Below are 104,054 nucleotides of genomic sequence, written 5' to 3'. Positions count from 1 at the left end.
TGTACCGTATTTGACAGTAAACGACCTACGCATTAATCCTTCTAGAGCTTTTACATGCATACCCAACCATCCTGTATATTTTATTTTCACAATATAATTGCATATTTTACCAAGAAGTTTGAAATCCCATGTAAATTCCAGAAGACTCAACTTCATAGCATTAATAATTCTTTCTATGGGCATTGTGTATACACTTTTACAATAGGATACAAGATAATTTTCAAGGAGCTATTTTTCCGTAATTAAAAAAAATTGCAAAGAACGTTTGTGTTCCAAGATTGTAAAATCAAAATATTCCATATTCGAATAGGCTATTACAGGCACTTTCGAATCGTCAATCAACAATAAATGTCGGCAATGTTGTCCCTACAGGAAGCTACCACCGGCTCGGAAGGCAGTTCTGCTGTTTGCCGACGAGAAACTCAACAGTTGCTCTTTACAAATATAGTTTTATAAAGATTGCGCGACAATGATTAGCTTCCTGAGTGAGCAACAACAACATTTATAATACTTCCACGCATTAACATCAGTATAGTATTATTGGATACAATAATATTCTTTTTTCACCATTAATTTAATATTTGTTTTAAATCTCTCCAGTGGCAGCTATGAAACTGTTTGTGGAACTATATTGTACATATACACTCATAGAGCGTTATCTCTGTTTCACGACTGACAAAACGTCACAAAGGTAGTGTGAGACAGAGATAGTGCACTAGGAAGCTAAAATTAGCTGTCTCTTTCCAAAGGTCGATGTGCAATATTCATCGCCAGGTACTTTACGTATACCTTGTGCCATAAATGATTTATTTAATTTTTTTTTAGATTAAAATTAGAAGCATACTATATTTTTATTCATTGCATTAACACCATGTCTTTTCAGTGTATTTAAATGAATAACTTTGTTTATTTATGCGGACAAACAAAACCTAAGATATGCCACGCATTAGGAATGATGTCGCCAACAGGTTATTCAAATTTAATTAAATATGTAACTGTGTGTTATTTTTAAAATAACTGTAGTCCAGATGAGTTCCTTTCGCTTATTTTTTCAGGTCTATAGCATTCATCATCCGAACAGATGATGGTAGACTCAACTTGACTTCTATAATATGTATAATATACTATATTTTAATAAGGAATTTTTAAATTTAAAGTAACCATTAAAAAAAACGAATTGATATTCTATTAGTTTTTTCAACAATACAGTGATCATATAATACGCCCAAATAAGATCCAAAAGAACCAAATTTCATAAGTCTCATTCTCAAGTCTCAAATTTACATATTAAGTTAGAAGATATTTGCTAATACTTTTTACTCCGCGACTACCAACTCGTTTTAGATTAATTGCTAAATGCCAGTGAAGGAAACATTGATCATCGATCACCAAAATATCATCATCATTTTAAACATAGCATGTCCACAGCTGGACATTGGCCCGCCCAAAGATTTCTAATAAGACCAGATGGAAACGACCTACATCCAGCCTCTTTCACAGACCTTAACGAGGTCTACCTTCAACCTTGTAGGTCTGTCTACCTTGTAGGTCTCAAACTCCAGAAACTTAGAATATAATTTTGTGGCATATCAAAAGGCAAGCCAAATATAAAATATGAAATCTCTTGTAATAGTATTTTTTCGCAGCTGTTTTTGTGAACGGTATACCGATTAAATTTAAGCACAAGGATAGTAAGTAAAAACCTCAAAGAAAAATATCAACATATTCTTCTAATAACATGTAACTTACTTCAATAACAATTAATGTATATACGAAAGAATTTAAGTCGTCAAAAGGCTCTAAATGTAGGCTAACCTTAAACGCTCCTATTGAAAATCCATAGAAAAAGCCTGTGTGCAGCTGTTGTATGCCCACATATCGGCTAAAGTCATAACAACTGTTGACAGGATAGCATGACAAGTTTAAATTTATTTAATCTGTTAAAAATATCCCAACGCTTCTGTAATTTCATAACAACTATAATTAATTTTAAAATAAAAAACAATATAATTTTATTTCGATTATCTTAATAAGTAAATATAAGTAAATACGCAATTTACATTGAAAATAAAATAAAAAGAAAATATCCACAACAATTTCAACACAAAAAAATAATTTTTAATTACCCCAAATTGGTACGATTATTTCTACGCTGGCAACACTCTGTGAGTGTCATTCGTGCGCTTACATCGTTCCGGGCGGTACTACCGGCAACAAACTCGACCGATTTACGAAGTAATAAGTGAACATGAGTTCATCTCGCATAAAAAAAAAACTAAATAATTTTGTATCACTATTTTTATTGTATTGTACTGTACTGTATTATTCAGAGAAATAAATAACGTGACAACCCTTAAACCTTTAACTTGAAACCTTTTAACTAGAACCTTTGCGATGGTCTGCATCACCACCAGGCCACTGATCAATCTTTGCTTCGCTTGCTACATCACACGCACGCACATATACTACACTATACACTTATACAGATATAGCCTACCTTCGAACGTCTTCAACTGAAAAATTAATTCGCGGATCGCTTTTTCCGGGAACTCATTTCGAAGGAGTTGTGACAAGTTACAAGACTTTCATCGTCGATTTCAATAGAAAGAGAGAGGTAGAGAGAGACTGCACAACCTAAAGGCACCAGCGGCCAACTGTTCTAAGCTGCTACTTCGTCTTCCTAACCACTGGGATATGTTGGATACTTTTTTTAACAAATATATAATCATACTAAATGCTGTGTATGTCTAATATATGTTTTGTTTTCTAATTTGTTTTACTTTGAGTTGACGAATTTATTCACATTATTTTTTAATTTGTCGCCGGTTGGGATTCATTCCGGATCCGTCAAATTTATCCATCTTGTACGGATAATCTCTCTAGGCGTGGTACCCTTAAGTTGAAATAAAGCTTTAGATATCACATTGACAATGCAAATTAACGCGGATTAAACTTCAATAGGACGCAAGCGATCCGGCATCACCGACCGTTCCGCGCCATGTTCAATCTCGAACTACCCTCTGAACGTTGTTGTACTGTGGTTTTAATGTTTCGCTAGAGTAGAAACTTCCGGTCAGTTCCAATTTAGTCTGCTTTCGGAAGGAACGTTGCATCCTCTTGTACTAGATGGCGCCACCGACCCGCTGTCAAATTTTTGTCTTTATTAATCTATTGTTTAAATTGTTTTTACGTAAGACACAATGTGCTTTTAGATTTAAAATATACATTGTTTTTTAATGCTAATCTGTAATTATTTTGTTGTAAATAAAATAAACTGATATAAAATTCAATGAAAACAAAATTATTTATTTTTATATAAGATGACGTGGAGAGCAATGGAAAAGGCTATGTAACTTAGCTGCAAGATAGTAACATAAATGAGGATATCGGAAAACGAACTAAGATGACCGATATAAGTCAAAGAATTGTTCATCTAAAGTGGCAAAGGACGGAGCACATAGCTGGTGCATCCGTTGGCTGTATAGAACAGAAGATTCTGGAATGGCGAAAATGAGCCAGTAGATACGGCATGGCTAGGTCCCTCAAAAAGTTGATCAACATGGTCAGGCCGCGGGAACTAGCTGGATACGAGTGGCAGAAGACATTTATTTTATTATAATGAAGTCTATTGGGTACCTCTCCTTCCACCCCTATCTGGTTTGTAACAGGGATTTTATTTTATATTTTTTTTTATATTTACCTTATTTATTTCCATTCTCTTCTTTCATTCGTCACGATATCTATCTTGCTTCATTTTCATTCAACAATTCGATCTATATTTCGACAGATGACACTGTCATCGTGGCAATTTTAAAGAAAAGCCTATGCAATACTTTAAGAAACAATATCATTTAAATATCGTTGCGAATCCGTAGCGAGTTTGGTTCGAGTTTTCGTCTCAATGGTAGGGGTAATGGGGCCGCCTACGCTCGGACGCTGAATTATTAACGGAGATGGAATAAATAATATTGGACGGAACTGTTCTCGGACAGTCTTCGCCTGTAATCACAGCCGCTGGAGCGTCGCGTGGAGACACACGCTGTTACTGAAACCAGGGCTCCGTCTCATCTTTGTTCGACATTTGATGCAATAACATGTGTTAACTTTGATACTTATACAAGTTAAACATTTTTACGAGGTACCGTTAGTTTTTTGTGTAAACGCCATTCGGACAGCACTGAGTCCGGTACAAAATAATATCTTATGGCGACGATATATACTTAGTCTTGCCATAAATATTGTTATAAAGAAAAGCACGATTTTTTTTTTATACGTAACATTTATTCCTTTCATAGTGAGTTAGTTTAATACATCAATATATAACTAAAAATATACAATGTTTATTCGAAGTGGTCTCCATTGGCTGCAATACAGTCTTTTAAACGTTGAGGCCAGTTATCAATAGCAGCACGAACTCTTTCTAGAGGAAAATTCTTCACTGCCAACCGAATGGATCGTTTTAGGGACTCCAAATTATCATGGCGTTTAGAGCAAGCCTTACTCTCTAAAACTGACCATAAATCATAATCCAATGGATTTAGGTCAGGACTTGACGACGGCCAGTTTTCAGTGCTGATAAAGTCCGGAACGTTAGTTTTCAACCAAGATTGGGTGGATCGAGCTCTATGACCCGGTGCCGAGTCTTGTTGAAAGCACCATTCTTTGTTATTGAACATGGTGTTAGTTAAAGGCTTAACTACCGTCTCAAGAATGATATTTTGATAAACTTGTGCCGACGTTTTAATACCTTTTTCACAAAAATATGGCTCAGTCACCCCTTCATAGCTAACACCCCACCAAACCATCACTGAAGTGGGATAATGCCCACGTTGTACTCTGTTTACTAATTGCGAAGCTTCTTTAGAGCTTCCAGCATAAATACGGTCATTTTGTTTATTAAAATACTGCTCAATTGTAAAAATTTTCTCATCCGTAAACAAAATTTTTTTGTGACCTCCCTTTGCGTACCGCTTAAGTAGTTGTTTGGATTTTACCACCCTATTCTTCTTTAAATTATCAGTTAAGAAGTGACCAGTACGTCTCTTATAGGCTGCAAGTCCTAAGTCATCTTTTAATATACGCGACATGGTTCTAGGAGCTATCTTCATCTCCCGAGATAAAATCTTTTGCTTACGGACAGGATTTCTTCGAATTCTTTCCCTAACTGCTTTAATCACCTTTTTCACACGAACGGTACGTGGACGGCCAGATCTTTTTCTGTCACAAACAGAGGAGGTATCATTGTACCTATCAATAGCCCGGTAAACAAACATTTGACTAATACCAAGCGGGTGGAGGGTTTTAAAAATTGCACTTTTCTCCATACCTACTTTATGTAAGGCAATCACAGCGATTCGGTTCTCTTTATCACCCCACTCCATTTTAATATAACAAAATATTTAACAATATAATGGCGCGAAAATAAGAAAACACATCAAGCAATCATATAAAAATGACAGATTCCAAATTCAAACGTAATATTTTCTTTTTTTGAATAGTAACAGTATTTTTGGCCAGACTAAGTATATAGGTCTACCTAGTGGGTTTATCTAGAACAGAGTTCCCCAAACTTTTTTGTGTCGTAGACCCCTTGCCATGGTTTTCCGTGTTGGGTAGACCCCCCTACTTACCTGATATTGATTTCCTGTAAATTTCTAACTGTAGTGAAGTTTAGTGTTAAAAACTTGAAGTAAAAACACATATTAATTTATACATTTACTAGCTGATCCCGCAAACGTTGTTTTGCTAAAAAAATTTAAGTTTTTAATTAATAAATGTAAGATAAGGGTTGATCGTAGAGGGGTGAAAATTTAGGTTTGTATGTATTTTTGTATGCTGTATCACAATAAAATAAAAACCATGAAAATTGTCTAAAAAATTAAAAATAAAATTTAGGGGTGGACCACCCTTATCACTTAGGGGTATGGAAAATAGATAGTATAGCCGATTCTCAGACCTACTGAATACGCATGTAAAATTTGGTAAAAATCGGTCGAGCCGTTTCGGAGGAGTTCAAGTTCGAACACCGTGACACGAGAATTTTATATATTAGATTAATTGACTTTTTATTTTTTGATTAATTGAATTACTGTAATTTAATATACGTAACATTAAATAAACTATAAATAAAATAACATAAGCAATAAGTCTTGTAAGTAAGAAGGATGAACCTGATGTTTTAAATTTTGTAAGAGATAATCTTAAATCTCCTCGGCTAATGATGTTCAGTCTGTGGACCCACATTTTCATTTTATGAACCTTTAATTTTTTTTCGCTGACGTAGACCCCTTGCAGGTTGTCATAGACACCTAGGGGTCTATATAGGTCCACCTAGTGGGTTTATCTAGAACCTTTTCGCCCATTCTACAATATGAAACCTTATTTTTTCGTACGACACGACAATAATTTTTGACATTCTGCAGGGACAGGTAGAATACAATAATTAATTTTAAAACGTATTTATTCGAATTTTTAAAATGACCGCAACATCGTCATTTTTACACACAGGTCGACTTTATTGACAGCGCAACTGAATATGTTGTTACAAGGAGGCCGTCACAAAAAAGATTATATTGTTACGTGTAATTAAAAATGCCACGACTATTTTTTCGCGCAGATTCTTTGGCCATGTTTTTTATTATCTCTCATAGACCATTAACCTCTTGTTAATGTACGTATCAACTTATTTAAGTTCCATGTAGTATCTCCTAACTTCAAGTATATTATTAAATAAATCTTATTATAGCATTCATGAGTATTTATTTGATATGACGACAGGTCGATGGCGCCATCTAGTACGTTCAGGGGCGGCACCAGCTCGTGTAGCGCCCGTGTGCAATAAAACCCTGGCGCCCCCTAGGCCTGACTCCCCCCCCGGGCTATAACTATTAACTTTGCCGTCGTAACAAGAAAGTTTTGTTCATATTCCCAGAAGCTATTTTATAAGTAGGTATAGCTTACAGTATGGTGTTAGTTATGGGCTTTCTTCTTATGACGGCAGAATAACATATTGTTTTTATGCCTATAGCACATCTCTGTTGCGAAACTAATCGGCGAACTGAAAGCGATATGTGAAATAGGGTTTATTTCGAGTTGAAACAAAATGTTAGAAAAAGTAGCCGCTCATAGGGCGCTCGCGTTTAATAAGTGCCGCCACCGCACTGGCTGGCCGCTTCTGTCATATCATTGTTGTACCATGATGGTCCAGACCAGTGATTCCCAAAGTGGTCTATATCGACCCCTAGGGGTCTATGACAACCTGCAAGGGTTCTACGTCAGCGAAAAAAATTTGGGGGTACATGAAATGAAAATGGGGGTCTACGATAGTGGATCTCAACACATACACTGATAGTACCCATTTACTTACATCATACTATCTTATAATATCGAAACATTTACATTATCTATAAAAGTACCTATGAAGTAAAAAAAAATTTATATCTAATATATAAAATTCTCGTGTCACGGTGTTCGAACTTAAACTCCTCCTAAACGGCTTGACCGACTTTTACCAAATTTTACATGCGTATTCAGTAGGTCTGAGAATCTTTTTTTTTTTTAATTAAAACCCTATTTTTTTTTTGTAAAACAACGTTAGCGGGAACAGCTTGTATGTTTATAAAATTGTGTAAGTTGTAGGATTCACTTTGTGGTCGCAATACATTTTGAACTTCTAAAAACCTAATAAATGTATAAATTAACATGTGTTTTTACTTTGAGTTTTTAACACTAAACTTCACTACAGTTAGAAATTTACAGGAAATCAATATCAGGTAAGTAGGGGGTCTACCCAACACGGAAAAACATGGCAAGGGGTCTACGACACAAAAAACGTTTGGGGAACTCTGCATTAGACACTTAATAATTGACTTGAATAAAGATATTTTGTTTGAAAACTTAAATTTATTTGACTTGATATCTGAACACACTAGAGTATCACGACACAATCACCGACAGCACCCACTGAGAGACACGGATAGAAGACGAAGAAGGGCAAGTTGGTTCATCATCAGTATTTCAGTCGAAACACTTCCACTGATAGATCTTGGACTCCACCAAAGATGAAACTGACTAAACCTGACCTGTAACCGCTGCATCCAGAGTTTTCTGATGACCCTAATGTCTTTCTCTCTACCTTGAGGGTAGACAGATGTATCCAAGTTTTATTTCAAAATACACCAATACCTCGCTTTGCGTCATTTCGTTTTGCGTTTATTTCGAAGTTGCGTCGCTGCTTAATTAGTACTAATTTTCACTGTGCGTCGTTAGATTTTAGAGGTTGCGTAAAATATGGCAACGCTTGTTTCTAATTGCGCCATGCCATCAAAACTTTTTGAATAACGATTTTTGAATACGCAATTTGAATACAGTTTAATTTTCACTTTGTTTCACTAATTTTAAAGTTCAGTTTCAGTTACGTAGTGTGTTGTGCTTTTTTAAAAAGAGAATAATAAATTTATATAAATTTTTACGTGTTGTTTCTGGTTACAAAAAAGGTAAATGTTATTCCAATTTATTAATGTGTTTATTAATGTTTACTCTGTTCAATTTTCTTTTTAAAAAGTAGTATTTCCGTAACCCTGGAACCTATCTTCGATCTTTACATGGTTTGCTATAGAAAATCTTAATTCACATTGCGTCGTTTCAATTTGCGTCGTGTTTTTTTTGGAAACGTAACCACGACGCAAAGTGAGGTATTGGTGTATGTTATTTAATACAAAAATATAAAATTCCCGCCATTTTAAGCCACGTGCAAACCGTCGCCTCTATTCATTCCCTTTCAACTCTAAACACGTGGACGCGATCGAATCATTTAAGTTTTGATTTCGTCACCGAAAACTGGGTTACATCTGTTCATACATCGTTCAAATATACACTCAATGTCCAGTGAGTAAGGTTCAATTTGAATATCATCACATTCCTGCTTCTATGTTTATTATGGCGTCATATTGAGTACACTGGCAATATTTAAGGAATTCCAATTTTCAGGGTATCTTTCTTCAGCAGTTGGAATCAATCCGTTAATATGATGATCGGACTTGTCAGTGATCACTTCTCTACGCCATCATATGATAGCATCTAGATCCTCATATACCAACCAAAGAGTAAAGTAAATTCGTTTATAACATATAAATTACAATACCCGTCTATAAATATTGTACATCGACCTTTGGAAAGAGACAATCGGCTAATTTCGGCTTCATAGAGCGCCATCTCTGTCGCACGAAATACAAACAGTCCGGTATCTATTAAGAGCTGTTACAACAAGTATCATTTGCATATTTTGATAATTATTTTTATTCTTTATATAAAATACACCAATTTACCTAGAAGTGGTGACTTTAGATTGGGATAAAAAAAAATAAAAAAAAAACTTTTATTAGTTTACGTATTCAATAATCTAGGAAAATTACAACTGTACATAACAAATACCATCATCACTCTGTGTTTGGCATTGGTGTAACATAACTCCAGAAGATGCCCCATGGAGGAGTGAAACACGTATTGTTTTAACGGTGGCAGTTGTGTAATTCGCATTGTTTGCCGCATGCGCATTTATCAGCGGGCTGGCAGGCGGTGCACTTTATTGCACGACTACCACTGCATGTGCGGAAGTGGCTAAGTATTAGTCCTTTTCTTACTTAGGATGGACTTCCGCAAGGTAACACCTGATTCCATTAAAAAAAGTACTTACATATATTATTTATACAAGCAAGACTAGTATATATTTCTCTACCATCAATAAACATTTTTAACTAACATACTATATAAAACGGACCTCCGGTAACCTATATAAAATAACCACGAGTTAAATCCAGTGATATAGTTAACTATAACTGGGTTAATTAAACCGAGTCAGACGTTGCGTAAGACACGAGGCGCCGGGAATGTGTTTTGCTTGCGTAACCGGTCTCCGTGATCTCCGCGTTATCGAGACCGGAGACCATAGCTGATCTTAACAATTAATATAGAGAGTAAACAAAAAAAAAATACCGTAGTAACATGATACCACTTCTGGTTGCTGCCATTCTCGGGTGAAACTCTTTTAAAGTAGCGAAAGACTATATGCTGCTATTTTACAGGATTAGAAGGTCCATAGAGCGACTAGATTCACAAGCACCCACAAGTGGACATTTTCTTGTGATGATGAAATGTAAAAACTTATATACTGTATAATAGCGTCTCTGTATATGTAATGATCATTAGCCTGATGGTATCAAAAACCTGCAGGTCTTTACCATAAAAAGATTATATAAAGAATGATCACCTCTTCCTGCTGACTGAGCGATGATCGGCTTCCCCAATCGTCCCATGTGTCTCTCTCACCTGGAAAGACAATTCAAATTAAAACATCTGTAGTAAACTCTTTAATTTTCTGACATATTTAATTTCCTCAATACCGCCTAATTGGATTTATATTAGGAAGCATTCCGCTCTAGCTCATTTGCACTGACTAAGTATTTAGTAAAAATGATTAAAAAAGCTAGAAAATTGTTATCTCTATTCCCAAGATCACTTCTGGACATAAATCTGCCTGGTATATTTCCAATTATACTGGTTGAAATGGTAACGTTACTATTGAACTCATCAGATTCTCCCATATATTTAAAATTGAAGGTTTAACCTGCATCCAGCTTCTTCTGGTGACTTTAACATGGTGATATGTCCACTTATGTTACACTTGCTGATCTGTAGTCTCTTATGTATACAACTTGACAAATTAAAGCTACAATATTTCTAATCGCACCATGATCCAAGTTAACAAGGTTTTTATTGTAACTTTTACAATATACTTAATATGGTAGTAAAGCAATACATTTCCAAGCTTGTTTTTTGCTTATAAATAGTTCACATTATAAAGATTTTTTTTAATGTTGTGTAATCAAGTTTTTACATTAACATTTTTTTTATATGGTCACCGCTATTGGGGGCCTCTTATACCCCTAACTTTTTGGGATCAGGGACTTTATTGTTCAATAATTTTTTCAGTCTTTTCTTTATTTATCACAGTCTTTTACGCGTCACAATATTTTTCATTCTTATTTTTGTCCTCCATACATTAACATTATATAAATCAGAGATAGAATGGTCTTATTATATCAAATCATATATCTCTGCAGGTTGTATCAACATGGAACAATCTACATGCTTCCTTATTGCATATATATTATACTCCTATGTTAGAAATAAATATTAGATTTTGAAGGTATTTTTAAAGTGTTAGAGCCTTTGAATGAATTTCTCTATTGTATTAAAAATAATTGTAATTGACCACTTAAAACACAATGTGACTTTGTTATGGGCTCTTGTTAGATATGGTCACATTTGGAAACATTGCAGCTTTAAGTTTATGGATTCTATATACAGACTCATGTAATCTGAACTTAGCGGATTCCTGACCAATAGATACCAATTGAAAACCGTCATTTGTCAATCACAAAACAAAATCACAAACCATTTAATTGAAGATATATATTGTAATAACATATAGTATTTTTTTCTATGAAATATTGCTCTAAGATTTTTAAATTTAGTACTTATGTTCCTATTAAGTTTCTAATAATTAATGTAAATAGTATGTTAGCAACATATGGTTGCTTAACAGAAATATTAAACATTAAGAATTAAAATAATAAAGAAAGTAAGGTAAGGGCACTAGTAGTTGACCATGTACTAGTAGTTGACCGTCTTGTATGAAATTTTAAATAATAAGCGTTGTGTTTATCGTATCTAATTAAAAAATTAATTTATAAGTAGCTGCTCTCATCTATTTACAACTGCGGAAAGCTCAGAACTAAAGCGCATTGTGTGTAGCAGGAGCCGATAGTTGTTTTTGACAGGGTTCAACTGTGAGGCACGTTTTTTGATTTCGTGACTGAATATTATATTTTTTCTATGTGAAAATTAAAGTTTTGACATATGTGTGGTCTTATTTACCATAAAAGTAGGTTTTTATTCATATGGTCAACTACTGATGCTAAATACGGTCAATTACTAATTTAATTTAATTTTTCAGATTTTGATTGGTCAACTACTGAAGCAAACACTTAATATGAATCAAATAAAAATTTAAGTGTTTACGATTTGTTTAATTGAAAGACTTCTTAGTAAAACTTAATCTAAAGGGTATAAGAATTTCCTTTAAGCACCCACTGATATTCTAAAATTTGAATGTATGTGGTCCATCAAAAAAACATTTTAGCAGCGCTCTTAAGTGGTCAACTACTGGTGCCGTTACCTTATTTTAAATAGTTTTAATATCAGTGTTAATACAGGATGATTGATTATGGATGTAAAACATTATTGGAAGGTATTCAATACTCAATTGTCTATAAAATGATGTCTTTGACTCTTTATATCATACAAATTCTGCAGGGAAAGATATTAAATAATAATTAATTTTATTATGTAGTAATACGCATTTAAAGCATTTACCTATTATATTATTTTTATATTTTTTTAAATTATTAATATTTACACATATATGGTGAAACATACATAAATTGACCGCAAATAACCTATACATTCACCTCTTTTAACATTTTATGCCTAAAACCAATCATACTGTATATTATAGCAGACTTATTTATAATGAAAAATATTAAAAATGTCTAAATTTTTCATTTTAATTGAAATTTAAATAAAATAGAACATTTACGAAAACAGTTCTTTTTTTAAAATTTCGCGCCTAATTCGCTGCGGGGGATTTTTCGAATTTGATACATAATTGTTAAACGCCATATTTTTCTGATGATTTATTATTTAAAATTAAAATGTTTATATTTTATAAATATTATAATAGTTTGCAAATGTGTAATAAATACGTACAATAGCTCGCCTCGCTGCCGGCTTCCATTGCAGATCACAACACAATCACGCACATTTTTAAACAACTAGATAACTGTAATATATCGTAATTTATAACCTATTATTTTATGCAAAACACTATAAACCCCACTATATTTTAAACAATATGTATATATATCTTCACACAATTTCACAAACTTGAAAAAATATAGATCCAAACTTAACTAGCGACTTCCGTGAAAATACACCATTTCACTTATATATACGTCGTCTAAGCCTATGCGAACACTAAAAAGGCAATTATTAACGATTACATAAATATATTAAGTTATAACATTGTATAATATAAAAATATTAACATTTATTGCACTAAACACACGCCCAAATTTTAAACGCGAAAATCATTAATATTTATGAATGATATATACGTTGTAAGTGTGTTATTAGTATAAATATCACAAAATAACGCACATTTAATTGATGATTTGAATCTAAAATGGATATTTGTCCAGAAATACGATAAGTTCATTGTACTCGCTGTTTACAACGTAACGTCAAATCGATGGGCAGGAAATGGTACGGTTCTCTTCACGCATCCAAAATAAATGTATTTATTATATCCAATCTAGCTTAATTTTAATAACTATAAATACTTATTTTAATTCTTATTTACTTTTTCTTTGATTAAGGATTTATATTTATTTAAACTAGAAAAATATGGATATGTTTGACTTTTTATTGTTAAATATTAGCATTCAGCCATCTTTATTCTTGTACAGCTTGCACAATATTTAATCAAATTATTTTCTTATACGTAAATTTAGTAGATATTTTATTTTAAATGTTTATTAAAGATTTTTATTTATTATAAAAGTGGATATTTAAAAGTATGTGTAGCGTTTATTTAAGATTGTGTCGCATTACTGGCCAATACAGCCACATTCAAATCTTCGTTCCAAATTTGAATTTAAATGCGCAAGAATTATTTTTAACGAAATAATGACGCCATAGTGGTTTCCAATACGAAGCGTTCAAAATTAACGTTAAGTTTTTGTAAAGAAATATGTTGAGAGAAAAATTTTCTCAAAAATTTTATTTCGGTGTACATACGGATATAATTTGCTTTAGTTATATCTCCAATTTTATTTTATTATATTTTCATATGATATATTTGTTTTGATATTAATTATAATTTAAATGCGTGTCTTTTTATAAACTTTCTTTTTATAAGATACATATCTACCACTGTACTGTTCATTGACCAACTGGTAGCCATGCGCCGCAATGGTCGACATTTTGTTTATGTGACCATCAAAACCCAAGACTTTACATCATACGATCATTTCAATTAGGATACTTAGGAGGAACAAAGAGAAGGAAGAAGTGGGTAAGATATTATAAAACACATAATTGATCATTTTATTTATTTAATTAACAAATAAATGCTTTATTAGCTGCACCATATTTTTATATTTCTTCTATTCCTTCTTCTTCTTACTTGGACTTTCTTCATCTCTTGCACTGCTTCTTCTCTTCCTGCTGTTCCCGTCGCTTTCACTACTCTTACTGTCTCCCTCGCTGTCTGCTTTAGTCTCCTGTATTGTCTTCTTCACACGAGCTGGTTCCGGGGAGTAGGCCCACAGCAACATCTGGAGATGTTCTTTGGTCGGTTCATCTTTTTCATTGAAGAGTTTTGTATCTGCGAACTGGTAAATAAGAGAAATGTAAGTTGTGTGAGTATTAGGAATTTAAATACACGTAAGCAGTATTGGTCCACCTAGTGGGAGGTGTACCCACTCCGTAGAGCATAAAAGGTTTTCTTAGACATGGGTCTAAGAAAACGTTTTGTGCCCAACGGCAGTCAGTTGCACAAGAGATGTGGTATGCCCTCTGCCAATTCAGACGAGAAATTCTTCGAGCCCCATCCGTGAACTTGGTTCTTCTACGGATCTCCTCATTTTTATCCTAATTCACTTCGAAACTATTCAACAGATTACTGCAATAGAGAACTATGTTATTCTTCGTTTCCACCCTCAGACGCCTATTACAACGCATAGGCGCCTTCCCAAAAGATATTTATTGGCAGTTGAATTGGCAATTGGGTTCTGGTATTATAGTACGAAGAGGGCGCTGCTGTCAGTCCTCTGGAAACTGGCTTGTGAGCATTGACAATCCTATACAACTGATGTAGAAAATTTTAACACACGCTTCATATAGAACTAAAATATATTTCACTGATACTTGAACAAAAAAATCCTGTAAAAAATGTGTCAAGTGTATTTTCACCTAGGCTACAAATACTTACCTTCTCTTTGAGTTCCTTCAAAGCAGTATTCCTCACGATGTCCCAAGTCTTACCGCCCTTCTTCTCCACCACGGTACGGAGACGTTTATATTCACCGTTCACCGACCTATATGCTTCTATGAAAGATTTCTGTAAAGAAATAATTCATGTAAAATAATTATATCAAGCAAATAAATTTTGTACGTTGTCAATCTAAATTAAATCTATGTTCTTTTTTTAAAAAAGATTGACTCATATATAATTGAGTGGGGGAAGAGAATTGACTCATGGTAGAATATCAGAGGAATGGAGAGGATTGACTCATATGAGAACATCATTGCGAGAAGAGAAATGACTCATGATGGAAAATCTCTTGGGGAAGAGGATTGACTTATGGTAGAATATCAGATTAAGGGAGAGGATTGACTCTGGGTAGAATATCGGCGGAGCCAGAGGATTGACACATGGCAGAATATCAGTGGAGGGGAGAAAGAATTATCTCATGGTAGAAAATAAGTGGTAGGGAAAGATTCATAGTAGATTTATATTTGGAAGAAACGGTGTAATGATCCATTAAGAAAAAATACAAGGTCAAAATTACAAGCAGCCGTGTTATTCACCTGGTGATCAGTTGGAAGGTCATCATCTGTTAGATTAAGACACGTATTGACGATGCCCAGGCTGATGTAAGGATTGTTCTGTTTACTTAAGTGCATGGTGTCGAAGTCGTCCAGAAACTTGTCGAACAAGGACATCGCTTCCTTTATATTGGAGATCTTCGTCTCGTCCTTTGTACCTGGGAATTGATTCAGGAAATATATATATTATTACATCCTGTTATAAGAAAAACGTATATACATTTCTACAGGCTTTAACCAAATACAAGACATGTACAGGATGGTTGGGTATTAGTACGGTTTTACATGTATTTGTAAAATAAAGTGGTCGTTCTGAAATTTTTGTATTATATATACATTCATTACTCATTTATACCTATTACCAAACACCCTGTATATCCAAGACAGTGAAGGCCATAGATAAGAAGATACTTATAGAGAAGAAGATACTTACACGTCAGAACCCTTTTCGCTCTACCTATCAAACCCTTGACTGCCAACTTCTGGTAATCGGGATCTCTTCCTTCTAACTCCTTCAAAGTACTCTCAGCGGCCGCTTTATCTTTAAATCCTAGACCAGGCACCGTATCAGGAGGTAGCTCCTTCTTCTCTTCTCTTTTTGATCTATCTTCCATCTCTACGTCTGGGCTGGATTCCTGAAAAGCGAAGTCCTTTGTCACACTATGAAATAATCAACTCTTCAGCACATAGTTTACTGGAAGTTCTTCACCAAGGATGCCACCATCAGAAAAACCTGTCTTGCGCTGCCCATTTCCAGTGACTTCCAGCGTTCTTGACTATGTCGTCTCTCCACCCAGTGTTGGGCCTACCAACGCCACATCTACTGGCATTTTGTCGTGGTTACATAAGCAATGTGCACAACATACTGCTACTTCAGACGAACAATTCTTCGAGCTACGTTGGTGACATTGGTGTTTCTGCGGTGGAACGATGATATAGTTAAGGACACGTGAAGTCGCTAGATGCGGGCATCGCCAGACTTGTTATCGTTGCGATCTTTGTGGGAGGCCTTGTCAGAAGTATCCAGATGCAGGCTCCTTACTGGTGCTCGTGGAAATCTAGGGGGAGAGGTCTACTTCCAGCAGTGTATGTCTTACTGCTGAATCGATGATGATTATCATATTTTGATCGAGAATATCTGAAACGTATGGATTTTTTAAAAGAAACTTGAGTAACTCACTTTCTCATCATCTTTCTTCTCTTTCTCTTCCTTCTTGCTCTCCTTTTTGTCAGTCTTCTTCTCCTTATTCTTCTCTAGATCGGCGAGCCAGTTCTCGAATACTTCCATTGCTTCTTTTATATTCTTTATTTTCTCCTCGGACTTTGTCACTGTGAATTTTAATTTTTATTAATCATTTGGTTTCAAGTAGAAATTAAATAAAATTCGCTGGGAGTCACAACTATGGTGAAGTATTGCGACCTGGACAACAAAATGACCAGGAATAAATTCAAAGTGAATATATGTGTGGTAAAGATAGAAGCAAGGAGTATAACATTGCAAATCTGATTACATGATCTAGAGATTGAGTTTGGGAAAAAGGTAGAGGGAGGATGTATCGCCTCCTTCATAGGCGACAACAACCTGCGCCCATCACCCCTATAATTCGGCGGAAAAGTAGTGCAGACAACAAAAAGGAAACCAGAATCGAGAATAGAAAAAAGGGTAAGACTTGAAAAAGTCAGGAAAATAAATTTAAACAAAATATTTTGTTTTAGGCACAAGGAAAAAGTCGGTGATAATGAATATAAAAAACTGATCTAGGAACGTAGATTAAGGAAGGAGAAGCAAGGTAGAAGATCGTAAGCAGAAAAAGGAATCGATAGAAGATAATGCAAATGACGAAAGAGAATTGACAGAAATTGCCCGAATTTGTTACTTTTCTCCGTAGAAGGCAGGGGAAATTAAAGGCCCCCAAAAACATAGGTCATCAGAAAAAGAAGAACCGCTACCTGTCTATAACCCTAACCTGCTGGAGAACTTAGGATTGTCCAGAACGAACATAAGCCTACTCCTGGAAAGCCAAAGCATCTTTGATAGATGGAGGTTCTTTTATTCGACGGACAACAGACACCCTTGCTCTTTAGCCCCTAAGCCTCGTGGACGATTAGCATCCTTGAACCTATCACCGTACCGTAGCCTTGGCTAATAAAAACTTGTTTATTGGCTTAGAGGTGAGTTAGGTTACCTTGGTGCTGTCGTTACCACCAAGACCTACTCTAGGAAGAATCCCACAACCCTTGTATTTGCCAAATTTATATGACTATTTACACATCTGCTGGTAATATGGTGGAAATTTACCAAAGTAGCATTGTGTATGAGTTATAGTCTTGTCCCACTTCAACCGTGGCTATTAAGCAATCAACTGTCAACAAGACCTTTAATTTGGTGGACTCGTGGGCTACCAAGCGACCGATACCAAATTTTACGAAGGTTTAAGTGGCAGCTGTAAAACAAATGTGAACATTATATTGCTTCAGTACTCCAGAACAGTGTTTCGGTTGGTAATAGAAGTTGGAAATTTCGTAAAAATTACCCAGAACCCGGGTAAATCTTTATGTTGAGGAGTAACGTCTCCGCAAAACTAAAGCTCTTTGAGTCATCTGAAATGCCACTTACTCGAAAGTACCCTCTTAGCCCTCCCTAGTAGACCTCTCACAGTGAGCCTCCTGTAGTTTGGATCGTGTTCCTCCAGCAGCCGCAGAGTCTCTTCGGCCTTCGCCTTATCCTTGAAGCCGAAGCCGGAATCTTCTTTATCATCTTTGCCCATTGTTCTGGAAGAGAAACAGTCAAGTTATATTATGGTATTGAAAATTCCATTGGAAGCATGAGGTCTTGGAGACCACGGAAAGCTTACAGTTAACGAACCAAGGAGATGATTATGTCCAGTGAATTGGCAACTTAAATAGGACTTAAACTTAATCAGTCCACATAGCGCTGGAGTCTTATTGTTCTTGAGTGGAAACCACAGGCCGAAGAGCTCATTATAGGACGTCCATCCACAAGGTCCGTCCACCTTGAGATCGCCGGAAGATGCTGTTGCTGATCTATGGCAGAGACCTATTTCCAGCAGTGAAAGTCCACTGACATGACGATAAAGATGGTTTAACATTAAAAATTCCTTTATTTTATAATCTAAATCTTAATAATTGTGTTGTTTAAGATGCTTTATTGCAAAGGATTAAATTCGTGTCATGTCTATTTTCGAATTGCTCCCCTGTGGTGGGAGGGCCCCACGTTGGGTAACACTGTTTTCATATAAAACTAGCGCCGATACCATGAAAGTTCGTCGGTTGACAGTTGACAGTCATTTGACCGTGAAATACAATGGCAGTGTTTTATAAATATAGATCCTATTTGCATTTTTTAACATTGAAATCTTTCTGACCTCCGTTTTTGGAAACCTCTTTTCACCTTTACATGTGGAATAAGTGATTTTTTTGTTTACTCTATAAATGATTTTATTGGACGATTCGAGATATAGCCAGTAAGAAATAAAAAAAATAGGTAACTGTTTAAACCAAAAGAAATAAAGTGATATAATAATTAAATGTAAATGTAGAAACAAGGAAAGAGGACTGAAAGTGAGACGATGTATGTATGGAGAAGAATGAAAAAGGACGAAAGATAATGTATAGAGAAGAAAGAACGAATGAAAATAAAAAATTGCGTGAAAAAAACAAAACCATAAACAACGCCTTAGACATTTCTCAAAAAAAAAAATTAAAAAAAAAAGTTTTATTTTAACAGTCTGTTTTACGCGGCAAGTCTTGCATGTGACGTAAGACAAATTCAATTCAGCTGACCAAACAAACTGCAACTGGTACAAGGCGAAAATGTATCTCTGATCAAATAAGGATAAAGATAATGAATAATTAACATATATATACAGGATGATTGGTTACGAGTGTAAAATTTATAAAGCGGTTAATATATAGCTGCAAACTGATTAAATTATTTTAACCAATAATTTGTGGAAGTTGTTCACTGTCGAGCTTGAAGAAAGAGATCACTCGCCGTATCCAATTCGGATGGACAGCATTCAGGAAGCTCCGAAATATCTTTTCCTAAATACCGCAATGTATGAAGATGAAGGTCTTTCACCAACGTGTGTTGCCGGTGATGACATACGGATCAGAGACGTGGTCAGTTACAATGGGCCTCATAATACCGAAGAAGGTCTTTCACCAATGTGTGTTGCCAGTGATGACATACGGATCCGAGACGTGGTTTGTTACGATGGATCTCATAATACCGAAGAAGATCTTTCACCAATGTGTGTTGCCGGTTTCGAAGTTGCGTCGCTGCTTAATTAGTACTAATTTTCACTGTGCGTCGTTAGATTTTCAAGGTTGCGTTGTTTGGGGTTCAAGTCTTTAATTTTTTTTAAATTTTCTTTTTTTCTAAAAGATGGCAACACTTGTTTCTAATTGCGTCATGCCATCACAAGTCGGAGATTCCCATTCTAACTAAAAATCAACGCAATTTGAATACAGTTTTATTTTCACTTTGTTTTGCTAATTTTAGAGTTCAGTTTCAATTACGTAGTGTGTTGTGCTTTTTTTAAAAGAGAATAATAAATTTATGTAAATTTTTACGTTTTGTTTCTGGTTACAAAAAAGGTAAATATTTTTCCAATTTATTTATTGGCAGAGTTATATTATTTTTGTTCTTTAAATGTTTACTTTGTTCAATTTTCTTTTTAAAAGTAGTATTTTCGTGACCCTGGAACCTATATTCGATCTTTACATGGTTTGCTATAGAAAATCTTAATTCACTTTGCGGCGTTTCAATTTGCGTCGTGTTTTTTTTGGAACGTTACCACGACGCAAAGTGAGGTATTGGTGTATGGATGATTTTAAATTGGTGTTAATCTAATATTTCTAATCAGCCTGTATAAAGTGATCAGTTTGAAATATGTTACATTTCTTTTTCTATTGTAATGCGACTGGCCAGTAGTTTGTAACTAAAGTCTGCGGGGACAAGATAGTAAACGATAATTTATTTTAAAATTGTTATTCATTATTTCTGATGCCATTGATTGTATATATGGTGTCGCCCATATAGGCCCACCCATAAGATATCTATTGGCAGACGGGTTTGATCGCAGTGTGGTATTATGGTACGCAGAGGATACTTTTGTCCATCCTCTGGAAACTTCTTTACAAGCAATGGCAATCATATATAACGATTGCACAAACCTACCCACGCCGGCAAACGATCTACAGCAGAGTTCCCCAAACTTTTTTGTGTCGTAGACCCCTTGCCATGTTTTTCCGTATTGGGTAGACCCCCTACTTACCTGATATAGATTTCCTGTAAATTTCTAACTGTAGTCAAGTTTAGTATTAAAAACTTAAAGTAAAAACACATGTTAATTTATACATTTATTAATTGAATTTAAATTAAAACTACTCAAAATATAATTTTGTATCTGTTATGTAAAATATACGTAACATTAAATAAACGTAAAATAAACTATAAATAAAATAACATAAGCAATAATCTTTTTTACTTCATAGATACTTTTATAAATAATGTAAATGTTTTGATATTATAAGATAGTATGATGTTAGTAAATAGGTACTATCAGTGTATGTGTTGAGATCCACTGTCGTGGAACCCCATTTTCATTTCATGGACCCCCAAATTTTTTTTCGCTGACGCAGACCCCTTGCAGGTTGTCATAGACACCTAGGGGTCGATATAGACCACTTTGGGAATCACTGATCAACAGTCATCTTAGTGCCCCACAGCTGCAAGTGTAAGAGTGAAATATTCGAAAATAGAGATACAAAACTAAATGTAATAAATTCTTTAATTAGATATAGGAACATCTTGTCACATTTGGGTCATGAATATATCATACTCGCTAGGGTTGTCACACGGTAATTTTAAAATAACATCTTTGAATAGGGCTGCCATCAAAAAGGTAATTTCATAGCGTAATTAAATTTGCTTTTAAATTACTTTTTGTCATTAATATGCCTGTTGCTTGATTATTGACAATGATTGTTTTGTCGGGTCAAAGACATTTAACCTTTGACCATATTATAATTTAAGATTCTGGATTGAAGAGTACACCTTCAAGGTGGACAGACAGTCTTCTTAAAGTCTTCGGAACACACAGGATCTTGGGAAGACACGTCCAGCTGTGGGCGACTCAAAGCTGGGATATTGATGAACTAAGAATTCTTTAATTTGAACCTATACTCTTGTTTATTCTGGATTTAGAAAAATAAACCAAACCAAGTTCACTTCACCACTAAGCCTCCCAGGGTCTGATGTACAGCAACATTGATGTAACTCGAAGAATTGTCTTAAGTGTGTGGGTGCGAGAAATATATTTTTTTATATCTTTATTGTACACACTAGAAAATATATAAATAGTTGCATAATAGTAAAGACAAACATACAACGGGTACTTTTACACGAGGCAATTATTAACAGACAACCATAGTATGGATAATTATAAAGAATATATATATGTTATATGTATGAACAATAAATGTAATGTTGCAAAATAAAATAGTAAGGAAACCTAGAATGTAGTGGTTGAGGATGGATGTATGGCTAATGGAATGAAAGGGAAAGACTGGGAAAATTGTAGAACGAAAGAAACAGTACGACAGATATTATGATACATGAAAGAGGAGAATGATAATAATAAAAAATATATGAATAAATTATTAGAAATAAAAAGTCCCTGTCTCACACGAGATAGGGGAACGAGAGGTCCCCAATAGCGGGGACCATATAAAAAGAAACATAGTATGGAAACAGGTAGAAGTATAAATACCAGATGGTACCAATATATATTATAAATATGTTGCAATTGATCACCGTTGGAGTCGAGAGGTTCTCATATATCTGCCACGAGCTGGTTGACGTGGCATGGATAGGCATCCAACCTGATGGACATACGATATAGAAGATCACAAGAAGTTACATAGCTGGAAGCTACCACCATGGTGATTTTTTGGGTGAAACCTATCAGCTGGTGTGATGTGATCATTTCATATTTCAGACAACCCTGGATATCTGGCGCCTATCACATAACTGTGACGCTGATCGTGTAAAAGCCGTAAGCTATTTGTACACGCGAATTCACGCGTGGGCGTGGTCGTGCTTTTACATACATATAGAATGATTGGTTATTTCAATCACAATGGTGGGAAAGATTTAATTATTTCAGAAACAATGATATATGTAATAATAATATGGTAAGAAAATTCGTATTATTACATATTAAAATTGATTATTGTTTACTATTTATTATCTGTATTTGCAGACTTTGTAATGAAGTTACCGGATATACTGATATGATCTGTGATAATTTAAAAACCTTGTGATCAGGGAATTGATATGGAGGAAGAAAGACGATGCAAGAAGAAGAAATTGTAAATGAGGAAAGGCAGATTCTTTTCAGCCTATGGGCGACTACTGCCTGCTTTCCACATCCGGGGACTTTCTCAGGACTTTAAATCACCAGTCGAGAACTTTTCAGCTCCAACCGCCATCGGTTGCAGCGATGTGCCCCGCCCACTGCCACTTCAGACGGGCAATTCATCGAGCCACTTCAGACGGGCAATTAATCGCGCCACTTCAGACGGGCTGTTCATCGAGCCACTTCAGACGGGCAATTCATCGCGCCACTTCAGACGGGCAATTCGTCGAGCCACTTCAGACGGGCAGTTCATCGAGCCACTTCAGACGGACAATTCATCGCGCCACTTCAGACGGGCAATTCGTCGAGCCACTTCAGACGGGCAATTCGTCGAGCCACTTCAGACGGGCAGTTCATCGAGCCACTTCAGACGGGCAATTCGTCGAGCCACTTCAGACGGGCTGTTCATCGAGCCACTTCAGACGGGCTGTTCATCGAGCCACTTCAGACGGGCAATTCATCGCGCCACTTCAGACGGGCTGTTCATCGAGCCACTTCAGACGGGCAATTCGTCGAGCCACTTCAGACGGGCAATTCGTCGAGCCACTTCAGACGGGCAGTTCATCGAGCCACTTCAGACGGGCAATTCGTCGAGCCACTTCAGACGGGCTGTTCATCGAGCCACTTCAGACGGACAATTCATCGAGCCACATCAGACGGGCAATTCGTCGAGCCACTTCAGACGGACAATTCATGAAGCCACTTCAGACGGGCTATTCATCGGACCACTTTAGACGTGCAATTCATGAAGCCACTTCAGACGGACAATTCATGAAGCCACTTCAGACGGGCTATTCATCGGACCACTTTAGACGTGCAATTCATGAAGCCACTTCAGACGGGCAATTCATCGAGCCACTTCAGACGGGCAATTCATCGAGCCACATCAGTGATCCTGGTTCTTCTACGGATCTCTTCATTTTCCAATGCTGTCTAGATGATTTTGAGACATCTTATGAAACCCGACGTGATCACGTCTCGGCTCCATATGTCATCACCGGCAACACACATTGGTCAAAGACCTTCGCCTTCAAACATTGCTGTATTAGACCAGAAGATGTGTTTGAGCTTCCTAAACGCTGCCGATCCGAGATGAATTCGGCGATTTCTTTCTTGAAGATAGGCATGCCTTGTTTAATATTAAAATATTTAATTATGATCTTTGAAATAACAACCTTCATATCTGTTATAAGCTTTCTATGTTTACAATATGATATAAATTATTCATATCACGAAACACAATTCAAAAATTAAATTATAACGAACACAGATTAAATATATTTAAATGTATTATTTTTTTTAATTGCAACCGGCCAATAACATATGACCGCATGAACTCAAAACATGTGCAATAAATTATAATTTTTAAATTACATTGTTAATTACGTTGTACTTTAAAAAAAAAAACAATTCGTTCGAAGTTCATTTAAATTCGACAAAGGTTATCGATGTCCGTCGTGCAAGGTGATTTCGGAACGAAATGGTTTTTGAACGTCGCCGTGAGATTGAAGGCCGATGACGTCACGCACTACGACCATGACGTCATCGATGTTTACCTACTAAGCTTTTGAATCTTACGCCATTCCATCTACCCTGGTCACTTGGACTCTGCCCCTCAGTCTGAAATATAGACATATACTCGAGTCTTCGACCTGAAGACAGGCACCACACAAAACTCTTCACAGCCATTAAAAATTCAACTGGCATAATCGGAATCGAAGTGACCTCGTATACCACATCCATGATTAAACTAGATAGATTCCTTTCTGGAGTTTCTTCTATCACTCCTTCTTCCGTTCAGGTTCGACGAGTGACAGCTTAAGCCGATTCCCACGCGTGGGATCTTGAGTCGAGTCACTTCACGAAGCATCCGTCTAAGCGTTAGTAAGAAATCTTCTAGCTTTACTTAACATTTATTTTTGTATATTTTAATTATACACACGTGATGATTTACAAAAAAAAAAACACATTTCACCCCATAGACAACTGCTAGGTATGGGCCTACCCCCTGAGTTATCTACGGGGGCATATACAATGGTATAAATGGTATACATCGATACGCTTGGCAGACAAGTTGGTGGTGTATTATAGTACGCAGTATTTATATATATGTAATATGGTTAAAACATATGAACATATATATATACTTAACTAATAAACGGTGTCGTTAAATCCAATATTTGCACTTCGTCATATTTACCTAACATACGTGCAAACATTGAGGTATGCATATTTTAAAACGATGATAAATCTATACAGAACTATTTGATAGTTATACACTACTAAGAAAACGTTTTAATAATAATATGGTTCCAGGGCCTGTAAGACAATCACACAATATGCATTTAATATTTTAATTACGTTGCTCAAAATGGCCGAAAATTGAAAAAATAATGTACGAAAGCCTGTATATCTGCCCACAGAGAATTTAACTAGCCATACGCCTGACTGTCGGTCACTTTGGTTTCACGTATCCTCTGATTCGAGCCTGATTTCTATAGAAATCTCAAGCCAAAATATTTTGTAGTTAGAACTATTGGAAGTTATAATTTGTTTAATATCAGTAACAGCAAATTTAAAATGCATATAGTAATTTTAACTAAATCAACATAAAAGATATAACGTGTTTATTTATATTAAAAAATATTTGATACGTTCACAAACATAAACAAGCGATGAACAATAAAATTGTATTACTTACTGTTTATAATTATTAAACTGTAATATATCACAAAACTCTTGCACAAAAACTTTTAGTATTTTATTAAACACTTATATTTAACTAAGTACACTTCAACAAACGGTATCTATATCTGCGGCAATGAATTCAAATGTAATGCCGAGAAGCGGGAACTTCATCATAATCCTACTAAATCTAGATAGTCTATGCCGATAAACGTAACAGGAACTATAAAGTTACATTCCGATTTAGTCGTTTATTATGTAGAAGCGACAAAGCGACCAAAATAACGCGATGACGTCACCTCGTGTTGCGTTTGCTTTGCTAGTCCAAGGCCGGGTTATTTCGCCCGGATGACATCACTGGCAATTAATTTCATGTAAAAACATTTTGTAATTTATTTATTGCATTTTATTATTGTAAATAAATATACTATTTTTAAATAAAAAAAAAAACATAAAAGGTGTAGGGAGTAAATCGCTTTATTTAAGCGGGTTAATGCCAAGAATAAATGTGCCGAATTAGTTTTTATAACATGGCATTATCGTTATAATTTAAATCGACATTATTTTTTAACTAAAATGTATTTACTGTGGGTGAAATAAATCACATGACTGTTTTATATGGAATGCTTTTACAGAATGCTTGTTTTGATGTAATTACATGGCTGTTAATACACCTACGGGAATAATATCTAGAAGGGTTCCCATTATCGTGCAGCGTAAGAGTGCCACGCTGTGATGATCTTGTTTATTAAAAATTTTCCATAAAATATAAGTTCGGTATATCAGTCCGACTACCAGGCAGTGGGTTGTAGAGTCAAGTCAGGTAAAAAAAGAAATTTGTGCCTTAAATAATTATGATTCTTTTATTATAAATTTATTGATAGTGTATGGTACTGTTTTAAATTTATGTAATAAATTAGTATTTAATGTAATGCCCCTTTAAAAGTATTGAAATAAAAAAGTAATAAATAATAGCTATGGCAAAAAGTCAATGTTTAAGGCAATACACAGATTGATATTTTCATTGAGAAATAAAAAAGAAATACGTCAATACGTGTTTTAGTTAATGTATACAAGTGATCTACCGAAATATTTTTTCGATTGAAATGTGTTCCACGGAAGTTAAACCCGTGTTCCGGGATCTTGCAGCTGATGACCCGGAGCCGCAGGTCACAGAGATAGAGTCATTCTGTACAAACTGCTATGCGAATGTAAGTATACATTACTTCTAGAACTGTCCGGAACATGCGTTCGCCGGTTTAATTACAAAAATCCAAATCAATGTCAACTCAACATGGAAAACATTATGTAGACTTGTGAACCTTGTCTAACTGCTGTAATAATGTTTACTTTTTATTCTAGAACAATCATGTATAAGCATAACCTTTTTAACATCGTGTTTTTCTTATTAGAGTAGGTTTACTATATGCGAAGTAGGTTGCGATGGAAAATTATAAGAAACTATATAACACTTTTATTAGTTACAAGTATTACATTTGCACAAGCTGCGTTATTAATTTGTTTAGCTAATTATTTATTTGTAAACATTAGCTATAGATACAAATGTTGTTGTCTTAATTGATTTATGATCATTTGATAAATGTAAAAATTACGATATCTGTATTTACTTCATCACATAAATATGAAGAACCAATGACACTACTTTCTAGAAATTTTTTATACATAATATTAATGCCACTTATGTGTTACCATTCTCAATAATCCTGCTGGTAAATTGATGCCAAACAGTGGCACCTTCCAACAACTGTATGTTCAAATAGCTTAGATTTCAGAGAAGTCACATCTAGAAGACCTTTTTATTTTCATTTAGTTTTTATTCTCTTTTAACCCTGTTGTCATATATGTATTGACTATGTACAATCAATATTTTCTTCACTAAACTCTTCTTGTAAGGATCCAAAGATGGTGGCTAGCAGTATAAATTATGTGGTATATGTAGCATTGATAGGCTCCCTTTTCTGGGTGAACCAACAACATAGTCAATGTATAAGGCAGGAAGTCACTGGATACAAGCAGGATAAGACTAAATGAAGATTGTGGAGATCTTTGGACGAGGCCTAGCAGTGGGCGACAATAGGTTGACATGATGATATGTTTTATTTCATGAAAAATATAAAGATTAAATGTATAAAATTTCCATGTCACAATGTTAGTTACCGTACTCCTCTGAAAAGGGCTTGACCCATTTTTACCAAATTTTACATGCGTATTCACTATGTCTGAAAATCGGATACTATTTTCCATGCCCCTAAGTGTTAAGGGGTCCATCCCTAATTTTTATTTTTTAGACAAATTTTTTGGTTTTTATTTTATTATAATACAGTATACAAAAATACATACAACCCTAAATTTTCACCCCTCTACGATCAACCCTTATTTTTCATATGTTAATAAAAAACTTTAATTTTTTTGCAAAATAATGTTTGTGGTATCAGCTAGTATAATAAAAAGTGGCTTATAAAAGCCTTTGAAACCAAAAGACCTAAGATTTAAGCTAACATATAAATTGCAGGGAATAACTCGTCTCCTGTTGACAAGGATTCCATATTACAAGAATGTTGTGATAATGTCATTCAGCTGCGAGGAATGCGGGTATGCCAACAATGAGATCCAGCCAGGCGGGGCATTTGCTGAGCTTGGGGTAAGGTGAGACAATTGTGTGATCATTTGAAATCACTATATCTATCTGTATAAAAGTAGATAGATGGCCACTGCAAGGCATAGGCCTTCCTAAAAAATATCTATGGGGAATGTACCATAATTGTGATGCATGCCAGGTGGGTTAGCAATCACAGTTTGGTGTTATGGTATGCAGAGGATGTCACTGTCCATCTTCTGGAAACTTCTTTGTGATCAACCACAATATTTTGTAATTAATGTATAAAGCGTGATTGGTATAAGATTGTATCCTGAGAATCATCCCTGCAACTTTTGATCACAAGTCACAGTCCTCTACCACTGGACTACCACTTGTGTTTATTTATAGGTGTAAAGTCTTTCTGTAAATTTATATATACAGCAATACCTCGTTCGTTTGTGTCGTTCCGTGCTTTTTTCAAAGTTGCGTCGCTGCTTAATTAGTACTAATTTTCACTGCGCAGCGTTAGATTTTCAAGGTTGCATTGTGAGTCTTCAATTTTTTTTTAATTTTCTTTTTTTTTTCTGAAATATGGCGCCATGCCATCAAAACTCGGGGATTCCCTTTCTAACTAAATATCAACGCAATTTGATTAGTTTTATTTTCACTTTGTTTTGCTAATTTTGGAGTTCAGTTTCATTTACGTAGTGTAGTGTGTTGTAATGTAGTGTGTTGTGCTTTTTTTTTAAAAAGAGATTAATAAATTTATATAAATATTAACATGAAGTTTCTGATTACAAAAGGTATATATTTTTCCAGTTTGTCTATTGGCAGGGTTATATTATTTTTGTTTTTTAAATGTTTACAATGTTCAATTTTCTTTTTATAAAGTAGTATTTTCGTGACCCTGGGACCTATCTTCGATCTTTACATGGATTGCTATAGAAAATCTTAATTCACTTTGCGGCGTTTCAATTTGCGTTGTATTTTTTGGAACGCAACCACGACGCAAAGTGAGGTATTGGTGTACACCCTATTCAAAAATCAATGGATTCAGAAAAAAATCAATAACGTGTTTTTAAAATTTTTTAGTTAGTTACTGCATATTAAAATTTTTAGTTGTTAACTATCTCTGTCTGTAGACCGAGAGAAATCCATTAGTGATCAGTTTATACAGGTTGATTAGAAAAATAGGTTAAATTTTTAAACTTTTGGCTTAGAAATTGTACTGAATCTTCGTAAGAAAAGGACCAATATATAGCTACTTTCACCAATGCAGCAGTAGTCGTGCAACAAAGTGTGCCGCCCGCCAGCCCGCTGATAAATGTGCATGCGGCAAACAAAGTGAATTACACAACTACCACCGTTAAATCATTCCACATGTGTTTCACCCCTCCATGGGGCATCCTCAGGAGTAATGTTACACCAATTAGTGCAAAACACAGAGTCTTAATCTTTGCTGATATTATTCCTGTAGATGTATAAAAAACTAGTTATTTGTTACTGTGCAGATGGAAACTAAGAGTGGACAATCAGACAGACTTAAATCGTCAGGTTGTGAAGAGTGACTATACCTGCGTCAGGATACCAGAGCTGGACTTTGAGATACCAGCGCAGAGTCAGAAGGGAGGTGAGTGAAATTCCTAACATTGTTCTCCATGTGGTAGTTGTATAATTGTATTGTGTAATCATTTTGCGTTAGGTTTGTCTTCTAATCCAACTCCTCGAGAAATCCCAGTAAAGCCTTTATGTAAATGCATTCTTGAAAAGTCAACACAGTGAACTGAAGTTGGTAGCTTACTAGGTTACAACCTTTGTGTTCTGGAGATAGTACATGAACACCAGGTTCTTAACTACCATGCTCTGATGCTGATATAACCAGTTAAGACCCCTGTTACCACATGCAGTTGATGTTGCAATGTTCGCAGCAGGATATTGAAGAACCTCATTAGTTTGACATTCCTCATGGTTTGTCCATTGCTCAATGTGTGAACTAGGAGTCCATACATTATGATATGTACCCTTAATGATTAGTAGTAGGATGATGGACTCCGCTCCCAACCATGCTGGCTATACTAGCATTACCTTTATCACCACTGTCACATTTTATCCATTATCTTTTTAGAAAGTGTAATGATAATATTACAGAGGTAACCACAGTGGAGGGTATAGTGGCGAGAGCGATATCGGGGCTGGCGCAAGACCAGGAGGCGCGAAAGGCAGAGCATCCTGAAGATGCTGCACAAATTGACGAGTTCCTGGCTCGTTTGCAGGCGCTCCGGACACTGGAGAGCAAGTGGACATTACAGCTTGAAGACATTAGCGGTGAATGTTCCTTGTTCTGGATTATTTTGGTATCTGTATAGCTGCCACTTGCACCTATATATTTTTTTGACCGCTTGTTAACCTCAGAGTCCAGACCAATGTCAAAATAATAGTCTTGTCGATAGAGGATGGACTTTGAGTAACAGCTGAAGTGTAGTAGGATCATAACTCATGCAATATATAGTAAACATTTTATAATGGCTTTCGGTATGGAGCTGTCTTGAGGTCTTCATATGACAGTCACCTGTTTCAATTAGGACCTCTCTACTTCTATAACCTTCTCTAGTCCTAAAACTGTAACTCTTTAGCTCATCAACATAATCTAAGACATAAAACATCCACTGCTGAATATACTCCTCCCCTAGATTTCCAAAAAGACCAGCTGGATACAGCTTTTATCCACCATATTCCGATTATTCTGAGTATTTTAAAGGTTCTGGAGTGTAGATAGACTGGCAAATGCAGCATAAGATCTCCTTCCACAAGGATCACAGATGATACTGTTATGGTCCTATTGAAAATTTACGTAGAAGGTTTATATCCAACAATGGGCTAAAATAATGTTAATGACATATGCAATCATTATCACAGAAGTCGTGGAAGAAGTATGTTAAGGAAGATTTATAATTCATTTCCAGGGAACTGTTTCATAGAGAACCCGGAAGCTCCCGCTAAGGATCCTCGGTGCGAGAGGACTGACTTCCCCCGGAGCAAGGAACAGGACCATACGCTCGGGATTTTCGGACAGGATGAGGTGAGTGTAAAAGCTTTCAAGGTTTAGGATAGCTTTAGGATGCCCTATCCTTTAAGTGAAGATTAAGAGTATGTGGAGTTCATCGCTACTGCAAGGCATAAGTCTTACCAAAGATTGCTACGATGGTCTTGCACTGTCTGCATCAAGGAACTCCAACCTTGTATAAGTCGTGGACTACCTGGTGGGGGGCCGACATACCCCGCGTGTACCGGCTCTTAGTAGAATCTCACGAGCGATGTTCTCCATTCACTGCTCCTTCAGACCGACAAACATATTTAAGGACACACACTCTTGCAGTAGGTGTCTTCTGAAGAGGGAAAAGTTCAAAAACAAGATTCTATCATGTTTTCTAACTGCTAAACATATAGCCTATGGATGCACAGACCGCGGCCCCCCGGTCGAATACTGGTGGCCCGCCGAAAGCAAAAATAATACTCTCGTACATTCGAAAAATATCGAATTCTATTCCAGAATAAAACCAAAAAAATTTAATTACTTATACTTCTGGCGGCCGACCCGCCATCAGTTCATGATTTGCCCGAGTAGCCCCTAGTCTTAATAAGTCTGTGTAACCATGATATAGCCTATAATTAATTTTCAGATTTTTATATAAAGTAAGGCTATTTCATGAGTTTTTTTTTAATTTTCCAGGAGTAGCTTTGTATTCACCATCTGTTAACAGGCTGTTGTCAAATTTTAAGAGAACAGTAAACAATCAGAAAATCTGGTGAATTTCGTATGTTGATCAAGTATTACCTTTTAAAAACCATCATTGAAACCAAGAAAATACTTGATAAAACTTATAGTAACCCTGCACCATCAATATCAACAGTTAAAATTTAGTTTACTTTGTTTTGTTTTATTTATACCAGTACAAGTGAACCATCAGGTCGCCTGAAAGATTTCAATAAGCCTGAAATCGGTGATAAAATTTTTGACTAAAAGATTGATTGCAGGTGAACGGAGCGGAGAATGGGGAGGAAGAGAAAAGTCAGGTGTCGGAGCCGGGCTTCTACGAGAAGATGGCTGCCGACGAGGTGCTGCAGTTCAAGACCAACTGCCCCGACTGCAACGCACCGGCTGATACCAATATGAAGGTCACAAGTAAGTGAAACTTCTCTCTTTTTGCACCGGGACTTATAGCTTTACTGATTCTAAATGGCAGCCACTTCCAAAAGTGAATTCTTGATATTTTCGTATTTTTGGTAGTTTGGTAGGTTACGATATTTGGTAGGTTCTAGTAAGATCGAGATAGTACTCGGTCAGAATTTCCGAGAACCGTATACAAAAAATTATAATTAATTTCAAAGTCATTCGTGTTTACGGCACTTTTTGATCCTAGGGTTCAGTGTTCATTGTTTATAGGGTTCTGTATCTCGTGCTTTATGACAATATTTTAAATAATTAATGGAATCAGGCGTTACCTTGCGGAAGTCCATCCAAAAACAGTACATGCCAAACACAGAGTTGAGAGATGACTCTGTGTTTGGCACTAATCGGTGTAACATAACTCTTGAAGATGCCCCGTGGAGGAGTGAAACACGTGTTGAGTGATTTAACGGTGGTAATTGTGTAATTCGCATTGTTTGCCGCATATGCATTTATCAGCGGGCTGGCGGGCGGTGCATTTTGTTGTCCGACTACCATTGCATGTGCAGAAGTGGCCAAATGTTAGTTCTTTTCTTACAATATTCTAAATTTGATATTTTAAAGTCATTTACACCCAAAATTTTACAGATATTTTTCAAAATAACATACAATTTTTAGATCTTATTTTATCATAGAGCAACATAGACTCAGATCAAACGAAACAAAAAAGAAACTTAATTATTATCTTATACTCCGTCGTTTATTTATGCAATACTCTTAAGTATATATTTATGTGTCAGGTAAGTAAACTAAAAGTATATCTGTTACAGACATACCGCATTTCAAAGAGGTCGTGATAATGGCGACGGTCTGCGATGCGTGCGGGCATCGGACCAACGAGGTGAGCTACCAGCGTCCACGAAACTTCCACAGCAAGACCGACGTGACATTTGACCGAGTGTCACAAGAACAACGTGACGTCAAGTCGACAGACACGAGACTGTCGTGTGGCATTTTGGCCGAGTGTTACAGTACCGTCGTGATATTTCAACGGTTGTTATGTTACCACACCAACGGGACATTCTATAGAGTGTCATTAGACCAACGTGACATCAAGTCGACAGACACAAGACTGTCGTGTGGTATTTTGACTTAGTGTTACAGTACCGTCGTGATATTTCACCGGTTATTACCATACCAACGTGACATTAAGGAGACAGACACAAGATTGACTTGGCATTTTCTACGAGAGTCAAAAGAACAACGTGACATCAAGTCGACAGACACGAGACTGTCGTGTGGCATTTTGACCGAGTGTTACAGTACCGTCGTGATATTTCACCGGTTATTACCATACCAACGTGACATTAAGGAGACAGACACAAGATTGACTTGGCATTTTCTGCGAGTGTCAAAAGAACAACGTGACATCAAGTCGACAGACACGAGACTGTCGTGTGGCATTTTGACCGAGTGTTACAATACCGTCGTGATATTTGACCGGTTATTACCATACCAACGTGACATTAAGGCGACAGACACAAGACTGACTTGGCATTTTCACCGAGTGTCAAAAGAACAACGTGACATCAAGTCGACTGACACGAGACTGTCGTGTGGCATTTTGACCGAGTGTTACAATACCGTCGTGATATTTCACTGGTTGTTACCATACCGACGAGACATTCCACCGAGTATCACAAGACTAATGTGACATTAAGGCGACGGACACAAGACAGACGTGACAATTCACCGAATGTCACAAGACCGTCGTGACATTTAACAGTTTATTACCAGACCAACGGAACATTTCACTTAGTATCACAAGACTAACGTGACATTAAGGCGACGGACACAAGACAGGCGTGCCATTTCACCGAATGTCACAAGACCGTCGTGACATTTCACAGTTTATTACCAGACCAATGGAACATTCCACTTAGTATTACAAAGTCAACATGACGTTATGGCGACAGACAAACCAACGAGATGTTCCACAGGGTCCAACGACATATTAGAGCTGCAAACACAATACCAACGTGACACTTGGTCGATAGACACAAAACCTATTTGACATTTGGCTGAATGACATTAGACCGTTGTTACATTTGACCAATAAACACAAAGTCCATGTGATACTTGATTTATAAACACAAGATCCATGTGACATTTCGCCGATACAATTTGTTAAATTGTTGTAAGAATCCACAGAGATTTCGAAAAAATCTTAAGTTACCTTGATATGAAACTATGGAGACGGCTTCAATGATAATTAAATATATTTACTACCTATATGTCAAAGTATATTTTTATCCGTGTAGCTGTAGAGTAGCGTTAGATATTTAAAAAAAATCGCTTTGAAATTCGTCTGTGAGGTGATAAAGAATAAAAATGTTGTCAGGTGAAATCCGGAGGTGGCGTGGAGGAAAAGGGCGTGAGGTACGAAGTGCGGATAGCTGGTAAAGAAGACTTCTCCAGGGATATACTAAAGGTGAGGGTATGGGTAGATACTTCACCATTTCATCTAATACTGGACATCAACTTCTCTCACATATCTCTAATTCATCTTGTTAGTGATGTCTTACGCTGTGCTTGTTCATCGTTTCCACTCCAGAACCACTTGGCCCCATCAACCATCGGTTCTGTCCATGTGGCCTGCCCACTGAGACTTTTTTTTGGACCTGACTCTCATTGCAACTCAAATGGCATTTGTAGATTTTGAAGTGGTAAAGCTCAGGAGCTCTCAGAGAAAGCTATTTTTTATAGCCATCTCATACTTCATACTAGCTATTTCACTGTTTATTAAAGATATACTATAATATTTAAAAAGCTGAATCTCTTCCGCCTATACTTCTCAGGTCTGAGGTATTTTACTATTTTATATATATATATATATATATATATATATATATATATATATATATATATATATATATATATATATATTATTTTATGGCCCCCTCATACGTCATACTAGCTATTTCATTGTTTATTAAATATATTTTATAATATTTAAAAAGCTAAGTTTCTTCCGCCTGTACTTCTCAGGTCTGAGGTATTTTATTCAGGAGATGTGATGGTATGTTCAATAAAAGATATTTTATTTTTTGGATTTGTAGTCTGAGACCTGCAGTATGGAAATACCGGAGCTGGACCTGGAAGTGGGGGGTTGCGCGTTGGGCGGCAGGTTTACCACTCCAGAGGGTCTGCTGCAGGCGTCCGCTCATCAGCTGGAGAACGCCCCTGGTGTGGTGGGAGATGCTCCTGGACTGGCCAAGGAGAAGTTGACCGAGTAAGTCATGACTACTGAGTTAATTACATATTGACTTACATACAGGATGTTCGATAAAAGAAGTTTTCGGTATAGTTCACGGACCCCTCCATTCCGTGAACTCATTACCGATCAAGCTGTAAAAGCCGCAAGGCTAGCAGCACAAACTTCATACGAGACTATAGACTATATAAAAGTTTTCGGATATTTGCAGAAGTACTTTCCCTTAACGTTTGTTGAAAGCTTCCAGAATGTTCTCTTCGTATCGCGCCAATACATCTGATTGTTCATTCAAACGAATAAAGTTCTAGAAAGTTCTCCCTTATATGAATCGACCAATCAGCGAACGGCATACATCGAAATTTCTCCGTCGTTTTTATATCAGCCAATGGACGGTTTTAATTCCGTAAAGAACTTTGTCAATAATTAGTTTAGACCCCTGCCACAAGGAACAGTTAGGGTTGCGACAGCTGGAGTCAACGTGTTAGAGAGATAGCAATTAATTGTAGGAATTGCCTCTTTTGCTAGTCAACACTCATGGTTTGAATCCAACTGGTCATATATCATATAAATCTCTGTATTAAAGGCATATATTTAGCAATGGACATACCATAGTTGATGTGATGTACGATGATGATATTGCTTCATTGATGATCAACTCTTACTTCCATCAGTTTTTACCAAGTCATATAACTCTGGAAACCAACGGGCTGTCCTAAGTGAGTCACCCACCAGTGTTTTTCATCTCCGATTATAATCAGGTTCCTGAAGAAGCTGCAAGAAGTGTTGGAGGGACGCCGGGCTGTGACCTTGGTGTTGGACGATCCGGCTGGCAACTCCTACGTGCAAAGTCTCTCCGATGATCCACAAGTGCCTGATGACGGTAAGCATGCTTAACTTCTGTATAGTGTACACACATTCGCACACAAAGTGAGAGAGAGAGAGACAAAGAGTACTTTTATATTAGCGCCATCTCGTGCGAATAGTTGGCTTTAAGCTACGTTTAGGTTTGTATAGTTTCTTGTTAAATAAAGTGGTTGATGATTTGTCTCCTATGTGCGTACCAGAAAAAGAGACACGCACAGAAAGAGAGAGATAAACGTAAAGACGAGCACATACAAAAACAGAGAGAGATCTTACAGACACATACAATAGAAGAGAAACCAAGACGCAAACACATGTTCGTATGCACATACTGTACACACGAACACTGATATTTAAAATTTCATGTTAATTATATTTCATACATGCAGACAATGGTAGGCTGTTCTACAAGGTTCAGGAAGAAAGAAACACAATTTTTGTTTGATGTAATTATTTATTTTTTGGAATATAAGATGTGAATCTGAATGGAATCTGTGAATGAGAATGGAACAAAACTTCGGTAATGCAGTAATAACAGGCTTATCGACTAGCGCCATCTAGTAGGCTTTTAGGGAAAATATGATAAAACAGTTTTATATATTCACCAATGCGTTTATATATTTAATTAAATGTAAATATATATACTAAACAATTAACATTTTGAACAAATGGTTATACTACACTGTCTGTGAGAGGCAGATTCCATCTCTTAGTTTATTTTTTGTAAGATAGGAAGTTAAATATTATATTATCAGAAATCATCCCTGTATATGTATATAATATTTATGTTTCTATTGGAGAATCTAAGATTGGTGTAGGTCATTTTCCAGCAAAAAAACTTAATTATATGTAGTTAAATGAATTTATAAACTGATTTTTTTACTATATTATCATTGAGTGATTATTTCTGAAACCGTGTATTAGACCAAGTAAGCTATACATATGCTCGTTTAAAACTAGACATAACCTTATTCATATTTAATTGATTACCTAAATTTACGTACAATTTTAATCAGAAAAATTTTGTCAGGTTTGAAGGTTACTCGCTACGAGAGGACATATCAACAGAACGAGGAACTGGGCCTCAATGACATGAAGACAGAGGGCTATTCAGAGGACAGCTAGCCATGCACGTTGAAGACTTTAAAACTCACAATTGATTTTAATCTGGATGTTATTATACATTTGATGCATTTGTAAATATCTGTGGCAATTAAATATTAAAGTCGTGTCGAGTTGTTTTATTTATATATTGTGGCAAATTTCCCGGTATCATCTCACTGTATACTTGCAAAAAAAGAAAGATATTCTATCTGTGATACTTGACATATCTGGTGATTAAAAAATTAGAGGTACACAATAAATTTAATTTTTAAATACATCTAAAATATATATTAATAATAGCAACTCACATATTGTTTTAAAACGAAGCTGTTTTTCCTCTGGAATTGGTGAAGTTGAATAAAAAGCAGTCTTGTTGTCCCAAGAATAATACGGAAGAGAGATTTGACAATTCATATTGACACATTAACAACAATGTTGCTATTAAAATTTGTATGTTTTTGACACACGTAGATGTATGTTTTGTACAGGGGAGTTGCTATTTATATATAAAAAACCGACTCTGTGGCTTTTAGTACATATGTTTACCGCAGTGAAAGTCTATCTTTAATTCGCTGCATGCACGGTTATTAGTGTTGTGGATCACTGTGAGAGAGAAATCCTAACTGAACAGCACTTGGATGCTCTTCGATAGCTGGCCTCAATCTTAATAAATTATCATCTCCTTAATATGCAAGGAAAGAAAATTAAACCATTTTTAATTTGTTGAAGAATGTAACAGTAGCGCAATAATAATATGTGAATAATTTGCAAGTATTATTACGTTATATTATCAAGCAACTTGCACATGGTTGACTATATACCTAAAATCAGTTATTCACAATATATGTCTGCTCTGCAATAATCAATTTTTGGTAAATAACCCTTTTTGATATCATGATAACATACGTATTTATTGGCCATCAAACAAGGTCATAATTAAGCTATTAATTAAAACATAAATGCCTTAATGCATTGTCTTTTTACACCGGTACAGACTGTATATTTATCGTACATATTAGTAGATTATTTTACATTTGATGAAATTTAACTCACGCATATCTATTTAAAAAAAGCATTTCATCGTAATAATAGAAATTATCGAAATTTACACTTAATTAAAACAATTTATATTAAACATTTTCATATTTTTTTAGTTGTCAAAATTTTTATTCGTGCAACATTTTAAACATCTGTCATTTTGACAATAACAACAAAATCACTAGTTGAGTGTCTTCCAGAAAATTATATTTTGTAAATAATGCAAACAGAGGGTTCGGATGAGACCCTGCTGCCGCACCATAGGGCGCTGCCCCTCTGCACCGACCGAGCCCCTTACCGACAGGGCCGGAGGCTCACTGCCGTGAAGGTACTCGATGCGTACATTTGTTTATGTTCCTTGTGTGGTATTTAGATATATATTTTTTATGGTTTATGTGGATATTTATTAAAAACTGCTTTACAAAATACTTGTAGATTTTAATAGAAACTCTGTGTCTAACCCTGTATGTTGCTAGATTAAAAGTATCTTAAAGTCCAAACATTTACATAAAAATTTTAACTTCTCTGCCTCAGGTATACACAGTGGCCAATGAATCGAATCATCTCCTCATTTTCGGAGTGCCAGCTCTCAATCTACGGCAGGAGACAAAAGCACTGTTTATGAGGTTCGGAAAACTTATAAAGTATAACATATCACCTCAACATCCTTCAGAGCCATTTACAGAAACACATCATGCACATTATGAAAGAATTCAGTCTGCGAGGATTGCTAAACGTATACTCGATACAAAAAACTTCTACGGAGGTTCTCTTCATGTGTGTTATGCTCCAGAGATGGAAACTATAGAAGAGACGAGACAGAAGATACTACAACGGCAGAAAGATGTTCTATATAGACTACATAATATGAAGCTGAATGAATCAAAACAGAACGATACTGCACCTTCTAAGGATACTGCGGAAGAAAATACAGAGAAAGATGTTTCAAAGCTTAATATGGGCGAAGTAAATATTATTAATTTAGATAAACAAGTTGTTAGTAAAAATAAACGAAATCATGTAGCAAAGAAATTCAAGCCTTCTTACAATGATGAAATGAGCAGACAAAACATAAAGAAAATTAAAAATAACAGTGAAGATATATTAAAAACAGATACATCTGTTATAGCTAAAGGTCCGGTGTATAATCAACCTTTTACAGATATACCTATAGAGGTTGTGGACTGTACATCTGTTGATAATGAAGTAATTACAAATATAAATGAGCATCTGAACTATGATAGGTTCGGAGGTGAGGATGTGAGACCAGTACCAAGGAAACCTGTCAACCGGATTGTCTATAATGTTAATAAAAAAAGTTAACAGATGGACTTTTGTTTCATAGACCTTTCATAGGTCTGGTGCTGCACGCATTCAGCTAACTTGACTATGTAGACAGCCGTCCTGTGTGTGCCGGCTCTCTAATGCCCTGCTCCGGCTGTCACAACCCCTACTGCATTTGGTGGCAGATACCTGAACTGGTGATAGTCTTTTTAATAAACATCTATTTACATTAGGCAATATGAACAGTCCTTTGTGTAGAGCTTGCCTAGAAGAGGACAAGACTGCTGCTCACATACAACTTCGGTGTACAGGAGTAGCACTCTACAGGGCTTCCCATCTCGGATCACCGATGTGGCTCTCCTAGATTGTCATCAACATAAAGGGTTTTCTGGGATTTCTCGGCGAGCTGGGTTGTTTAGATTAAGACCAACCATGATGCAAAACTGAGATTGCATTGCCGTTTAGTTGCGGGAATCAACTCGCTGAGACAAGACAGTCTTCCTAATGGTGGACCTACTTGCAGTTGGAACATTCATCAACTGCAACATGAGCAATGTGCTCCATCTACTGCCACTTTAGACAAGTAAATCTTACGAGTTATGCGACCATGGTTTCAAAGTTTCATGTGTTACCCTCTCCATTGCATCAGTGTAACCTTCAACACTTAAGGTACTTCATAAGTTTTTGTATACTAAAGACGCATATACTTTATGAATAGTTTTAAAAAATTGTTTTTACAACATAAAAAGGTTTTATGTGGTGCGGTGTGAGGTATGACATAGAAAGTCTCTTGTAGAAAATGACTTAAAATCTTAAGAAATATCTCTCTAAAGAATAACAGACGTTGTAATTTGATACCACTAAAACTTTTTGGAATACTTATTCAAAATCGCCTTTACTACTTGAAGTTACAACCTTACACTCTTTTGGATTCGAATTGATTTCAATGTTAGGCAGGTTGGTCATAAATGTATTATATAATATTTCTTCGACGGATATACGTCTGATTATAGAAAGCTGCTTGTTGTAGCTTTTCATCTGAAAAAACCTTTTGAACTAACTCTCACTGAAATTTTATTTACGCACACCATACACTTATAGTTTTTTTTTTGATTTTGCAAATTGTGCAACAGTAATTATTTACAAATTTACCCAAACTCAGTGAATGTAATAATAATAAAAAAAAGATCAATTCGAAAAGCTATATTTAACAGCAATACAAATAACAATAAATAATATTTCTCCTATTCATTTGTCATGTGGCAACACTGATATGTCAGCTGTCATCTTTACTCCTCGGCACATTCGTCTTCGGGTATCTCCTCTTGTTCGTCGAATTCTCCGTCGTCGACGCCCACTTCCTGGTGATCATTTTAATTTAGTCAAATAAACAATGTAACCTTAAAGTAAAAATATGAAACTCTGGGGGTCTAGTGATATATATATGTACTTTCGCTGAATTTGTTTTGCGTGTACTTTAAAGGTCTGTGGCATTTCATCCCAACATGGCAGACTCAATTTGACATCAATACGAGATGAAACCCATCGTATGTTAAAAAAGAAATTATGTCAATTTTAAGTTTAGCCAATAAATATATATACACCAATACCTCACTTTGCGCCGTGGTTACGTTCCAAAAAAACACGACGCAAATTGAAACGCCGCAAAGTGAATTAAGATTTTCTGCAGCATACCATGTAAAGATCGGAGGTAGGTTCCAGGGTTACGAAATTACTACTTTTTTAAAAATAAAATTGAACAAAGTAAACATTTAAAAAACATAACTAATATAACTCTGCCAATAAATAAATTGAAATAATATTTACCTTTTTTGTAACCAGAAAGAACACGTAAAAATTTATTTAATTCTATTATTCTCTTTTAAAAAAAACCACAACACACTACGTAATTGAAACTGAACTCTAAAATTAGCAAAACAAAGTGAAAATCCCCGAGTTTTGATGGCATGGCGCAATTAGAAACAAAAGTGTTTCCATCTTTCAGAAAATAAAGAAAAATCCAAAAAAAAGTTAAAGACTCGAACCCAAAACAACGCAACCTCGAAAATCTAACGACGCACAGTGAAAATTAGTACTAATTAAGCAGCGACGCAACTTCGAAAAAAACGCAAAACGAAACGATGCAAAGCGAGGTATTGGTGTATACATATAGCATGTCGACCTGTGGACATTTAGCAATTTTAAAGTAGGAGATAAATAGGATACAACGCTAGTCTAGATGCAAAGCGAGGTATTGTTGTAATAACAATATATTAAAATATGTTTCTCGCACTACACAGTGAGGATTTATTTAGAAACAAACCCAGTATTTAAATATACGTAGATGTTTCATATTGAATTTTAAAAATTTAGGTCGTATCGTTACCCCTACCATATGTTTCAATGTTACGATTTCGAATAAAAATATTTTTTTTATTATTACCTTTTGTCTTTTACAATATATCTATAACGTAATTTGGCTTAGTTAAATATTATTATTTTATTATTATACATATTTCTTTGTTATTATACAACCTTAACAGAAAATATTATACAACCTTAACAGAAAATATTATACAACCTTAACAGAAAACTTGTGTAAGGTTTTTTTTAATGGCTGTCGTTTATGGGTGGCCCCTTACACTTGGTTTCGGTTGAAGTTGATGCTGTTAGCCTGAAGGCTTTTACAGCTTCGGAACTGAGTTCACGGAGCGGAAAGGGTCCGTGAACTTAAAAATAAAACAGAAGCCGGACAGACGCGTTCCAGTTGTACGATGACGTTCGCAAGTGAACCGCTCTACCCGAGTAGAGCTGTGTAGTGTTGATGTTGTGTATTTGCTTGGGACGGCACACTATGGTGCATCAAGGCTAATATCATCTCATAATTCATTTTCGTCTGATATGTCGTACGATATATATAGTTTATGGTATACGGAGGTAAAACTCTGTAGTTTTTTTATTTACAAGGTATTTTTCTGTAATTATTTTTATTTATTAATAATGAGACCTCAAAGTTGCGAAATTTTTAAACAGAAGTTTTTTGAAAAAATCTAGGACAACTTCAAACCATCGTTAACATATCTTTTACTTAAAATATTTACAATATTATATTTTTACATGCATGAGAAACTATTTGGTGTATTTATTAATAAAAATTATAATAAAATATCTATATATAATGACTATATTAATTATTTTTAACAATATAAAATAAATTTCTATAATATATTTTAAATCTCTACTTATTCGTCTATTCCTATTTCAAATTTCATGTCAATATTAAATAAAAAGTTATTGAATTTCGATATGATGTTGACCTTATTGCACCATAGTGTAGCAGCGTGGACCACAGGCAAGACAAGGATGGATCCGGATCCAACCTCGGTCCGCTCACGCTTTTCGCTCTTATGGATCGGGCGGCTCTAACAGCTGGTGTTGTGGTGAGGTGAGTAGTGTTTCGTTCTATTGTGAATGACTCGATGTCCTGTGCAGAGTGTCGCAGGTGAAATGGCCGCTGGTGCTGTGTGTTTAGCGCTTCTCATATATTCTCATACATCCCCAGTGTTAGATACACAGGGACAATATTTGTTATCTGCCATCTAATAGATTCAGGCGTTACTTTACGGAAGTCCATCCTAAGTAAGAAAAGGACCACTATATAACTACTTCCGCTATGTAGCAATATATTAGTAGCTATATATTAGTCCTTTATATATCATAGAGGTTGTCAGTTGCTAGGAACCTCGACTTTACGGAATGCTATTGCCTCGTTTTTATTACTGTCAATTAAAAAAGAGAAGCAGCATTTGGTGTAAGTACCTCATACTGCTGGTACTCTGCCAGCAGGTCGTTCATGTTGCTCTCCGCCTCCGTGAACTCCAGCTCGTCCATACCCTCGCCCGTGTACCAGTGCAGGAACGCCTGTTAGAGCATACCGCTGGAGATGATATATACAAGCCCATGAAAGACCATATGTGGACCTATCTAGCAGTTCTGTGCTGAATATATCCGCTTACACACAAAGACAAAACATTAATTAAAAATACTAAAGAGTTTGTTAACTCTGGTTCCTCATATTTTAACACTTAATAGCCTGATTTACAAAAGAGATTTTTTTTAAATATTACTGTGTTTGCTTGAGGGTAAAATAGATTTTTTTTTTAATTTCGTTGAAAAGAATATTATACAGCAGTAAAATTTGTACAGCCAACCTATAAAAAAATCTAATAGTAATGTGAACATTCGGTTTAAAAGATTGATATCAAAATTGAAACTCTAGGCTATTAAGGGTAAAATATCATGTGTTATTATTTTTTTTTAAAACATTACGATATGTATTTCTAGTATATAGTTGACCAGTTATAAACATTGTTACAGATGTCAGTTTAAATAGCGAAATAATTAAATTTTGCATTTAAACGTGTTATATATAAAAATATTAAATAAAAAAAATATGTATCTGTGTTACCATAAATACAACTAGAAGTACGTTAGTGTGTATAAAGTTTGTGCGTGTTTTATATTTATAAAGTTATACAAAAATTTGCTGTGTTATCCTGATTTTTCATTACATTAAAAATTTAGATATTATTATTATTATTATTTTGATTATGCCATTTTAATTATTATATATAATAAATTTATTATTTTTATTAATTGAATTTGTAATAAATGTATTATTTTTATTTCCTTATGTCAACCGCAGTGGATGCAAGGCAGAATGTCAAAAGCATCGAAAAAGTTATTTAGTACTCTGTGCTAATTTACATTATTTATTACATTTGGAGGACAATTCAAAAGCGCGTATATATGTCTACTTGAATAAAGATATTTCGAATTTAATGAAATTAGATTTTTTTTTAAACAAATCTGTGAGATCTCACGTATTCACAAATTCATACCTTTCGCCTAAACATGAGTGTGAACTGTTCAGAGATGCGTTTAAAGATCTCCTGTATGGCGGTGGAGTTTCCCACGAAGGTGGCCGCCATCTTGAGCCCACGCGGGGGTACGTCGCACACCGCAACCTTCACATTGTTAGGTATCCATTCCACGAAGTAACTGAAACAGTGCATGATATATAACCTTTTCCTTTTAGGAGATAAATGAAATTTATCTTTTTATATAGCAGAAAAAGAAGGTTTTCCCCACTATTTTTAAGAGGTGCCGTAGATTTAAAGAACCTATTGTAATACCGTTCTAGAAAGAAGCAAGACTTTACCCTATCCACACACTTTGTCGAAATAAAATAAGACCAATTGAAATTTTCGTACTTTGGTTAGATTTGTTAGATGAGAATCAAGGGACCAAATATATTTTCTATGATTTTTCTTTTTAATCTACATCCGTGACATTAAAAGTTTAGCACCGGCCATTTTAAAAATAAAAATAATATTTAAAAATCGAACTCATTTACAATACCCGGTACGACCTTTGCAAAGTGACAATCGGCTAATTTTTGCTTCGTAGAGCACTATCTTTGTCCCACACTACACTATGTGACGTTTTGTTAGTCGTTGTATTTCGTGCGAGAGAGACAACTCTCTATTTATCGCCGGGTACTGTACGAGTCTCGTGACATTTATACAAAATGGCGGCAATATAAAATTACATGTCATCGCCATTATGGATTTATTGTAAAAATTTTAGTCTAGTGTTTTTAAAAGATATTTATAGCATATAGAGTATTATACATATATTTGCATGTTTTTATGGAATAATTTTAGAGAACAATATTCTATACAACAAAGTTAAAACACGACATGTCAGCGCATTCGACCAAATAAACAACATAGTATTTGACTATGATAATAGTGTAATATTGGATCATCCTGTATCACTATAATTATTATTGCGGTAGCTAATATTTGAGTGTATGTATATACTTTATAATTCAAGACACGTGATAACCTATTTTTTTTGTTTTTGCTATTTGTAATAAATACATTACAAAAATAGGATTTGAAAATAGAATTATTTATTTTGCATCAGACTGTCATTTTTTTTACAAATTGGCGGGAATTTAAAAGTTACGTTTGGACAAAGTAACCACGTGACAAAAATGTCGGTATAGAGTCCAGTCACCTGGAGTTCTTGTCCTGTACGGAGAGCATCTGCTCGTCGACCTCCTTCATGGACATCTGGCCGCGGAAGATGGCGGCGACGGTCAGGTAGCGACCGTGGCGGGGATCGCAAGCCGCCATCATGTTTGTGGGGCTGAACATCTGGATTTACCATTACTATTTTAAAAGTAAAGCACCTTATATGTAGAGGGAGATTCTCTATCTTAAATGAAATGAAAGATTTGCAGGAGTATATTTTAGTCCCAGAACTCCACTGCTGGACATAGACATCACCCAGTGATTACCAATATACCAAAATAATCAGTGGGAATCGGCTTACTATCATCAACTTTAATATGTCGACATCTAACTTCTGAATTCCATCTGAAGTCATGAGTCTTTCAAAACACTTGAAACTTAAACGCCCACTGCAAGGGTATGCCTCCCCCAAAATTGGACACTATGACCAGTTTTGCTCTGCCTGCATCCAGGTCCACCTAATAAGATGCCTACCAGTGTTTGCCATTCGTTTCAGGAGGGTCGTGATAGCAATTCTTGGAGTTTGAATTTGGTTCTGGACTTGTAGTAAGTTTTCCATTCAGAGCAGGACTTGCAGAATGATATGGATGCTCGGGGTAGGACATTCTCACCTGCTGTGTCAACTCCGGTACCGTCAGCGCTCTGTAACCTTGGCTGTTCCTTGCCGTGAGTGGTGCGAATCCTGGATTGAAATTATTTATCTTCAATAGACTTCATTTAAAGATAAATATACATAAGTTATTTTTATCTGGATATGGAATAAATGTTTAGAACCTTTCCAACATCTACCACTCGTTGACTGCTCGTTCTTTTTTTCTGAATTGTCTTCTTTTTAGCCGATGGACGCCCACTGCCTTCCTCAAAGATCGCTTCTAGGACTGGTCCTGCGCTGCCCACATTCATCGACTTCCCACGACTTTAACTAAGTCGTAAGCCCACTTAGTGGGGGACCTGCCCACGTCGCATCTACCGGCTCGTGGTATTATCATATCAAGTCTATCCAATGATTGTTTGATATCCCACAAAAATGTTAACAACCTTGGATAATTTTCGATTTTTTGTCCAGAATTCTCATAAATACTATATCTTGGCAGAAGAACTGCCACTGAAATTCAATTAGAAATCCTGTAAGAGTTTGAAGATATCACCAATTGTCACATACCTGGCATAAAGAAGTGGAGCCTTGGAAAAGGCACCATGTTTACAGCGAGCTTCCTCAGGTCCGCGTTCAGCTGTCCAGGGAATCTCAGACAGGTGGTCACCCCCGACATCGTGAGCTATATGGAATATATAAACTTATATATGCAAAAGCTATGTTCATTTTTATTTTAAATAAATAAAAATATGTTTCATATGATTATCGTGTTAATAGTCTGCTGTATGTTTGTTCCGGATGGAATATTTGTCAGCGTCTTGTTCCGATATTCCGAAGTCTATTGCGACATGTAAGTCAGTAGAGTGTAAGATATTGTGACGAAAAATAGATGACGAATGAATGAAATTTTGAAGAATATGTAGCGAAGTAATCACAGTTGTCAAAATGCTTTCGCTTATCTGTCAATCCATCGGTCTGCGCATGCGCAAAATGTAAGGACGCGCGGCGTATGATTTGTAGGCGGCTGTCAAAACCGCGTCTCACGCCAAAAAATATTATGAAATATAATAATGGCGAACGGCGTCAAGTGACATATGTGTTGTTGTTTGTGAATTTGTTTTAAAACTTTAGTTCTGTGATGGAATATTGAAATAAATACTATCTTATATGAAATTTGAATCAATGTTAAATATTTACAAATGAGTGGTGAAAGTTTTATGTAAAAATTATTTCATTCGCATGACATAATTTATTACGGAGTCGGTGTATCTGAAGTTGTAGGCGGATGACCTTTAAAATAAACTGTGTCTATCTTTCATCCGAGCGTTATAATTTTTGTGCTCCAGCTCGTTAGGTGTTGTCTCTAACATTGCTTACCTAACCTGTTAAACTCCACTACAAATATAAGAAGAGAAGAAGAAATAAAAGTCACTCTGAAGATACCCAATAAAGGGGGCCTTAAAAAAAGCCAAACACTTACGGAGACTAGATGGTTCAGGTCACCGTACGTGGGGCTGGCGAGGCGAAGAGTGCGGAAACAGATGTCATAGAGGGCTTCATTGTCGATGCAAAAAGTCTCATCAGTGTTCTCCACCAGCTGGTGCACGGACAACGTCGCATTATAGGGCTCCACCACCGTGTCCGACACCTGCATCCGATACAAAAAACACTTAGTCAGTCACTTTATATATATACGAAGTGATTTGTTAAAATCAATGCTGGATTTACAGATCTACTGTCAATTAATATATCATACCTCCTTTCCAAAAATCAATGGATTTACAAATAATAAATAATTAAATGATAATGTTACAAAGCACGATTACACACGATTGCCGTAAACACGCCTAACCTTAAGGTTATTTATAAATTTTTTGTGTACGGTTCTCGGAAATTCTAACCGAGTACTATCTCGAACTTACTAGAACCTTATCCGTAGTATAAATAAGTGTACTACCCATGACGACAGTTCAGTGTTGTTTTTCAAGTTATAAGATTAAGATCTACGATCAGTGATACAAAGTGACTATTTGGTAAGTTATTTGGACAGCGATTTCTTGAGCGATTTGGGAGTGTAGTATGGACTGAGCGAAAGCAAACTTTGTGTTAAAGTACAAGACTTCTTGTGAACCAGCGGTGTTTCATTGTCCAGTCTTATAACTCGAAAAACAACACTGAACTGTCGATATGGGGAGTACACCTATTTATACCACGGATAAGGTTCTAGTAAGTTCGAGATAGTAGTCGGTTAGAATTTCCGAGAACCGTACACAAAAAATTACATAACTTTAAGGTCACGCATTTTCTTGATACTAGGGTTCTGTGTTTATTGTTTAGATGGTTCTGTAACTCGTGCTTTGTAACAATACTAACCACATACACACCACGTGTGTGTTAACTGTGGAATTATCAATGCTACATCGAGGATCGAGATCCGCGCTGCTCTCAGGAATCTGAAGACCAGAATTAATGCTGATATGGTGGCTTGGCCCTTGGCTTTCCTATCTTATTATTCTTTTTTTTTGTTGCAATAAAATATATATAATATTTCATACCGCGTAATTTGTCAACCGCCCCGCAAATACAGTCCACTTATACCGAGGAAAATATTATTAACCCACAAGCGACGAACAGTTCACACCTTGGGCGACGGCATAACACTGAAGGTGTTCACTATCCTGTCAGGATACTCCTCGCGAAGCTTGCTCAGTAGAAGCGTGCCCAGTCCAGAACCCGTGCCGCCTCCCAGCGAGTGGGTCAGTTGAAAACCTGCAATATGTTTGTTTTGTAAAGCAATTGTTAAATATGTTACAGAAATAAATAAGTGAAACAATGTATAGCATATAATATAAACATAAAATTGTATCTAAAATGTTAACTAATGCAAATAAAATAATGTAAAATGTAAAAAAAGTTAAAGGCGTAAAAATAATGTAAAAAACGTGAAATAACGCAAAAATGTAAAATTATGTAAAAAACGTAAAATAATGCAAAAAATTTTAAAAATGTGAAAAACGTAAAATAATGTAAAAAGGTAAAACAATGTAAAAATGTGTAAAACGTTAAATAATGTAAAACAGTGAAAAACGTAAAATAGAGAAACTAGAAGGTGATGCAAGAACGAGAACTAGAACGAAAGAGAATGACATCCAATTGTGGTATCAAAGAATAGAACGTTAGATTATGTGAGGAATGATAGCAGAGAATAAAAATAAAAAGTCAGTGAAAAAAAAAAACCTAATAAACAACACTGTCCCAAATGAGATAGGGGTGGAGGCAGGTCCCCAATAGCGGAAGCCCAAAAAAAAGTATCTATTTATTTAAAAAGAAACTTTTTAAATAAATAGTATTTTAACTGGTCGTTGTTTTTTTAAAAAACATACATTAGGTCTTAGGAACAATCCTCTGTGCAGGAAGTGCTTGGATGAGGACGAGACTGCATTTTACAGGGCTACCAAATATCTCAGATCCGTGAAGTGCCTTCGAGAAATCGCTGGCAACAAGATCTGTTGGGATTTCTCGAGGAGTTGGGTTGGCATCACGCAGACAATAGCGACAATACAAGAAGACTATGAGATATTTTTAATATTACTATGGGAGAATTCAAACGTGTGCACAGACAGACGGTATATGAAAGAAGTATGCTTAAATAGGATATCTAAGCAATTTAGAACTGATAGATCAGATAATTCTATCTATATATATGAGAGATCGCCTATATATGGTGGACCAAAAATTTTTGCAAATAGCAACGACACACAAACAATAGTCGATTACAGGAGTGCCAACGGCGAGACGGAGCACATGTCGACGATGTAATTTTTAATAAATAAATTTAAAAAAATGATAATTATGGTAAATCAATCATAAACAAAATAGCATTTGTACTTTTATTTCTACACATGTTTCGAAAGTGCAAAAATTTATGGTCCACCCTTTATATTGATTCGTCTGGATACCTCTGGAACCATAACAATTAGTCTTCAAATTTGGTAGGAATATTCTTTAAAAGATAACCGATATTACCCAGCAGTTCAACTTCAAATGGCAGTGTGCAGACCACATGAAGCACAGAACGAGAGAATATCCAAGAACATGGTTGAGAGACAACTCTGTTAACCCTTTAAGGCACGGAATTTTAGAAAATAAAAATACCCATGTTGCATAGAAATTTTATTTCGTTCAAAATTTAACAAAATTGGTGTGTTATTATTAATAAGGATATACAATGATTTAAAAAAATAAAAAAAGATAATTCTGTTATTTACTACTAAAAATATTCGGTTTCAACATTTGATGAACCTGACATATGATGATAAACCTTGCCAGCGCAATCGAGTATATTTTTAACAATTGCTAACGGTGTTGCCAATTACTTTAAATAATAAAGTTCAGAAAAAAATGTATAAGCGCGCAACTATTCGAATATTTCCAAGTGGGTCGAGAAATGTCTCTCCATGCGTTATTATGCATCAAAAAGGTGGGACATTTTTAATACCAGCGTGCCCCAAAGGGATAAGACATCCAGCAGGTCATTCTCAATCGGTTCCATTGGAAATTCTAATATCTGTACATATATATGTGGGAACGGAACGTAAGAGTGTAGGAAGTGAGCGATTGATTGATGAAAGAATGAAGAGTAGGAATGAATTATAGCATTCTCTCGGAAGATGGCGATGGGCCGTTTGGTATCAACTATGTAAGAAGTGAAATTTAAAATTAAAGTGTTTAAAAAATATCTAAAAACATCTGTTATTCGCCTGCGTGATTCACTCCCACATATATGATGTTTGCTGTTGATATTATATAAAATTCTCGTGTCACGGTGTGCGTGATTGAACTCTTCCGAAACGGCTCGACCGATTTTCGTGAATCTCAGCGCGCATACCGGCCAGGGTGGAGAATCCCACAACATCTAGTTTTCATCCCCCCAAATGGTAAGGGTGTTCCAACCCTAATTTATTTTTTATTTTTAGTCAAAATTTTTTGTTTTTATTTTTTTTATGATACAGCATACAAAAATACATATAACCCAAAGTCTTCATTCCTTTACGATCAACCCTTATTTTTTATTGTTTTTAATGTTTCCTAGAAATAACATACATGCCAAAACAACGTTTGCGGTATCAGCTAGTATATATATAAGGTAATGGCCGCACTATATCTTGACATGTGTCAAAGTGACGTGCACTGTATTAGAGTGTTGCCAGGTATAGTCTTACAAATATACCATTTTAGCTCACCTTGCAGACAGTCGCAGGGTTCCGCCTCCTTCCTCACCACGTCCATGACCGAGTCCACCAACTCCGCACCTTCGGTGTAATGTCCCTTCGCCCAGTTGTTACCTGTAATAAAATTATTATATATAATACGCAAAATAAAAGTCACGGGAGTAACTCGAAGAAATGCACGTCTGAAGTAAGGGGTAAGTAAAGGAGTACAAGGTCCGTGACAAGAGTGATGATCAAAATCCGGTAGACGCAGTGTAGGTATACCATTCTAAATGGATCGATGACATAGTCAAGATCGTGGGAACCTGAATGTGAAGAAGTGTTTGAGTAAAGTTAGATACCTCCGGTTTAGTCACCCCTTTGCAGCACCAAGCATTGGAAAAATTTTGTAATTTTTTATAAATGTTGACTTATATCTGTCCCCCAGTTTAACTACAATATTATTTTGTACATATATAATTACAGTTGCGAGTCTTACATATAAATAAATAATGTAAATATATAAAAATACATATTAATTTTATCTGGTAATTTTTCTTACAAGTGAATTATTTTCATATTAAATTCTTTAACCTTTTATACCATTCTCTTAGCCTCATATGTTCTTCGTTGGATAATTTCTCTTACTAGGAATTTTCCATGCCTGCAGTAAGTTCTCTTACCGGCTCCACTCTGTCCGAACACGTAGTTGTCTGGTCTGAACAGATGTCCATAGGATGATGAGCGCACTGCATCCATTGTGCCCGGCTCCAGGTCGACCAGCACAGCGCGCGGCACGTATCGGTTGCCTGGAAGTAAACATCTTAAGTGATTTAGTAACATAATGTTAGATGGATTCGTGAAGTTTCTTAAAGAAATTACCTACTCCTTAGTCGTAACCACGTTCATCGAGAAAGTTTAGGGTAGGAATCCAATATAACACAGTTTTGCATGGACTACTTGGTTTCGGTTGAAGGTGATGATGTTAGCTTCGGGGCTTTTACTTAACTTTTGAACTTAAAAATAAAACAGAAGCTGGACAGACGCGTTCCAGTTGTACGATGACGTTCGCACGTAGTGAACCGCTCTACCCGAGTAGAGCTGTGTAGTGTTGATGTTGTGTGTATGCTTGGGACGGCAGCGTGGACAACAGGAGAGCCAAGGATGGATCCTGATCCAACCTCGGTCAACCCACGCTGTTCGCGGTTAGGGAGCGGGCGGCTGCCTCCTGAAAACTAGTGTCGCTGGTGCTGTGCGGTTAGCGCTTGTAGTGTTGTGAGTATCTGCAGCGGGTGTGGTCGGTGCGTGTTCGACAAGAACCCTGTGATGGGCGTGAGGAGTACGTCTTTGGGTCATCTCTTGGCTTTTGGCTTAGGCTGTGTGAGGGTTTGGGTGAGAAGAGGCCGACTTAAAATAAGTCTATGAGCAAGCCTTGAAGAATTCTTGGACCTTTAGGAGTTTGAGGTCGCTTTGAAGGGTCTACATTACGCTGATACCACTCCGCCCCGGTGGCTATCCAGGTGCAGCGGTTTTGGATGCGCGAATACAACGTTTGCATAAGAGAAGACTGGTCTTACGGAAGTTTTGTACGAATGCATCTGCATGGAAAAGATAAAAGATTCAATGGTAAATCTGGTAGACCAACCGACCGTTGGTAAAAGTAAAGATAAATCCGACATAGAGAACTAAGCAATAAAAATGTTGTTATATATATTACAGTCTCGTATTTTATTATCAGGTGATAGACCTGGATGATACTAAATACCATCAGCAGCTTCGTTGTAGTAGACCTGGATCCGCTCCAGCTGTAGTTCACTGTCCCCGCGGTAATGGCCGGTCTGGTCGATGCCATGCTCGTCCGATATTATCTCCCAGAACTAGGAACAATAAACAATTCAAATTTACTCCAACGCACTCTAAATCCCACACAGTTATATCAAATATTGATGATAATATACAAGCCAATCGACTCCGAATGCTGGTTACGCATGAAGATCTGCGAGGAGTTGATTGCCGCGTTAATAAAGGAGGAAGAAAAGAGACCAATATTCCTCGAACTTTGCAGGAAAATCGCAGAAAAAGCAATCGGTAGAAATTTACTCACTCTGTGCTTGGCACAAATCGGTGTAACATAACTCCTGAAGATGCCCCGTGGAGGGGTGAAACACGTGTTTGTGAGTAATTTAACGGCGGTAGTTGTGTATCGCATTGTTTACCGCACGCGGTAAACAATAAACGCGGGCGGTGCACTTTGTTGCTCGACTACCACTGCATGTGCGGAAGTGGCTAAATATTGGTCTTTTTCTTACTTAGGATGGAATTCCGCTAAATACCGTCTGATTCCATTAAATATTTGCAGATTTGTCTGTCTATCTTTACTCGTATATTTAATTATTAAGTTTCTCAACAGACCAGCGTTTCGAGCCGGTGGTAGTTCACTACTTATAATGTTAAAATAATAGACGATTCAAGTGTGTGAATTTCTACTCGAATAAATATGTTTTTAATTTAAATTAATACATAAGCGATGTCGCATCTGCGGAGTCCATCTTACTAAACAGTTTACTCGAGGTTTTAGAAGGAATATCAAGGGTCTCGAAGTTTCGAAGAAATGAAAGTTAAAAATAAGAATAAGTGTGAACAATAAAATAGCAAATAAAGCAAAATAAAATGCCTAATTAGTACAAATATTCACTGTGCGTCGTTAGATTTTCGAGGTTGCGTTGTTTTGTGTTCGAGTCTTTTTTTTTCAAAAGATGAACGCACTTTTGTTTCTAATTACGCATTGCCATCAAAACTCGGGGATTCCATTACTAAATAAAAATCAACGCTATGTTAATAATTTTATTTTCACTTTGTTTTGCTAATTTTGGAGTTCAGTTTCAATTACGTAGTGTGTTGTAATGTATTGTGTTGTGCTTTTTTTAAAAATAGAATATATAAATATAAATTTAAACGTGTTGTTTCTGTTTCTTTCCAATTTATTTATTGGCAGAGTTATATCATTTTGGTTTTTTAAATGTATACTTTGTTCAATTTTCTTTTTAAAAAGTTGTATTTTCGTAACCCTGGAACCTATCTGCCATCTTTACATGGTTTGCTATAGAAAATCTTAATTCACTGTTTGCTTTTTTTGGAACGTAACCACGACGCAAAGTGAGGTATTGGTGTCTGCCTATACCAGCATAATTCCTCTTTCTGCAAACGTCTTCTTTGTAACTAGGATACTATCGACCAGCGTATAATTTTAAATTTCGACGAACATGAAATTCAAAATGGCTACCTTACATCATAGACACCACAAAGTCTATATACACATTTCTACTTTTAATTTTGGCTTATCTTAACCTCGAAGACTGCCCTAGGATCAATCCAACAATAATATTTAAGGGTCTAATATAATCTGTTTAACAGAGTTCATGTCATAATAAGAATACATTGACTCTAATATTATTATATCTTCCGTCCCTCACAATATCTATATTTACAATCAATTCCTTCCCTGGTCTTCGTATATATTATTTCTCAGTTGTTAACCCACAAGTTCCGACAGATGTCACTCTTAAAGAGAAAAGAGCGTCTGGTTGGCTATCTACGCCACTGTGGGAATCTATCATTTATTTATTTACTTTATTGGAGCTTAACAGTAACAAAAGGCAGTAATAAAGTACAAATTTAAAAACTTAGAAATATAATATTAGTTACAATTGTTACCTTATAACTATCTCACTGAGAACATTTAATTATTTATAGTCAAACAATGACAAAACAGATAGAAACATTACTAAATAGGCATTCTGCAGATCACACCGCAATAATTACGAGTCACAGTAAGCCGTCACGTACCAATGAGGTTTAAATTGTATTGTGTGTATCATGATGTTTTTCCACAAGGAGTATAAATATCCATGTAACTATATCAATAAAAAGGTTTCCTTATGGAACAGTCATACTTTTTACATCACACACAGGAGAAGTCACTCTACCTCTGTGATTCTCTACTTTTAAAACTGTATAGAAGTCCTGTATCTATAATAATAAATGAAGACTAAAACATTTTATGTTTTCTCATATTAACAGGCAAGAGTTATATGTAAGAGTACCACCACTAATATGTATATGTAGAAATATATATTAACTTTTTTGTGTGTAAATAAATATTTTTTAATTTACTACATTCTACGATGTTATTTTAAATATACCTCTTGTAAGAAATTGTTGCATTTTTCCGAATCGCTCTACCATGATACTGCGTCCAGATGCCAAATAGAGCATATCAGACGTATAAATAGATTTTCATTTTTATTAACGAACGAAATACAAATGAAATTTAAAATTAGTAAGCGTACCTTCGAACCGATCTGGTTGCCGCATTGCCCCGCCTGAAGATGCACAATTTCACGCATTTTATCAAATTATTTACAAACTATCTTCTTATATAGGACCGAGGAAAACACAACTGCTATTTTCAGAACGACGGCACGTGGCTTATTCGATGTTTCATTTATTACTTATAAATAAACCTTATATTGAATAAAAATATTTAATTAAACATTATATTTAATGTTTTAGTTGATTAAATCGTATATTTGAATTGAATTATTTATAAGTAAATATTTATACATAGTAAATCAAGCAAAAATTAATACATATTAATGTTAATATAAACACGATTATTTTCTAATTTAATTTTTAAATGATTTATCAGAAATAAAAATCGGAATATTTAAAAAAAGTATTTATTTAAAAAAAAAATTAGTAACATGTAATATGTTATCTATACTGTGCAACAACACGGCAAATGTCAATTGTCAAACAATATTACGATTAAATACATTAATTTATAATAATTAATGTTTATTATTGTTTGTTGCAAGATTAAATAGTGTTTAAGACTTGAATATAGTTGTGATGACATAAGATTGTGTGTAGTTGGATATATGTCAATATATATTGTGTTAAAATTGTTTTACTGCATTTAATAACCACTTATGGAGGCAATAGATATTTCTTTTGTGATTGTTTCTGTTGAAACTAATGACGTGTTGTGATATTTATTATTTTTATATCATTGAGAAATAACTTACAGGTAAGTCTACGTACTTATATATTAAGTCGGATATAAACTTCTTTAGTTTGTTGATAAAACTTTACTTAAATTTTTTGACCTTCACATATATGTACGTTACGGAACAAATTGTTTATCTGCATTATCAATACTAGTTTACATTTAAAATTAAAATAAAACACTTGAATTTATTCGATATTTTCAGGTCTAAATATCGTATTATATAGTATTATGGTATCTATTCTATGAGATAGCAGGCTTTATTAAAGTTAAGATGGTTGAACTTGTTTGTAAATTATGAAATATTGCAATATATGCAATAATTCACTTTAATTTGTTACATATGTACCATTTAAATGTAGATATTTATTTATTTAGGTATAACAGCCGTATACCTAAATTAAAATTACATCAAAAGTCACCATAATAGTAATGGTTCTGTTATGTATTTCTTTATATGTGACCCTGTTAAAATTTTAATTTATACACCATTGCAGAAAGATCAGACAATAACAAATCAAAATATAATTTTTGAAAAGAAAAATGATTGAATGTAAGAGAAAATATCTAGCTTACAACTTTAGACACCAAAAGAGTTCTTAATTTAAAATATTTCTATATTCAATCTTCTTCATGTCTTCATGGCTGATAATAGATATGCCATAGCATTATTACTATTACTCTCTTCTCTTGTATTAACAAGCTGGTTTCCGCAACCGAGTATGACTGCACACATTTTGGATGTGAACATCCCAACTCCTCAAAAATTTTTATTAGACCCTTGATATTGTTGGCGATATCTGGGAGACACCCTGATGATCCATGGTGGGAGATCATATAGGAAGTTACTCCCATATACTAGATGTATCCTATCAATCTTTTCTTATAAGATAGATATTCCTAGAAGATAATAGATGTTTGTTTACACCAGAGTTCCCCAAACTTTATTGTGTCGTAGACCCCTTGCCATGCTTTTCCGTGTTGGGTAGACCCCTTACTTACCTGATATTGATTTCCTGTAAATTTCTAACTGTAGTGAAGTTTAGTGTTAAAAACTTAAAGTAAAAACAAATGTTAATTTATACATTTATTATTTGAATTTAAATTAAAACTACTCAAAATACTACTTTTAGGTACTTTTATAAATAATGTAAATGTTTTGTTATTATAAGATAGTATGATGTAAGTAAATAGGTACTATCAGTGTGTGTTGAGATCCACTATCATGGACCCCAATTTTCATTTAATGGACCTCCAAATTTTTTTCGCTGACATAGACCTTTTGCAGGTTGTCGTAGACCCTTAGGGGTTGATATAGGCCACTTTGGGAATCACTGGTTTAGACCATGACAATTTAAGATTCCTTTCACTAGTTGCTGCTGGGATGCAACATCTGGAGCATTTTCAAGAGCCGGTAGCTTACTATTACTATAATACTTTAGTTGCTGTTAATATTGGGCTTTGCGAGTGTATAGATTGTATGAACAGATTAAATAAATAAAAATAGTGGTAATTTAATTATAATTTTACAAAACTAGGAAACAGTAAAATAATAGTTAATAATAGACAGACAAAACAAACATACATACAAAACTAAGCGACACAAACTGATAGTATATAATGTAAAGAGGTTCTAAATGCCCCAGTCAGTCACCACAGGCTGTCTATCACTTTTGTTGCTCTATGGAACTCCTCATATCTAGTGTGATGAGAAAGTGCAATGTTAATGTTCACATAATTGTAAGTCAGTATATAAATCTTGATATGTTTTAGTTACCTTAGAAAGTTGATACATAGATGACAGGCAATTGTGTCATCGTAATTTCAGCCGTAGGATGTCCACTGTTGGGCATAGGCCACCCCGATAGATTTATTAAAGGACCAGTAGAAAGCTCCTTGCATGCAGCATCTTCCAATAACCATAATAGTGTCAGTTAACCCTTCATGTGCTGTAACATGGCGCCTCTCAGTGTTAGAAATAATTTTTTTTAAAATGATAAATAAAATATATGTGCTCTGTAGTACATCCAGAGCAAGAGATTTTTGACACTGTTTCTAAGTTGATTTAATATAATGGCGGTTACTTTATTTGGGGTAGATATGACCCGTACACACCCAGGGAGTTTGGACAGACATGTCTATTGGCATTCAATAGGTTAATGATCATTATTTGTCTAAAAAACAATCTAACCTTTTGTTTTGGAAGCAAAGCCCGAGGTTCAATAAGATATATTTCAAAATTAGTAGGTGTCACAGACCAATGTTTCATTTTTAAGCGAAGAAATAACTGCGGAGTATTGTTACAAGCAATATCTTATATGTATGTTTTTCCCGCTGTCAGTTTTTAGTAGTCTGTTAGCTTTTTTAATAATGAATCATCATTGTGTCAACCAATAGACACCTACTGCAAGGTATAGGCCTCCACCAAAGCATCTAGTCTCGCACCGCCCGCACCGAAAGACTTCCTGAGATCTTAACTACGTTATCAGTGTGTCTACTGGGTCATGTTCAATGCTCACGAACCTTTACACTAGCAATGTGCCCTGGCTACTGCCACATCAGATGAGAAATTTTTCAAGCTATGATGACTTTAGCTCTTCTTTGGAACTTTTCAATTCTAATTTGATCTCACAGCAAAACTGTGCTTATGCCTTCTCTATTGCTCTCTGGGTGATGTTGTATGCCCTTTCTATGTGACCTTGAGGACTATAATAAGGCCCATGTCTTGGATCTATAAATCATCAATCAATCTTCCAACGTTGCGGTATTTTTGGTGAGATTTTTTGGAACTACCTGAAATGCTGCTGCCCATTCGACTAAGATTCTGCGAATGATCTCTTTTGCAAAATTCAATTATAAATAAATAAAACAAAATAAATTAAATGACCTCATAAATTATATTATTTATTATATTTTCAGATAAAAATGGAAGAACCAATTAAACCTGAAGAGCCTTTAAAAAAGGAGGCTCCGGTGACATCAGCGCCAGATGCCTCTCAGCCGCTCAAGTTCATCAGCGTCACCAGTTCAACCTTGACAGATGAGCAGCGCGAAATGTACGAGTCCGTCCTTTCCACCTGGAAACCAGTCATGTTCCCCAAAAGGACCAAGCGTTACATCTGTCAGAAGTGCAGCAAAGAGTTCAAGAATTACCAGAATCTATACTTGCATACCACACGAGTGCATTCGTCCAAGGAATCTGCAGTCACCTGTGACATTTGCGTGAAGACATTCAAGAATAAACACTACCTGTACATGCATAGGATGAACAAACATTACTCTGAATCGGAAAAGTGTTATTGTCAGTTCTGTTTCCAGGAGTACCGCACGCGACGAGCTCTGCATATGCACGTCAAACGAGCACATCCTACCACGCTGCCCGAGATCAAGTGCCCCGACTGTGGCAAGCAGTTCAGCGTGCCATACAAGCTACGTTACCACATCGACGCCTGCCATCGCGACGACAAAGATAAATATAAATGCCACATCTGCCAGAAACTTTACAAGAGCCACCTAAACCTTAACAGGCATCTTCACTTCCAGCACTCGCAGGTGGAAAGGCATCGCTGTGTATTCTGCCCCATGACCTTCAAGTCGCGGCATCACATGAAACGTCACATACTAAACATTCATCCGCCCTTAGAATCGAAAGTCCAATGTCCAGAGTGTCTGAAAGAGTTCAAAAACGACCAATACCTTAAGGAACACATGCAAGTCCACACGTCGTTTGAGAAGAAGGTGAAGTGTGATCTCTGTGACAAGTACTTCCATTCAGCGGTGCGTTTGAAAAAGCACAAGAAGATAGTGCACCCGGACAAGCCGAAAATACGTTGCGAAAAGTGCGATAAGGAGTTTGCCCACGCACACTACCTGAGGAGGCACAACAACTCCGTCCACGTGGAGGTAGACGAGACAAACTACCAGCACGCGTGTGGCCAATGCGGGAAAAAGTTCAAGATCAAAAGGTACTTGAATAACCACCTGCAGAGACATGAGCAGCAGCATCTGAAGCGGATATCGCAGATGGTGAAAACTGTGATGGACGACGGTCAGGCACCAGCAGTGGGCAAGCGGCGTGGGCGGCCGCGAAAAGTGCGAAAGGAGATAGAGTTTATAAAGTGCGAACCTGTCACCAGCTCCGAGTCGGAATCCGACGAAACTGAATCAGACTCTGAGTGAAGTGAAAAAAAAAACAAAATGGAAAGCGCAAATATAAACTAAGATCTACCGGGATCTTGCCGTGCAATAAGATAGGTTTATATCGAATACATAATATGAAATCTTAAAATATTCATTTGAATTAAGAATGCTGTAAAACATTGTCCAACGACCTACTTGCATGTACAAATTAGAAAGCAGAGTTCACAGTGACTTGATCGTTGTATCCTAAATTACGTCTGCGGACAATGATCATAGCACTTTTAATGTGAATGAACGAAATATTTACTATAATTCTAAATTCAAACATTTTTTTATTACCATTAGACTTAAATTTACAACTACCGTCAATTCAAGTTTGACTTCTCAGCCTATATTAGTTTTAATATAAAGAGAATTTGGTCTGTTCAGTAGGTTGATATATTTAGTTTGTAAATTTAAAAAAAAAGTGTAATTCTTTTTTTGAAATACGAACATTTCTTCATGCTTTTATCGGCTAATCTTGAATAGATAGAATTATGTCAATTCTTCCCGGGGTTTATGATAATAAAATTCTAGTTGTATGGATTGGAGCAGTTATTATCAATAAGTGTTAGCAATTGTTAAATTCTATTGTAGTTTAAATATCTAAATGGTGGGTGTATGTTTTCTGGGTTATTTCAACTGTAAGACGTTCACTTATAGGCTTTCCCTATAAATTTCCATTTGATCCAGTTGGATGTAGCCTTCATCTAGCTTCTTGACTTTAAGTTCTGCCACTTCAGCTTAATGCCACTTACCAATTTACTGGGTTTTGTCAACTACTTTTAACTTGTTTCTTATTGAATCTAGTATAAAAATCCCAAGGTCTCTATAGCTCGTTGAGCGACTATCGATCTGTGTTGATGGCGTCACGCGTTTAGCTTTCCTTGAACATTCTGGTACTCTACAGGGTGATGTCGAAAATTTGACATCACCCAACATATAAATGTGTTAGTGATAGTATATCTTGCCCTTTAATTGTTATATGTTGTTAATATTGTATGTAACATATATCTTTATATGATTTCGAGTTACATGTTAAACATTGGATTTTCGTCTCTGTTCTTTTTTTAAATATCATAATTCTCTCAGCCGTTTCTTCATTTATAAAGATAGTGTCGTGATTTCCTCTTCTGTACCACTGTGATGTTAAAGTCGTCCGAAAGCCTTGCTACCAGCACCAAAAATCTGGATTTGTGATTTTGGGCTCCGTCTCCCTTTCTGCTTATCTTGGTTAAAGTTAACCCATCGTTACAAGGTTTACCAAGGATAGGCTGGAAATAAAGCTATTGGAGAGAGGCTGAACGACTCTTGACCCTTCTGTTCCTCGTATTCCTCATTAGTGAGGATCCTGACTAATTTTGTTAGCTTTATGGCACACTGTCACACCACCTGTGCAGGTCTCGTGTATTGCTTCAGTTACTGTGGTATCGTGCGTGATTCGGACCAGCTTATGGATGAGGCCTCGTAGTCGAGTTCCATCTGCGTTTTAATCAAGTCTATCCTCGATCTTAGACCGAAAAACTCAAAAATCCTCTGTCCATATAAGTCAAGTGGACACTTCAGGTTTCATTAGTATCGATGGACTAATTCGGTAAGAGATCCAGGAAATTTGCAGCATAGTCTTTATAGAAGAAAATCATATACTAGCATCCACCCGTGTACTTCCTTTTGAATTTCAAAAGAGTTCAAAGTCCCAATGATTCTATTTCAGGTGGACAATTTTACTTCTCTTACCTTTCTCATTTTTATTTATATATCTTTATAAAATTTCCACCATAGCGCCATCGCTGGGCAAAGCTGGGCATATACAAGACGCACGGATTCACGACACCCGTATACGTTTGAAATCCCTTTAACCTGCACTAAGATTTTTGATACTACCTTTATAGTAGGAATAGCGAAGGCATAGTACAATCTGCCAGCGTCGTTTTTTCCAACCAACTATAAATTGGTAGCCTTCAAGTCCAGAGTAAATAGGTTTCTTTTAGGTAAGCAGATAGCATTGTAGACCTCGTCTTAACAACAACAGGCGAGACAGAGGTCATTTGCTTTGCCTGATGAAGAGAAGCTCATAGCAAACTTAAAGGCGTTTTTATGGCGGTAAACTATATCATCTGAAGGGTTTAGGTATGCCAAGAGCAAACAGCAGCTCATTTCTGGATCAGATATAAAGCAGCGTTAGTAGGATCATTTAAAATTTGGTTAGGTTAGGTTGAAATTTGGTTAGGTTAGGTTATTCCCTACTAGTGCGAAAGCCAATACATTGGAGGCTTGCTTTGCAAGTAAGAAAAGGACCAATGTTTAGCCACTTCCGCACATGCAGTGGTAGTCGTGCAACAAAATGCACCGCCCGCCTGCCCGCTAATAAATGCGTATGCGGCAAACAATGCGAATTACACAACTGCCACCGTTAATCTACTCTACACGTGTTTCACCCTCCACGGGGCATCTTCAGGAGTTATGTTACACCGATTAGTGCCAAACACAGAGTCTTGCTTGCTTTACAATTCATCCTCAAGCATTATACCCGGCACCTGCACAGTGAATCCATGGAATTCTATGAAGTTACGTTCCTTGCTTTTTCTTTCAAGAGGCCATTATAGCCTGAGGTGTAAAAACTGTACATACACTACATAGTTCAGAATAACACCACATGGTAGTATAAACTAGTCACATTCATATTACAGGCTATCTCTTGAAGAGGAACATATAAATAAGAGTATATATATCAATTTGTTAGATATATATAAAAATAGGCGAAAGTGTCCGTATGTAAATATTGTTAAATAATGAAGGTTTATTGTTAGAATTTCTTAATATTTCGATGTTTGCTTTCAGTTTTGTGGTACGCGGGTTATTGGAATAATCGTGTTTCGTAAAGATGAAATAATCTAACTTATATGGACAATTACAATTTACATTCATAATTGACGACACAAAAGTGTTTTACATAAATGTAATACGTAAAAAATAGGCACCTAATACCGCGGTATATAGTTTGCACTAAACGCCGATGTATCAAATATTTCTGTGGGTATTCATAAAATTCAGCGGCAGTTGATTGAATGATATATTAATATCGAGGTTATAATTGCTATTGCCATATAAAGGGTGAATAGTTATAGATGTAAAAACTTTAGTTTATACCTATATATCACCCTGTATAATGTGATCATTCTTAAACACATTACATTAATTTTTATATTGGAATGCGATAGGGCAACATCTTCAATTTAAACAATTCGAATTTTGAAAATGCATTTCCATCTATGTTACCATTAATTTTGGACAGGGTGTACCATATATTAGTTGATAGCAAATTAACAGTACATTCATCCGTTTAGAGCTTTTATATCTATAACGAATCATCCCCTATAGTGTGCATTATCATCTCTGTGGGTAGTTAGACATCTAACACCAATTTGTTCGAACTACTTGCCCGGAATAATGAACTAAATATTACGTTAGTGAATTTTGATACATTAATATCACTAGTTGCCAATAGGCGCCCGTTGTGAGGCATTGGCTTCCCTCCAAGATCGTCACGATGACGTACGTGATTGATTTTTTTTTCCGTACATGGGTATTCCCCATAAATAACCTATAGAAAAGATTTAAAGACGTTAATATTCAGCGTCGTAGACCTTAAAAGGTTTGGTCAAATATGTAGGTATTACTACATAATTTGTAGTTTGTTGTTTCAGTTGGATCTCAACTAAAATTAAAAATTGTCTGTACAGTGCGCGGCATTAAAAACTGCACATCGACTTTTGGAAAGAGACAATCGGCTAATTTCGGCTTCGTAGAGCGTTATCTCTGTCGCACGAACTACGACTGATAAAACGTCACATAGGTAGTGTGTGACAGAGATAATGACGAAGACGAAATTAGTTGATTGTCTCTTTCTAAAGGTCGATGTGCAATATTTATCGCCGGGTATTGTATATATCGTCAAGTTTACGATTCTATAAAATAAGACCAATTTTTTTATATTTGGCTCTCTCGTATGAAATTTCTGCCTACCCTCGGATTATACGGTAATTGATATTTTGAACGAAAATCGACATACCCTCATGTGTTACGACACTAGTGCCTTTCGAAACACCAAATACTTATGGACTTTGTAAAGCTGTGCAATAGTTGTGGTACGGGATTTTTTATACTACCCACATAAAGCATAATAAGCGAGCTAGTTTTTTTTTATTGTATATAAACTGAAGTCTCTATTGAATGTGCAAATAAACGGTTATTTGGAAGGACATTTTATTTTATGCTCCTTGTACGAAATACACCCTTAATACTGGAATTTTGAGCATTGAAAAAGGAAGTTTATATAATATTGTGTAGCATTTGTTATTTATTCGAATTTATGTAGTACCTTTTCCAGGTATATATATATATTTGTATGTACAGCTTAAACTGCCGTCTCCTTTGTCTCTCATCTCCATCCAAAGGCTGTCCGGTAGAGAACGCCTCGAGCGACAAGACCGCCTCTTGTACCACCTACCACACTTGATCACCACTGGTTTTTGCATGAATTGAAATTAATCTGCATTTAACTATATATCATAAAAATTGATATATGTACATAAAAAGGTATGTTAGTAAAATAAAGTAAGACGTGTTCACAGATTTAATGTCAATATATTACAATCTTAATTCTCCTATATTATGGTGGATTAGTTCCTTGTTTATGGGGGATATTTGGAAGGAGAAAGAAATCGCTGGTCCCCTCCAACTCGAAATGGCAGCGTTCGGGAAGCTCCAAAAAATCTCACCCAAATGTTTGAAGACGAAGGTCCTATGACAAAAGGAAGAGACATGGTCGCGGTGGTCATCATAAGGCTCACGGTCAATGGAGAGAGCGATGCCAGGAGTTTCGGGGCGAGATCCAATCGGAAATGAGATCCAGAGAACCAAGGTCACAGATGTAGCTTGAAGAATGGCTCATCTGAAGTGGCCGTTAGATTCTCGAGTAGTGACCACAAGATGGTGTAAAAAGTCAACCTGTCATCGTGATAATTTATGGGAAAACCTTTACCTATGATAATGATTGGAGAGGATCACCGTACATATATATGAAAAACACCAATTCTTGTGGTTTTTTTCGAAACAAATTCTTTAAACCAATAAAAAAGATTTAATTTTTACTATTTTCTCTTACATATCTCACTCTCACACTACAGTATGAAAAGGACCAGTTGTCACTATTTAGGATTACATGTTAATTTTTACGGTGTCCTTATATGTATATATATATTACATATATTACACTAATATATAGTTTTATGTTAATACAAACACTGTTTCCACATTCCTTTTACGTTACCGTATTTACTGTCTCTTTCCAACAGTTCCCAATACAATTTCTTCAAAACCAATCAACATACTCAGTTTCCACAAAAAGACCACACAAATATATCGAATCGACGGCATCGGTCTCCGGTCTCAGGGTCCGGCCGTTACCCTGAAGTACACGTTGCAGGGCGGTCTCTCCCAACTGTCGAAGGGTAAAGATGCGTCCACCTTCGTAAAAGTTTCGAGCTTCGACTCCTGAGGTTCTTGGGGCAATTCTGCTTTGATCTGGTGAAAATCGTGGTATTTATCACTACTTAATACGATTCTAGATTTTTTTTGAAAGGGGCGTGTATGATGTATGAGAGGGGAAGTTTGAATATTATCTGAGAGAGGGACATCTATATACTTTTTGAGAGGGGGCATATATATTATCCGAAAGTCGTGTATATGATGGGTGTGCTGTCTAAGAGGGCGTGTTTATTCTGTCAAAGAGGACGTGTGAGTAGGCGCGTGTATGCTATCCGAGACAGGAGGAAAATGTATGTACATCTCTGAGTGGACGTGTGTACAATTTGTGGGTGAACGTGTGTACAAACTTTGTAACAAATGACAAGGACAAGTGTATTATTTTGGAGACAGAGGCATGTGTGTATAATCTGAGTGGACATGTGTACAATCTGTGAGTGGACATGTGCATAATCTGTGAGTGGACATGTGTACAATCTGTGAGTGGACATGTGTACAATCTGTGAGTGGACATGTGTACAATCTGTAAGTGGACATGTGTACAATCTGTGAGTGGACATGTGTACAATCTGTAAGTGGACATGTGTACAATCTGTGAGTGGACATGTGTACAATCTGTAAGTGGACATGTGTACAATCTGTGAGTGGACATGTGTACAATCTGTGAGTGGACATGTGTACAATCTGTAAGTGGACATGTGTACAATCTGTGAGTGGACATGTGTACAATCTGTGAGTGGACATGTGTACAATCTGTGAGTGGACTTGTGCACGATCTGTGAGTGGACATGTGTACAATCTGTGAGTGGACTTGTGTACAATCTGTGAGTGGACTTGTGCACGATCTGTGAGTGGACATGTGTACAATCTGTGAGTGGACTTGTGCACGATCTGTGAGTGGACATGTGTACAATCTGTGAGTGGACATGTGTACAATCTGTGAGTGGACTTGTGCACGATCTGTGAGTGGACATGTGTACAATCTGTGAGTGGACTTGTGCACGATCTGTGAGTGGACATGTGTACAATCTGTGAGTGGACTTGTGCACGATCTGTGAGTGGACATGTGTACAATCTGTGAGTGGACTTGTGCACGATCTGTGAGTGGACATGTGTACAATCTGTGAGTGGACTTGTGCACGATCTGTGAGTGAACATGTGTGTAATTTTGGAGACAGAGGTATGCGTGTACAATTTGTGACAGGACATGTGTATGCTATTTAGAAGAGAAACGTTTGATGTCTATACTATATTTAATGGAATCAGGCGTTACCCTGCGGAAGTCCATCCTAAGTAAGAAAAGGACCAATATTTAGCCACTTCCGAACATATCAGTCTGAGTCTGTGACTCTGTGTTTGGCACTAATCGATGTAACATGGCTCCTGAAGATGCCCCGTGGAGGGGTGAAACACGTGTTGAGTGAATTAACGGTGGCGGTTGTGTAATTCGCATTGTTTGCCACATACGCATTTATCAGCGGGCTGGCGGGCGGTGCACTTTGTTGCACGACTACCGCTGCATGTGCGGAAGTGGCTAAATATTGGTCCTTTTCTTACTTAATGTAAACGAAACTTTGGATTTATTAACACTATGTTAATAATTTTACTCAGAATCATTAACAAAATTAGAAGAACCCAACTTGACAGAATTTAGAATCAAATTAAGCTACTTTATGTTGACATTCTTCAACTTATAAATCCATTAGTTTTATGGCATGGACTTTGACCAAACCTCACAGAAAATTCAGTTGAGATTTTATATTAGACTCAATGTCAAACTCTTAATATACAATTAGTAATAACAATTAGTTTTTACTCAAACTTTATAATTACATTAAAAATAGTTCATACTGTAATAGGATTTATATAAGTTTTTATTTAATAGACTTTATAAATAAATTACGTGATGGTTCAGGATCTGCATGTGCGGAAGTGGCTAAATATTGGTCTATACTATGTTCGGTCATACGTTTATGCGAGGTGGCACATGATATGCTTGAGCACCCCTATATCAGATGTGTATCTGTCTGGAGCTGTGTACACCAACCGGGTCGTCGTGTATCTGTCTAGAGCTGTGTACACCAACCGGGTCGTCGTGTATCTGTCTAGAGCTGTGTACACCAACCGGGTCGTCGTGTATCTGTCTAGAGCTGTGTACACCAACCGGGTCGTCGTGTATCTGTCTAGAGCTGTGTACACCAACCGGGTCGTCGTGTATTCTGTCTAGAGCTGTGTACACCAACCGGGTCGTCGTGTATCTGTCTAGAGCTGTGTACACCAACCGGGTCGTCGTGTATCTGTCTAGAGCTGTGTACACCAACCGGGTCGTCGTGTATCTGTCTAGAGCTGTGTACACCAACCGGGTCGTCGTGTATTCTGTCCAGAGCTGTGTATACGCAGACGTGGTGTACACAGTGTGCGTGTACCTTGGTACACCGAGACGTGGTGTATGAGTGTACCTTGGCGTTCCGTCGCAGCTTGAGGTGCACGAGCCGCTGGTGCGTGCGCAGCGCCGTGCGTTGCGTGAAGCGGCGGCCGCACTCAGCGCAAGCGAACGGCTTCTCGCCCGTGTGCGTTCTCACGTGGTTTGTTAACACGCTCTTGCCCTATGACAATAGTTTACATGTGCACAAAAAGTTTTTATTTCAATATTTACATGTTAATTCTCTCTATAATAATAATTAAAAGAAACATATTCAGACAATATTAGAAATTTGAAATGACGTAGGACGAAGGTGTGAGGAGTAAATAGGTGCATCGTGTAAAGAAGGAGGATGTGGAAGAGAAGGGAAAAAGGAGTTTGTTGAGTATGAAGAGAAGGGTATGTGTAGGCGGTATAAAAATGTAATAGAGGGGATGTGACGGGTTTGGGGGAGGAAAAGGTCGTTGGGGAAAAGGGTGTTCAAGTAAAGATAGATGCGGAGGAGAAAGGAAAATTTCTAAAAATTGAAATTTCCCTTAGAAAAGGTGTTAGGGAAGATGAAGAAGGTGGAGGATGGTGTCGTGGGGGGGGGGGGGGAAGGATAAAGGTATTGGAAAGGAGGACGTGTGGTGTAAGGAAGGATGGATCATGTACATTGTAGGAAGATAAGGGTGTGACAAAAGATGAGGTCGACAGTATGAAGGTTAAGGTATTAGAATAGTAGGAAGGTAGTTGAAAGTATATGGAAGGTATAGATGTAATAGAAAGAGAGTGCAGTTACCGTAGATAACGATTTTAAAGAAAAGTAGAGGATACTTTCGTAGGAGTGTTGGTAGTACTGTAGCTTCTTGATGTTGACCGCACCTCCGCTCGCAGTTATAATGAGCGCGGAGACTCTCAACAGCGCGATGCAGACTTTTGTTGCGTCTACTGTGGCGCCATCTGTCATCTATCCGTTACATTACGACGCCGCCGCGATGCGATCGACGGGCACGTGGGTAAGAGCTCGTTGCTAGGCAACGCGTGTTTCGAGGCGCGGTCCAAAGGCGGAGCGGTTAGCGAGTGGAACGCGATATGCACGCCGCAACTACGTCAAAAGCGTATAGACGCCCACAGCAAGGTAAGGATGTGATAGTTCCTGATTTGATCTTTTATGGTAATCCTGGGCTTCCTTGGCTCGATGAGCGTCTGTAAGCTTCCAAATATCATCATCATATCGACATGGAGACGCACTGCAAGGCGTATACCTCCACCAAAAGGTCTCTGCAGTGACCAGCGACTTCTTCGGTTCCCCTAGTGGGGGATGCACCCACGTTCTACCAACAAAGAAACTCTACCCTACTTCATTATCGTCATGTCAGCGATAGACTCCTGCAAGGCATGAGTTTCCCCAAAGATCGCTGTGAGGACTTGTCTTTGTCCGTATCGACTACCTTTCGTCATTCCACTCAAAGGGGGGGGGTGGTGTTTAGCAGGTGTAGTATGTGTGTGTTGGTGAACTCACCCGGAAGGCTCTTCCGCACGTGTCGCACACATAGCGGGGCGGTGGTCGTGCGCCGGCGTGCACGAAGCGCACGTGCTTGGCGAGGGAGTTGCGCGTCGCCAGGGCCGCGGGACACTGGGCGCAGCGGTGCGCGCGCACGCCCTCGTGCTGCACGCCCGCGTGCTGCCGCAGAGCTCGCTCGCATGCGAAACGCTTGTCGCAACGCGTGCAGCAGTACCTGCACACAGACACACACACACACACATACAACCAACCTTTCTCTAGGCTCCATAAACTGTGAAAGATATTACAATACATAGACACCCTCTGTAAAGCACAGAACCTCCCACAAAGATACTATAGCTATAATTTAACTTATAACGTTCTCGTAAGCAAGGTATAGAAGGTATATACAGGATGATTGGTTACAGTTTTGCACACATACTACCTATATCTTAGCTCCATAAACTGTGAAAGATATTACAATACATACAATCCCTCGGTAAAGCATAAAACCTCAAATATATCCATAGCTAGAATTTAACTTATAACGTTCTCGTAAGCAAGGTATAGAAGGTATATACAGGGTGATTGGTTACAGTTTTAATCGTCGTTGTAACTGCCCATAGACGCCTATTGCAAGTCATAGGCTGTAACGTTTCCTCAAAGATATCTATATATATATACCTTATATATAATCGCCACGTTTGGTAGGTGGGTTGGCGATAGCAATGTGATATGGTACGCATAGAACGCTGGTGCTATATTGAAACTTGTTTGTAAGAAGAGGCAATCGTATATAATTAATGTACGTAATAATGTTAATTATATATAAGGCTGTATCTTGGGAATCCAACCCGTGACTATAATCGTGGAGTGCTGCCACACGTCCTCCCCTCCCCCCCCCCCCCGTAAATGGCGACTGCCAAGGAGACGGAAGAAAGGAAGGGTCGATGAAGCACAAACTGTGTTGTAAAAAACCTGATTTAATTAATGATCCTCCTCCTCCTCGCTCCCCCTAATGTTACTTCGTGTCACACTAGACGTTTTTCCTGTCTCTGTCTCTTTTTTTATTATTATTGGATCTTTATTCCACAGACATTAGCGTCCCTGCCTTCGTTTTTACATTCCCCCCCCCTCCTTTAGAATGAACGTATAAATGACCCCTTGTGTAAATATTTTTTTATATAATGTAATGTTGTAAACTAGAGTTCCTCAAACTTTTTTGTGTCGTAGACCCCTTACCATGTTTTTCCCGTGCTGGAGACCCCCTACTTACCTAAGCTCTGAGACTGCGACCCTCAGGTTTTTACAAGTTCAAAATGTATTGCGACCACAAAACAAATACCAACATCCTACAACTTACACAATTTTATAAACATATATAATAATTTTTTTACTTCATAGGTACTTTTATAAATAATGTAAATGTTTTGATATTATAAGATAGTATGATGTAAGTAAAAAGGTACTATCATTGTATGTGTTGAGATCCACTATCGTGGACCCCCATTTTCATTTCACGGAGCCACAAATTTTTTTCGCTGACGTAGACCCCTTGCAGGTTGTCATAGACCCCTAGGGGTCGATATAGACCACTTTGGGAATCACTGTAAACTATAAAATTGCTTACGTAAGGCTTTGAAGGTCCAAGTGTTTCAGGCTCTTCTGCAGGTGATGTTTAAGGCTGTGCGCGGATTTGAACCTGTGGATCACACAGTCACATTGATGAACCAATTGACAACATCACTGACGACAGTGACGGCATCTCGAAACTTATTGTAGGCTTTATATTGCATATATGTTATACATGTACAATGTATTTAACACATATGTTATAATTATAAAATAAAATAAAAATTGTAAAAAAGCACTGCAGGAGGAAATGGTAAAGGAAAAAAGGTGATGAAATGAAACATTATGTTAATGAAAAATGAGGAACGAGTAAGAGAAATTAAGAAGGACGAAAGGAGAGCGAAGAAATGAAATTGGAAAATGAGTTAATTATTTCAAAATTGCCCCAGCGTGCCCAAGTCAGGGTATAAAAAAGCTAGGACAAACTTTAATTGTATAGTATTAAGGTCTATTGTCGAATGGCACTGGGCGTCCGGATGTTTACGAAATTCTACCGTCTATTGGCCGATATCAAAACATTCTAGAAGCTTCGATGTATTCCGTTCATTGATTGGTCAATATATATAAGCAGCGGACTTTCTGGAACTTCATTCGCTCGGACGGTTAGATACATTTGAAGAGCGATACCAAGAGAACATTCTGGGAGCGTTCAAACAGCTACAAGACAAAGGAATTCTTCGAATATCTGTGATAGTTTCAGGACTAAGAACACGTGTTTTATGGGACACCCTTTATCATTTTTTCCAGTCGTCAATATACGTACATATACATAACAATATTAAAATAAAATATATTTTCTATATAAAAAATCTTAAAATCTTTTGTTACGTCATTTTAATCAGAGGAAAACACAGCCCCGATTGTTATGCGCCTTTTTATCAATATATATATCTAATGGATTTAGGCGTTATTTTGCGGAAGTCCATCCTAAGTAAAAAAAAGGACCAATATATAGCTACTTCCGCCATGCAGCAGTAGTCGTGAAATAAAGTGCACCGCCCGCCAGCCCGCTGATAAATGCGTATGCGGCAAACAATGCGAATTACACAACTACCACCGTTAATCTACTCTACACGTGTTTCACCCCTCCATGGGGCATCTTCAGGAGTAATGTTATGTATATTGGTCTTATATATATATATATATATATATATACACACACACACACACACATACATACATATATATATTATATATTTCGAGACAATTTTAGCAGAAACCATCTTAAAACACAATATCCGTAATAGATTTTTAATCGAGTGTTATTAATACATGTCCGAGCCATTAAAAGCTCTTTTGATGTCTTATAAACCAGAATTATCCTCTTTCATGCGATCAATTTTCTTTTCATAATGCGACTCGAATATCCAGCACAAAGATGAACGCCGGTAACTAAGGACAAATTTTGCAAACAAGCCCATCGGGGCTGACGGCGCGTATCAAAAAGATGCAAGTGGGTTGATTAAGTCAATAAAGTTATACATTGCAGCCAACAGGCAGTAATATGAAATGAAGTATGGACTACAATAGAAGCTCGTCTTTCAGGTGGATTTATTGTTTCTCTACCTACCCCCCTACCCATATCGAAATATCCAGAAATTACCTGCCTGTGATATTTACTTAGTATATTGGCCATCTGTACCTGACATCACACTCGACACAGTAAAAGTCACGCACATCCGAGTGTTTCATCTGATGGTGCTTGATCTGAGTACGAGTGCGGAAACGAGCTCCGCACTGCGCGCATTCGTAGTTCTTCACGCCCTCGTGGATCCTGGAACGGAAGAGCTACAAGTAACAATTATGATAATACATCATCATCAACATATCCTCTGATAGAACTTCACCGCAATACAGACGCCTCCCCCCCCCCTCCAAATACCACCACGATGACCCGTCTTCCACCGCTTGTATCTAGTGACTTTCGTGATCTGCCATTTCAAACAAGTAATTCTTCACCAGCTACGACTTTAGTTCTGTGGATCTCCACATACAATACCCATGAAAATATTGTAATTATGAGAAGAATATATACTTACCAACATCTCTATTTCTTAGTTTTGAGCAATCAAATTCCAGTTACCGCCAAAAAAGGTTGCAAACTCCTGGATATTTTAGTACACTTTGTCGACTTTCTCTCGCGATCAAAGGTTTTATTTTTTCGCGATCAAAGTTTACTGGACCTCTGGAATATGCTCAAGCTATGTATTATGACCGCTCAGGTCTTAAATGTTCTAGAGTTCAGACAACAGACCGGGAAACTTAGCATACGTAAACAGAAATTTCAAAAAATGAAAATAAAATATATATCAGTGGAAATAGGAGATCAATACTCTCACTCTGATCCTCATTGGAAAACTCGCACTCGAGGGGCCATGGAGACTATTGGCTTTTCCAGCTCAGGATTTCTCTCCATCTTTTCACCAGATAGACTCTCACTACAAGGCATAGGTATCCTCCAAAGGCAGTTACTATGACCGACCCTTTAGTATGCCGTGGGGATGGAGGGGGAGGGGGGTACCCACGCCACGTCTACCGGTTCATGGTCACTATTCAACAACCTTTCAGATCCAAATTAGAAACGAGAGCCTTAGACGAAAGAAACCCGTATAACCAACCCAGGGTGAATGTTGAGAGGAGTTAAAGTTGCAAGACTACATATCGATGGCAAGAGACTTTGACTCTGGATTGGAGACCTTGACCTTGGGAAGACAATCCTTTGGCGCAGAAATCCAACCAATCCTATATCGAGCAATGATTGACAGCTGAAGAGATGATGGTGATATAATAATAGGTTCAGTAGCACCAGTTGTTGAAGGTACTTACTGTTGATGTTCAGCTAGAGAGTCCTTGTTGACGAAGCTCTTCCCGCATTGATCGCAGCGCGGTCGATCACCGGAGTGATGGTTCCTCATGTGGCCGCGATGTGTCTTGTTGTTGCTGATCATACAACAAACATCAACATCTCAACTATACAGGAAGAATACTGGACATCGACAAATTTAGATTGACTTGTCCAGACTTGAACCCGATACACTAGAACATTCTAAAGGTGATAAGTTATATATGTAAATATTTTAAGAAAATAAATATATATTCCTAATGGATTCAGGCGCTATTTTGGGGAAGTCCATCCTAAGTAAGAAAAAGACCAATATATAGCTACTTCCGCACATGCAGTAGTAGTCGTGCAACAAAGTGCACCGCCCGCCAGCCCGCTGATAAATGCGCATGCGGCTAAAAAAAGCGAATTACACAACTGTAGTGTAAGCTGATTAGTGTCAACCACTCTGTGTTTGGCACACAAGAAATCACCATCAAAATAACTTACCAAATAGTCACTTTGTATCACTGATCGTAGATTTTAATCTTATAAATCGAAAAACAACACTGAACTGTCGTCATGGGGAATGCACGTATACTGTGCACTATATATTTACATTTATATTAGTTATGTTTGGCACTAATCTGTGTAACATAACTCCTGAAGATGCCCCGTGGAGGGGTGAAACACGTCGAGTGATTTAACGGGGGTAATTGTGTTTCGCATTGTTTGCCGCATGCGCTATCAGCGGGCTGTCGGGCGGTGCACTTTGTTGCATGACTACTGCTGCATTGGCGGAAGTAGCTATATATTGGTCCTTTTCTTAAATATATATCTTTTATTCATTCTATCGACTCCTATTGCAAAGCATAGATCTATCCTAAAAGATCACCACTATAGTCTTTAAACCGTGACTTTGTTTCTGCGGATCTCATTTCTGATTCAATCTCCCAACGAAACTCTATCAATATACAGTTCCTTTGTTGATTATATATGTGGTTGACTGACAACATAGTTAAGGTTGCGTGAAGTCGCGATCTTTGGGCGAGGCTTTACCCAGCAGTGGGCGTCCATCGGCTGACAAGATATCACTAATAAATAGCGTTTCCAATATAGAAAATTAATTTTCGTTTACTATCTATCCCTGCAGACATGTAATGTAACAAATTTCAGAGTGATCGCTTTATACATGGTGATTGGAAATAGATGTAGAAACTTTAAAGCGATTACTGACTTTTTCCAATCACCCTGTATATTTCATAAATTAATATCCATGGGCACGGGTTGAAATAAGCCGCAGGAGTAAGTGTCAATTATTATACCGCAGTATCCCAAACTCAAACTTCTAAAAAATGCAATGTATTACCTTATCAGAAATAACACAAGTTCCAAAGTCGTATCTTTTATCCACCCTTTTTTTGGGGGGCCCCTCGCTCCCCCCCCTCCTTTAATTGTTGGAAAAATACTATATATGAAATATTATGAAATTTTTCATCATTCTTTTTTAACCATCATCACACCGTATCCTTTCTTTAAAACGTTACAATTACGTACATTTTCCTTCTTTCATTCAGTCTTTTCCACATTTTTTGACATCACAGTTGGTTACTACTCGTTCCTATACTTATTTTTATTTAGGTTTATTGTTTTTTTTTTATTACATTCCTTAGCGTTTCACTTTACCGAATTTATTAGGTATTGCATATTGTTATGAAGCTGGGTGCGACAGAGACAGCGCTATATAAAGCCGAAGCCTACCGACTTCTCTTTCTAAAGGACGAATAAATAAATAGATACATTTAAAAAACTTTTAAGTTAAACGGTTTTTTGATACCCATATTGTGATGGTTGTGGAAAAATATGTACCTAGTCCGCCATATTGGAACGGCGTCCATCTTGAATTTTAAATTTTGACATAATCATCGTGTTTTACTAGTGTAGCCCTTTCATTTGATACCCATATTGAGGTGGTTAAGGAAAAATATGTAATCCGCCATTTTGTATCGGCGGCCATCTTAGATTTATAATGTTATTGATTTTATTATATTGTATTGTCATCTAAATTAAATGTGCGTACCAAATTTCAGATCAATCTGACAACGGGAAAGTGCTTAAATTTCAATTTCTAATTTTGACCCAAACAAATTCCGTACGGGTCGAACGAAATGAAACCGTTTAAAAAGCACTCACTTCGACACCTTGCCGCAGAGTTGACACGTGAACAGCTTCAGGACACCCTCGTGCTGCGTGCTGAAGTGTAACGGAGACATTTATTTCATTAAAATAATGTTTTGTAAATGACGATTTGAAATGTAATTTTTAATTCATCCTCCAACGACAGTCACACGGTGTGCAAGAAAACACACGTGCGTTTAAACGATGAGTATATGTGCGCATGCGTGTGTGTTGTATGCAAGCGTACGCACAGGCGTATAAGCGTGTGCGTTCGTGGCGTGTTTCCATGTTTGTATATACGTGTGTGTGTGTGTGTTATGTGCAAGTGTACGTACAAACGTGTGCGTTCGTAGCATGTGCTCACGTTCATGTTGTATACGTAAGCGTATGTGTATAGTGTGTCAGACTACACACTAGCGTGTGCGTTCGTGGCGTGTTCCCATGTTTTTATATACGTGTGTGTGTTATGTGCAAGTGTACGTACAAGCATATGCGATCGTGGTATGTGCCCATGTTTGTATATACGTGTGCGTATGTGTGTGTGTTCTGTGCAAGCGTATGTGTTCGTGGTATGTGCCCATGTTTGTATATACGTGCGCGTATGTGTGTGTGTGTTCTGTGCAAGCGTATGTGTTCGTGGTATGTGCCAATGTTTGTGTATACGTGTGTGTGTGTTATGTGCCAGTGTACGTACAAGCGTGTGTTCACGTTAGCTCAGCTAGCGTGTATGTGTGTGTGTTGCGCGCGTTGTGTGTGGGTACCTGTAGTGGTCGAGGATGGAGGCCCGGTCGGTCATGCGTCGCCCGCACTTGAGGCACTCGTACCGTCGCGTGTGTATAAGCGCGTGCACGCTGGCACTGTACGCCGTCGGCAGGTACATCATACACAGCGAACACTTGTACGAACCCCGAGACTGCGGAACACATGCGGACACGTGATAGAGGAAGACAGCTAACATTCCTCTCAGATCTTCGCTAATTCTTCTTTATCAAACAAACATAGATCCATAAGAAAGACGCCCTTAGGTATTACTAAGGGTATCGTCCTTATGGATCTATAAATACTTATGTCAAAGGACATCGCGAGGCAAACGGCTACTAGCGCCATCTATTCACTGGATAATTCTTTGAGATTACATGGGCACACTGCACTAGATGTTCCAAGATATAACATGGTCTCACTAAGCTAGAAGTTCTTAGAAGTAACACAGACTCATTAAACTAGAAATCATTAGCGATAACATTGACACACTAAGGCTAGACGTTTCAAGATATAGCATGGTATCACTAGGCTAGAAGTTCTTAGAAGTAACACGGACTCATTAAACTAGAAATCATTAGCGATAACATTGACACACTAAGGCTAGACGTTTCAAGATATAGCATGGTATCACTAGGCTAGAACTTCTTAGAAGTAACATGGACTCATTAAACTAGAAATCATTAGCGATAACATTGACACACTAAGGCTAGACGTTTCAAGATATAGCATGGTATCACTAGGCTAGAACTTCTTAGAAGTAACATGGACTCATTAAACTAGAAATCATTAGCGATAACATTGACACACTAAGGCTAGACGTTTCAAGATATAGCATGGTATCACTAGGCTAGAACTTCTTAGAAGTAACACGGACTCATTAAACTAGAAATCATTAGCGATAACATTGACACACTAAGGCTAGACGTTTCAAGATATAGCATGGTATCACTAGGCTAGAACTTCTTAGAAGTAACATGGACTCATTAAACTAGAAATCATTAGCGATAACATTGACACACTAAGGCTAGACGTTTCAAGATATAGCATGGTATCACTAGGCTAGAAGTTCTTAGAAGTAACACGGACTCATTAAACTAGAAATCATTAGCGATAACATTGACACACTAAGGCTAGACGTTTCAAGATATAGCATGGTATCACTAGGCTAGAAGTTCTTAGAAGTAACATGGACTCATTAAACTAGAAATCATTAGTGATAACATTGACATACTAAGGCTAGATGTCTCAAGATATAGCATGGTATCACTAGGCTAGAAGTTCTTAGAAGTAACACGGACTCATTAAACTAGAAATCATTAGTGATAACATTGACATACTAAGGCTAGATGTCTCAAGATATAACATGGTATCACTAGGCTAGAAGTTCTTTGAAATAACACAAACTCATTAAACAATAAATTATTAGAAATACCATGGGTATACAAAGCTAGAAGTCCTTAGAGATAACATGGACTTATTTATTTATTTAATATTCTTTATTGTACACGATAAGATACATTTAATAAGTTTTACAATAATACACAGAAAAGTACAATGGGCGGTCTTATTACACAAGGCAATCTCTAACAGAGAACCATAGTAAGGAAAAGATAATAGTACTTATAAAGGGTAGTTCACTTGTACAAAAAAAATACATATTCACAAACAAATGAACATAAATATACATAAACATACATACATATGTATATAACATATATACTTATAATAAAAAGGTTTAACACAAATTATGAATATAATACAATAATAAATAAAAACATCTGACTTCGATCAGTATTGGTTCGATCGCACTTGCCTCAGAAAGAAGCAGAAGAAGAAGAAGAAATGAACTAAGAGATAGATAATCATAGGTCTAGTAAATGGTTCTTAACCTTTTTCTTGAAAATAGGTTACTAGGATAGAAATTATTAAAAGCAATACAGACTCACCGGGCTATGTTTCTTCATATGGTTTTCTAACTTCGACTCGAAGTTGAAGCCTTTGAAACAGAGGTTGCACTGGAATGGGAACTTCAGCGATGCCTTGCTCTCTTCCTGAGAAAACGACACAATACTTGATAATCTAGTTTAATTTTAACCTCATATAATCCAATATATAAAATTTCCATGTCACAATGTTAGTTACCGTACTCCTCCGAAACGGCTTGATCGATTTTTACCAAATTCTATATGCGTATTCAGTAGGTCTTAGTATCGGCTACTATCTATTTTCCATACCCCTTAATGATAAGGGTTGTTCACCCTTAAATTATTTTTTTGACGAAATTTTTTGTTTTTATATTTTTATGATACAGCACACAAGAATACATACAACCCTAAATTTTCACCCCTCTACGATCAACCCTTATTTTTTATTTGTAAATAAAACATTTTTTTTTTTTGCAAAACAACGTTTGCTGGATCAGCTAGTTTTTATATAATAATAAACCAATAAAAACTATTTCATAGCGTTCACTTTATTAATTCTACTGTTATCTCCAAGCCGGGAGGACTTTCTATAACATTCGCCATGCATCTGTTTGTCAAGAGATGAAATATCATTTGGGTCAGCCTGAACCATTTTGAAGTATGTTTTGTGTCTTAAACTCGATTGGTTGATGTCATACTGCATCGGTTCTTTGCGAATTTTTAGCCAAAAACTCCATACTGGCATGATTTGGATCCCGTACAACTTCTGGATATTGATCAAACCCAAAAGCCCAATGCTGGGATACTATTTTGACACGAATGTGGAGATAAAATCCGAAACGAAGGCCTTGAAGGCTATACTGGAAAAAGACTATTCACACTGTAATGTAATTTAAGAAGAATTCACCTGACTTTTTGATCACAGTATTATATCTGAATTTTTATTATTTGTTTACATGTTAAAACAATCTTTTTTATTTTCGATTGGCGATAAACATTTCACAGCTGGTTGTAGATGTTTTTTTACTCTGTGGTTAGATTCCCATTCAAATTTTACGCCATTATCAAATTTAGATTTAAAGAAAAAAATATTTGACACAATCGAACTATTATTGTGGTTAATACGAGACAGATATACTGTTTGAGAGAGAGACAGTATGATATGGAGAAATAGAGAGGGAAAATCAAGGGGAAGAAGTGAGGTAGGAGGCACGGACAGAGAATGGCTATAGTTAGATTTAAGTAAGAAAAGGACCAATATATAGCTACTTCCGCCATGCAGCAGCGGCGTACAATGCGAATTATTGTTTGCCGCATGCGCACTTTATTGCACGACTACTGCTACATAGCGGAAGTGGCTATGTATTGGTCCTTTTCTTACTTAGGATTGACTTTCGCAAAATAACGCCTGAATCCATTAGATAGTTAGATTTGTTCATTTCCTCGCTACATCTAATCCAAAAACAAGAAGAAAGGAAGATTCATGTAATTATTTGTATATATTTTGGAACATAGATTGTCTGTATCATAATAAGGCTTTATGTTTAATGAGCTTCCTCTATTACACAATAACTTAGACATTACATGGGTGTTCATTTCTTATATTAATAATATATCACCTCTCTCTGCCGTATCTGTTCCTCAGGGTTCAGTACGACCACTCTTATTTTGGTTGGATCCAGCTCTATGGGTTTCCGTATTGAAGTCTTCCGTTCAGTCTTCTGTTCTTGGACCTCTGTTTCTGTTACATCTGCGCTGTGGACAAGAGATTTTTTTTTATTAATGCATATTATGTCAACCCAGTGGAGGGGATTATATAAGGTCAATGGAAGTTACTGGTTGGGAGAGATCTATGACTTGAAGTGGGACTTTATTAGTTGAAAAGAAGTTTTTCCATGTTGACCTGTTAGACCAGAGTTCCCCAAACTTTTTTGTGTCGTAGACCCCTTGCCAAGTTTTTCCGTGTTGGGTAGACCCCCTACTTACCTAATATTGGTTTCCTGTAAATTTCTAACTGTAGTGAAGTTTAGTGTTAAAAACTTAAAGTGAAAATACATGTTAATTTATACATTTATTAATTGAATTTAAATCAAAACTACTCAAAATAAAATTTTGCATCTGTTATGTAAAATATACGTAACATATTAATAATTTTTTATTTCATAGGTACTTTTATAAATAATGTAAATGTTTCGATATTAAAAGATAGTATGATGTAAGTAAATAGGTACTATCAGTGTATGTGTTGAGATCCACTATCGTGGACCCCCATTTTCATTTCATGGACCCCCAAGTTTTTTTTTCGCTGACGTAGACCCCTTGCAGGTTGTCATAGACCCCTAGGGGTTGATATAGACCACTTTGGGAATCTCTGTGTTAGATGATGATGACCTTTTAGATGATGGGGTCCAAAGTTAGACAAAAACCTACCCTGTTTCATTTGTTGGAAACGGCCTACATCTAAAATTATCTTGTAAATTTTATTTTCATTTCTAAAAGTTCTTGAATTTTATGAAACTTTTTAACTCATGCCACATCTTAGCTTTTCTAAAAGTAAGCAAAGGACCAATATTTAGCCACTTCTGAATGAGCTCACTCTGTGTTTGGAACTAATCGGTGTAACATAACTCCTGAAGATGCCCCGTGGAGGGGTGAAACACGTGTTGAGTGATTTAACGGTGGTAGTTGTGTATCTCATTGTTTGCCGCATACGCATTTATCAGCGGGCTGGCGGGCGGTTCGCTTTATTGCACGACAACCACTGCATGTGCGGAAGTGGCTATATATTGGTCCTTTTCTTACATATACAACTGTCTCTAAAACTCACCTTGTCTTCTTTTTCTTCATCTTCTCCTCCTTCTTCTTTGTTTTTCTCTTTCTCTTCTTGCCCGCTTCTGTACTGTCATTTGCTTCTTGATCCGCATCGTCCAGTAATTTTTCAATATCATCTTTTAACTTTACGCTACTCCTGTAAATGTTTATTCAAATTATATATACTGCAGACACTGAAATAGAGATAGGTAGCTCACGATGTAAAAACAAGAAAGATATGTATCCTTGCAAAAGATACGATCACTCTCCAGCGCGCGCGTTGCAGTTGTATCTCTGTCTTTATACTTATAAAGAGTTGCGGCTCCTTCAAAGTTAGAGAGAAAGAGAGAGATGGGCTTATATAGCAATTTACACGTGAAAGGGAGAGAGTATTAAAATCGAAATTAGCCGATTGTCTCTTTTCAAAGGTCGATGTGCAATAACCGGCGATAAACTGGGTACTGTAACTTTAATTGTATAATGTAGTGTGGTTGGTGTGGACCAGATCTTCGCTTTCCTTGAGGATTCCATTCTAGGGCTTGCCTATGTATGTGATCATGGTCCCTTCAGAGCGTGTGGCCTATCAGGTTCCACTTGCAGCATTTAATCTGCTTGTCAGGGGTGGTCAACCTCTGGGAAGCTTCTAAGCAATTAGAATTAGATCAGGGGTGGCCAACCAGCAGCTCGCGAGTCATATCCGGCTCTTTGAACGATTATTTTTGGTTACATTTGATTATAGACTTATTTCAATATTTGAGTGAAATCAATAAACCAATCATAATTAACTAACCGGCATTTGAAATTATTATCTTTGTCATTTCCTTATATCTAAATAATAAACGTGTTTTGTACTTTTGTTTATATATTTTTAATGGATATATATTAAAACTTGGCCTGCCCTGCAAAAGAACTAAACAACTCACCTATATTCTAATAATGGTACATTGTCCTCGTAATCAGAGAGGCTGGTTTCCTCCTTCACATCCTCATCCATATCAACTGCCAAGGGTACGGAGACATCATCCAACATCGGAAGGATCTGCATTTGCTTTTCATGCTGTAACATCAATGGGCGTAATTTTAAGGTATCCAAAGCATGCAGAATAAGACACCAGCTCTTAAATCCACAATCACCAGAAAAGAGGCAACATTGAAGAGAACAGAGCATCGGTGATGTCCTATCATTGATTGTTGGCCATCCTAATCAGTTAGCTGAATAATTCTTACATTGGCAAATTATGCTGAATGCCTGAAGACGCCTGAACGGATATACTTTTGAGTAGCTTCGCTGAAAGCCATTCCCTATTCTGATATACTTCACATATATATATATATATCTTAAAGTCATCAGCCTGATTGTGGATTAGCGTAGAGAAAAAAAAAAAACTTTAGATTGCTGGGCTGGCGGGCGGTGCACTTTGTTGCACGACTACCACCGCATGTGCGGAAGTGGCTAGATATTGGTCCTTTTCTTACTTAGAATGGACTTCCGCAAGGTAACGCCTGATTCCATTAAAAAACTTCAGATGTTATGGATAGTCCTTTGTGCAGGGCATGATCAAAGTACATGAAGCTGCGAAGGTACCAAACTCATTCTGATCTGTGAAGAATCCGTAAGGAACTTGAATAGGCATATTGTGGTCATTTTCACAATAACCTTAACACTTGAAGTAGATCAATTCATTCCATATCTTTTTTATCACTTGAAAATATTTTACACTGTTATAGGTTTTAGTTTCAGTTTTGTTTTGTTTAATATACTGCAACCCGTAATCACTTAGACCTACCCCAATAGCTTCCATTTGCCCTGTATTAAGCCCAGCATATCGACAATATTCCTGAAACTTCTTTAAAAAGTTCTCTGCCAACGCGGTCAGTGTTGACCGACAGTGAAGTTTCCTTCAGGCCTATTAAAGATCATAAACCTGTTTAAAATATACTAAATTGTTTTTTTGCTTTTATTCTTTCACTCAAATGTTACTTAGTTATAAGAAAAGTAATTTTGAGGCATTATTTATGGAAATAACATCAGGCAGCATTGACCGACAGGGCCTGGACAGGAAACTGCGTTTTTTTTTTATCGGCATATATATGTTAATGTCATCAGGACCATCTGTATGATCTGCCCCTTGTCCTTATTAACCTCTAAATGTCCACACAGGGAAGGCCTGTGTCCAATAGTGGACATCTGCAATGATGATGAATAATTTTACTAACAATTACAAAGTTAGTGAACTCACCTCGAGAACCTTCTGAAAGCCATTCTTACTCCTGCTACCGGAGTCAAACACGAGGGTTGTGGTTGAACACAGTTGGGGACATTTATACTTGTTCAGTTCTGGATCTTGACCGTCTATAGGAAACTAGAGGGTGCAAAAATGTTAATGATTAATCTGTTTTATTAAAATCTACAAGATGTTTTAAATAATGTGCTTGCTTAGTTATGGTTGAACTTAATGCTGTTAGCCCTGAGGCTTTTATAGCTTCATCGGAACTGAGTTCACAGAGCGGAAGGGTCCATGAAATTTAAAATAAAACAGAAGCTGGACAGATGCATTCCAGTTGTACAATGCCATTCGCACGTAGTAACCGCACTACCCGAGTAGAGCTATGTAGTGTTGATGTTGTGTATGCGGCTTGGGAAGGCAGTATGGACCACAGGCGAGCCAAGAATGGATCTGGACCCAACTTCGGTTCTCTCACGCTGTTCACATAATGTGATCGCTTTAAAATATGTTACATTAATGAAATTTTTATTGTAGAATGCAATAAGCCAATAATTTTTGTCAGTACAAAGTATACAGAATCTGATAGTATTAGAATAAAATAAAAGATATACATACTGGTGCACATCTAGTAAGGTACTCGTACAGCAGTAGATGAGTCCTCTGTAGCTTCTGTTTGAACCTCACAGCCTTTTGTAACAAGAACGCACACTCCCAACATAACCATTGTGGTAACCCATCCGACTCCGTTACCTGGAATGAAGAGTCAATAGTGAGTTATTACAGCTGTAGTTGCTAATCTCCAGGCACTGGACACTTGACAGGGGTTTAAGTTAGGGTTGAAGATAGGTCAAATTTATTAGAAATACTGTATTCAATATCGCTAATCGTTTTGGTTCTTCTCTTCTGGCTTGTTCCTATGCTTCTTTGTTCCTTGCTTATGTTTTGCATAGTACAAATTGTGGGTGAGTAAACCCACACAGATCTGTGTGTAAGTACTGTGCGAAAGAGACAACACTAGAAATTAACCCTTATTGGTCACCTCTGACGTGACAACAGTAGTTTTGCACAGCGGTTGTATGGCACGTGTGAAGTGACAGGTTGGAACATATTTAAACATGCTGCCTATTAAATGCGCCATTTTTTATCCAAAAAATGTATAAAGAAAATTTTATAAATTTTAATACAATCTTCAACATCTGGTAATGAGGAGAGATTAGATATAAAACTTGATGGTACAGGCAAATATAACAACTGCTTCATATATTCTAATTGTAAGATGTTTGAAAGGAAAAAGCAGTATACTATTGTGAAACATACAAAAGAAAACTATTGCTTCATGTTGGAGATGGTTTCAAAAATATACCATGCATTAAAACATATATTAATATAGTACTTTAAAAAAAAAATTTAAGACAATTGTTAACATGAAATGGAAATTAAAAAATATCTTTTTTTCATATTTATTAAAAATGACTACAACTTGGTGATAATTATGCATACAAAATGTGGCATCCGATAAGGGTTGTTTGACATACTATTGGTTGATTGGGCAATTCCCATAGTGTCATAACATCTCAAGACCTGGAAAGGTCTGCTACCATCTACAATGCTTGTTCAGATGAGCAAACGGACCAAATACTTGGTTGGAACTCAGTCACAACTAATATTTTGGAAAATTGGTGTAATGTAGCTGCGAAAGGTCCACCAGAACCAGCTAAATTTTGAAAGCCTTCATCATTACATCTAACTTTTGGCTGGGAAAAGTGCAACATGGCACCTGTCAGTGTCAGGAACAACTTTTTTTAATGGAATCAGGCGTTACCTTGCAGAAGTCCATTCTAAGTAAGAAAATGACCAATATTTAGCCACTTCCGCACATGCATCTGTGTTTGTCACTAATCGGTGTAACATAACTCCTGAAGATGCCCCGTGGAGAGGTGAAACACGTGTTGAGTGATTTGACAGTGGCAGTTGTGTAATTCGCATTCTTTGCCACATACACATTTATCAGCGGGCTGGCGGGCGGTGCACTTTGTTGCACGACTACCACTGCATGTGCTGAAGTGGCTAAGATTGGTCTTTTCCTTACTTAGGAACAACTTTTTTTTTTAAATTTTGAAATTAATATTTTTGTTTATGGTCTGTATTCAGACCAAGCAATTTTAAACTTTATTTTTAAGGTAATTCAATATAATGTAGCTTTCACTGTCTAAAGCAGAACTAACTTGTCCAAAAGTACCATACCAGCACCAGGGTGTAGCACATATGACTGGCTGGAATTGATTTTGAAATGGAACAATGTCTAGTGTGATGAGTTTCCAAAGTGTGCTAAACAGCTATCTATAAAGTTTTTGTGTGAATGACTTGCACAAAATATACAAAAACATTATCATAGGCTAGTCGCTTTATTAAATATATAATACATTTTGATATAGAACAAAAACTTTCAAAATTTATTTTCTGATGATCCTGGAAGGTAATCATTTGCTTTAAAGCCTGAAAAGCCTTACACAACAGGATCTATAATATTATATATTTATAACAAAAAATATTTCAAAATTACTACATCAATTGCTTCTTTGCTGTATTTTATAAGGCTGCAGATTCCGGATCTCCATATATGATGCTGTGAAAGTAATGCACACAATAGCCATACATCAAATATAGACACAGTCAATTGAGTTTGCCTATATGAAACACATAAAACACACTTTAAAGGTATATTGGACATGAGCTTCTTTCTTAATAACAAAATAGTCATAATTATATTGCAGAAATCACATATAGTTGACATTATGCATAGGTAAAACAGTGTGTACAACAACAATTTTGTTTTTTCTTTATTTTGAGATTGTTCAATATTCACGTCAAAATTCATTCCTATTATTTAGCTGTAATTTCTTATACTAGTATAATATTCAGTCATATATACTCATTTGTATACCCATGATTTGCAAAATATGCACTTTTTCTTTGTGAAGGAATTAAAAAAATATATATCTATCTATAAAGTTCCACTTAAATGAAATTAAATCCGTTTCACACGTAATATAATTACAAAAAAGGCACCTTTTCAAAAATATTTTTATTCAATCAAATTGTTTGATTATAATTAGTAAATATTATTACTATAGCACTGTATATTACCACGCTTCATTTTAATTAAGTTCTGTGAACACCTAATTTACGTTTTTCATCTGTATATTAACTAATGTAAGAATGTTATTTTTAGTTTGAATACGATCTTACAAACGCAGAGAAGTTATATGTCGAGGTCAATATTTGCCGGTTGAATAATACTAGACTAAAATTGTAATAAAGGACCTGTAAAACTATCTTTGTTTAGATTAATTTCAACTATATTTACTAACCGTGAGACCAGCCAGATCGAAGAATAAACCACTGTATGGCAATATGTTTGTCCCTCGCCTGTTCATCGACAGACAACAGCGACATATTGTCCCCGGAACCTCTATTCCTTGTTTTAGATCGTCTTTATTTCTCTCCGTATCAAGTTCCATAATTTAAATAATTATTTGTAATTAAAATAAATTCACATCGATACATAACAATTTGTGTTATATTTGAAAACAATATGGCGTGCCGCTTTGTCAGTTTCAACATTGCCATTAATCAATATTGGGTTTAAAAAATTTTTAATTAAAAATACTTTCAATATTTTATGTAAGTTGCAAATATTTTTGTATTTATTTTTTTAGTTACAATATTTTAATTTTTCTTTACCAAAGCTTACTGTTTGACACACTTATCGAATAAAAAAGTACTAAAGATTAAAGTTCGTTTTATCTAAATTGTTTCGAAGGTTTCTTGGGTAACAACGTACCCTAGAATGATCTCAAAGACAAAAACAGACATCGGCTAGAGCCTACCACTCTTTACGCACTAAGCATTCTGATCTGAAAGTGCCTTGAGGACTGAACTACCGTATGATCTGTGTCTTTTATTTTTGGGATATAGTTGCTATTATCGGGTTAAGAAAATTGTTACTACTGAAATAATCCTTTACCTTTAATTAAAATATAAAGTAAAAAAAACTACGTTTTTAGCTACGAATCTTACACTAACATATGTCAAGTGTGTTTTTTAAATAGACATGTATCTTTGCCTTCATAATTCTAAAAAAAAGATCATGGATACTGCATAATTGAAGTATAGCAGGTCACAAGCTATTGACTCATCTTCAAGAAGACCAACATCTGCACCCAAACTTCGCACCAGCCACCACCAACACATGAGACATTGTACATTAGTGAATATGCCACCTGTATGCGCCACATAAGTAAAAAAACATTGTCATTTTCAATGTCTTTTGCGTCGTTGCAATCAACTACCTCCACACTGTACTGCGACAAGTTGTCAAATGTACTTAGACACGCCTAAGCGCTTCTTACTCCATTGATGAACGAAATTTTCAAGATGAAGGAGATCTTCCTAAACGCTCGTAGAAAATCTACTACCAATGTTCTAAAATCTACATTCGACCATACTTGCCTTCCGTTCATAAGCTATTTATGGAACAAGTGATACGGATATGATAATTTAACGGAATGATAACCCATAGGGGAACATCGAAGTCAATAGTATCAACGGGAAGCGACGAGTCAATATATTGAATTTCACGTTCAGATTCATCAAACTGTTTGTACGCAATGTTATCGCCTAATTGCTGACCCGCAAGTCCCGTTTGGGGACATATTTGAAGTAAAGAGATGATAATCGTTTTATTGCATAAACTGCACCGTTTTGATTTTTGTGAGAACCCTAGCATCTCATAATATCGACTTCACGAAATAGAGATATATATATATGTATCTTTATACCTAAACCTTAAAACAAAAAGATAATATTTATTAGTGTGTATATATATATGTGTGTGTGTGTGTGTGTATTTGCTTCATTGTATGTATATATTCCACTAACTTTTATTACAAAAAAATCTTTCTCTTAATTCAATAATGAATATAAAAGAACTATATTTTGACAAGTTTGTAATTTTTATGTAATATTTCTGTGAATAAGTAAACGATTGATCTTATTTGCTTTGTTATTTGATAATTTTAATATTTGTAAATAAATATTATCTAATATTACAACACTACTGGCTAATCGTGGACGCCATATTGTTGTAGTGTAACCTCCGCCAACATTACCCTATATGTCTCTATCTTTTGTTGCTCTGTGTATTTAAAATATTTGTATACATCCGAAGTAAGGGTATTCTCTTAATATTTTAGTAACCGTCTTTAATAAATAGAATATTAAATTCCGATTAAAAATATTATAAATATGAACGAACTATTAGCGTGCCGCGTATGTTTCTCTAAAGACAATAAATTATTTAATATATTTAAATATAAACTGGAGGAACCTTACGAGATTCTTACTGGAACACAAGTAGGTATATTTTATGTTATGTTATGTTATTTAGTACAGGCATATTTAATATTAAATATTTATTAAGATAGGTAAAATAAATCACTTAGGGGCTTACTTGGCAAATTATTATTATGGTCGGTTTATATTGGATCGTAAATAATGTAACATTTAATAAATTGCAATAATGATAAATTAAGGGTATTTATGTATATTTTTGTTTTTAAAATTAACTTAAATTTTAAATCGATTTTCATTTGAAACAACTCTCTTTAGATTATTTTTTATGTGGCTGTTTAAAATACTTTTGTTCTTTATTTAAATATTGTGATTTTTAATATTTATATTTAATCTGTATTATTGATTCCTTATATTATTTATTTACGTATTTTTTTAATATCTATTTTTTATATTATATTTTAAGCATTAGATATAATTGATATAATATGTTATGTATTACCTATAATTATTTCTTATAATTACACCATTAAATATGGTAGGGTAGACTGCAGAATGCAAGCAGTCCTTAGCAAAATTTATCAAGTTATATTTAGATAACACATTAAAAAAGAATTAATTAAATAGGTATCAAAATTAAAATTGCCCTAACAGAGGCATAAATGCATTTTAAAATTTAGAAATGTTAGATAGAAATGGAATGTTAGTTAGTTAGAATAGAATATATATATATATATACATGTAAATATATATATACACACATATATGTATGTCTATTACCTATAATTAATCACAGGTTCATCATTTTGTAAGACATGCTGTACATAGTTCTCCACATAGATTTCCAATAGGAGGAAGTGGGAAGCTTCCAACCTGCTTCCAGGATTTTCTGATGACTTTAACATAATAGTTTGTTAATCTTATGAATGTCATATGCAGTGCTTGATCGACCTAGGTCTTCAGTCCAGAACCTTAAAGCCCCAATTGCCATATCTTCTGATGATTAACGGAAACATACCTCCATTTGCAACTAATGCAATGTTTATAATGTAGTTTTCTTTTTAATTATATAGATAACAGAGCATGATGGCCTCCCGCAACAGATCTGTAGCTTCTGTGGAACCATGTTGCTTAAGAGCATCTCCTTCAGGGAAAAGTGTTGCCAAGCGCAGGAATTTCTTAAGTACTGTCTACTGGAGCAGAGAGAGGTAATGTTATTTATATTATAACAAGCTACTGTGTTAATGCTGCAATAAACAAGGACCTCCAAAAATAGAACTATTTAGAAATAAGTGTCTTTGGTCTTGTGGTGTATTGTGCTTTTTATAGAGTCACAGATTATGTTAATAAAGCGTCTATTGCAATTTTTTTTTAATTTACTATCAGCCAGAATGGTTTTATTAAATTTGATAGTCGGACTGTTTTTGGATATGAACCACTTCCCATGATATAGCATCTCATGCATGTTATAATACCTATATGCTTTAGTGTAATTTTTGCTTGCACAACCATTGGTTGTTGCTGTCCAAAGGTTCTTGGGTTTTTAAGTTGCACTAGTGTGGATCGAAAACTTAGTTAAGATTCTTTAAGTGGGGCCTTTGTCTTGCAGAGAGCATTTAAAAATTAAGAAAGGACATGTCCATACTTCCCAATGTTTCTTCAACTGGTCAATGTGGACACGGCTTTCTAATTTATTAACTCAACCATGTACTCTTAAAATACTTATTTAATTTGTAAATTTATTTCCTCAGCTTTCCATTGACTACCTACAAACTGTCAGCAAAGAATTCAATCTCCTACAACCTTACACAATGGTAACAAAAGTCTTGACCATAGATAACACACAGCAGGAAATGAAAGGAGATACATCAGAATTAAAAGTAGAAGTTAAAGTTGAAGACTTCCAAGAATCACATAAGAAGAGAAAAAAGAAGGAAAAAGAGGAAATATCAGATTTTGAAAACATAGCCGTTAAAGACGAGTCAGAAATTGATGTTGATTATGAAGCATTTGATGCCACAGTGGACAGCGATCAGGAGAAGAATGAAGAAATGGAAGATGTCGATATAGTGATATTAACACAGAAAGAGCAAAAGGATGAAATAGAAGCGAGAAAGACATCCTTCAATTATTTGAATTCATTCTATAAATGTGACAAATGCTACAAAGGTTTCATACATGATACAACATATAAGAATCATATGACCAGACATGATCCGGTAAGTAATAATTTAACATATACATACGGCAAACACTGCACCTGCAACACTTTACACAGGTCATCACATTCTACATGACAAAACAAAACATCTCCCACCATGCCACGACACCCATTTTCGAACAGCATAGGCGATCCGTGGTTGGATCCAGATCCCTCTTTGACTCGCCTGTGGTCCACGCTGCCGTTCTAACCCACAAGCACACTCCACCAACACACCCTGTCAAAACTCTACCGCAAAGTGCTTTAACAATGTACGAGAGTCCCCGTGCAACTGGTAGGCACCCCCCAGCTTTTAGGTTCTTTTTTTTAAATCTAGTTTAAAGACCCTTCCGCTCCATAACTCAGTACTAATGAAGCTGTAAAAGCCTTAGGGCTAACAGCATTAACATCTTCAGAAACAATAGATTAATTATTTGAATTCATTCTATAAATGTGACAAATGCTATAAAGGGTTCATACATGATACAACATATAAGAATCATATGACTAGACATGATCCGGTAAGTAATAATTTAACATATATACCTTTTGGATTGATAACATAGTAAGGGTGGAAGGTGGTAAGAAGTAGCTGGATGCAGGTAATGCAAGACCGTTCATCATGGAGATATTTGTTGGAACTCTTCGTCTATCAGGCTTCTATCGGTTGATATGATGACCATAATAAATACTTCCATAGCTTCTATATCTACATTTATAATTGTCAAAGAATGTTTTTGGAGATGAGTGTTCGTCATCTCATTTATGTTATAAGACATTCCCTGCTGGACATAATCCTGCTAAAAAAATTCCAATAGGTCTATTTTTAAGCGACATACTTAGTAACTTATTATCGTTACTTTAAGCACCATTAAGTTAAGTTTATGTTAGTTAAGTTATAAATGAACTATGTATAGAATAGAAGCAAAACAGGAACCAGATGACTGCAACTAGATTGATATACACCAATACCTCACTTTGCGTCGTGGTTACGTTCCAATTAAACACGACGCAAATTGAAACGCCGCGAAGTGAATTAAGATTTTCTATAGCAAACCATGTAAAGATCGAAGATAGGTTCCGGGGTCACGAAAATACTACTTTTATTAAAAAAATTGAACATAGTAAACATTTAAAAAACAATAATAATATAACTCTGCCGATAAATAAATTGGAATAATATTTATCTTTTCTGTAACCAGAAACAACACGTTAAAATTTATATAAATTTACTATTCTCTTTTAAAAAGAAGCATAACATACTACGTAATTACGTAAGAGCTGACTGGGAAGATGTGGGAAAATGTCAGCGGCAGTATAGCATCACTTATGGGATAAGATGGGAACCATCACATTTTACTGCAGTTTTGCGAAGAAGCATTCATAGATGTAACAGAGAGGAACAAAATGGAAGTCGTATTAAAAACAATGCAGATGAAAACAACTGTGATAAGTATAATAACTTTTGTATACCATAGACAATAAATAGTGGAAAAAAAGAAACAATTCATATGGTACAAGAAGCGGTCTTATCACTCGAGGCGATCTCTACCAGAAAACCTTTGGATGGAGATGAGAGACATGGAGGAGAGGGCAGTTTAGGTTGTACATACATGCATTACCATATACACATACATATATACAAACTTCTATATATATATATATATATATGGAGAAGGTATCACATAAATATGTATAAATAACAAAAACTACACAATATCCTATTTTAGAGGCCAAGGCAACGTTCTGTTTTTAAACAATAGAGAAACGAAACTAAATCCAAAAATTGAAAAGTAAATGTCAAATGCAATGTCAAAATATGCCGCCAAAATGAAAGATGCTGTCATAACGAAAGAGAAATGAAATGAAAAAAAAACTGTGAGGAATGAGGGAGAAATAGAAGTAAATAAAAAAATTATTGTAAAATATATCCCTGTCCCAAGAATAAGAAAGGTCTGTGAGAGGTCCCTAATAATGGAGACCATTATATACAAAAAAAAAAATGTATTATCCGTATATGTGAATCTAACTAAATATTGTTGGATGCTATAGCATATCTGATATATAAAATTCTCGTGTCTCGGTGTTCGAACTTGAACTCCTCTGAAACGGCTTGACCGATTTTTACCAAATTTTATATGCGTATTTAGTAGGTCTGAGAATCGGCTACTATCTATTTTTCATACCCCTAAGTGATAAGGGTTGTTCACCCTTAAATTTTTTTTTTATTTTTTTGACGAAATTTTTTGTTTTTATTTTTTTATGATACAACATACAAAAATACATACAACCCTAAATTTTCACCCCTCTACGATCAACCCTTATTTTTAAATTGAAAATTAAAAATATTTTTTTTGCAAAACAACGTTTGCGGGATAAGCTAGTATTATATATAATATATATGTTATACAGGAATCAGGTAATTACGTATGCGAGATATGCTTTGCACGCTGGCCGGAAGCCAGGATGCTCCGGTCTCACATCACATCAGCACACGAGAGGAAGTACGTGTGCAAACTCTGCGATCATGTCTCCAGATCCAGGTGAGTTCAGTCTACTCAGGTTAATCCCTTTTTTTTATGGTCCCCGCTATTGGCGACCTCTCGTTCCCCTATCCTATTAGTCCTATAAGTGTTACCAGCGGATAGGCAATATGAAGTGGAAGTGGAAAGGCCACGTAGATCTGGTGGCTGCTGGGGCCTTTCTAGAGAGACCAGCAAGCGTAGCATATGGCTTCCGAACAAGATGTGGACAGAATCCAGCTGGTCCTATTAAACATCTATCAGGGAGACCCATTTCCATCTATGGTTGTCCGACGGCAGAACTGATGGCGGTACAGCTCGAAGAACCAACATCATCACCACAATCACTTTAGACATATTCAAAATATTTCTTTCCAAGTATACATGTACATGCACTGTCGAATCGTCGAACAATGTGGATATCTTTGATTGTCTGGACTGAAATGGTGACTAAATATTTGTTTGTGTTTATTTTTGTACTCACAGACCCAGAGCGAAGGAGCATCGCAAGTGGCATACGGGCTTCACGTTTGTCTGCAAGATCTGCAGTGCGTCATTCATGTGAGTGTATTGCAATGCAGACATACACAAACACGTACATGCAGACAACAAGCACATGTCCATGCAAACACATGCATACGTAGATGCAAATACACACATGTGTACATGCAAACATATGCATATGTACATGCACAGGTTTATGCAAATATGCACCACAAACATGTGTAAGTACATGCACACATGCATATGTACGTGCCAACACATGCACATGTTCACGCAAATAAATGCAATAATATGGCAACGATCAATTATTACTTTTTTACGCAAATCAAACTAAATGGTCATTGACCGCGGCTTTCTAATTACTATGAACTAATTGGTCAAGCGGTGTAGCTGACTTAAATTGGTGACCACATCTTTACCGCTAACAAGCTACAGTGAATGCGGCTTTCTAATTTAATTTGAACCGATTGGTCGGGTAGCGTTACTAAGTTCAGCGAAAAACACAAGTTTCTACTATTTTTCCACACAGATTCAATCAACTGGTCAGCGTGAACACTGCTTTCTAATTCACTATGTACTTATTGGTCAAGAGGCATAGCTGAAATTAGTGACAACGATCCGTTACTATTTTATTCACACAAATCAATTCAAATGGTCATTAAAAATACTGCTTTCTAATGGAATATAGTGTATAATATGTGTATCTAAGTTTAACCAGCGTGATCAATCATTAAGCTTTTCACAAGAATCGAATCAACTTGTCACTGTGAACGCGGTTTTCTAATTAATTTTAAACTGATTGGTCAAATGGCGTAGGTAAACTGAATAACAATAGGTGTAAGGGTTGCTCGTCTGAATTGGCAGTGGTCGGGGCGACCACGTGCCGGTAGACGAAGCGTGGGTAGACCCCACGGTAGGTAGACCAACATAAGGTCAAAGGTCGCGACTGTTCATCTTGATGATCTTCGGGGGAGGTCTACGCCTTGCTAGTCTAGATGATATAATGATGATGATGTCGCTGGGTGCAGCACAGGTCTGGTTGTGATCAACTTTAGCGGAGAGGTATACCTTGTTCGCCTATCAGTTGTCAGAACAATGATCACTTTATCATGGTTGTAGCAAATCAACAAGCTACCTCACACACGTACGACTTCATCACCCCTCGGAGAACGCATGCGACCTGTGCGGAGAGTCCTTCATCGGTGAGTTTGGACTGCGAATGCACAGGCGACGGGCTCATAAGAACGTGTCGGTAAGTTGAAATTTCTCTGACTACCCTCATTATACATTATACACATTTACATATTATTGAAAAGCTTGAGATGGGTGAATAGCTTGTTTGTCCAAAGATAGAAAACTGATCAGACAGAAATGAAGGTATCCGAGGATTAACAAGTGATTTTCGAAAAATTGAGTATCTGAAGTGGCAATTGGTTTTGCACGTCATTCGTGGAACTGTCGTTGGGTCTTAAAGGTTCTTTAGTGGCGACCAAGAGCTGGTAGATGTTGCGTGGTGGCCCCACACTGAACATACCAATAAATTCAAGATCACGAAAAGTGGCTGAATGCTGGTGCTGCAAAACCAGTCACGGTGGCGATCATCAGACGAAGCCTATACCTTACATTGGCCGTCTATCAGCTGAAAAGATGAAGCATTCCGTAAATTTTAAGTGGAATTTGGTGATGTGGCTTTCATATAAAGATTTCTCCAAGCAATAATTAAACTGGAGACAAAATTTCTGGTAATCCTAGTATTTTAAGACCTTGACGAGTAATCTTAATGTAATTATTGATGACAGTGCCATCTAGTTGCGTCGCTTGCAACAGTGTGCTGTTTTATCGACACCAGTTTTGTTATTTAACGCCATCTAGTGACGGTTCTGTAAAACCTTTTACGTCATGTTGGGTTAGTTATTCCGCTAAATTTTATTAGACGTTACCAGACGACATTAATGTAGACGAAGAGAAAATAAACCATTCATACAAGACGACAAAAAAACCTACACCTAATTATATTTTTAATGTAATTCTAAAACCTACACGTATAAATACTTTTTTTTGATGTAATTCTAGATTTTCATGTATAGAATTTTTTTAAAGGTCCCTTTTGGAGTGATGGAAGTGGTTTAATAAAAAAGTATTTCAAGACTAAAAAAGTTTTTTTAAATGCCCCTTCCGAGTGATGGAAGTGGTTTTATAAAACAAAATATTTCAAGACCAAAAAGCTACCAGGTCATTAGTCCTCACCAAACAGCCTAGACATTTATAGGACATCATCAAGTCAGCTCATAAAGGGCCATAGTCCTTCATAGACGTCACTCTGAGATCGCTATGATAAACTTGACTTGCCGCGTGTACCGTTGCTACTCCAGAGCCTTTCAGCCTCGACGGCGATTGGTTACACGTGTTCCAGCGGCTGCCACTTCAGACAAGCTGTCCTTACAGCTACGTCAATCACCTTGTTGGGCCATAGCCGTGGGTTATTTCCAGGATGAGGAGCCGAAAGTGATGTCACAGTGCGGATGCTGTTCAGCCCAGTTCTTCCGCATGGAGGCAGTGACGACCCATTTGCAGGAAGCGAAGGATGGCATCTGCGATCCTTTAATTAGGTAATTAAAATTGATCACCCTGTAATTTTTATTTATTTATTCTGAACTCCTTCACAGCAGATTTTTATTTTGTGTCTTACAATTTTCTGCTCCTGAGTCTTATTAGCTTTTATAACAATCTGAATCACTTTTTTGCTGAACTCCTGGAATGAGATCAAAGTCCCTGCCTCTACCTCCCCCCCCCCTCATCTTTACATCGAAATCTAGGCGGAGTCAGCCCAGGACATCCGGCGATAAAATGCACCAGGGTCTGGTCCAATTCCAGATCACGAATTTATCTAGCTGTCTGCGATGTGACCAAAATTACTTAAGACTCACTAGTAGCATATCGTGGAAAGCCTGGTCTAAATCTTGAGTTGGTACAGAATGGACTTAATGTTGGGTCTTTTAATGATACAGACTAGTAACTTCAGGTAGTGAGTTTGTTGGAACTGGAAATCATTTCAGGAACAGGGATACCTGTAAGCCTCAAATAAGAGTTTGTATCCAAACCCTTCAAGTATATCCTTGATTTCAGGCCTTGCCCGTACTGTGGTGTGGGCTTGTCCTCTGAGGAGGCTATCAAGGAACATATCGAGTCACACAAGGACGACATCGTCACCTGTGAACATGTAAGTGCTGTGTTTATCTTGAATTTCAAAATTCAGAATGTCGATATTCAAGTAGGCATTTAGATGCGCTTTTGATACTCAATTATTTTAACATTACAAGCAGCCAGCTACCATCGGCTTGGGAATTGCTCTTTGCTTTTATTTTAAAAAGCCCCGGTTTTTTGGGGGCGTCTGGTTCCCCCTGTTTTATGATCAATAGGAACTTCACTGTACAAGTTTGTGTAGTAATTTTTTTAGTTTCTATTTATATTCTCTTTTCTTTTATCTATTACATCTTTCGCTTTTTATCCATTCTTGCCATCTTTTAACCCCCCTCCATTTCTCTCCTCAATTCTTTTGTATGTTTTATATTCATCTTTTTTACTTTTTTACCTATTGCATATATTTGCTCTTTCGTATACCATCTTTACCGTGATGTTTCGAACTCCAATCATCGAGGTGATGAATTGCCAGTGGCAGGGACATATTGCTTGTGCGAGCGTAGGGACCGGAAGGTTCTCAAATGGCGGAGCCCCACAATAGGTAGACCGATGACATGGTTAAGATCGTGGGATGTGGAGGGCAGCGACTGGTCATGGCGATATTTGGAGGGGGGAGAAGGGAGGGAGAGGACATGATAAATGTTTATTTTCAGTGCTCTCGCACGTTTGCGTCGACTCGTTCCTACGCGGTGCATTACCAGCGCGTGCATCTTGGTGTTAAACTGAAGCAACGTCGGCCAGCACGGCTGCCTAAGCCGAAGCCAGGTCAGAAACGTCCTGCTTCAGACAGCGTGGTCTGCGAGTTCTGCGGCAAGAAGTGCATGGTAAGTTCTGCAGCACCAATTGCTTCGGTTCAACCGACTGCTCTCATCGGAAATCAGGTCGGCATGAAATAGTCCCTCAAGCCCAAGCAAGGGTTGGCAATCCAAGAGCTTTGCGGTACTCCAATCTGATAAAACCACTTGAAAATCTCAGGACTTGTTTAATCGTAATGTACCAAAATGGAAATGTGCACCTAAATTCTTCAGACCGCGGCGGCTCTGCGATACCACCAGCGCATTCACACAGGGGAGAAGCCGTTCCAGTGTACACAGTGCCCTAAGAGATTCAGCGTCTGCCAGCGGCTGCAGGTAAATTGGTTTGGAAGGACTTCCCTTCTTTTACCAGCTATTACTATATATTTAAATTGGGTAGACCCACCACTAGGGGAATTAACGACGTAGTCAAACTCACAGGAACTGGTCATCTTGGTGATCTTGGATAGGGGCCTTAAGTCTTACATTAGGTGCCCATGATCTGACGTGATGAAGATAATCAGGGATAGATAGGAGGCTAAACATTTTACGGAAACGTTTTTATTCTATACTTGCTATAAGTCTACATATATACAGGATGTTCACTTATGAAGAACCTTCTCCATAGATTTCCAATTGGAGTTGTTGGAAGAGGCCTGATCCAACGTCTTCCGAGGTCCTGAACATCTGTCCATCTGTGGACGTCTTTCACTGCGCTTGACTACTCATGGTTTCGGCTCCATAAGCTGAGGACCACTGTCCACTACAACTTCAGCTGGACTATGTCGACTACCTTCCGTAGAATTTCCATTAGTAGATACTGGCCTCCATGGGTCTGGTGAATTTATCCACAGGTGGTAGAGTCAAGTTGAGCTCAACAAGAATTTTTGTACATCTTATGTTAAATGAAGAATTAGTAGTTTAAAATTTTGAATTCTGTCCTTCTCACATTCTTCTTACCTTCAACCTGGCAAAGACTACTTTTTAACGTGTGTAACACATATATATATATAAATGTTTGTATATATATAACAAAATTTCTCTCGTCTATGTAGGTATATGCTTTAAATAATCAATGATGCGTTGTTCTGAAAACAGGTAACCGACATTTAACATTCATTATTTAAATTGTCGATTCCTTTTAAAGGTTTATTCTGCAATATTTTAAATCATCAGTTAAACATCTCAAATACCGGACTGCTTTACCGACCGGCGACCGCAACGGACGCCCTCATAACACCATTGTTAACAGCGCCATCTGTGAACTGTCAAGGTTAAACAGTAACTGCTTTACCGACATTAAGTAAGCGCGGCGCAATACAAAATATAATTAAATATTAGTTTATATATATAATGATATTACATTCACAGATCCATATTCGCACACACACCGGCGAGTGTCCATACAAATGTACGCGGTGCCCGAAGGCCTTCAAGCACAAGGCCGCCCTCAATCGCCACGATCGAGTAAGACCTCATCACCAATCCTACGTTGAACTGCCTTGGGGCCATTCATTGAATACATCACTTATCATATCACCCCAAACTCTCAACCTTCACTCTTCCTCCACTTTACTCTTCCTGTGATCTCCTTCTGTAATATTACGTCAAAAGCCTATAGATGCCCACAGCAAAACAAGGATGTGATAGTTCCTGATTTGATCTTTTATGGTAATCCTGGGCTTCCTTGGCTCGATGAGCGTTTGTAAGATATCATCCTCATATCAGCATGGGGACGCACTGCAAGGCATATATTTCCACCAAAAGGTCTCTACAGTGATCAGAGCTGCATATAGCGGCTTCTTCGGCTCCCATAGTGGTGGATCCACCCACGTTTTACCAACTAAGAAACTACCCTACTTCATCATCTTGATGTCAGCCGATAGACTCCTTCTGCAAGGCATGAGCTTCCTTCAAAGATCACTGTGAGGACTGGTCTTTGTCCGCATCGACTACCTTTCGTCATCCCACTCAAGGATGGGGGGGGGGGTAGAGGTGCTTCTGTCAAGTCGTATCTGCCGGTTCATTAACATTTCTCAAGAAAATAGTTTTGACACAAAGTCATATAACTCCACCAAAAGATCTCTACAGTGACCAGCGCTACATCCAGCGACTTCTTCGGTTCCCCTAGTGGGGGGTCCACCCAAGTTCTACTTACTAAGAAACTCTACCCTACTTCATTATCGTCATGTCAGCGATAGACTCCTGCAAGGCATGAGTTTCCCCAAAGATCGCTGTGAGGACTTGTTTTTGTCGACTACCTTTCGTCATTCCACTCAAGGGTGGGGGGGTAGAGTTGCTTCTAGCCGTGTCGTATCTACCAGTTCATGGACTTCTCTCAAGACATAAGTAATTTATAATTTTAATAAATGTATATGTGGGTAGTTAGATAAAAGATATTTCGCAGGTGCACACCGGGGAAAAACCGTACTCGTGCCCGCACTGCGGCAAGTCATTCTCGCAGTCGAACTCAATGAAGACGCACGTCAATACGGTACACCTGAAGATGCCGTCGCCGTACCGCAGCAGGAAATCCAAGAACTGATTTATAAATTTGTATTAATTCTTGTGTTTTATTTGACAAACCTTACTATCCTTAGAAATAAAAGGACACGAGGAAATACGAATGCTTAATACTCTCTTTAGTCAAAGGTCGTCACGATTACGTCACGCAACCTTTAATATGTCGTGACCTAGTGAGCTAGTTGGGTGCGTGCCCACGCCGCATCTACCAGCCCTGGTGGCGAAACATCCTGGCTCTCTTCATTACCCTCTAGGTGACCTTGAGCTTTATGAGGTCCATCATTAGTGATCACGTCTGGAATCCGTACGTCATCACCGGTAACACATTTGTCTAAGACATACGTCTTTATTGATTGTTGTATTTCCCTATACTTTGCAATTAAATATATCAAGTATTTTTCTCCCGGGCGAGCCTAGTCAGGTCTGTATGATGATACAACTATTTCATCAGATGCTGAGACAGTCAAACTCTTAGGCTGTACGTACTGGTGTCGAACTTCATTTTAAAATTTATTATCAAATAAATTTAAAAATATGTTAAATTTATACTTTTAAAAAATATATTATATATCTTACAGATAGGTACACTACAATGCAGAGGAAAATATTTTTATATGTGTATGATATTCTTATACTTATTTTTTTTAAGACCTTATGTTGCAGCTATACAACAATATGCATTTACTGCTACTTATATCGTTTAAGTGTTATGTTGCAGATTTGCATCATTATACATTTAAGGGATATTGATACAAAAATAAAATTTTAAAAGAATTAATGGTAAAAGAAAGTTTTTATGGTGCCTTTAAAATATTAGTATTTTTTTTGTATTTGTCTGTTAGATCTCTCGTTCGTAGGTGAATGCATACGATTGTATAAAAAGTACGAAATACGCACAGTAAATATATTTGTTTTTAAATACAAGAGATTTATAAAACTCCAGGTTCTGTAAAATGGATATTACTCTTAGTATACCATCACGTTAAAAATATTTGGATATTATTATAATGGAAAAAAAATGGATACTTATTTAACAGCGTGATTTGGTTAGTTACATAAAATATGTTTGAGCGCCATCTATTACAAAACTGAAGTAAGTAATTATCCAAATTTATAGGGATTAATGTACATATAATTCTTTACCAAATCGTATGTTATTTCGTTAAATATATTATATATATAGCTGTAACAAGCAGCAGCTGAAAATCGTGTCGACAGCTTATCAGCTATTTCTCCATATTTTGTTTTGGCATTTTACTTTTTTTTTCTATTTAAATTTAACAAAAAAGTTTTATCGCAGTTCATTTGACAGCAAAAAGACTTTACACCTATTTCCTATTATTCCTTATAAAGTGATCACTCTGAAATATGTTACATTAATTTATTTTTTTCGATTGAATTGTGACATGCTATGAGGTAATGTTTTGCTTTGATTTATTGAAAGCAGGATAGTTAGTGTTGACTTATACGAATATGATCCACAAGAAAATCATACAGGTCAATATTTCTAAGCAGGGGCGGCTAAATCTATAGTGCAGGGTGTGTAGGGGGGGCCGCGGCGCTCCCCGAGGCAGCTAAGAGCATCGTCTTGGACCATCATGGTACAACAATGATATCACAGAAGCGACCAGCGACAGCGCTGTGGCGGCAGTTATCAAACGCGAACGCTTTACGAACAGCTTCTTTATCGAACATTTTGTTTCAACTCTAAATAAACCTTATTTCTCGTATTTAAAGTTAAGAAGCGACGGCAAAGTTACTAGCTATAGCCGCGGAGGGGGGAGAAGAGGGAGGGGGGTTAAGGCT

The 104,054-nt window shown here is 36.6% G+C and overlaps 7 protein-coding genes across 7 annotated transcripts; 4 read left to right on the top strand and 3 right to left on the bottom strand.

Annotated features, from left to right (window-relative positions):
• Positions 1–14,238: 14,238 nt before the first annotated feature.
• Ude (Uracil-DNA degrading factor) lies at positions 14,239–18,497 on the bottom strand. The gene is made up of 6 exons (XM_068771193.1): positions 18,347–18,497; positions 16,910–17,058; positions 16,163–16,364; positions 15,712–15,887; positions 15,113–15,241; positions 14,239–14,513 (listed from the first exon to the last, which is right to left on the bottom strand). Exons 1-6 carry the CDS (start codon positions 18,495–18,497, stop codon positions 14,286–14,288), a joined length of 1,035 nt encoding a protein of 344 aa, XP_068627294.1. The 3' UTR covers positions 14,239–14,285.
• An 8,429-nt stretch (positions 18,498–26,926) lies between these two features.
• On the top strand, positions 26,927–37,986 carry Zpr1 (zinc finger protein Zpr1). The gene is made up of 11 exons (XM_068771111.1): positions 26,927–27,070; positions 28,393–28,526; positions 29,970–30,088; positions 30,607–30,783; positions 31,422–31,537; positions 32,494–32,641; positions 33,457–33,527; positions 35,028–35,117; positions 35,746–35,918; positions 36,659–36,780; positions 37,792–37,986. Exons 1-11 carry the CDS (start codon positions 26,966–26,968, stop codon positions 37,884–37,886), a joined length of 1,350 nt encoding a protein of 449 aa, XP_068627212.1. The 5' UTR covers positions 26,927–26,965; the 3' UTR covers positions 37,887–37,986.
• Positions 37,987–39,082: 1,096 nt separating this feature from the next.
• LOC137927320 (RNA-binding protein 48) lies at positions 39,083–40,302 on the top strand. Its single transcript, XM_068771112.1, has 2 exons — positions 39,083–39,231; positions 39,438–40,302. The coding sequence occupies exons 1-2, from the start codon at positions 39,124–39,126 to the stop codon at positions 40,224–40,226; spliced, it is 897 nt and encodes a 298-aa protein (XP_068627213.1). The 5' UTR covers positions 39,083–39,123; the 3' UTR covers positions 40,227–40,302.
• A 1,128-nt stretch (positions 40,303–41,430) lies between these two features.
• Positions 41,431–56,555, bottom strand: LOC137927465 (tubulin beta-4A chain-like). The gene is made up of 12 exons (XM_068771278.1): positions 56,443–56,555; positions 53,859–53,970; positions 52,777–52,902; positions 52,127–52,228; positions 49,525–49,652; positions 48,364–48,531; positions 47,451–47,565; positions 46,900–46,970; positions 46,272–46,411; positions 45,089–45,248; positions 44,007–44,108; positions 41,431–41,548 (listed from the first exon to the last, which is right to left on the bottom strand). Exons 1-12 carry the CDS (start codon positions 56,497–56,499, stop codon positions 41,477–41,479), a joined length of 1,353 nt encoding a protein of 450 aa, XP_068627379.1. The 5' UTR covers positions 56,500–56,555; the 3' UTR covers positions 41,431–41,476.
• Positions 56,556–57,040: 485 nt separating this feature from the next.
• LOC137927466 (zinc finger Y-chromosomal protein-like) lies at positions 57,041–61,517 on the top strand. Its single transcript, XM_068771279.1, has 2 exons — positions 57,041–57,182; positions 60,081–61,517. The coding sequence occupies exon 2, from the start codon at positions 60,087–60,089 to the stop codon at positions 61,338–61,340; it is 1,254 nt and encodes a 417-aa protein (XP_068627380.1). The 5' UTR covers positions 57,041–57,182; positions 60,081–60,086; the 3' UTR covers positions 61,341–61,517.
• Positions 61,518–65,962: 4,445 nt separating this feature from the next.
• Positions 65,963–88,735, bottom strand: LOC137927292 (zinc finger protein 23-like). Its single transcript, XM_068771076.1, has 15 exons — positions 88,524–88,735; positions 85,768–85,902; positions 85,165–85,287; positions 83,848–83,981; positions 82,941–83,081; positions 81,733–81,868; positions 80,135–80,239; positions 78,188–78,339; positions 77,442–77,501; positions 75,254–75,367; positions 74,070–74,201; positions 72,426–72,497; positions 70,814–71,030; positions 69,347–69,493; positions 65,963–66,926 (listed from the first exon to the last, which is right to left on the bottom strand). Exons 1-15 carry the CDS (start codon positions 88,671–88,673, stop codon positions 66,792–66,794), a joined length of 1,953 nt encoding a protein of 650 aa, XP_068627177.1. The 5' UTR covers positions 88,674–88,735; the 3' UTR covers positions 65,963–66,791.
• A 1,602-nt stretch (positions 88,736–90,337) lies between these two features.
• On the top strand, positions 90,338–102,270 carry LOC137927464 (zinc finger protein ZFP2-like). The gene is made up of 12 exons (XM_068771277.1): positions 90,338–90,567; positions 91,578–91,712; positions 92,256–92,723; positions 95,117–95,247; positions 95,713–95,787; positions 96,850–96,982; positions 98,221–98,339; positions 98,857–98,950; positions 99,585–99,755; positions 99,960–100,061; positions 101,097–101,192; positions 102,133–102,270. Exons 1-12 carry the CDS (start codon positions 90,460–90,462, stop codon positions 102,268–102,270), a joined length of 1,770 nt encoding a protein of 589 aa, XP_068627378.1. The 5' UTR covers positions 90,338–90,459.
• The last annotated feature ends 1,784 nt before the right edge of the window (positions 102,271–104,054 follow it).

The sequence above is a fragment of the Battus philenor genome, unplaced genomic scaffold (genome assembly GCF_028537555.1).
Source record: "Battus philenor isolate CCGP_79_NKW_IND1 unplaced genomic scaffold, ilBatPhil1.0.hap1 SCAF_30, whole genome shotgun sequence".
NCBI lineage: Eukaryota > Metazoa > Arthropoda > Insecta > Lepidoptera > Papilionidae > Battus > Battus philenor.
This window is presented reverse-complemented; position numbering and strand designations above follow the sequence as displayed.

Excerpts from the sequence above, each read along its gene's own strand:
- LOC137927292 (XM_068771076.1), bottom strand. The coding sequence starts at position 88,673 with ATGGAACTTGATACGGAGAGAAATAAAGACGATCTAAAACAAGGAATA. Across the intron at positions 74,202-75,253 it reads TCTCTAGCTGAACATCAACA|GATCCACGAGGGCGTGAAGA; the intron begins GTAAGTACCTTC and ends CTTCCGTTCCAG. Across the intron at positions 72,498-74,069 it reads TGTGTCGAGTGTGATGTCAG|GTTCAAATCCGCGCACAGCC; the intron begins GTACAGATGGCC and ends TGTGATCCACAG.
- LOC137927320 (XM_068771112.1), top strand. The coding sequence starts at position 39,124 with ATGCAAACAGAGGGTTCGGATGAGACCCTGCTGCCGCACCATAGGGCG. Across the intron at positions 39,232-39,437 it reads GGAGGCTCACTGCCGTGAAG|GTATACACAGTGGCCAATGA; the intron begins GTACTCGATGCG and ends TCTCTGCCTCAG.
- LOC137927465 (XM_068771278.1), bottom strand. The coding sequence starts at position 56,499 with ATGCGTGAAATTGTGCATCTTCAGGCGGGGCAATGCGGCAACCAGATC. Across the intron at positions 52,229-52,776 it reads GTTCGGACAGAGTGGAGCCG|GTAACAACTGGGCGAAGGGA; the intron begins GTAAGAGAACTT and ends ATTTTATTACAG. Across the intron at positions 46,412-46,899 it reads TACCGGAGTTGACACAGCAG|ATGTTCAGCCCCACAAACAT; the intron begins GTGAGAATGTCC and ends TGGTAAATCCAG.
- Zpr1 (XM_068771111.1), top strand. The coding sequence starts at position 26,966 with ATGTGTTCCACGGAAGTTAAACCCGTGTTCCGGGATCTTGCAGCTGAT. Across the intron at positions 30,784-31,421 it reads ACAGCTTGAAGACATTAGCG|GGAACTGTTTCATAGAGAAC; the intron begins GTGAATGTTCCT and ends ATTCATTTCCAG. Across the intron at positions 33,528-35,027 it reads GCGGGCATCGGACCAACGAG|GTGAAATCCGGAGGTGGCGT; the intron begins GTGAGCTACCAG and ends AAATGTTGTCAG.
- LOC137927466 (XM_068771279.1), top strand. The coding sequence starts at position 60,087 with ATGGAAGAACCAATTAAACCTGAAGAGCCTTTAAAAAAGGAGGCTCCG.
- Ude (XM_068771193.1), bottom strand. The coding sequence starts at position 18,497 with ATGGGCAAAGATGATAAAGAAGATTCCGGCTTCGGCTTCAAGGATAAG. Across the intron at positions 17,059-18,346 it reads GGCTAAGAGGGTACTTTCGA|TGACAAAGTCCGAGGAGAAA; the intron begins GTAAGTGGCATT and ends TAAAATTCACAG. Across the intron at positions 14,514-15,112 it reads TGAAGGAACTCAAAGAGAAG|TTCGCAGATACAAAACTCTT; the intron begins GTAAGTATTTGT and ends CTTATTTACCAG.
- LOC137927464 (XM_068771277.1), top strand. The coding sequence starts at position 90,460 with ATGAACGAACTATTAGCGTGCCGCGTATGTTTCTCTAAAGACAATAAA. Across the intron at positions 99,756-99,959 it reads TCTGCGGCAAGAAGTGCATG|ACCGCGGCGGCTCTGCGATA; the intron begins GTAAGTTCTGCA and ends TAAATTCTTCAG. Across the intron at positions 100,062-101,096 it reads GCGTCTGCCAGCGGCTGCAG|ATCCATATTCGCACACACAC; the intron begins GTAAATTGGTTT and ends TTACATTCACAG.